Source organism: Pseudonaja textilis, chromosome 1 (genome assembly GCF_049901715.1).
Source record: "Pseudonaja textilis isolate UNSWEBS1 chromosome 1, rPseTex1.2, whole genome shotgun sequence".
NCBI lineage: Eukaryota > Metazoa > Chordata > Lepidosauria > Squamata > Elapidae > Pseudonaja > Pseudonaja textilis.
The window spans coordinates 191,402,241-191,527,772 of NC_141990.1; the positions used below are offsets into that span (position 1 = coordinate 191,402,241).

General features: G+C 38.8%; 1 protein-coding gene across 26 annotated transcripts; it reads left to right on the forward strand.

Moving 5' to 3' along the window:
- Positions 1–990: 990 nt before the first annotated feature.
- COBLL1 (cordon-bleu WH2 repeat protein like 1) lies at positions 991–116,393 on the forward strand. Of its 26 annotated transcripts, none has more exons than XM_026697138.2 (15): positions 991–1,306; positions 75,463–75,648; positions 81,418–81,619; positions 82,728–82,956; positions 87,980–88,018; positions 90,415–90,512; positions 92,217–92,456; positions 98,144–98,294; positions 99,365–99,439; positions 102,042–102,200; positions 103,169–103,361; positions 106,228–106,313; positions 106,825–108,296; positions 108,626–108,808; positions 114,674–116,393. In XM_026697138.2, the coding sequence occupies exons 1-15, from the start codon at positions 1,260–1,262 to the stop codon at positions 114,761–114,763; spliced, it is 3,450 nt and encodes a 1,149-aa protein (XP_026552923.1). In that variant the 5' UTR covers positions 991–1,259; the 3' UTR covers positions 114,764–116,393. The 26 variants fall into 26 exon arrangements, with proteins under 26 accessions (XP_026552923.1, XP_026552926.1, XP_087776171.1 ...); XM_026697141.2 differs by having other exon boundaries at positions 108,629–108,808; XM_087920036.1 differs by lacking the exon at positions 991–1,306 and adding an exon at positions 21,286–21,337.
- The last annotated feature ends 9,139 nt before the right edge of the window (positions 116,394–125,532 follow it).

Below are 125,532 nucleotides of genomic sequence, written 5' to 3' on the forward strand. Positions count from 1 at the left end.
GTCTCTAAACAAAGCAGAGTATATCTGCTTTTCTAGAGACAGTCTGTTCAGATGTATTTACGATTTTTCTAATTCTGAAAAACTAAAAGACAGAAAGGCCAAAGTTTAGAGAGATCCACAATTCGCTTTGGGCGTTGAAGAGAGAAAAACCTTTCTTTGGGGCTTTCCTTTCTCTCAAGCAAAACCACCCAATCAAGCGAAGCGGGGAACTAAGGATTTGCGGGGAGAGGGGAAGGTTGCAGGCCAAAGAGTGGAAAGCGCACCGCTGCCTGCACCTTCACGCAGGTATGTCTTGACCGACGTCAATGCCGCTTCTTCCCAAGCCGGAGCAAAAAAGCCGCGCGGTAAACACGGATTACTGCGCGCTGAGGCGGATTTGGAAAGGCCCGGGCGAAACCTTAACAGGTTTAATCTCTTCCGACGCCCGAAGCGATCCGCGTTCCTCCACCCCACCTGTTGAAGGCTCTTCTCCTCAAGTCCGGTTAGCGCACGCCTCCTTACCCCCGGCGGCGGGAATAGGCAGCTGCAACTCCCAGCCTGTCGCGGAAACAGCTGCTCCAGCGCTTGGTCAGGCCAAGGGCAGCTCGAGGAAGGCGGGAATCCCGCCGAGAGGGAAACGGGGGAAGAAGCCAGGGAGCCTTTAACTCTCCCGTCCCCCCCCCCACACGCACACACCCAAGCCTCGGAAGAAGAGGCGGGCAGAGCGCTCCGAAGGGAGCTCTGCTCTGCCGCTGCAGGAAAGCGCGGCTTCCCTCTGGCGTTTGCAGCCGGGAAAGCTTATTTTTGCTTTTTTTTTTCCCCCTCTGGTTCCCCGCCTCCCTTCCCGGCGAAGTTTTCCAAGGTGTGGTTTTTTTCAAAGCAGCCTCCCATCCCTTGTGCCCGGCTCCCGCTGAGCTCCGGGAAAGGAGGAGAAGAGCCTTTGGGGGTTGGAGGGGGAGGCGTGTGCGCGGCCGTGCCAGCTGGGCAACCGGTGCTAAGAAGCAGCTTTGGGGGAGGAGGAGGAGGAGGAGGGGAGAAGACAGGGAGAATGCGGAGTCGCCTTTCAGGGACGCCGAAGCGGCGGGAAAGCAGCACCGCCGCCGCCGCCACCACCAGAGTCTAAGCTTTCGGCGGCTCCAGACAGGTGAGGCGGGGAGCGGGCAGGCGGCCGCCAGGGTGCTGAGACCCAGGCGGTTTCTTTCGGTCCCTGCAGGGAGTAGGCGTAGTTTTGCATTCCTGCCGGACTTCGACCTGGAGCTTACAGTCGTCTTAAAAGAGAAATGGACGGTCAGACCTGCACGGCCCCGAGCGACGTGGCTCTCTCCAGGTAAGCACCCGCTCTCCTTCCTGGTTCCCCCCCCTCACCCGAAAGGTAGTTTTTGGTCGCCGAGGGGCAAAAGGCGAGCGGGACGCCCCGTTTGGTAAACCCGCGAAGTTCAACAGGAGTAAGTGGCTTCCCTGTTCCTCCACCTCTTAGTGTGTCCCCTTCCTTTTCAAAAGAATTTTTTTTAAAAAAACCTGGTTAAGAGGTCAAGTGCTTCACTCTGGGGAGCTTTGGGGATGATGGGTCTTATGGAAGACGGTGGCCAGCTGCCCTCCTGAGGGCGAGGAGCAGTCTGTTTGCCTTGGCGGTGTTTTGACTGGGAATGGCAAATCTGGCTGAATTTGAAGGGAGAAGAGTCTCCGAATAAAGACGCCGGATAAACATGCTCAGCGTTGTATTGTTGCACCTTACTTGAAAAGTACAAGATACAAAGACCCGAAACTTGGTTGTAAATTGAGCTGGGTTCGGTGCTCCTTGTTCCTTAGTAAAGTTCAGTTTTCTGTGAATTGTGGAAACTGGGAAGATACATTCTGAATGCCCCTGAGTGCTTGAGTGAGGAAGTAATTATTATTTCTTTAAAGGTTGGGGGAAGAGGAAAAGCTCAGCTTGAAAGCAAAGATAAGTTAGCAACCTTTGGCGGAGAGGAATGTGACTATGGTATGCTGTGCTGGTGGAATAGTAATTCACCTTCCAAAGCATTCCTGTTAGCTCGGGGAAAAACAATCCACCTTAGCTCTGGAAAGGGCAAGTCAGCTCAACTTGAGGGGGAAAAAAGGCTTATTGTTGGGCTTCTAAGTGTTGAAAGATAGTGCCTGCTCCTTCCTTGCGCATATTGAAAATAAACTTGAGTAGTTATGTGGATTTAATGTGATATTTTGCAAGGACTGGGAAATCTCTCATGCAGTCTGTGAACAAGAAAGTGTATTTGCATGTTAATGGAGGAAACAGGTGGGCTAATTATAACCTAAAACTATTTTTGGCTTACTATACAGATAATTTAGTGCAAAGCCTTGCCACAAGAGTATTAGATTTCTGTGGTTTCTCTTCCTGGGTTGGTTTTGGGGGAGAGCTATGGAAAGCCTAAACAAATGCTGTGTAACAAGGAAGCGTGAAACATTCCTTTTCATTCATTGGAGAATTAAAACCCAAACATTATTTCAAAGGAGAGAAGTTTCATATCATGCAAATTTCATCAAAACTATTTCACGTGCCCTTAAATCTTGTGGGGGACAACAATAGGAACATCTAGGAAGTAAGGCAGTAGAGTCAACTATCTTAGAATAATATTATGATGCAACTATTATAAATTGCTTAGCAATAATTTAAAAGGAAGTAATATACATTTTGTGCATAGTACATATAAATGGCTACTTAGCCTGAAGTCCACTGTTTTTTTCTTTGCATTTTCCCATTTGGCTGAGTTTTTCAGTACTCTTGACATACTATTTTTATTGGGGATATATGTGGGTCAGTTTTAGTCTCCTATCAGTTAAGAAGACAAGAACTGCAAAGCACATGGTTGTGCAAATACAAGTATTTTTGTAATGTATGTATGGATTTCTTATTAACACCTATCAAGTTTTAATATTAGGAATGTCTAACTTATTTAGAGGGCGAGTGCTTGCTTGTTGCACTAAGGTACAAATGCCATAAGCAAAATACTTGTTTACTCAGAGGTATATTCCTGCTTAAATTGCTTGGTAGCAGTGCAGAAATTTTAAATTGCATAGCTAACAGCAGTACAGAAACCTTACAGGAGCAGTGACCGCTCTGAGGATCCACATTGGATATTTCTGCTTCCAAGTGTTGCATTTCAAATCTACTGGAACATATGTGGGATTTCTTCACTGAGAAGCAGAAGGGTGGAATCCCATCTTCATGGTGGGCGTTTGAGACGCTGGAAAGCAATGGGAACTTTTGCTACTTCTCAGTACTTCCAAATCCAATAAGAAATTGGTGGTCTTTCCTTGAGCCCCTTTATGCAGGGACAGGTGCAGAAAAAGCCTTCAAAGAAATAGTCATTTCTTCACAAACAGTGAGTGTGTTGGGAGGGGGTTTGTTTCTGTTGTGTAGGATTGGAATACAACTTATTGGCCCTGGATTTTGAGGGTGGAGGGATGTTGCGGAAGCCAAATGCTGTTGGGACAGACTGAACAAGTATGTTTTCTCTCTCTTTTACATTCTCAGAGATTATACATCGTATAAAGAGTTAACAGTTGCACCAACTGTACGTTATGGTTGTGTACACAAAATAAAGAACAGGTAGTTCAGCACATGACAGCCTGTCAATCTAAAAATACTCTGAAACAAATAGATATTGTTTCTGATGCACATAATTCCAAGCCCAAGATCTTGAGAGCGTGGTCAGTCCTAGTAGTTTCCCCTCTACATACACAGTATATTATATATTATACTTTACAAAGTGGCTTAAACAACAAGAGGTTACACAGAAAGTACACTGTTTTGCAAATCTTACTAGTACGTTGCTTATGTGTAGTGTTAGTAGTAGCACAAAAGAAATTATACTTATAGACTGCATTTTCCTGTAGATTGTGGTATGAATTTATTTTTTAAAGAACAGGCCAGAACCTGTTCATGTTAATAAGTAGGAAATCTGTTGGACATCAAATTTATTTTAAAATCATGTAGAACTCTTTTTAGTAGTCTGGATTATTGAAGAATTGCAGGAAAACATTAGTAATGCATGAAAGACAGAAAAAAGCTAAAATGGGGGGGGGGGAAATGAATCAACTTGTTTATTGCCCGTGTTTTATTACAAACTAATGGAAAAAGGAAAATTAGATTCTAAATGCTGCCTATTTTTTTTAACAGTAATGATTACATTCAATATGATATCAATATAGAAAGCATGTGATATGGTTCCAGGATCAGAGCCAGTGACTATATTTGAATGACCTGAAGGTGTGTTAACATTGTTCAAGGAAGCTAAAGCTGCAATCTGGGAAAGGCCGTTTTGGCCGTCTAAGTACTTGGAAAATAGACCACCTGTGAACCATATGTAGAACCACCCTGTTCGGCATAGAATAAAGTATGAATTAGGCGTGTATAAATCATTTGGTGGTATTTCAAAGCATTGGAAAGTTGTGGGAGTGCTTTGGAACATCTGCTTCATTGACCAGATCTGGAGGAGTGCTCAGAGCCCTCTAAAATAACTTGCATAGCTTTAATACAAATACTAGTATTGCAGGGTACTTTGGATTCTGTTAGAAACAAAGTACTGAAGAGAATACAAGACTGTACCCACCCACAACTCTTTAAAGTAGATGTTTCATGAATCCAGGAAAAAGGTGCCACTGCTTTAAAAAGGACCAAGTAGATGCTATAGGCTTTACGGTCTTGTATATTAAAAAACAGTGCATAGCCCTAACGAACAGGACATACATATGGTTTATTATTTAATAATAATTTAAGTTGTTAATTTAAGTTGTTGCCCCTGCTTTGAAGTTAAATTCAGATGTATAGATACCTCTGTCTTGACTAGGAATGCTGAAGGAACAAATATTTGATAAGAGATTGGATTATGCAAGAAAAGCCAATTGCAAGACAAGTGACCTTTCTTCATTCTTCATTAGATTATTTGTTTATTTAAAACATTTATATCCTATTTTACCATATCCTAAGTAGCCATAGATGTATTTTGGATGAGACAGAAGTACTGCATATGTGGACCAGTCATTTGAACTATATAAAATAATTTCATATGTATGAAACACATTGAGTAAAGGATAGAAATTCAGAAAGGGATGATTAAGAATAATGACTGTATATGTACCCTGCAAAATTAATACTTGTGCTATGCCAGTGATTTCCACTTCTGTGTATGGGAGTAGGAAAGAGTATGAATAGTTTTGTGTGCATGTAAGCTAATATTTTACTTCCTTGATTCAAATATGCATTTTCCTGCAATCCTGCAGCTGTCCTGGGAACCTAAAAAATGCATACCTCCTTAAGGAATCATGAACTGGTACAATGAGTATACTCACTTTATCAGTTGTAAGTTTGAATTAGTGCACACCTGTCTCCCAAATAAGCTTTTAGAGCTGTTTCTTTAAGAGGCCTGCACTGACAGAAACTAGAAAACCCTCCTTGAATGTACTGAATAGTTTTTAAGAAAAGTGTTGATTCCCTTCCTTCTTTTCAGATGTTGAAAAAGAAATATTCGAATGTAGTATTGCTCCACTTCACTGCTATTTGTTTGTAGCTGTTATAGCTACTACAATAACATTGTGCATATAGAAAAGGTGGACCTGGTGACCTGTTAGATCAATTGAGTCAGCATTATCTTTTAAAATCATAATTCGGCGATATGTGTCTTATCCAAGAATTGTGTCTGTCTATTCATATTAACCCTAAGTTATTCCAAATTGCTGTCTGCTTTGTTTTTCAAAAAAAAAATACTTTGGTTATAATTATTCAACTAGTAAATTTGTTCTCTTGAAATGGTTTAATGTAGCACAAGATTCCCACGCCTCTGTTGCTGAAGAAGGTTATTGGAAAAAAATGTGTAATCACAAAAAGAGACAGTGTTTGGAGTAGCAATTTCCTCTGAATGAATGTCTTAAATACATAGAAAGGTCCCATCTATATTTCAATGCAGAGATCAGTTTTAAACTGATGGCTGTTTTAAATGATAAACAAATCCTTTATTCTCCAAATAACTTTCGTAGTTTTGCAAAGGATACTGTTATGAGGCATTCTAAGCAGAACCTTTGTTCTTAATTGTATCCTTAAAGTATTTTAAAAATAAATTACAATCATATTTAAATGCAGTGGCAGTGATTGTAAGCCTTGAGTGGAGCTATAATTAGCAATTATAGAGACCACAGGACTTCAATAATCTTGAGTTGTTCCTTTGCCAACCTCCCTATTGTCTAGAGTGAATCCTAATGCTTAACAGTGCCATTGACTGATATGAATCTTTAGTTTTGGTTACAGAGAGCTGGTCCGGTGAAAAAAAGTTGGTGTACGGTAGAGTTATGTTACATAACTGTTAAATGTGCATCAGCTATTGGATGGTTTAAAAAGTTTTTAAAATAAATTATTGGATACTGTTGAGAAAAGAGGAAATATAGTCTTTGGTACTCTAATAGCAACAGTGCTATTTCTGTCTAGGTTACTGATAGTCCTTGACTTATGATCACAATTGATCCCAAAATTTCCATTGCTAAGCAAGACAGTTGTTAAGTGAATTTTGCCCCATTTTATGACCTTTCTTGCCTCATTTAAATTAATCACTGCAGTTGTTAAGTTAGTTACACGTTTGTTAAATGAATCTGACTTCCCCATTGACTTTGCTTTGCAGAAGGTCACAAAAGGTCATCACATAACCCAAGCATATTGCAACTGTAAAAAAAACATGCCAGTCATCAAGCATCCAAATTTTGATCATGTGACCATGGGAATGCTGCAGTGGTCATACTGTAAATGTGAAAAACAGTCATAAGTCTCTTTTTTTCAGTGCTGTTGTAAGTTTGAACAGTCACTAAACGAATGGTTGTAAGTTGAGGACTACTGTACAGGTCTGTTGATGAGGATGTGATTTCATCCTCATCAACAGTGGGGATTGCAATAATTCATACATCCCCTCAACATGATGCAATGTTTAATTTATATTCCAAGATTTAATCATTTTAAAAATAAAAACACATGAGTGAAGTCATAAATAGTAGCTTCTAATTATAACCTGTTAATTTAAATCAGGTTAAGATTACAGCAGGGGTGTCAAACTTGCGGGCCAGATGTGTCACGCACTGGCCATGCCCACTCCTGTTTTAGCAAAGGGGAAAAAAGTCACGATACGACATGACGACACGTGTTTGACACTCCTAGATTAGAGGCAAAGCTCTAATGAAAGAAAATTGGTAATGTTTGAATGAACTTTTGTTTTGCCTGAAGCTATCACTGCATCAATGCATTATGAAAAATCATAATTTAGAGCATCTTTCCCCAAGTTGCTGCTTTGAGGAAGTGTTCAGACTATTCCCAGAATGCACAAATTGCATGGAAATAAACCATGGTGGCTAGGAATTATGATTGCATTTGTTCTAATGATGTGAGTGTTTCCCAAACAGAAGGCAGGACTGAAAAAAATTACAAAACATCACATCTGGAAGACATGAGCCTGATCTAAACTGCTTTACAGTATCTTACATACCTTACTATATAAAATGAAATTTCAACATGTACAGTATCTTAAGTTTTTTTTAAAAAAATATTTTACTTAAATAATTGCTATATTTAACTATATTGTACAGGTGAATCCGGCTAAATCGTTACAACAGTTTTCAGATTTCCTTAAGTTGGGGGCCTGTTTAGAGGGTTGTTCCCATACCATATAGATGTATCTTATAAAAATGTTTTTCAAGTACCTTTTCATTCAACATTCAAAAATGGTTCAGAGGCTTCCTCTGCCTGACAAGAGGCATTTTAATTGTGAAAATGTCAGAACTCTTGAATCAAAATCCTTAATAAGTTATAAAGCTTATAGGTTGACTTTATTGTTCCTTACCCCAACCAGCTTAGAAACTTGTCACGTGAGAGAAACGAACAATATTCTTAGAAATGTTGTAAAGAGAAGCATGATGAAGTTGTAGTAGTTGAAGTATTTATAGAAAGGAATGCAGAAACACATAGAATATAGTGGCTTAAGCAGATTTAACTTGGCTGGTAAGTAAATCCCCTTTTCTGTAATTAACCAAGCACGGTAGCAGGAGTTTTGTCTTCAAACAACTATGAAACTATTCAGAAAGAAAAGCTAAAAGGGTCTGAGGAATAAAGGAATGCAAACTCAAAACGTTTGCCGTAACTGAAAACACTGTAAAATCAAGGCATAATTTGAGCTGACAAAAACAGTTTTCAAGGTTTGTATATAAATTTGAAAATTAACTTATGTTTGGTGTCTTAAACAACTATTTCCTGACTCCTTTAAAGCATTTTTATCCGTGGTTGGTTGTTAAAACTGATAACAAAATATACACTATGTATTTCTTAGAACAATATGTTTTTCTGGAGATCTAATTATTCTAAAAGTGCCATTTTAGAATCAAGTACTGCATTTAAGGGACATGGGCTCAGGGGCTGAGCTTGATCGAAAGGTTGGCAGTTCAGCAGTTCAAAACCCTAGCGCCGCGTAACGGGATGAGCTCCCATTACTTGTCCCAGCTTCTGCCAACCTAGCAGTTAGAAAGCACGTAAAAATGCAAGTAGAAAACTAGGGACCACTTTGGGTGGGAAGGTAACGTTCTGTACACCTTTGGCATTTAGTCATGCTGGCCACATGACCACAGAGATGTCTTTGGACAGCGCTGGCTCTTCAGCTTTGTAATGGAGATGAGCATCGGAAAGGACTACCATGTATGTGTGAGGGGAACCTTTACCTTTTAGTACTGCATTTATTGCTCAGTATAGTAAGTTCATGACTGCATAATAACTTTGGAAGAAATGGTTGTGACAGTACCTGCCAAGCTACTCCTAGACTAATCCCAGGTTTTGGGAGCATTGTGTTTCAGTCGTTTTACTGCTTGCTTTGGGTTAGTTTTAGTCATAGAATCATAGGACAGGAAGGGACCTCTGAAGTCTTCTAGTCAATCCCCTGCTGAAGGCAGGAGCCTTATACATCCCAGTCAAATAGTTGAGCGCCCACAATCCCAAGAGACAACATTTTCCATTATGTATTGCTCTCACTGTCAGAATTTATCCTTATTTCTAGGTTATCTCTCTCTTTGACAAGCTTCCATCCATTACTACTTGTCCTGCAATCCCTCTTTTCTCTGACAGCCTCTCAAGTTTTGGACAGCAGCTATGTTCCCCCCACCCCCACCCCCACTCCTGCTCTTTGATAGGCTAGACATATTCAGGTCCCTCAACTGTTCTCATATGATTTAGTCTCCAGACCTCTTACCATCTCTGTTGATCTTTTCTGCACATGTTCCAGGGTCTCAACATGATCAGAACTGGATGCATTATCCCAAGTATGGTCTCACTAGCGCTATGTAAAGAGATACTATCACATCTCATTGTCTTGGCACTATTCCTCTATTGCCTAGGTCTTCATTGGCTTTTTTTGTCAGTGGCAGCCTGCTGCTGACCCACACTTAAGTGGTGGTCCACTAGGACAGGGCTCTCCAGCCTTGGCAACTTTAAAACTTGTGGACTTCAACTTCCAGAATTCTGGGAGTTGATGTCCACAAGTCTTAAAGTTGCCAAGGTTGGAGACCTCTACACAACGACATCTGGATCCCTTTCACAGTTAATATTGTTGAGTCAGGTACATCTGCTCAATGAATTGATTCATTAAGTCAATATTGTTTTGTTAAAATTGAATTTAAGGCCCTTACTTTGGTCTAAAATGCAGTGCCATGAATAGTAACACCATTGCTTCATGAGTATCACTGGCTGCCACTGGCTTCTAAGTACAATTCAGCTGGTTATCATCTAAAATTGTATGTAGCTTATTTTTCTTTTTGGTGCCTTGAAATCATTGTTGACAGCTGGACTAGTTCCTGCAGTTTTCTTGGCAAGTTTTTTGGAAAGTGGTTTGCCTTTCCCTTCTTTCTAGGGTTCCCTTCTTTCTAGGGTTGAGAGGATGAGTGGCCCAGTTACCCATCTGTCTGTGTGCCTAAGGTGGGACTAAAATTTATAGTGTAATCTCCTGGTTTTTAACCTGGTACCTTAACCACTACAACAAATTGGCTCTCCTGAGTGGTTTAAAGTCCATATATTTATTAGGTTGTCTCTTTTTGCAACTCTTTTTTTGCAGGGTTGGCTTACTCTGTGCCCTATTGGTTAAAGCAATGTTATCTTGCAACCTCTTAGAGAAGGGCTTTCTGTGTGGCTGCACCTGGAAATCCATGTCATTCTGATACTGTATTGTTTCTGCAAAGCCTTTGAAGGCCTTGTTATTTCAGTAGGCTTTGGACTCTCATCCTGCTCTCTGATCTATGTCTTCTATGATAGAATTGCTCTCGTTGTTTTCTTACTAGAAGTTATTCTAGTAATTCTCCTTTATTATTATTTCAATATTTTAGATGTTGTAAGGTGTGCTTAGAGTTGTGACTCTAACTGAGGTGGATTATAGATTGGATTAAATAAATAAACTAGCACCAAATAATCCTGCAAAGCAATAGAATATTGTAGGGCTTCTAATCCTGTTTACGAATTGGTCTAATCCTTAGGAATACTTGCCATAAGCCATCACTCCATGCTTGAAATAACATTGAGGCTATTGATCAAGAGAATTTTAGCAGGCTAGCAACATAAACATGTGGGGAATAGTAAAGTTGTCAATATGTACGGAGAAAAATGGGTAATTTAAAATATTGAATACTTTTTTCTTATAACTTTTACTACTGTTTTGTAAACTGCTCAGAATTATAGCATATAAATTGGGTAGCCATCTAAGTCTTTTAAATCAATAAATTGAAAAAAAATATATAGAGTTTGTGATTGAGTTTATCTGAAAGAAGACAGATTTGAAGGTTGTTTTTTTTTTAAAAAATATATCTTGTATCTGAGAAGAAATTTGATGTAGTGCATTGGAATAGAGTCTCTGAGATTTTGAGTCTATTTTAGGCAAAAAAGCCAGGTAGATGACCTTGGGACAATCACTGTCCAGAGTCACTTTAGAGATGGGCAGCAATATAAATGAGACAAATGAATGAAATGAATAAATAAAATTTCCTCAAAATCCTGCCAAGAAAGTTGCAGGAAATTGAGCCTAAAGCACCCAAATCTCTCTCTCTCTCTCTCTCTGTGTGTGTGTGTGTGTGTGTGTGTATGTATGTGTGTGTGTGTGTGTGTGTGTGTATATATATATATATATATATATATATATATATATATATATATATATGGATCTTTGGTTGTTCGGGTTTTCTCCCGCGTAAGATTCGAAGTATCTAGGCAACGTTTGCGGGAGAAAACCTGAACAACCAAAGATCCACATACAAATACCCATGAGAACCTCAGAAAACATATATATATATATATATATATATATATATATATATATATATATATATATATATATATGGCATTGGCTTTGTTCGGGTATTTTCCCACGTCATTGTAGTTGTGCTTTTAAAGTTGTAGCTTTAAAAAGTTTTAAAGTTGTAGCTACAACTTTAAAAGCACAACTACAATGACGTGGGAAAATACCCGAACAAAGCTGAATGCCATACATGTAAGTACCCACGAAAACTTAAGAAAACATATATGTGTGTGTATACACACACACATACACTAATATTATAACGCAGCCAGTTAGGTAGCAGCACAGAGCTGTTGCAAGTGATCCATGTTTAATGACCTATGATGACCAGGGCACGGCACAGAGGTAACAGGCGGCTGGCAGTTGAGATTGCCCCTTATTGCTCCACATTTCCCCAGATGCTCCCACGTTTCTGCAAACACATACACACAAACACATACACACACACCTCCAGCAGCCTTTGGTTGCAAATAGTCCAGCGCAACCCTGGGAGCACAAAGGCTGAAATCCAGCAGGGCAAGTCAAGGAGTCCAGGAAGCAAAGGAGCAAGGCAATTAATCCAGAAAGCCAGAAAGAATGCAAGGAATCCAGGAAAGTTCAAACGTCTGCACTCAACACTCCATGAATTCAGCATTTGTCTCCAACAAATGCCCCTCCCCACAGCGTCTCCTTAAGTCTCAGTCCCCAGATGTGCCTTGTGAAGAGGCGGGGCGCTCTCCTCCTGAGTAATTGGGTCAGTCTGCCCTGTTCTCGCCTTCTCTCCACTCTTTGTGCTCGAGGATCAGGAGGGGGTGGTCCTTGCTCATTGCCTGAGCTCTTTCTGTCATATTCACTGCTTAGTCTCTCTTGGTCATTCTCCCTCCCTGCCAACAAGCTGTCCCAATCCTGAAAGACCCTGGCCGGACTGGGCATGCTCCTCCCCATTTTCCTCTGAAGCCAACAAAGCTGCCCCCTCAGTCTCCGTAGGCTCCAGTTCCAGCTTGTCTTCCTCTGCAGATTCAGGCTCCAATGGGGACATGACATAACCATTGTTTAGCAACTGTTCAAACATACAATGCTGCTGATTAATTACAGCTGATCCTCATACTTATGTCCATCGTGATCATGATCCAGGCGCCTGTCTTGCATTTACGATGTTGCAAATTCCCATAGTCATGTGACCCAATTCATGATCTTCATTGGCTTCCTACAAACAAAGTCAGTTGGGAAGCTGGCAGGAGGTTTCAAATAGTGACCACATGATGTCCTTGCTTAATACCCGTAATGATTTGCTTAATAATGGTAAACGGAAGTGCCAAGAATTCTGTTACAGTGGGGTATTCAGAAGTGTGTTTTATTACCATGTTGCTTAGTGACAAAAATTCTGGTCTCAATTCCTGTGGTTAACCAAGAATTACCTGCACTCGTATTTTTGGGTATTTTCCCACGTCATTATAGTTGTGCTTTTAAAGTTGTAGCAACATTTCGGCAGAATCTCATCTGCCATCATCAGGCTTCTGTATTGTGTTCGTCTGTGAGTCAGACTTTTACAGTTGTTTCAGTTTTAAATTTAAAACTGAAACAACTGTAATAGTCTGACTCACAGACATTGCTACAACTTTAAAAGCACAACTATAATGACGTGGGAAAATACCCGAACAAAGCTGAATACTGAATACCAAAGCTGAACAAAGCTGAATACTATCTATCTATCTATCTATCTATCTATCTATCTATCTATCTATCTATCTATCTATCTATCTATCTATCTATCTATCTTACAATTACTATTATGGGGAAAAAATCTTAATATTTTCCTATTTCTCTCGATGTTACCTTCAGGCCACAAATTCTCTCTTGATATTCATCTGGAATCTAGCAATGGGGAATAATGAGATTCCCCTGGAACAGTGCAAAGCTGCAATGATGAGTCCAGGCTGATAACAATCCAAAAATAGACTTCAACTGTTATTATTTTTTTCTGGTTTTGAGCCAGTGTTGACTACTGGTATCTGCCTGAGCATGTCCCCACAGTTTTCTTGGCAATACTTTGGAAGTAGAATGACATTGCATATTTCCTAGTTCTGATAGGAGGTGACTGCCCCAAGGTCACCTAGTTGGCTTGGAGCTAAGGCAGGTCTAGAGCTTTCAGTCTCCTGGTTTCTAGCTGGTACCTTAACCACTAGACTAAGTTGACTCTCTTATTTTTTACTTCTCCATAGAGATTTATTACTCCTCCGTAGTTATTCCAAAACTATTTCTAATAACATATGAATGTCAGATAACTGGATAATCTAGTCAAGTGTGATTAAAAGATCAATAAGTCTAACCACAGAGAAAGTTACTCCCTAATTACTTCAGCTTTTTCAAAGTGGTTTTTATAGAGTGTTTTCCAACAGGCACTGGGGAAAAAAAACCCCATTGCAATATAATAATCATTAGCACATATGCAATGACTTATACTTGGTAAGATAAGGTGATACTTGGCAAATGATTTGATAGATAAAATAAGAGAGTAAATCATGTTTTCATTATAATGCCAGAATATAATTACATCATGTTAGTATGGGAAATGTGTCTCAGTTGTTGTTTAAAGGTTTCTTTGAACAGCTCCAGAATAGCATGAACAATGCTTGCTCTGTGTTAATGTAAGAGTAATCATGCTTTGACATTTCTTAAAATTCCAGTATTAAAGAACTACTGCTCTAGACAAACGATTTAACATTTCGCTTAATTAAATTAGGATCCCGAGCAGTGTTATTTTTAAGATCCAGTCCTTTGTGCTAATATATTGAACAAGTTCAATAGTTTTTGGGTTTTTTTTGGGGGGGGGGGGGAACACAACCACATCAGCTTAAAGTGCAGAAACTACCTAAATTTTATTCAGGTGTTCATTGTGACTTTTTCCTACTAAATACAAGCGAAATTGCTTCTTAATGCTGCACTAAGTTGAATGAAATATTAGCTCAAGAGAGAGAACATTTTGGGCTGTTGAGTTTGAAAAAGAATACATTTCCAGCTTTCGGGAAATTAAGCAATTGATGGGGCCAACTGAAGCAACCCAATCAGATGAAGGGGGGCAAAATTACTCAATATTTAAAACAGGGCTATTAAGTTTGGCATAACAGTGAACTATAATGTTAACCGGAGTGATATTAAACATTAATATCAATGTTATTGCCCAAGAAGGCTCTGAAAAATGCAACTTGTACTTTATACAAAACAATAGTATGTAGTCAGCTTCTTACAATAGGTGGCAGCATCTGGCTGACATGGATGTTCTGGTCCCACCAAAGATACTTCCAAGATAATTCTGTATTCTTGCCAGGAGAAAAACATAAATCTCATTAAAAAATCATTAAATCTCTAGGAGCCTAACCTGACTAATAGGAGAGCCAGTTTGATCTACTGTTTAAGGTACCAGGCTAAAATGGTAAGTGGTTAAGGCACCAGTCTAAAGAGCATGAGGCTGTGAGTTCAAGTCTGGCCTTAGCCATGAATGGCAGCTGGGTGACTGTGGGCCAGTCACTATTTCTCAGACCAACTCATGTTACAAGGTGGTGGTTTTGGGGAAAATAGGAGGAGGAAGCAGCATTATGTATGCTCATTAGCTTGAGTTATCTGTGAAGTAGTAAAAGGCAATTTTTAAAAAAAAAAACCAAATCAGTCAATAAATATCCCAAGGGATATCATTTTGCTATAAATCTGGCAGACAACTCTGTGTTTTCTACATAAGTCATAATTTATATGAACCACATTATACATAAAGTTCTTAAAACGGACCAGTAGATATGATGTGCTGGCAAATAACACTTGCTGGATAGTTGTACCCATGTTGATTACATAAAGCTGTTATGTGAAACAAGCCTAACTTACCAGGTTTTGTGAAAAATGCAGGGTTTCTTAAATTCATTGTTAGAAACATTTATGAAAAGCAACAATCCTTAATGCTAGCTTATGCATTCTAATAAAATATGTACAGAATAGTAAAATAAAATAAACCTAATGTGACACTGTCTGGTGGTTTATCAAAGCACTGTGCACTTTGGGATGTGGCTTACATTACATAAATCACTAGATATTATTCACTATAAAAGAACTGTGGTGTCTTGCCGTGCTTTAACAGTAAGGCTCCCATCAGTATTTATAATATGTACTGCTGTTTCTTGCATTCTGTTGTCATTGTACCAGTTAACCATGACAACAGCTTTCATTTAGAGCAGCAGCTTTGAAATCCTCTCTTGTTTACTCCTGGTATAACCCAAAATACATAGGGAAGTAGACTCAGGAGAAGACTTTTATACAAATATATTAGAAACTAGACAGATGTATCCTATGGTGTGATTTATAATGAAATAGAATCCAGTTGTCCTTTTCTTCTAGATTTGGCAGTGTGATAGATTGAATTTATACTTTTCCTTTAGAATGCAATTTGGAAAAACATGTTGACTTCATGTAGAACAAAGCACCACAGTTTATTTTTGTCAATACAGATTGTATCTGACATCTATCACGCAAAAGGACTAGATACCAATGTCTTGTCTGCCTTTAGAGCAGAGAGAACAAATGTCAAGTTTCCTGGATCTAGCACATGATACAAACGTCTATAATCCACCAGAATTCACCCAGTTTTGGATTTTGATCCTTACAATCTATAATTCAATAATTCTGAAATCTGTAGTTCAGACTTTGGTATGATTTTGAATTACCAATAGAAGAGAATATATGTATCTCATATATAAAGAGTTTCTTGGCTGTTTGCTTGCAGATATTTCATTACTAGAGTAGGTAGCAAACTCACAGAGCACCTAGGATTCCATAAGTTGTAAATTCTTGCTACTGAAATGCAGTTTAGACATCCTCTTTACAGACACATTTTCTGGTTCTAGAATAGCTTAAAATAGGGATAATCTTATTATGTATGTTAAATAATTTGAAACCAGGAATCTTCTTGAACAACTGCAGACATAGCCAGAACATCAACATTATGTTTGCACTTAACTGCTAAACATTTTAATTATCAGGCACTATCAGTTCCAGATCAAAGATGTGAAGGAAAGAAAGGAAAAGTTGAGGAAAAAAGTACAGTCTTCCTCTACCCCATATCTGTCTAATACTCCCTTAATCAGCAGGTGAAAGAATTTGGGAGAATCCACAGGTCCATTGATCCTTGTACTATTGTGAACTCTTCTCAGTTAATCAATTTCATTTGCATAATAGTGTGTTGATATAGATTTTTGGTAAGCTGCTGTGTTTAGCTATTCTTTGAAAGAAGGTTAATGAAAATAAATCAGATATGCTAACAGGAAATTACATTTTCCTGTAAGCAATCTCATATGTCCAAGACATTCAACTGATGATTTGCTTGAAAATACCACTGCACTTCATCATGCCATATTTGTCATCCAAGTGGCGGGCTTAATTATATCAAACAAGAATTTTAAAAAGTAAAAAATGTGATATATGAAGGATGAATAAAAAGTAATGACTCCGCCTCCATGTCTTTACTTAATAGCCACACTCTAATAAATGATATAAGAAAATAATCCTTGAAAGGAACTCTTCTTTGCCTATAATTATTTCTTCACTATATACCAGGGGTGTCAAACTTGCGTCATCACGTTATCACATGATGTATCACAACTTCCCCCCCTTTGCTAAACTGGGGATAGGCGTGGCCAGCACGCAATGCATCCTGCCTACAAGCTATGAGTTTGATACCTCTGCTATATACCATTAACTATATACTCATACATGGTCAAAATTCTTAAAAGACATAATGAAAGATCTCCACACTTAGTCATTTCAATCAGATTCTGACAGACCATTCTACCTCTTCAACTGGGTCAAGCACAAGCCCACAATGTTATGCCTACATTTTGGAAAAAGGTAACATTGCATGATAGGTCTGGAGTATATGGTGAATGGGGTAAGCCTCTAGAGATGTGAGGTCTAGCTTTGTCATGTTGCAGCAAAATATCTTCTTGTGCTTCTAGACTTAATCATTGTTTCAGTATTTTGAATATTGTAGTATAGGGGTCTGAATTGCTAGTGGTGCCAGATTCAAGGAAATTTATGTAAACACTATCTGCAAAATCTGTAGTCATGAGTTTTCCTGCTGAATCCTGGGCTTAAATTATTTATTTTCTCCCTGCAGGTGAAGGTTTGCGATGATATTCCACTGTTTGCACAGTTATTAGGCAGGTTGTATTTTGGAGGATTAATTTTTATTATTGAACAACTACAATGCTCTCGGTCCATCAACAACGTTAATAAAGCTCAAACCTGAATATTTAAGAAAGTAAAAGTGAGGTTTTGGCATTCTTAGGAGAATATTTATGTGTGCAAAATTATTGAGCAACTATGAGCGTGCAGAATTATTATGCAACTAAATGAGAAACACAGATTTTCCCATCTCATTCATTTATTTGCATCTGTTAAAGTGAGAATAATAAGCAAACAACTCAAAATGCACAAATAAACATTTCTGACATATAAAACAAAATTAAGTGACCAATATAGCCATCCTTCTTTTCAATAACAGTCATAAGCCTTCCATTCATGGAGCCTGTCAGTTTCTTGATCTGTTGACTTTTTGTGCAGTAGCAACCACAGCCTCACAGATGCTGTTCAGAAAAATGTATTTTTTTCCTTCACCATAAAATTCCTGTTTAAGAAGGGCCCATAAGTTCTCAGTAGGGTTTAGGTTAGGTGAGGAAGGGGCCATGTCATTATTCTTTCATCTTTAGGGACTTTACTGGCTAGCCACACAGTGGAGTACTTCAATGCATGCTGTGGAGCATTGTCCTGCATAAAAATCATCTTGAAAGATGCAGACTTTTCCCTGTACCACTGCTTGAAGAAAGTGTCTTCTAAAAAAATGGCAATAGGTTTGGAAGTTCATTTTGAGTCCATCTTCAACCCGAAATGTCCAACTAGTTCATCTTTAATAATACCAGCCCATACCAGTACCCCACCTCTACTTTGCTGACATCTGAATCAAAGTGGAGGTCTGTGCCTATTACTGATCCATTGATGGGCCCATCCATCTGATCTGTCACTCTCATCTCATCAGTCCATAAAACCTTTGAAAAATCTGTCTTCAAATATTTCTTGGCCCAGTCTTGCCATTTCAACCTATGTGTCTTGTTCAGTGGTGATTGGGTTTTAGCCTTCCACACCTGGGCCATGTCTCTGAGTGCTGACTGCCTTTTACTTGTGGGCATTCTAGGTAGGTTGCCGTTCTGGAGTATAACAACACTGGAGGATAATGGGTTCCTCGTAACTTTATGTTTGACTCTTGTCAAATCTTTGGCAGTTAAAGTGTATGTTTTTTTCTCAACATGTTTCTTGCAGCCCTGTTGACTATTTGCAACAAAAAGTTTGATGGTTCTGTGATCACACCCCAATATTTTAGCAATTTCAAGACTTCTGAAATTTCTCTGAAAGACTTTTTACAATTTTTGACTTTTCAGAGTCAGTTACATCTCTTTTTTGGCCCATTTTGCCTGAGGAAAAGAAGCAGTCTAATAATTATGCGTACCTTGATCTCCTTAGGCCACATCCTCCTTCATTATACAAATACACATCACCTGACATGCTTATATCCACTAAGCATTCAAGTTTATACAGGTTGGAGGTGGAAAATATGCATAAAAATGATGATATGGTTAAAATACTAACTTGCCTAATTGTGCATACAGTGTATATAGACGGATGTTTCATTTCTGAGTCAGAATGATGAGTCCATATTTCATTAACTGGAACAATATTGTGAAGAAATTCCATACCTTCATTCTCTTAGCTTGACAGCAATAATTGGCAGATTTCAATGCTTGAGATTCTAATCCTTGCGGTCAGCATATAAAGAATTCATCTTGCACTAACTTTCTGATATTACACAATATCAACAACATGTCCCACAAATTCTTGTGAAGTGCTAAACTTGGCAGTAAATGATCTTTGAGTAATCCACAAGTCACTCATCAGTCTCTTTCTTGTGAAACTTCTCAATTGCTCTCTTAGCTTACCCACTTTGTTCTTGATCACACAAATCAGCTCTTTTCACACACTGTCATTACATTTTTTTTAGCTCAGCAACATTTTTTCAGGAGTCATTTTCAATTGGAATGCCTCTACAGCAATCAGAAATTCTATTATGGCATGTTACTTAAAATGCAGTGACTTGCTGCAGGCATTTCATGAATAATAGCTATTTCCTGCCCACTGAAATGAAGAGATGCTGAAGAACATGTCAGAGTTTTTAGAATGTCAGTACTGCCATCTATTGGTGATTTTTAACACTGGAAGCATAACTTTTCATGAAACTTTTGTAACATAGCCACATGTTTATGTCAGTTACAGTAAGGTCTGAAGGAATTCATAAATAAGGCTCTGCAAAGGCCAATGATTTTGCAAAGCCCAGTTCCCACTTATTATGCAAGTTAATATGAAATAAGGATAGATAGTGAAGCAAGGTTAGTAATAAACTTGCCATTTCTGGTTCAGTATGTACATTTTATTAGAAACATGGGAAACTTGCAACAATATTTTCCTGTATTCTTATGATTTATATTTACTGTTTCCTAGTATGATTTGATTGCTTATTGTACCTTATGACTATTATTAAGTGTCGTACCTTATGATTCTTGACTCTTGACAAATGCATCTTTTCTTTTATGTATACTGAGAGCATTTCTCCAAGACAAATTCCTTGTGTGTCCAATCACAGCTGGCCAATAAAAGAATTCTAATTCTGTAAAGTCAGTAGAACATAAATATTTCCCCCTGGTGATCAGTGCATTGGTTTTATGAATTCTCATTCTATTTATCTATGATGTTTTTCAAAAGCCAGGTTAAATCAGATAAATTAGGAAGAATATTGGATGCTCTTTTCCCTATGCTTAACAATAGTTTTATCTTCAGGTTATTCTCTCTCTCTCTCTCTCTCTCTCTCAATAAAAAAATTATTCACATATGAATAAAAAATTTGATGGCTTAATTTTTCTAATCTTGTGAGCTGCTGAAAGTGTTCAAGGTTAAGAAAATTTTGGGAAAATAACTTTATGAAACACTTCATTTTTCTAAGGTCCCTGATCTCCTGTAAAGAAGAAGCATGCAACAATGGTGCACATACAGCAGTCCTTTAAAGTTCCACTGGTTGGCCCTTGTTCATTTTCTGCAACATGCGTATAGGAAAGCACATAGAACAACATGCGTAGAAATCACACTTAAGTATTTTTAAGTGTATATGAAATATCAGATGCAGTGATGTTTTTATATCAAGCCTACAGGTTATCTGAAAGATTGTCTCTTCCTGATTACATCTACCTGACCCATCAGAATGGGAAATCGGGGAATGCTATGGGTACTCTCTCCTAAAAAGGTTCAGCTAATGGGATCAAGAAGAAGGGCCTTCTCCATGGTGGCTCCCTCCCTGTGTAACATCATCCCCTCAGAGATAAGATTGGTCTCCACTTTGACACACTTTTCGCAAGGCCCTGAAACCTGATTTTGCCAACAGGCCCGGGGACCCAGAGTAGGATGGGCCCATCAAATGGCTTATTTGATTGTTGCCACTGGGGGTGGTTGGTTGGAGGGTTATTCCTTGTTTTTAAATTGAGTTTTTATCTTTGTAAGGCACCCAGAGTCATCGAGAGGGACTTGGGTGGCCATATAAATTTTCTTAAATTTAACAAAATAGAACTATCATTTTGTATTTGCCGAAACTTCTTTTTACTTCTTACCTCGTTAACCTTTATTATGGCTATGATTTTCTTTTTAGGTCTTCTTAATATAACTTTATTGAATCACCAGTCTTAACTTTTGAGCATTTCCTTCCATTCATTATTGTTCTAAAAAAAATTGCTTTGTAGGATCATTTTTCCTAAGTCTATTTTTCTCTTTTTGAATTCTGCTCTTTGCTTATCTGGTTAAACATTATATGAAGCTGTGATGCTTATCAGCATGTTAAGAAACCCTTTTTGTTCCTCCATAATTATGCAAGCATTGCTTTGATCCTGCTCTTCCAGCCTTTTCCAGTTCAGGTATTGTAGCTATGAATACATCTAGTGAATCATAAGAACATTGTAAGCTTGACAAACAAGACTTTTTTTTGCTTGGGATAAAAAGGAACACACCTAAAAATTACTTGGCTTAGAAAAACACCTGTTTTTTCTCTCTCTGCATTTGTAGCAGTGTGGTCCTTGTGTTTTTAATCCATTTCATCCTCTGAACAGATAGTTCTTCTTTCTGTAGTTTCTTACCCTGAAAATCGGCCAACGAAATCAGAGGAGGTGGTGGTGGAAGATTCTCAGCTTGCCAAAACTCAGTCCAGAGCAAATTTATTTATGGCATAATTCTGCATATTTGGAAATCATGTCACCTCAAGCAACAGCTGAAACTTCAGCCTTTGCAATATTTGCAGGTTAGCAATGGGAAGGCTTTGTGTGGTAAATGGGTACAGCTTGAAAAGTTTACTCAACATCTACCCTCTGGGGTTACTGATGAAAGGGTGTTTTTTGTTGGGATAGTTCTTAAGCTTCTTTTTCCCCTCCCCTTTTTCATTATCCAAGTAGATGTTGCTTGCTGCATGCGAAAACTCTTGCTTGTTTTCAGGAGGTAAGTAGCTGGGGTTTTTCCGTCATGATTCTGTCCTTTCAGAGGGATCACTACAATGGTTTTATTCATTCATTTGCATCCGTGCTCTCAAATCTATCCAAGAATGATGCTACTTAGAAATACAGTATCTGTATAATATAATTATACAGTTTGTTACGTGCTTTTTGCAAAATGTGTTTGCAATAATAACTTTGCAAATATCTATTGTAATTATGGGGTTTAAAAAGAGGCTTTGACGACAACATAGGATGTGTTAGCATTGTTGAGCAGGAAATGGGACTGATTTTCTTTTATTATTTTTTTCCCCCAATGGAATGTTCAGTTTTCTTATCCTTAGTTCAGATTTATGAGGGGTCAAAATCAGAAGAAAAATAAAAAAAATATGTTTTCAAATATCATCACGTTTCAAGCTGCTTATGTTCAAGATAAATATACTTAGTAGGGTTATTACCCATTGTAACTTTTAGCTCTACAAATAAGCAAAGGAAATGTTTATTACTTTATGGAGATTGAAAATTGCCTTATCGCTATGCAGAAAGAGTTTTACCTATTTATTCTGTGTAGAATAGAGAAGGGTGGTGATGGAATATCACAGTGGAAAAAAATCAAGTGGCTGAATCTGTAACGCTTTGTCTAACATCTTTAGGCCCTGTAACAGAGTGGCAGCATAAAATGTTCTTTGCTCAGATATGTCTGTCATACAACAGATTGTTCCTGGTTCCACTCTGGTTTTGTGGAACTATTTCCCTTTCTTCCTCTTCCTTTGAGATAGCCCTTTATCCAATAAGTAAATACATAATATATTCATACATAAAACTCTGATATCATAATGTATTTTATTCAAGTGAAATTAAATGAGTAAATGGCATTTTACTCTTCCATTTTAGTTGATGTGATCTTAAGAGATATATTCTGGTATGAAACTGACATTTAAATTATTTCACCTATGACTTAAAATATAACACAAGGTTTAAACACCTTTAGCAGCGCCTAACTCATTTTATTTGGACTTCGAAATTAAGCAGAATTTGACCTTAGTATTTGGTGGGGGAGCTTTAGCCAATGAATAGAATAGGAATTTGAGAGCTTTGGCCAATGAGGAGAATAGGGATTTCCCACCACTGCTGCAATCCCTGTATCATGCATGTTTAAAAATATGTTTACATAGCTAGTGCTTTTTCACCTTTTAAAATGGATGCAACTAAATTTCTGATGTGTAACAGATGGCTTTATTTTGGCATTTTACTGTCACACTGGCTTTATGAAAAGTTTGTGCTCTGTTGTAAAAGAATGAAGATAAGATCCAGATGTTTCCAAGATAATGCCATTGCCTCATCATGAAACTTGAAAACTTTGCTGAAGGTTTAGCACAACCAACCTTTAAAGGTATTTTTGAAAATTGATCAAGTGCCCTCAAGCTGTCTTTGTCTGTTAGCAATCACATAAATAGATTTTCTCTTTGACAATCTATCCCTAACTGGTTCTTTCAGATCTCACAACAGCGCGGTATAGTTTTCACTAGCAAACTAATGCAACTTAGGAGTAGTAGAAAAGCTTTTAACAATTAATTCTTTAAAGTAAATGCATCTGGATAGCTTTTCAGATTATTCATGTGAATGTGAAAATACCTTGTTGAAAGGTCTCCACAAAGCAGGTTCAGAAATGTCCTTATGATGTGGGCTTGAATTTTAAATCATAATATTAAAGATGGTAGCATATTGATTGAGTAGGTGAGAGTGAGGTTGACCTCAAGCATCTTCATGCACATAAACTGTTAGGAACAGTTTGAAAACAATTGGATTATTATATCTGTATTGTGAAATATTGAGCTTTGAATTGATTTTATATGAAGTGACTAGAGAAAAAGCCTTCTGGAATATAATAAGTAGTCCTTGACTTGCAACACTTCATTTAATGACCATTCAAAGATCTAACAGTACTGAAAAAAGTGACTTATGAGTGTTTTTTATGCTTACAAACAAGCATCTCTATGGTCACGTGATCAAAATTCAAATGCTTGGCAACTGAACTCATATATTTATGACAGTTGCATTGTCCCGGGGTCATGTGATCACCTTTTGTGATCTTCTGACAAGCAAAATCAAGGGTGAAACCAAATTCACTTAATAACCATGTTACTAATTTAACAACTGCAGTGATTCACTTAACAAGTGTGGTAAAAAAAAAGATTGTAAAAATGGGGCAAAACTCATGCAACAAATGTCTTGCTTAGCAACATAAATTTTGGGCTCAATGGGGGTCGCAACTCGAGGACTACCTGAACTTGCCATTAATGCTAGTGCTGCATTACGAGTGATACCTTCTGTTCTATGGTGCAATCAAGAACACAATGTTGATAAACCAGTTTAGGAAAAGATCTATCACAGAGACGCTATGATTCCATGCCAACTATAAAGGATCAGTTGAGTTTTGGAGAAGCCTCTCTTGATTGATTTCTAATTCTTACTGAATTGGCTAAACTGATAGAATTTTCAGTAAAATGTTTATTTTTATTACTAAACTGTCCTTTATTTTTTTTTTTAATGGAACAGTGTTGAAAGCCTTAGGTATATTGAAAACATTCTGTAATGCATTTATTAAATACATTTTAGCTGTATTAAATAATTATTTACTAATGCTTGTTGGCAACTTTACAAGACTGTATTATGTGGATTGCCAAGAACTGTTTGGAATTGTGGTGGTGCAAAAAAGCAGCAAATAAACAAATGTCAAGGGAGACGAATTCACTAATATATTAATAGAAATACATTATAGAATTTTCTTTGTCTTTATGGCATGTTCTTACAGCAACAAAGAGAAAATGGCTTGCTCCAAGTTATATAGTCTAGCATTCCCTAATTTGGTGCCTACCAGGAACATTGGCTAAGGACCATGCTATGGAAATTGAAGTTCAAGATTTAGAACATTCCTTGGAAAGGACAAATTCCTTATATGTGGCACTAATTGTAAGAACTTTGACCCATAGACAGCTTAACATTCTCCTCCATGCTGCATCGAGAGCCCAGGATAGGATGGGTTGACTCCTTCCTACGATGTCAATTAGCTGAGTCTGTACTAAGATATAAAAGCCAGCTCCTGGAAGTTACCCCAGTTTTTGACTCAGCTCCTTTCAGTCAGTAGCTGTGTCTCTGAAAGCGTTCTGTTAGATAGCAATCACCAGCGATCTTCAGTACTTTTTTCCTCTCTTCAGCAGCTCCCAGGGATCTGGGCAGTTGCTCTTCCAGGAGAGCAGTGCTCTCTCTCTCTCCTGCAACGTTGGGAGCAGCGTTACAGAGCTCTGCGCAGGCAAGCTGGGCAGCATCTGCAGACCTCCCCCACGCCTGCGGTGGGGGGGGGGGGGTAGAAATGTAAAAATGTAAAAATGATCGGCAAACTGATAAGAGGGCAGGCCAGGTGATCGTGTGGCTGGTTGCTGCATTTTTTCCTTGCTGACTTCGCTCGGGGCTCTGTATAGCCTAAGGAGCGATTCTTCAATCTTGGAGCCTGTTTTCCTTTAGTCAGCGGCCCTAGTTGGATCCAAGCCTTGCACCACAAGGGCTTAATAGAAAAATTTCTAAACAACTTCTTTCCAACTCAAGAGCCTTTATTCTACAAATGGAGCAAGATAAGGCTCAGGTAGAGTTTTTCCCCCCAGTGGAACAGTCTCTTAAACCCAATAAGAGAAAAAGACGTAGGCAACGCACCCAATCAGTCCAGAGGGAGGTGGCTGCTAAAATCAAAGCGAAGGCTCTGGCCCCTAAGAAGGCAACTCAGGCTGAATTGAGGGCAGAGAAGCGCAGGGAGTGCAACTACAGCAGGTTTCAGGTGATACTCGTGGGCCCCAACCAAGCCCTCTCAGGGAGGAGAAGTTATCTATGAGCCTTTCCATCCTCCATCTTGGTCTCCTGAGGCTCTTGCTGTAAAATCAGATCCTCAGGATCTAAGCAGATCTGGGCCTTATTTCCAATAGGCTTCTGTGCCCTATGCTCCTCCCACTCCCTCCAGGCTTCGAACCTCTTCTCAATCTAGGCCTGAAGCCACCTTCACTCCCACAGCAGCGGGCCTTTGGCCTTCTGCCTCTATCTTTGAGCATAGGCCAAGGGATATCCAAGATGTTGTCTCATTGGCCATTAGGCAGGGATTGGCTGAAGGCTTCAGGCAAATTCTCTCTTCAGGCCATTACTCAGCAAGGCCTTGGTCACTGCCAAGCTGTTGCCAGAGGAAGTGGCCAAGTGGATTCACTCTTCTCCAAGCCTGTAGTGCATGCAGAGGTTTTGCCTTCTCCCATTTTGTTCCTGGACATGGTCCAGGAACATGCGCTTCTCCTTCGGCAGGTCCTCGCCCATCTTCTCTGGATAAGCGTTTTTACAATGTCAGTGCAGCTCTGGACAATGCAGTGCCTTCTGTTGACATTCCAGTTCTGGCCTTGTTCTCATCTTCTGGCACTCCCACGGAGCCAGAAGATATCCTGAAACCGGATGATAAATGTTCCGAACAGACCCAACAAGTGCAATCACCAGGCTGCTGCTTGGGCTGTTCCGCCTTCAACAGCAGCATTCTTTTTCACGAGGGCATCCATACGGTGGCTGCGCCAACTCCAGAATAGATTGCCTGCTTCTGACCTTCGGTCTCACCAAGACCTTAATAAGATTATTGCAGCGGCAGAATTCACTGCGGATGCCACTCTCAATTCCGCCAAATTTGCATCCAAGGCCATGGCATCTTCTGTGGCAGCAAGAAGACTTTTATGGCTCCGAAATTGGCAAGCGGAGTCACGCCGAAAATGGAAGCTGGCTTCAGTTCCATTCGCTGGCGATAAGCTTTTTGGCAATGTTCTGGAACCTTATCTCATTGAAACCAGAGATAAACGTAAAATTCTCTCTTCCTCTGGGAAGAAAGCTGACTATCGCCCTGCTCCTTATCGCCCTCCTGCCTTCCGAGCGGAGACTTCATCTTGCTTCCCCCACTCTCACAGGCCATACTGCCAATGCCAAGACCAACGGGCGGAAACATTTGGCAGGCAACAACCTTCTACTGGTAAACGGCTCTTTCGGGGGGGAGGGGGTCGTTCCTTTCGTTGCTCTAAGTAATCCCTGATTCTCCCCACCCATTGGAGGTCACCTAGCCTTCTTTGCCTCCAAATGGGAGGAATCAACTACAGACGCCTGGGTGCTCAGCACTATTAGGTCAGGGTTACAATTGGACTTCCTAACATCACCCCCCCCCATTTTGATCTGTCCTGTCTCTTGGGACATTTCCAGGCAAGCCCTCATAAATCAGGCCATTCAGCACCTTCTTGAAATCAGGGCTATTCAACCTGTTCCCCCCTCTCAATGTGGACATGGACTTTACTCTCGCCTTTTCATCATTCCCAAAGCCTCGGGGGGGGGTGGCAAGCCATCCTTGATCTAAAATTTCTCAACCAATTTGTAAAATACAGGCGATTTAAATTGCAGACACTGCATTCTATTTTAGGGAGCATTTGGGAGGGCGATCTCCTCTCTTCCACTGATCTCATGGAGGCTTACCTCCACATCCCAATTTGGCCTCATCATCACCAGTTTCTCCGTTTCTGTTACCAGAATACCCATTACCAGTATCGAGCACTTCCCTTCAGCCTCTCATCGGCTCCAAGAGTCTTCACAAAGGTTCTGGCAGCATTGATGGCATTTCTGCATTCTATTCCAGGGAGGATCCAATGCTACTTGGATGACATTTTGATTCTTTCCTCTTCCATCCTTGCGGCTCATCGGGATCTGCAAATTACCCTGTCATGTCTCCAGAGCCATGGATATTCCATCACCAAAAAGAGCCAGCTCTCTCCCACCACCAAATTGCAACACTTGGGAGCAGTCATCAATACAATGTCGTGCCAGGTTTTACTGTCCCCAGCTCGTGGAAAGAGCCTTGCAGAGATCATCAGCCAGATCCAGCAACATCAAGTTGTCCCCCTGTCGCTGCTGTCCAAACTTCTGGGGAAGATGGCCTCCTGTATTGGCATTGTCCCGTGGGCTCGGCTCCACTCCCGACCCCTCCAATGGTTCCTGCTTCCCTACCAATGAGCAGGAACCAGCCACTCATCCATCAAGGTCTCACTTCCGCCACAAATCCGGAGATCTCTCAATTGGTGGCATTCCCCATCTATCTGGAGGGGACTCCTGTTCAGGGACCCAGACAGGCTAGTGATAACCACCGATGCCAGCCTCCTGGGTTGGGGTTCCCATATGCAGGGCCAGATAGCTCAGGGCGTTTGAACCAGATCAGACCCTTCTCATAAATTGGCTAGAGCTCAGAGCCATTTTTCTGGGTCTCAGGGATTTCAGGAAATCAGTGACCGGCTCCCATGTTCTAGTCCTTACGGACAACATGGCCACAAAGGCTCATGTCAAGAGGAGCAAGAGGAGACGACGTCCAAAGCCCTCATGAGAGAGGCTCTATGGTTGGGGTTATGGGCAGAAAAACACCTGTTGTCGATCTTGGCGGACCACATCTCCGGGGTCGACAAATCCCAGGCCGACTGGCTCAGCAGGAGCCTAGTCGACCAGGCAGAATGATCCATTCCTCAATCTCTATTCAGGGATCTTTCCCTCAGATTCTGAACACTGGAGGTAGATCTCTTCTCCACTCCTCAAAATGCCCAAGTCACCAGATTCTTCACCAGGTTTCCTTGCCAGGGAGCGGAGGGGACCGATGATCTTCGGTGCAGATGGCCCAAGGGTCTCCTCTACGCCTTTACCCCACTTCCCATCATTCCGGCAGTAATTCAGAAGATGTTGGAGGAATGTGCGGAGCTCTTCCTCCTGGCACCGTATTGGCCAAGGAGGCCCTGGTTTGCAGACCTGGTCAACCTATTGGTGGCTTCTCCGTGGAGGATCCTAGCCCATCTAATCTCCCTTCACCAGGGGGCCCTGCTCCACCCAGAGCTCCAATGGTTCAAGCTGACCATGTGGCACTTGAGCGGCAGCAGCTAGAGGAAGCTGACCTTCCAGAAAGGATCATTCTCACTATCCTGGCATCTCGCAAACCTTCTACAAGGCGCATCTATGATGCCACCTGGAAGGCTTTTTCCTGATGGTGCCTCAGGAAGGGTCTTTCTCCTGCTTCAGCCCAGTTGGCAGAAGTTCTTAGCTTCCTTCAGCATGGGCTGGAGAAAGGTTTGGCCCCCAACACCTTACGCAGGCAGGTTGCGGCCGTCTCCTCAGTCCTTTCATGGGGTTCACTTCTTCCTTATCCCATCACACTTCAGTCAGGAGGTTTTTGAAAAGGGTTTCCAACCTGCACCCTCCGGTGGTTCACAGGTATCCTTCCTGGGACCTTCATATGGTCCTTAATGCCTTTACAAAAAACCCCTTTGAACCCCTTAGAACAGTGTCTCTCAGTTTCCTGACTCTGAAGGTAGTGTTCCTTGTTGCCATCACTTCTGCCAGGAGGGTTTCCGAGCTTGCTGTTCTTTCCATCAGACAGGACCTTTGTTCCTTTCACAATGATAGGGTTGTTCTTCGTCTGGACCCCTCGTTTATTCCGAAGGTTAACACCTGGTTTCACAGGTCCCAGGACATTGTTTTGCCTGACTTTTGTCCTCTCCCTTACCATGACTTAAAGCGGCAGTGGCACACGCTAGACATAAGAAGGGCTCTTAGAATATACATTAAGTGCACTTCCTCCTTCAGGAAGTCAGAAGCCATGTTCGTTTCCTTTTTCCCTTCTCACTTGGGGCACAAGGCCTCTTGTCCTACTATTAGCAGGTGGGTCAGGTCTTGCATTGAGCAGGCCTACAAAGCTGCGGCCCTTCTGGTTCCCCAAGGTCTGATGGCGCACTCTACCAGAAACGCGACCACTTTGACTGCCTGGGCGACCCAAGCACCCTTGGAAGAGATCTGTCGTATGGCCACGTGGACATCTCCATCTCCTTTCATCAGATACTACTGTCTGGATGCTTTTGCCTCGGCGACTGCAGCCTTTGGCAGGCGGGTGCTTCAATGAGTGGTTCCACAGTCAGTGTGAAGAGCTGGACGAGGACCCGCCCGTGGACATGCAAGCTTTGGTATGTCCCATCCTGGGCTCTCGATGCAGCATGGAGCAGTATGGGCAGAATTGGTAGAAATTACTGTGAACGCCCTTTCTATCTATGCTGCGAGAGAGCTCAGCCCCTCCCTTGATTCGTCCGGAGAGAGTAAGATGTATTTCTGTATTTATTTTGTGCTTTCAGAGACACCTTTCAGTCTTTCAAGTATCTTCGCCAAAGCTGGGGTCTCTCCTGGGGGCTGGCTTTTATATCTTAGTACAGACTCAGCTAATTGACGTCATAGGAAGGAGTCAACCCATCCCATCCTGGGCTCTCTTGCAGCATAGATAGAAAAGGGCATTCATGGTAACTTCTACCAACGCCCATTTGACATAAATATTTCTATTTTTTACTTAGTGCCTACATTTGGATTTTTATGTTTTTGTGTATATGTGCATACACACAAATACATGCATTTTCTGTACAACTCTGCTTGTTTCTCTTTTTATTATAGGCATAGCTTATTTTCTACCCTAGTGAAAGTAACTTTCTGGGCCCGAAACACTGTGTAAGGTTATATAATGACCAGGGTAGATCAAATTAGAAATGATACTATCTTATCTTCCCATATAAAATTAGAAGAATAGTTTAATGAAAGTGTAAGGTGATTATAATCACCTCATTTCCCAATAGTTAAAAAAGTGTGTGTGTGTGTGTGCGCGCGCGCGCAAGAAAGAAAATGTGTGAAAAGAGAAACATTGAAAATTATTTGTCTGAATTTTTCAAAGGAATATTTGCATTATTTTAAAGCAGTGATATTCAACCTTGGCGACTTGAAATAGGTGGGCTTCAACTCCCAGAATTCCCCAGCCATCAATTTAAGTCCATACTTCTTCAAGTTCCTACGGTTGAGAAGGAGCTGAACATAGTTGGGCAAATTTAACCGGAAGTGTATTACAGAACGTGGTGTGAAGCACGGCCTTTTCTCTTGGTCTTGTGATAGTTTAATAATGAGAATAAGTACATTTTCTTCTAAGGCAAGGCACAGAGAAAGGAGTTCAGCCCATATCCATAAAACAGGAATTAGCAGTTCAACAACAAATTCCTCCCAAAATAAAATAACTTGCAAAATTGGAGGGTATAAATTGTAAGGAATATGTGGAAGTTGTTACACAAAGCTTGCATACTAATTATATAGCTGCATTTGCTTAGAGAAAACAGGATGCTAGATCTACAAAAACAAAAAAATTACGGTATAAATGAAAGGACATGCTTCTATTTATAGAAGGAAGAGTTCTCTTTAGTTTACTAAATTCAGCTGAGTAATAGTAGCTTCTATGTTTTGCAAGAATAAGGTGTTATTTTTCAAGCAGGTTTTGCTAAAAATGTCTAATATAGAGATTTAATTTAAAAGAAGGTTCTTGTATCCATAATGAATGGAAATTCTTATAAAGTATAAATGACAAGATCTTCCATCAGTATAGGTTTTTACAGAATGCTGACTTTTTTAAACTCTGGGAGCCTTTTTTGGTTATAAAAGTTGTCAATGTGTTTTTATTTCAAAGTCAACCTGAATTATAAGCTGCCCAGTGTCATTGGTTGAGATGGGCAACCAGAGAAATTGAATAAATAAATAAATAAACAAATAAATACATATGTTGTGTACTGTATTCCTAATTGACTAAATGATGTATATATATATAAAGGAAAGAGGAACAATCTCTCTCTCTCCCTCCCTTTCCCCCCATCTCTCTCTCTCTCTCTCTCTCTCTGTGTGTGTGTATTTAGACCATAAGACATGAGTGTTAGGTTTGACTATCATGGTTTTCATAGGCTTAATAATAGCAATAGCACTTAGACATATTTACCACTTCAACAGCCCTCTCTAAGCGATTTACAGAATCAACATATTACCCCAATAATCTGGATCCTCATTTTATCGATCTTGGAAGGATGGAAAGATAAGTCAATCTTGAGCTGGTCAGGATCAAACTCCTGGCTGTGGGCAGAGTCAGCCTGCAATACTGCATTCTAACCGCTGCTCCTAATAAATAATAAAAGGTTAATCCAGATTTCCAACCAAATATCTCCAATTCAGATCTTTCCACTCATTTTGTCTCCTCTCTTCCCCCCGCATTTAGAGATGTTTGTGGACAATCAGTTATTAGTCATATTATTTATTCATACCTTAAATTGAGACTGCCTAGATAGATTTAATACATTTTCCCTGTTAGGAAATATTCCCTCTCTCCGTTCAAAGTGTCTTAGAATTTTGCCAACCACGCAAATGCCAACTGATGTGTCATTACCATCTGAATAATCCATGCAAGACATTGAGTTAAATCCCTGCTTATTATTTCACAACTTGCCTGAGGATGTCTCAGAATATACATCTGTGTTTTTTTTTCTTTTCTTTATAGCCATTCCTCATGAATTGCATTGATTCCGGGTTCAGTTCCTGGAATCGTTAATTCGAAGTAGCAGGAAACAGGTGATGAGAAAGATGGCAACCTGCTGAGCTTCTGCTGCTTAGAATAGTCTTCTCTATTGGCCTTGATCCGCTTCCTTTGTTATTGGTCTTTTTGTCCTGCTAAGAAAACCACTATTGTTTTGGGTTCTAAGTTCTGCTGTTCTGCAGCTGTATAAGAGTATTATTTTCTGTTACTTTAATGTGAGGTCTTCATTTTACTGCCCAGTTAGGTAGAAAGTGTTCGTATGAGCAGTTGTAATTACTTATCAGGTAGAGACAGTCAAATCATTTTGCTACTTGGGTCAAACAAGATCACGCTGTTCCATATTGTATGGTGGGTATTTGACAGTGAATGTTGACTGAATATTTGTTAGACGCAGGAACTATGGAACAGCATTCAGTTAAAATAACCACGTGCAAGTGAACCAAGTTGTTAGACAGGAATTTTGATTAAAGAGTCTTGAAATCAAAAGTACTTATTGAAATTGTAATATTGTTCTTTGTTTCTCCTAGTTTTTGAAATTGAAATGCTACAGTAAGATAAATTTGCTCTAAACATCATGTTGGCATGAGCATGCAGTGCACAGAGTTTTCCATCCGAAGCATCTAAGTTGGTTTTATATGGTAGGCATTAAGAGCCATTCTTACTCATGATCACATTACAGTTAGATAATTGGAAGCAGCTACTTGTCAGATATTTGGGTTTATTTACTGTTCATCATCAAAAAACCATCGGCCATAGAATGGAGACAGAGCAGAACAGTAGCATATTATATATTAAGCTTCTGGATAAATGCAGCTTGAATAATGTTTCATCATGGCATTTTATGTTTAATGAAACCGTATGCCTGTTTAAAATAAAATTCAGAATCAAACCATTGATAATTTTGTTCAGTTACATTATATTAATAAATAAACAAACACACAAATAAATAAATAAACATATGTATATGTATGTATGTGAAATACCACTCACGCATCATCACAAAATCTCCAGAACCATAAAGCCTACAAACTTGAAATTTGGCACGTATGTTCCTCTTGGCTTCTAGGTGCTCACTCAGAAAGGATTTTTTGAAATGACCATCAGAGCATTAGTATTTCGTATATTATTATTAACAGGCTCTGAACCTAAGGAGTTCTACTCCCCCTACCCACCTGAAAAGAAATCTGTTCCAAATGCAAAACACAAGCAGAGGAGCGGAGTTTCAGTTTTAGTTTCACAGCAGCAAGCAGCTTTAGTATAGAACAGATGAGCTAAGCCATCCAGGCTCCTTGTTGTCTCCTTGCTCACACATCAAATACTGTCTCAGTTTCCAAACAGCCCTCAACTCTCACACACTGACAGGACGTTAGCCAGATGAATACTGATGGATGCTGGTAGGCAGAGGCAGATTTTTTTCCTCCCGAAAAACTAAGGCCGATCACATAGTTTCGTAGCGAAGCGCGGGTATTGAGCTAGTTTCCTATAATGGCAAAACTGGTTCCCTATGAAGGAAGCAATTCCTTCTTATTGTCTGCAACATTACGGGAACTCACTAAAATGTCTCAAAAAGTTAGTGGACTTGTAAAAGCAGTCCTTTGAGGAGGGCAACATGATGCCAAGGAAGTGAAGGTATAGTGATATGAATAATTTTGTTGTAACACAATATTGGATTCCTCCTGATTAAGTGTGTCTTTTCCTGAGTCAGATTTAGTTTCTGAAGAGCTTTTGATTGATGGATAGCAACTCACATAGGCAGACCTTCCCCAGACTGATATGTCCCCACCTGATCCTTTAGATCCCCAGCAATGTACCGTCCAACTTGTTGCTGATCATTCTCTTACTTCACTCTCTTATTTGTGTTTTGAGTGAAAACTCAGGATTGATTTATTTTATGATCCATGTGTTTATTTATTTGGCTGTTTATGGTATCCTCAAGAGACTTGAACACTAAATTAAAAAGCCACAAAACCTTCTGAAATGGAAATATTTACATCTGCTATTTAATATCACATGCATAGCACAGGGAAGATAACAGAATGGATTCTGTTTTAATGAACAAGCATTCAAAAAATTTTTTTTACCAATATTTGGTCAATGCTTTATTTAATTTAGATTCTTAACGCATCAAGGAAAACTGTTACACAGATCAGTTTACCAAGGTCTTGCTTTCATAAACTTTTGCTGTGTCCAATGTAGTCAGTTCAGTAAACTATTGAAACAACTATTCTTTTTAGATTTAACTCATGCTAAATTCTTCTTTTCATGGGAATCTTCCAAAATGAATAGGAAAATGTTCATTTTGGGGTGGTGTTTTACCCACATAGAGCAATAATGCCGACTGGAAATTCCACATGATTGCTAAGGGAAATGTTAGACCCCTCTTAACATCTTCCTATGTAATACATAAACTTGGATTTTGTTTTGGAGGGAAATTTGAAAGAAATGTATCATAGATCTTGGAGAAACAAAAAAATGCTTTCTTTACAAATTAAGTATGGAAATAATTGAGCAGTAAAAATGTTGGCCTTTTTGTTATTGCTTGTATTTTTAGTATAATGATGTAAGATGGTCTCTAAATTTGGCAACTTTTAATAGTTACGGACTTTTAAACTCTCAGAATTCTTCAGCCAGTCATGGTGCCTCAGGAATTCTGGGAGTTGAAGTCCACAAATCTTAAAGTTGCCAAGTTTGAAGACCACTGGTCTATCTAGTTCCTTAATTTTGATTAGTGGCAACTTGGAATGGCAAGTCAAATGTGGACTCTCCGTTCGATCTAGGGAGCAGGGGGCTATTGGCAGATTTAGGATAGAATAAAGGAGATCCACTTGTAATGATGTGGAATCCCGCATGAATGTATTTCCGGTTGTTTCCTTCCCATGAGAATTCTGGTTCTGTTTTAGGGTGCAAACACATTGGCTGAAGGCAGAACAGAAGTCAGAGAGCTTTCTTACTAAAAAAAAGTAAAGCATCCTTTATAATTATTTTTCTACTTACAGATGCAAAAAGAGAATTTTCTAGTGCTGTGTATGGTAGTTAAGGATGAAAACTGATCATATAAAATTTTTCAAAGAGATTATTATCTTTCTGCCTTTTAATATCTTTTCTATGCCATTGGGGTTTTTTAAATGATTTTCCCTCACAGTTCAGATTAAAGCTAATTTTATTGTTTACAGGCCCCTTCCTTCTTTAGGAAATCTGCAGATGCATGTGAACAATTGCATTTCAGAGATACCAAGTAATAATAACATTCTAAATATTCTGTGTTTTTAAGTGGTCTTGTACACAGTATTAATTTAAACGAACATTTATCTGTTCAGGAAATAATAAACAGAACAGATGTACAGCTAAGTAACGGTGTAATACCCACAATTTTTTCTTTGTTTGCATGTGATGACTATAAATAAGATAAATAAATGAAAAATGTATATACTAACCAATACTTGAATTCAGCAATTAAACTGTGTGGCTGAATATTTAATTTTAAGATCCCTGGGACATAAGGGAATGATTGTGGCAAATTTTATTGCAATTAGACTATTATATCCTTTTTAATTTTAGAGAAACAAAAAAATAATTATGCAATTATTTTAAAAATTCATTTATTGTACTGAAATGCAATATCTTTCTACTAATTTTTTATTCTAGCATTTATTTATATTTTGCCTCAATGATTGAATTGCAGATTTGAGGGAACATGAAAAGTGGCTTAGTTAAGTGTGACTTGGCAGAGAATATCATAGGGAAAAGCATAAGGGAGGATAAGCACATTCTATTGCCCCAATCTGCCTTTTAGTAGGAATAACATGTATTATAGCAGTTGTGTGTAAGCTCATATAATACAGCTCTGCATATGTTTCCGATTCAGATAATTTTGAATTTGATCTATTTCAAGTCTAAAATGTCCGTCTTGCATTTGAAGGAGGCTGTTTTGATCATTCTGGAAATGATTCGAGTCCAAATTTCCAAAATGACCAAATGAGAAATAGCTATTCCTTATTCAAAATATGTTTTGAATTAAAAAAAATGGCTTGTATATTATCACAGGTGGTCCTCTTTACTGATTGCCTTGATTAGCTACCAAAGTTACGATAGTATAAAAGCTTTGCTAGCAGTCTTCACATTTATGATCATTTCAGTGTCCCATGGTCATGTGATCACCATTTGGATACTTCTCAAGTGGCACACATATGACTGTGCCAGCATTCCTCAATCACTTTATCTCCGTTTGTGTGCTTTGCAATTGGCAACAAGCTGAGTTAGTAGAAAAGACAGAAGTAAAATGGTAAATTGCTGTTATATGATGTTTCACTTGATAACTATGGCATTTTATTTAATGACTGAAAAAGAAGTGATGTCATAAATCCATCACAGTCAGATGATTTTCCACTTGGCAACTGTGGCGCTTTTAGTGACTGAATTGCCGATCCCAATTGTGATAATTAAGGGGGGACTATCTGTGTTGAATATCATTGTAGAAGCTGTAGCAACTGATAGATCATGTGAATGCCACATAATAACCCAAAGTGTCCTAAACTTCAGTTAATATTTCCAGCCACTATGAAAAAAACAAAAACAACAAAGATACTGGGTGTAAACACATATACTGCACCTATTAATTTATCTGTTCAGTACAAGCAAATGAAAATAAATAACAGCAGTTAAAAGGTCAATTCGGATTTTGTTTTTTATTTGTTAAGTAGAATAACCTGTAGGCTGAAGGAGCTTATATTGGAATATGGTGTTTACCACTCGAAGGATCTGAAATATTAAACTTTACTTTTGGTCTGGGATGGTGGAGAGTTGAATTACAGTATGTATTTATTTTACTTTGGCGGGGGGCTTGTGTAGATTTCACAACTGTTTGTGGGCTGTGTGTGTGTGCAGTGTCAAATGGAAAGAGGAAACTTAGCACCGTGTAGGACCATTGTCGCTTTTGAACAAGGAATAGGGCCTTGATTTCTAATGCGTTCTCATATGTGGTACATAAAAGTGATAAAGCAGGCCTAGATAAAACTTTTGTCCCATGCCCTGAAAATTTGGTTAATTAAAGTAAATCATTACCAGAGTTACAGAGATAAGTTTAAGGTCTGATCATGTGGCTCCCAGGTTTGTTTTTTTCTGTTATTTTACTCAGAAATAAAAAGCAGTTTGGATGGAATTCAAGGCTCATCAGAATGTGCAAAATAGTTTCACATTTCACTGATTTCAGTTACTGACTTGCATTCTTTAGTAGGCATTTTCCCACCTTCAGACTGATTCTACAGTGTTCCTATTTACCTCTCTAGATCCAAGGAAATGGCTTATTTAATGCTTGGCTTTGTACTATCTGTTCTTAAGCTGAAGAAATGATAGGCAACTGAACCAGGCAGGCAAACTTTGATCTTGGTTTCTTTTACCTTCTTACCAGTGGTGGGATTCAAATTTCTTTACTACTGTTTCTGTGGGCATGGCTTGGTGGGCATGGCAGGGGAAGGATACTGTAAAATCTCCAGTCAGAGGTGGGATTTGCCGGTTCTCCAAACTACTCAGATTTTCTGCTACTGGCTCTCCAGAAATGGTCAGAACCTGCTGAATACCATTTCTGCTTCTGACATGTTCAACCCTAGTTGAACCTAGCTGCATGGTCACTTCTTCCCTTCAGCATTCTTCTGTCTAGGGTTATACACTTTAACACTTCTCCTCGCCTCACCCAATTCTCATAAATCCTAATTGGAATTAGTTGCTCAGCCCATCTTAGATTTACCAGTCACCTTTACTCTGGATAGAAATGGAAAGAAACCCTTCTATCTTCAATGGCTACTAAAGCTGTCTAATCCGGTTTAGCTATTAGGGGGTCTCTAGCTACCAACCAGATGCTCCACGGCTCAAATTCTTGTCCCTGGAATCCTTTCTGATCTTGACAAGTCATCTTGGAGGTTTGAGGGCTTTCTGTCCTTCACGAGACACAAAACTATTTTCTTTGCCTGACTCCTTATCAGCAAAGCAAAGTACAGAATAAGAAAAGGGAGTTTGTTTGGGTTTTTCTCTAGACTTTTCTCAGCCCTCCCCCAGACCATCTCTACAGCTAATACATGTATCGATGTCTAGACAGCACCAAGCATTGCTGAGCACAAGCTTCAATTCAATTCAGTTCAGTTCAATTCATTACATCTGTAAATAACCATTAGCTTGTCATATAACAACAATAATAAAATATTAATAAATAAAATCTAAATAATAAATATATAATAAAAGTAAATAAATGAGGCAAGGGGATTGAATAGTTGGATTTCATTAATTCTAACTCATGTATACAGAAGTTTAATCATTCCCTTTATTTAAAAAAAGTCAACATGACCCGTATTAAGTAATTTGGAAAGATGGAACTAATTGTCTTCATGAAGCAGTGCAGTAATCCAGAGGGGTAATTTGCTGAAGAAAGCAGCGGGAGAAAAATATTTCTCCTCATAGCAAAAAATACACTGCTCAAAAAAATAAAGGGAACACAAAAATAAGACATCCTAGACCTGAATGAATGAAATATTCTTATTAAATAATTTGTTCATTACGTAGTTGAATGTGCTGACAACAAAATCACGCAAAAATTATCAATGGAAATCAAATTTAGCAACCCATGGAGGTCTGGATTTGGAGTTACACTCAAAATTAAAGTGGAAAAAAAATACTACAGGCTGATCCAACTTTGATGTAATGTCCTTAAAACAAGTCAAAATGAGGCTCAGTAGTGTGTGTGGCCTCCACGTGCCTGTATGACCTCCCTACAATGCCTGGGCATGCTCCTGATGAGGTGACAGATGGTCTCCTGAGGGATCTCTTCCCACATCTGGACTAAAGCATCCCCCAACTCCTGGACAGTCTGTGGTGCAATGTGGCATTGGTGAATGGAGCGAGACATGATGTCCCAGATGTGTTCAATTGGATTCAGGTCTGGGGAACGGGCAGGCCAGTCCATAGCATCAATGCCTTTGTCTAGCAGGAACTGCTGACACACTCCAGCCACATGGGGTCTAGCATTGTCCTGCATTAGGAGGAACCCAGGGCCAACCGCATCAGCATATGGTCTCGCAAGGGGTCTGAGGATCTCATCTCGGTACCTAATGGCACTCAGGCTACCTCTGGCGAGCACATGGAGGGCTGTGCGGCCCCCTAAAGAAATGCCACCCCACACCATGACTGACCCACTGCCAAACCGGTCATGCTGGAGGATGTTGCAGGCAGCAGAATGTTCTCCACGGTGTCTCCAGACCCTGTCATCTCTGTCACATGTGCTCAGTGTGAGCCAGCTTTCATCGCCAATGGCGAATTTGCCAATCTTGGTGTTCTCTGGCAAATGCCAAACATCCTGCATGGTGTTGGGCTGTAAGCACAGCCCCCACCTGTGGACGTCGGGCCCTCATACCACCCTCATGGAGTCTGTTTCTGACTGTTTGAGCAGCCACATGCATATTTGTGGCCTGCTGAAGGTCATTTTGCAGGGCTCTGGCAGTGCTCCTCCTGTCCCTCCTTGCACAAAGGCGGAGGTAGCAGCCCTGATGCTGGGTTGTTGCCCTTCTACAGCCTCCTCCACGTCTCCCGATGTACTGGCCTGTCTCCTGGTAGCGCCTCCATGCTCTGGATACTACGCTGACAGACACAGCAAACCTTCTTGCCACAGCTCGCGTTGATGTGCCATCCTGGATGAGCTGCACTACCTGAGCCACTTGTGTGGGTTGTAGACTCCGTCTCATGCTACCACTAGAGTGAAAGCACCAACAGCATTCAAAAGTGACCAAACCACCAGCCAGAAAGCATAGGAACTGAGAAGTGGTCTGTGGTCACCACCTGCAGAACCACTCCTTTATTGGGGATGTCTTGCTATCTGCCTCTGTTTTCCACCTGTTGTCTATTCCATTTGCACAACAGCATGTGAAATTGATTGTCAATCAGTGTTTCTACCTAAGTGGACAGTTTGATTTCACAGAAGTGTGATTGACTTGGAGTTACATTATGTTGTTTAAGTGTTCCCTTTATTTTTTTGAGCAGTGTAGTATTTAAGCTCAGTATTAGTATAGAATTGACATGCCACATTGATCTGAATTTGATGGAATATTTTTAAACTTCATTTTGAGGGAGCCAATTCAACACTGATTTCTCCAAATGACTTGAAGAATCTTTATATATTTATTTTAAATAAGATTCATTGTCAAGGAGCAGATGGCAGCTGTAGCTGGAGGGACTTTGCATAGATTTACCTTGTGCTCCAGTTGTACCCATTCCTCGATTTTGTCACAACTGCTCACACCCTCATCATTTTCAATTTGTATTACTGAAATCTTTTATTTGGGGTGGGGTGGGGGCTGCCCTTGAAAACCATCCAGAGTGCAGAGGCCCACGTGGTTTTGCTATGGTTTGTCTTATGTTTTTACTGCTGCAATGGGAGCTACACTGTCTTCCACTTTTCTGATGTTCTTCAAGGAGCTGGTTATCATCTTTAAAGCCTCAAATGGTCTGGGACAGTTGTGGGACTGTCTTTCCAAGTATAGACATGCTCCAGGCTCCTTTTTAAAAATGTTGCCTATTGGGACCTAGTCAGTATGCCTTTTCCATAGCATCCCCTCCCTTTGACCCCTTCCCCTCGCAGAGCTCTGACCAGGCCCTTCCCCCACCCCCAGACCTTCTGAGAAGTCCTGAAATCTTAGCTCTTCCCACAAGCTTTGTGGTGTTATGTGGCTAGAGCCCAGGAATTACACTTGTTATTGTTTTATTATTATTATAGCTACCCGGGATTATGATACATAAGATGGATGGCTATGTAAATATTTTAAATAAATAAAATAAAGCAAACATGCATGCACTGTGGAACTTTTGCACTGTGGAACTGAATGTAATATTTTCTTTGGCATTTGTGCATGTTACCTTTGATTTGATAAATATGCTAGAACACAGGGGTGTCAAACTTGTGGCCCACAGGCTGAACGTGTCACGTGCTGGCCACCCCCACCCCCAGTTTAGCGAAGGGGAAAAAAGTCGTGATACATCACATGATGACAGTGTGACACTGCTATTTTGAAAACCCCTGTGCTAAAAGTTAGATGGAATTCCTCTTGACTTCATTGGAGGAATCTGGCTTTTGAACTGCTGGTCAGGAGTTCCTGTTATTAATCTACCAGATGATCCTCATCTTTCTTGAGATTTATTTCAAATAACTCCCAGTTAGTACTTTGCTGAGCATTCCACTTGCACAGCAGTCTACAAAGGGTGTGAGTTTGTCCAGCTTAGGATCTAATTTTTTACAGCTTTTTTGGCAGACTTTTTTTTAAGCTATGAGTTGGCAGTCAGTACCATCAGCACTAAGTTTTGGAATTTTTTTGTTTGAGCAAAATGGCTGCCCCTTGGGATAGGAAGAATTAGAAGAAGTTAGCTGTTTAGCTAATGTTCTGACATATTTTAACTCAATTACCTCATTGCATGAAACTTTGAAAGTTTTGTAATACGTTAAAGCAAGAGCATGTTTTGTGTGTGTATTTTGGAAGCAGATCTGTTTCTCTGTATTTTTTTAAATAATTTGGGGAAGACAAAGTGAAAAAGCATTTTAAAAAATAAATCTTGCAAACACACAACTGTAGCTTATTGTGAAAGAATGTTGTTACATTTTTAGGTATTTCCTTAACGGGGAAAGAGACCAATATTTTGAGATGATTTTAATTTTAGTTCTTTTCTGTTTTACTGAATAAACTCTCCTTTAGGTGATTATACTTATTATGCCTTTTAATGACAGGAGTTAAAAGTATTCAATTCAGACTCATGTTTAAGGCTTAATATATTTGCAACTCATTTGTGAACAGAAAGTTTGATTGGAAAAAAGAAACCGAGATGAGGCCAAGATCAGGTATCTTTATTTTACCAAGATCTGCAGCTTGCAGACCTGTGCTGCTACCAGGGATGGAAAGTAAAAGTGCTTGGCCCAAGATTTACCCTGTATGTCAGAGGTGGGGAATGATGGCCCCTCTATGGCTTGTGGACTTCAACCCCCAGAATAAATAAATCTATTAATATTTTTTTAAAATAAATAAACAACGGTTAGGTTTAAGAATCAAAGCAGCAGAACCAGCGTAAAGGAAATGAAAAAATGGATTGCTCTATCGCAAAATTCAGTTTATTAGATATTAACAGGCTACAAACCTCATAGTAAAAATTCTAAATCAGTTGGCAAGTGATTCTACAAATCTGGCAGAGTTGCAAGGTCTATTTAGGGCAGGAAAATTGTTAGCAGGTGGTACCATTCATCTCTGAATCAGAACACTTTTAGTTGAAATTCTGGCTTTCGGGGAGTAGCAGGTTATAGGCCATGTTTCCAATAAGAAAGTGTTTAAGTGTTATAATTGGCATTCTGAATTCCACGGGATATGCCCCTCTCCAACAATGTTTGTTGCTTTGAATTATCTTCTTAATATTAATTTGCTTTAAGGTTAATGTGTTCAGATTCCCTTTGTTTCCTTTTCTGAGACACCTGGGGTGAACTATTATATAGTACCAATGTTAAGAATTTCTGAGCACGAGGCCTAATTATTATCAAATCAGTTTCTGGCTCTAATTACAGTTAGTATTTGCTGCAACATGTTTAGCTTGGAAAATAGGAGAATAAAGTCCCTTCTGTTCATGAATTGCATCAAATGGGTCATTCTGCTGGCAGAAGGGCAACTGCTAGTTGTACAGGTTCTTTCTCTCTTTTCTATCACTGCAAAGTCCTCAGGTTTCCTTTTGAACTGGTTTGACTTGTACACATGGAGTCTGAGAGAAGATCAAAGGAAGGCCCCACTGCAGAACTGAAAGGTCGCTTGCATAATGCCCATTGTTCCTAGTATCTAGAATTCTATATTGATGCCATGTTACATCACACTGCTACATACTCCTGTGCTCTCAGATGACAACTATGTACCGTGTTTCTCCAACAATACAGCCTCCACCAATAGGAAGACCCAGCATGTTTTCTAGACATAAAATCAAATTAAGCCCCTCCCCCCAAATTTAGGCCTAGTTTAAAACATGCAAAATGGGGGAAGGGGGGGACTTGCTGTTAGGAGCACCCCGCGGGCAGCAATTCCTCACCACCAGCTGCTCCTAACGGGTGATCATGGCGAAGCGCAGAGAGCTCCCTACTCCCACCAAACACCTTTGCTGCAGACCCAAGACCTTTGGCACCTGCCGCTGTTGCTTTCCCTTCTGCCCATTCTGCCGCCACGTTTGGAGCTGCCACTTCCGTGTTGTGCCTCTGCCATTTGGAGTGCCACCGGCATTTGGAGCATCACCGCCACGTTTGGAGCTGTCGCTTTTGTGTTTGGAAGTGCCGCTGTTTGGAGCACCACCCCCATTTGGAGCACGGCCGCCACTCCAAACATGGCGGCAGCTCCAAACACGGAAGCAGCAGCTCCAAATGTGGCGGCGGTGCTCCAAATGGCGGCAGCAGTCAAAATACGGCGGCAGCTCCAAACAGGGAAGTGGCAGCTCCAAATGTGGCGGCGGTGCTCCAAATGGCGGCAGTCCAAACACGGCGGCAGCTCCAAACGTGGCAGCGGTGCTCCAAATGGCGGCGGCACTCCAAATGGCAGCAGCACTCCAAACACAGAAGCGGCAGCTCCAAACGTGGCAGTGGAATAGGCAGAAGGGAAAGCAACAGCGACAGGTGCCAAAGGTCTTGGGTCTGCAGCAAAGGTGTTTGGTGGGAATAGGGAGATCTCTGCGCTTCGCCATGATCACCCGTTAGGAGCAGCTGGTGGCGAGGCTGCCCACGGGGTGCTCTAGATGAAGATGAAAGGGGGGGAATTAAGTCACCCCCGAAAAGACGGCCTAGCTGCTTTTTCGGGGCTCAAAAAAATATAAGACCCGACCTTATTTTATGAGAAACACGGTATGTCTTTGCAAAGTTCTTTAACTATTTTTTGTTTTTCCTCTATTTATTCTTGGGAGTGGAAACAAACTTACCCAAAGCTTTCTGGGTTTAATTTACTAGCATCAGGTTTGGAAGCGGTGCTATTTTGTGTCTTATTAATCTGTTTTATGTGAGAAGTTGATTTTCATAAACATAGACAATTGTGACAATCAGAATGGGAGAGGAAAATTCATTGTCATGCAAACAACCAGTGCCTGACCCTTCTGCTCTTTTGTTCTGACATATTGAAATATTATGTTCAAAGAATGCTTTGCCATTACTGCAATTTAACAAATTGTTAATGAGAAATAAAGGTCAAGTACTCATATTTCAGAACAGCATAATCGGGTTTCCTTGCGTGAATCACCAATTTACCGGTTTTTAAGGTTTTTGATTATTCTGCTTGATTGGATGAGCTTTGACAAGGTGCTTCAAAAAGATCCTTTAGCTCAGGGGTGTCAAATTCACGATGACACATCGTCCCATGACGTATCGCAACTTTCCCCCTTCACTAAAATGGGGGTGGGCATGGCCAGTGCATGATGCATTTAGCCCGCAGGCCGTGAGTTTGATACCCCTCCTTTAGCTAGTCCTCTCCAGGACGATTCCTCCATGCTCTGTTTTATCCAGGATAATACTCCAGTGGAATGTTAAGAATGGTATTTGTAGTTAGGAGTGTAAATGAATGCATGAGATGGGAGTGAAGGATTACTGCTGTTTTAAACTATTAATTTTATATAATAAAAGCTTGAAATGATTATACAGATTTTTTTAAAAATGAAGTTTTCCTGAACTAGAAAATTCCAGAGTTAGATCCTCTTCACAAACTTCACAGAACATGTTTTCTTCTATTATCTGGGGTAACATTCTTTGTGGCTCTGCTAGTGGCAGTGTTTTGGGTAAAGCTGTCACTTTTTATTCCCAAGATTTTTGGTATTTTCAGTTGAACTTGTGTAAATTACTTCAGAGCTTCCTTGGCCATTAAAATAAAGGAGAATTCAATTACCTATATCTCAACCTAAACCTATCAATTTAAAGCTGCGTAGATTCTGCTTTCTTAAAGAGAGCTGGTTTGATTCGTGGTTAAGACAGCTGGCAGAGACTGTAAGTTCTAGCCTCCCTTTAGGCATAAAGCCAGCTGGTGACTCTGGGGCAATAACTCAACCCATGATGTGAGGCTTGACAACATACTGGTTGGTCAATTCCTGGTCATAACCAATGAATCTATCCAGGATTGGTCCAAAAATAAGCAGGCCCATCACTTAAGGGCAAATACTAGCAAGAAAAAAAAGACACGTTGTAAAATGAGCCTAACATGAGATAGTATGAGATGTAGTGGGTTTTTGGTAAGGCCTCCAGTTACTTGTGTGAAATTAGTAGCTGTATAAATCAGATAAAAATGACATTCAGCCATTTATCTAAATATGAAGGTTTGCATAGCTTCCATTTGATTAAAGTGGAAAAGAATTGCTGTTCACTATAATGGTGAGAAGGGCACAGTGACTTGATGGCTAAAGATGCTGAACTTGTCAGCTAAAAAGCTGATAGGGTTCAAGTCCCAAGTGTTGCACGATTGGGGGGGGGGGCTCCCATAACTTGCCCCAGCTCCTGCACACCTAGCAGTTTGAAAGCATGCAAATAAGGGTAGATAAAAGTGGTACCACTTTGGTGGGAAGGTAACAGCATTGTGTGTCCCTCGAAGTAAGGTCTTACTGGCCATATGACCACAGAAAAGTCTTCAGACAACGCTGGCTCCCTTGGTGAAGAAAAGGTGATGAACACCTAGAGTCAAACACAACTGGACAGAAGAAACTTTGCCTTTATATTGGTGAAACTAGATTCATACATACATTCCATAATGTAATTCTGTATGGGAGTTTGTACAATTGGCATGCTTGGAATCCTGAACTAGAAGTTATTTTTAAATATGTCCAATAATTTATATTTTAGTGAATCTTCTAAAGGAGTAGTGGGGGAAGTACACGAACCTCTTGACTGTTCCTGATAACCTTAATTTTTTTTTGTCAACATTTGTACCTTATCCTGAATCCTGTAAAGTTTTCATTATGACCCAGCAATTTGTATGACTAAAGGTTGTTTTTTTTAAACACCCAACTCAAGTTTCACTTTCTATCAACAATTTCCTTTAGTCCAAGTGATAGCCAACTCTGGTCCTTATTTAACATTAAGCCATATTATGGTTAATATAAAGCCATATTAAGCCATGTATTTAACATACTGTACAATGAAATGCAGACCTATCTTGCTATCCACAATGGAATTGATCACCTATGGCACTTCTAAAAGAAGCAGACACACAATGACATTATGCATGCAGCATGCAGCAAACCACATTTTGGCATGAAACAGCAAATTAGAAAATTGTCTTATTTTTTTATGAGTACACACCCTAGAATACTTTTAAAAGCAATTTTGTTGATTGTCATACTTCAGAACGTTGCTTCGGATGTCCATGGGTGTTAAGTACTTGTGGTTATCTTTCTTGAGGTCCATCAATTTGTACTTTTTAAAAGGATTCTTCTAAGTGTCAAACTCAAGGACCGTGGGCTGGATCAGGGTGCTTAGATCTGGCCCGCAGGGCCGTCCTGGAAACAGCGAAGGATCAGCCCATGGTGCCTCTGCCAGGAAAAATGGAGCCCAGGAGGCCGTGCATTTTCGCTGGCAGAGGGCTGCAGAAGGCCATTGCAGCCAAAAACGGAGCCTTGATGAGTGAGGTCGAGCTGGCCACGCCTACCATGTCCACGCCCACTCCAGCCACGCCGACCACCCTGGCTCCCCTGAGGTCAAACACAATCCTGCTGCGGCCCTCAATGAAATTGAGTTTGACACCCCTGTTCTAGATCAAAAATAGAAAGAGGAAATACTTCTGGCATACTTCAAAGCATTCCTGTGCTGGAAGCTTGCTGTTTGCTTTGAAGCATGATTGCTTCCCAATGCTATCATAATTCTTGGAAAATAAAAGTGGTGCTTCATTCTGAAGTGTACCCCTAACATGCCTGGGGATTAGAGTCAGGGGCAAATACCCTTTTCACAGATTTATGTCTGACCAAGTTAATTATGGCAGCTTTTCTGCGAATTGGCTCTCACAATCCGGTGTCACGGTTGGCATGACACTTTATTTAATTCATCCTTTTGTTTTTCTGCCTCTGTGTTCCTTTCAGGCTCTGAGGGTAAAAATGAAATATTTATAAGTTTGTATTAGAGACTTTGCAGAATATTTTCAGACAACAAATAAACTGATTTTATATTATTGAAGAATAAAACAGCGCTGGATTAGACATTTGCGTAGGCTGTTAATTTAGATACTAATTAACTGCTGGTAACAGTAAAGTCCTCTTGGGTTCAACTCAACGTCTCAGGAATTCATGGACATCTCCAAACAGTTTTCTTAGCATCAACAGGTTGCCATTGCCTTTTTTCCAGAATGCTTTTTGGTTTTCTAGCCTAGTCAGTTTCCAAGGAGTTTCCCATAAAAATATCACCAGTCTAACTGCTGATCCAAGGTCTGCTAGGTGCTGATTTATAACTGAACACTGGAAATTAGGAGGTACTTTTAGTATAATTTAACTCAGTCTTTTCCTAGCTTCTGTACAGTTGCAGGGGTGGAATTTGGCCAGTAAAATACTGACCTGAAATGTACTAATAGTATGATTTGATACAAGTAGTCTTTGATTTACAGGTGTAAATTAAGCCAAGAATTATAGTTGTAAGTTGTGCTGGTTGTTAAATGGGTCACTATGTGACCACATCCAATTTTACAACCTTTATTGTGGTGGTCATTAAGCAAATCCATTGTTTACAATGGGTGTTTTTTTTGCTGGAAAATGGAAACTCCAGTTTCTGGCAAAAAAATTAATCATAAATCACATTCCTGTGACCACAAATTTTTGCAAACAGCTGTAAAGTTACCAAGTATCCAAAGTGCACTCATGTAATTGCATGGGGAGGGTGTTCATAGAAACTAGTTTGAATTTATAAGTAGCTCTGTGGAGGCGTGTCATAACTTCAAATGACTGATAAGCACCTGGTCGTAAATCACAGATACCTGTTTAAAACTGTCTTACAAACACAGAAACAGAACAAAGCTCTCAGGGTTTTCAGACCATGTATCATTCTCTCTCTTAATCTTTTATCACTAAAATGAAACCTAGAGAGATAGCAAAAGTAGATCGTTTCCTAATTTATAAAAAGTAGTTTTTTTAAAAAAATAAAGTTCTTGACTTCCTGATATGACTAGGGGGCTGGGGAGGACAAAATGAACCTTGGGGTTTATTCATGCTGGAAGACCCAAGTGGAATTGGTGTTAGAGTGCAATACTTCATTATTATTGTGATTATTACTATTCCTGCTGTCTGAATACCAGTTCATCTCCATTGCAAAAAGTGATAGATTTGCCTTAAAGTGGACGCCTTTTGTGTACAAATGGATGAAATCTGCTATTCTATGCTAGGATTTAAACTAATCTTTGCAAAGTCACTCCAGACATGTTAATCTTTTAGACAGCCCAGGTGTCTTTGCTTCTTGCTGCACCTTTATTCATTCTGCCACTTATTCATTGTATTCTAGTATCTTTTCATTTTAAGAAAAATCAATTGTAGTAGCAATGCATTGCAACTGCACATTTCTCTGATTTGGAAGGAGGTGTTTATACATTAACAGTACGGTTGGAACAATTTAGAAATCATGTATAATAGCAGTTAAAATGTAGAATGTTCAGCCCAGGATATTAGTTAAAAGCAGCTAAAAAGCTTTTCAAAGCCCATTTAAAAGCCAATAAAGTGGAATTAGAATTGTAGAAAGGGGTGGTAGTGGTGGTACCATTGAAACAACAGTATTTCTATTGGACAGTGTTTGCTATTCTTGAGATATCTAACACTGCAATTAAACTGATATGAACACAGACTTCCATTGTGTAGAGCAGATTAGTCTATTACTGAATTAGGTTATTTTAAAAATGGTAAAGCTGCTTAGTGTAGGTTCTTGAATTAGCTGAAGTGGATATGTCAGGATTACCAGCAGTTGATTTATTTATTGAGATGCTTTTTGTCAAGTGGGGCCCTTCAAAGGGATCTTTAATGAAAGAGGAGAAAAACCTACACAGCTACATAATACAATTACAGAATAAAGACCAGAAAGCCCTTATTGGAAACAAGCTAAAACAATGATAAAGATCTGTACACATGCTTCCAAGGTTATTTTGGCCTGACAGTGAAATTATAAATAGAAAGGCTTAAATGATAGTCTTATCTGAAGAGAAAGAGAGCAGCTACAGTATAGAACTTTTCTACACATGTGCTATAGAGCAGGGGTCCCCAATACCAGTCTACAGCATGCCAGAAACCGGGTCACACAATCAAGTGAAGCCCCATTCTCAAGATGCAGGCAACACACGAAACTAGGCCCCCTCCGGTCCCTGGAATAACCTCTCTCCACAGAACCTGTCTCTAGTGCCCAAAAGATTGGGGGCTGCTGCTATAGAGGGAAGAGCCCATAAAGTTTTAAGTTGTTGGAGTACAGAGAAAGCATCCTGCATCTCAACATTTGGGTAAGCAGAAGACATGCTATGATTAGGAATATTAATATTTTAAGCAGAGCATCCATATTGGTAATGAAGGTAGTTTGTATCTAATTAGCTACGGAGGGCTGATACTTTTAACTGCACCATACTTTGTTATGACTGTTGTGTGAGTACATACACCTGAATTTTTGCCTTTCAATGGTTTAATGCTAGTGTTTAGTCTTTGAAGTTTGTTTATATGATAAAGAAAATAAATACTCTGAATTACAGTTTATATATGCATACTTATAATATTTTGAACCTCATTTAAAAATACAAAAGCTTATATATTCATTATTGGGAAACAAACATTAAAGTTCTTAGTACAGCCCATGATTTATCAGTAGATTTAACAGGGAATCACAGGGAATCATTGTGGTACAGCACTGGATTGTTATCAGGGAAATCTAGTTTTCAACTCTATGCTTGGCTATAGAAGCTAACTGTGTATTTTAGGTGAGTCATTCTCTAAGTCTGATCTACCTCGCAGGGTTACGGTAGGGGGAAAATAGGAGGAAGAGGATACACACACACACACACACACACACACACACACACACACACACACCATTGTAGGTTTCTGGAGGAAAGGCAGGCTATACATCCAACCGAGAAATAAATAACTGTAGACAGCACAAACATAATTTTACAATGAACCATTGCAAGGTGGCTTTTTAATTAATAGTTCATTTTTTTTAGTTAGCTTGAAAAATGCTGTTGATTCTATGCTACTGATTTTGTTACTAGTTTTATGATATAGAAACAAAATAAATCTGGTGCCCTTAAATTCATATTTAGTTACAGGAAATTTTTTATTAGGTTATATAAGTTTTCAGTTGCAAACTTATCCCGGGAATGTCAATCTTTCCCAACCTGTAGATAATACAAGTCCAAGATCCCATAATAATGGAGCTAGCTTATGGAAACAATGTGCTTTTTAAAAATATGCAAATAATATGTATGAATGATGGCTGGGCCGCACCATCTAAATATATATACTTAGCATTGTAACATTTCAAATAATGTAATTTTTCAAAGCATTGTAAACAAATGACATATTTTATCAAGAATCTCACCATAATAACAAACAATGACTTTGCCAAAGAAACACCCAGTTTAAACAAAAGCTTGTTTTTAAAATAACATTGGATGCAGAATAGTATACAATCAGATTACTTCAATGTAACGTAAGTGTCTTTTGTTTCAGAGTCAATGTATCTCCCTAGGGATAGTAATATTTGGTGCAGTGGCAGTGTATATTTCAAACCACTCCCTTCTACTGATAAAAAGAGAAAAATGAGTGGGGGAGGCCTAACAATATAAATTGAACCTGTAATTTTGAATAGTATGTGAGACTGCTGCAGTACTTCAGATTAATTCTTTTTTTTTTTCATTTATTTTGAATTTACATAGGTTACTGACACATTAATTGAAAATTAACTTTTTTTTTTTGCCTGTAACTTACATGTTAATAGAATGTCACATTAAATACTAGGCTGAGCAGTTTTCTGTCAGTTTTATTGTATATTTAAACGGACCAAGCTGAAGTCTGGAGGCACGCTAATATAGGGGTGGTTCTACTTTCCCTTAATGATTAGAATGGTAACAAGAATGAAATAGGTTCATATGCACTATTGATTTCAAAAATAAATATGTGTATTATGTGTTATCTTTCCTCCTCGAATCCATTCCAAAGTGAAGAAACCCCATCCTTTATACAAACTTGGGAAAGTCTACATTTATAGAAACATATTTATTTGCATCTTCTTTCAAAGTAACACTAATAATAACATACAAAACTCCTATGAAGATTAGTAACTGCTGTAATATGTAGATAGAGTGGTCAACTGAGTCATAATATGATAGTGAAAGGTGAAAATAGGTGAAATGGAAAAAAGAGTTGTAGTTCACATTCATTCTATTAGGACAGGATATAAATATGCTTGTGATTAAGAAATTCCTCTTCCTCTACAGAGGGAAGGGAAAGGAAGGGAAGGGGAGATGCCACATTTTCTCTCTGAATTTCTTGAAGAAATGAACAGCCACATATGGCATTGACATCAAATCTCAATCTTGGTTTTAACGGCTGTTTCAGCCTCACTTGCTCGTGATGAAGATGGCACCGAAGAAATCAGTTGGTAGAACCGGAACCGAAATATGTAGCACTACTTATTTTCTCCCTTTCTGTGGCTTTTAATTTTTTCCCCCTTTCTTTCCCAACTCAATAGTATGCCTGGAAATTACAAATTGTGACTTTCTGCAGACTTCCACCAAACAAAGGCAATGAGGAGTCCTAGGTGGCCAATCACCTGCATTTTGTTAACAGATAATCAGAGTTGGAAGGGATCTTGTAGGTCATCTAGTCCAATCCCCTGCCCAAGCAGGAGACCCTACGCCATTTCTGACAGATGGGAGTCCAATCTATTCTTGAAAGCCTCCAGTGATGGCCCTCTCACAACTTCCGAAGGCAAGCTATTCCATTGGTTGATTGTTCTCACTGTCAGAAAGTTTCTCCTTATTCTCAGGTTAAATCTCTCCTTGTTCAATTTCCATCCATTATTCCTTGTCTGGCCTATAGGTGCTTTAGAAAATAGATTGACCCCTTCCTCTCTCTGGCAGCCCCTCAAATATTGGAAGACTGCTGTCATGTCTCCCCTGGCCCTTCTCTTGTTCATATGATTGCGAGACTACTGCAACAGCCATAACTTCAAGAGCTGGAGGTATCATTTTTTTCAGAGCCACAATGACTTTGAATGGTCACTGAATGAATGGTTGTTAAGCAAAGACAATCTGTAAGTTAATGAATTTGGTGATTGATATATGCACACTTATATATGTGTGTATATACACACACAATAGTAATTAGAAATGATTAACACTGATGCTTTAGATAAATTAAAAGTTTAAAAATGAGGAAAACATATCAGTATGGAACATGATTTCTAAAACTTTACCACATTAATAAGCAGTTGCAAAAAAGATTGAATTATTTTATGAATCTTACTTTTTGATCAAATGCTTCTTTTCCGAAAATATCTAACATCATTTGGGAAATATGTTTATCCTATTCGTATATTCCATATCTGTTGTTAAACCAACATTGGAGTTTTGGCTGGAAAATTAATCGACTACATATCAAGGCAGATTTCAATTATGGTGCTTATCTGATCCTCAAATTATTATGGTCTGTTATTTCTTTTTTCCCCCCTTCAAATCTTAGCTTGGCAAGTTTTGCAGATTGCTGGGAGGGTGTCTTGCCAGAGCAGGATAGGCTTTTGACGCTTTCATAGTTTCCGAGGGTTGCTAAGGGTGTTGGTTTGTGAGACTGAAGAGCCATGTGGGGGCTTTTTTTTGGCTCACCCCTTTTCAACAGGAATTCAGCAAGGAGTGGGGAGGGGTGTGGAAGTGTCTAATGATCAGAAGCAGGGAATAAATATTTGGGTGCTCCTATGCTTGCATACAGTGGAGAGAGAAAATCTTTCTTCCTCTTGTCAAGGAAGACAGACAATAAATAAAAAAGGACTGTGCCCCCTTCATAAATCTTTTCTAATTATTTTGCAAGGGTTACAGCAAAGAGGAGGAGAACAACTGGCATAAAGGCAAAAACATCAATTCAGAAAACAGGCCAGGGAGTTTTATTTAAATAAGACTTTGAACTGTGCTCTGAATCACGTACGGTAAAGTGACAGTGAAATGCATTTCTAGAGCCCTATGTAAGGATTAGTGCTGGTACAACACCTATTTTTGGAAAATACCTGTAATCAGACTAAATATGCAGATGTTAAAACCATAAAGGTAGGTATGTATGTCTTTCTCTGGCTTTTGTGTGTGTGTCTATGTCTGTGTCTGTGTGTGTGAAGTGCTTTACTCTTTTATTGCCGAAGGTGAAAAGTCATAAATAACATGGTAGGTTTTATAGACATTATAAGGAGTACACAGCTCTTATCAATTTGAGATCAGTAACAAATAAATCTTATTTGAATTTTGTGTTGGCTTGTGGCATTCATGCTCACATGGACATAAGCATATTGAGATAGAGGAAACTAATTTCCAAATACAACACTGGGCTGTACATTGAAGCATTTGTGCTTTCTTTGAGTGTCATAAGTTTAATTTTATCTTTTCCTTGCTTGCATATGACCACTTTATTTCCTTTTAGCCATCTCTTCATCTTCATGTTGTGCTCTTTTTTGCTACTCTGACTCTCCTCTTGTGGGTAGGAAAAAAATATATTTTTGATTTTTAGATATATAGGTATCTAGTTTGGGTATATTAATATGGCGTTGATTTATAAGCACATTTTAGAAGTCCATATTGGCATGCTTAATCAATACCATTTTAAAATATTTATTTTCAAGGATGTTCCTTATTTTAAACAATATTTTATATTCTTTTGGTGTCCTATGAAATTGTGGACCTACCATGGAATACAATTTTTCAACTAACCAATATATAGAGTTAGAATATCTACCAACAAGCAATGAATAATAGTTGGAATGTATTCCATTGCTAATAATTATAGGATTCATAAGAATGAATGCTACAGTTGAACAGTGTAAGCTATTTGACAAGTAATATTAAGTAAGATCAGTTAGGAGGAAGATTTTTTTGTTGTTCACTGTAAGGTTTAACAGTAGCAGTCTAAAAACCATAATAGACATATCTTTGGGATTGTAGTATCACTGACATGCTGCCAGTAACATATTCAGGTATGGGAAATGATAGCCTTGGCAGCTGTTATCTATAGAATCCTTACTTTTGCCATTGAGGTTATAGGGATAATGCCAGTTTTCAGAGGTATTCATTTTAATAATGTATTTCTATCTTTTCTTTCTTTCTTGAGTGCACGTGGGAGTGTACATTGTATTTGTACAATAATAAGCCTATAAAGTACTAGACTGAGGTAAAGCACCCGGTGAGCTCCATGGTTGAATAACGATCTGAACTTTGATCTCTCTGGTCTAACTAAGTACAATAGTTTAACTACTGTCCTGAACTGGCTTCAGGTTTCAGATGTATTTCTTCCTTGTATTCAGAAAGCCCGGGGGGGGGTGGGGGGAACAGACATCCCAAGTGTATAATCTTCGGGGAGAAGTATTTTTCTTTAATTACCTTAATTATAGAACTGCGTGTATTACATTTTAAAAATAACACTGGTCCAATTTCTTTAAGAAGCAAGTTAATTTGAGGCATAAAACAATTCACATAGACATGAATATTGAGAAAGCTTATTTTTCAAATGTTATCCAGATGATACTTCAGTGCAACCCCAGAAGTTTGATATATAAACAAGTAATTCACCAAGTGTTGTAAGAAAGCTCTGTTGAAATATGTTCATTGACAATGCTGAGTGGATTAAGAAACACAGAAAGTAGATGACAAAACAACAAAACTTGCATGATCTATTTTCTATAGCATCTTTCTAAGTGTTAGTGTTCTAAGTGTTAAGAAGAGATTACTATATGTAGCTGCTAAAGAAAGGTTCACACTTTGATCTGGAGAGAAAAGTAAGAAACTGAGGAGCCCAGAGTTGAACCAAATATTAAACCAGAAAATATATTGTACTCCAGATGTTAAATTACAGGAGCCCTAGTCTGTGTGGCCAGTTGTGAAAGATTTTGGGAGGTATAGTTCAGCAGTGTTTGGAATATTACACACTATATACTTTTGTGGTAAACAAACAATTTCAGTGCTTTAGTTGGTTATACCACCAAGGAGAAAGGGCGTTGGTACTTACCTGATACTCCCGTTCTCTGTGAGCTGTGAAGAGCATCCAGAAGTGGGAGGTGCTTCAGTCTCTTCTGGAAAGGCTGGGCTTAAAACTCTGGGATGCTCCGCCCCCTCCACCGGACACCTTCCCAGAGTCCCCCAGTTTTGCGAAGACTGAGTGCCAAAGTCTGGAACTCATCACCTAATCTAGATCCCTGACTGGAACGGAACCCCACCAGATGGAAAGAAATGGGTGGGGCTGGATGCTCTTCACAGCTCACAGAGAACGGGCGTATCAGGTAAGTACCAACGCCCTTTCTCCCATGAGCTGTTCAGAGCATCCAGAAGTGGGACATACCAAAGCTTGGCCTGTCCTTAGGGAGGGACTCGGTCTGGATCAAAATCCACTCCTAAACTCTGTGGACCCTCTGCAGGACTTTTCTGCCAAATGATGCATCCGCTGAGGCATAGACATCAATTTTATAATTTCTGACAAAGGGCGATGGTAAAGCCCAAGTAGCCGCTCTGCAAATTTCGTCTATGGAAGCCCGTGTGGCCCATGCTGCTGATGTTGTCACACTCCTTGTTGAGTGGGCTGTAATGTCCTTAGGAACTGAGATGGACTGGCATTCGTAACTTTAGCTATGGTGGCTCTCAACCATCTACCAATGGTCGTCATCGACACCTTGTGTCCTAAAGTGGATGGGTTGAAGGATAGGAATAGAGCTTCAGATTTTCGAAATGCTGCCGTGCGGTCTAGATAGATGCTTAACGCCCTTCGAATGTCAAGTCGATGCCATTGATGCTCCAGTCTATGAGATGGTTTCCAAAAATTTGGAAGCACCAACTCCTGTGCTCTGTGGAAGACTGAATTTACTTTAGGGGTGAATGATGGATCCAATCTGAGAACCACTCTGTCCACATGAAACACGCACAGGTCCTTTCTCATTGACAATGCTGCCAATTCGGAAATGCTCCTTGCTGATGTGATCGCAATTAAGAAGACCACCTTGTTGAGCTCCCAAGTGGGATAGCAGTGAATTACAGGAGATCGTAAGTTTGCAGCACCCTTAAGAAAGCTGCGGACATGTGGATGGTGCATTATGGAACGAAGGTCACCCCGGGATATCACCGAGGCTAAGGCTGCCACCTGTCTGCGTAAAGTATTTGGAGATAGGCTTTTGGTCAACCCCTCCTGTAAAAAGTCCAATAATTGTCCTATTGATGGGGCTGTTGGGTCAATCTTAGACCCCTGGCACCAGCGACAGAAAGCGGACCACGTGGCCTCATATATACAATTTGTTGAGGACTGTCTGGATGCTTGTATGGTGGCAATGGCATCCTCTGAAAGCTGTTGGGTCCTTAAATGGCTCCGCTCAACCTCCATACGGCTAGGCTGAGACATTGTGGGTCCAGCTGAAGTACCGGCCCTTGTGAGAGGGAAACCCTCGACAGTGGAATTTTCCAAGGTTGTTCTCTCAATAGGTCCTGTAAGTCCGCGAACCACGTTCACCTGAGCCAGTAAGGGGCGACCAATATCAATTCTGCTTGTTCCTTCAATAACTTCTGGATCAACCTGGGTATTACAGGGAGTGGAGGAAACGCATATAGAAGTCCGGGAGGCTACCGATATCGCAGGGCGTTGACGGCCTCCACCCCCTGAGTCAGGTACCATGAAATATACTGGGGCAATTGGGCGTTGAGGGGAGAGGCAAATAGATCAATCACCAGTTGCCCAAACCTCCACACTGCTTCCTGGAAGACAGATGGGTGTAGGCGCCACTCTGTCTGATCTATCGTGGACCTGCTGAGCCAGTCCGCTTGTGTGTTTAAGGCCCCTGCTATGTGCTCTGCCTTGAGCGAAAAAAGATTGGCCTCGGCCCACTTGAACAACCTGGCCATCTCCAGCATCAGAAATTTGGAGTGGGTACCCCCCTGTCTGTTTAGGTGGGCCTTGGTTGTGATATTGTCTGTCAAGAGCAGAACGTGGCGTGATTGGAAAAGGGGTAGAAAACTGCGTAACGCCAGATGAACTGCTCGCAGCTCCAACAGGTTGATGCTTTGTGATTGTTTGGAAATAGTCCAACTTCCCTGTGCAGTGTGGGATTGGAAGTGAGCTCCCCATCCTACCAGGCTGGCATCGGTTGTGATCGTTGTCCTGCAAGATTCCTTGAAAGGACAACCCTTGTTTATTGTGTTTTCCGACCACCAGCAGAGCGATCGGAGAACATTGTGCGGTACCTTTATCCGGATGTTGGAAGTGGCTCTTCCGGATCGCTGGAAAGGTAGCAGGAACCATTGCAGATCTCTAGAATGGAATTGAGCCCAAGGCACAATGGAAATACAAGAAATCAGTTTCCCTAACAGTCGAGACAGAACTGCCAGGGAAACTCTCTTTAAGGCTCTGATCTCTCTGGCCAAAGACTGGATACTATTCAACCTGTCCTGAGAGAGAAAAACCTTGCCCTCCACGGTATCTATCACTGCCCCTAAATGAACCTAGTTGAATGGGTCAAATGGCTTTTATCCCAATTGACGGAAAAGCCGTGACCTTGAAGGGTCTCCAAAGTAATCTCGGTATCCAAATTTGCTTGATGTCTGGAAGATGACAAAATTAAAACATCATCCAGATAACATTGTAAACAAATAGATTTGATCCTGAGGGAGGCAGCCAAAGCCGCTAGGACCTTGGTAAAAGTCCTAGGGGCCGAAGCCAGACTGAATGGTAGGGCGATATATTCGTAGTGCCAATCACAATCTAAAAATCTAAGATATTTGTAGTGAGCAGGTCTAATTGGTATATGGAGATAAGCCTCTGTCAGATCTATAGAGGTCAGGACATCGTTCTCCCTGATGCTGAGCAGAATGGACTGGAGAGTAGTCATCTTGAATTTTCGATAAACCAATGATCTGTTAAGACGTTTGAGGTCCAGAATTGGAATCCTTTCCTGTCAAAAATGTCTCTCTGTTTGAAATGACACTTGTGGTCTCACTCCAATGTAACGATCCAAAAGCAATTGCAAAAAGAAAGAAAAAGAAATTCCTGTTTAAGGACTAGCCTGCCTATCCAATGCCAGCAAGATAAAAGAGAAATAATGCCAGGGAAGCGGAGTGGGAAGGTACCTGCCCCGGTCCCCAAGAAGGGAAACCAGCGGGGAATGGCGCCTGTGATATTTAGGCGCGAACTTGAAGCCATCCATTGAAAATGGCGGGAAGGCAGATGTTAATTGCCTGAGCAGTTTAATGAGCCGCTGTTGCTGACTCTCTAAATTGTCAGATGAATGATCCTGTCAGTCGAAACGGCTAGGAGAAGTGAGCTGCGGCTGCGAGCACTCCGCCAAGATCGCACAGATAAGACAATCGGGGGATTAGATAATCCAATTGCCTGAAGCAGCCATCTCAGGCTGCCTGCGGAGTGACAGGCTCCGCCAGCCACAAAGAATTGCTCTCAAACTGATCAGGGGGGATGACCTAATAGAGCCACAAGCCTTGAAATCGCCAAATTAATTGGGGAAAAATTTACAAGCCGAATTAACCCAAGAGCAAACCTGAATTTTGACTAGGTGAATCAGAAAACCGTTCCAGTCAGGGAGTGCACAACCTCTTACCACGAAGGCTGAGCTAAAACTGGGGGGCGCTGGGGAGATGTCCCGTGGAGGAGGCGGAGCGTCCTGGAGTTTTAAGCCCAGCCTTTCCAGAAGAGACTGAAGCACCTCCCACTTCTGGATGCTCTGAATGGCTCATGGGAGAATAAGCTAATGCAAACAAGAGTGAATACACTTTTTCCTCCCAAGTCCTAGCAAATGCCTAAAGAAGCCTCTGCAGTTTTCTTGGCAAGGTTTTTCAGAAGTGGTTTTTCTTCCTACGGCCTTTTTAAGAAGTGGTTTGTTAGTGCCTCCTTCCTAGGGCAAGACAAAATCACCCAACTGGCTTTGTGCCTAAGGCTGGACTCGAACTCTTAATCTCCCAGTTTCTAGCTTAGTGCCTCAACCACTGCACCAAATGGGCTAAATAATGGAAGTCTCCAAATCTTGCTGATATTTCAAAACATTTAATCAGTTTCTTTTTTCCAAGCTCATCATTTTTGCCAAAGATGAATGGGATTCCAGCTTCTACAATCACATGAACCTTTAGGAGTTTGTCTCCTGTTGGAGAAACATCTTTCTGTGATTAATACTTCTGCAATGATAATTAAGAAAAAAAAAAGACTGTAAACATAGTATATACAGGATCATCCTGTCTTACTATAATTGATACATCCTGGACAATGCAGCAACTGATTGCAAGTTGCCAATTCATTAGTAATGTCTCCTAGAAAGTGCTGATTGAATAAAGCAGAGCTGCTTGTATTCTTTTCCAAATCGTAAAGCAAGAATTTAACAAAAGAAATCACTATTATCTTTTGCAGTGGTGTCTGCAAATCTATATGATCTGCATAAAGTAATACATTTTCTTGTCATGTTGTAGAAATTCCCAATTAATTTCAGCCAAGTGTAGATCGGCTTCCCACTTTCCGGCTAATCATGTACTAGTAAGAAGACACATGGCTTCTGGAGTTTTCAGTTTAAGAGCTGGCAAAGTTCTCTTAGCTGAAATTTTCATGAGCCAAATAGTAACAAGAATCACTAAGGGTCAGTATCTGCACCATCTTTTTTTCTTTGGGTTTTTGAATATAAATGTAATAGTTAAGTTTTAAAAATCTGTACAATTTTCTGCGTTCCATATATGCGTTCCATATATGTGAACACTTCCACAGGTTTATCTGTCTTGGGAAAACAGTATGGTGACTGGGTTATGGTATTGGATACTCGATAAAAATTAGTTTGCAAGAGCTAAAGATAATGCAGTCTTTTTATTAATTTGGGACATAGTTGGTCAGATCTAAACATATGCTTTCAGTAAGGTAAAATGTTTTTAAAATTTCTGATTCATTATCTCCTTGTTTTGAAGTAGTTGCCTCATTCTGCAGACTTTGAATTGTATGTGCCACAGCTTGAACCCTACTGAAATTGTTTGTTTTGGCATGTATCTCTTCAGGTTATATTAATGTGAATGAGTCTGATGTTATTGGGTTTTGTTTTGTTTTTTTCAAACAGTAGGGAGCCAGTCACGACAGGTATTTGTTATTTTTGTATTTCCATACAGTAAATTTCATACCTGTCTAGAGTTTTACAAATGATCATTGTGTGTTTTAGTAATGATCGAACTAAAAACTGTTTTTCTGTTCTCCTGTTCTATATCTTATGATAGTTTTCTGACCAAAATATGTTGGGGACAGCTGACTTGATGTAAAGCTCTGGACTTTCTTGGTTTTTCCTTAAACGCATTTTATTTCTCAAGAAGGGAACTGAAGATGCTTCTTGGATGAGAAGTGAAACATTTGCAAGGAACAAAAAACCCAACAAAGTCCAGAAATGCCTTTTGAAAGCCCCTGTCAGGCCCCTGTTGGAGTCTGAATCTGATGAGGAAGCTGAACAGCTGACAGGGAGTGTGGGTGTGGCTCCATTGGCTGTGGAGGAAACTGGGGAAGGGCAAAGTCCGGCTGGGTAGAGCAGGGGAGAGGTAGAACAAGGGAGAGGGAGTTCAGAGGAAGACCCAGGCCTGTTCTCTCTTCATCCTAGGGCACGCAGGGAGGAACAGAGAAGAGAGCAGCGTGAGTTGCATGGCTTACGGGGGAGGAAAGCCACAGCTGGGAACAGAGTTTAAAAGAGATGAATGATGCATGCGGCAGCTGCTGGGAACAAACATGAGTTTATCTTGTGTTGACTTTGGTTATCTGTGTTCCTGGCGTCCTCCCAACCCTGTTGAGTTATTTCTGTGCCTTCACACCTGGAATTTTTGCTCCTGCCTTGCCGGACTAATTACCTCATTTTGCCTTGATTATAGTTACAGTTTTTGTTGACCACGTTTTGGATTTGAGTCTCTGCAGCCAAAGGCTGGCTGTTCCTGGGAGAGTTTTTCTCCAGCCAGAAGGTAACCTGGACATTGGGGGCAAAGTTGGAACTAATAAAGGGACTCTTATTGATTATCTGACTGTGTTGCCTTTATGCCACGCCCCGGGACATCACAGCACCTTTGGGACAACCATGACCTGGATTGATTGAGAATCTCCATTAGACATTTAGCCATGCACTTTGTGATAAACATGCTTCAGAACTGAAGAAGTTTCTTGGATGAGAAGTGAAAAGTTTTCAAGGAAAAAAAATAAGTTGCCTTTTGAAAAGCATCTTTGGGACTTCTCATAGGTAGTTCTGGTTCTTTTAATGTTATAGGAGCATCATGGAAAAAAGCAGGATTCCTGCGTCATTGTTAGGTTGTGTAAAGCACACCAGGCAACACAGCTGCCCTTGAAAGCTTGTTCTCTGCCTGTGTACACAAGGCTAGCAGATGCATATACTGAATTACTTTATTGCAGCCAAGCTATCAGTATGCAAACAACTGATAATTCTTGAACATTTTCAGCGTCAGTTTGTACCATTTGATAAAAGATAAGCTTCCACTATAAGTTATGCATTTCCCAGCTACTGTGAACTTAAATCATAGAGGGACTTCCTATGCATAGTATGCATAACAATCAGACCAATGATTCTGATTTGAGCAGAGAGACACAACCTGGAATGTACCTTAGCAAACTTTGGAGGCAGCCCAGAACCCTCCATCAGTTGTTGATAACTCATTAAGCTCTAAAGTGACAGAAAGAGGACATGGTTAAGTGTTTGTCTGGAGTGCAATAACATCAACTCCATTAAATGTGTGTAAATTGGATGAAATTTCATTTTTATCTCACCTCTTCCCATCATTATGTTTGTACATGCCTGCCTGCTGCACACCACTCAAGAGTTCAGATGTGGCCTTCAGCCCAGAAATAGCTGTATTATTACTAGAAGATCACACCCATTGCACTCATTTGGAGGGAACTCTGCAATTGGATTGTGAAGAAACATGCTTCACTCAGGCTGTAAACGCCTTTAAATCGTTTTATACTGACAGTACCTGTACTGTTGCATTATTAGTTAACTTGGAAACTATATTTTGGATGCACGTGTTATTCATTACAACATTGTACAACTTTGTGTGCTTCCTTTGTCGTGTTCTGGCCACTTTTCATGTACAAGGAGCATGCGAGAGAGAATGAAACAAAGTGGCTGTCATACCTCTTTTCCCCATTGAAATTTATAGGCAGTGTATTGTAATACGGACTTAGTTATACTCCCTTTACCATCCAGTATCCTTTCCATAGGGTGACATGCAAGAAAACCCTTAATCTTAGCTCTGAATAGACAGAAATGTGCTTCATCTTTTGTAGTGTAGGTGATAAAAATATACTGTGTATATTATGGCGTTCCCCAGCTGTACTGTGTATTTCCTGGGTAGATGTTTAATCAATGATTCATTGTTTGTTTTTTTGCATAGATGGGCCCTGTGTCTATACCAGTTCTGTGTACTAACAGTGAACTCATTGTTTCAGGGTGGATCAACATGGAAAAATCCCTTTGTTCTTTGGGTATCATTCTAGCACTTGTGGGTTTTTTTTGTCTGTAGTGTCTTATGGGGCTGTGCAGAGCTCCAGATTCAGTTCATAGGAGGTGTTCTGGAATGTGCTAGAGTGTGAAAGCACTAGCTATTGCTGCCTTATTAAAGCAGGTGTGTCTCTTTTCAAGATTGTGTGACTGCCTTGGAAAGCTCCCTGAAGCACAGCCCTAGTAATAGGATTATAATGCTGCATCTGCTTCCATTAATATTCCATCTTCCTTTCAGGAGCTCAAAGTTGTGTGCCCATAACAATAACCCTGTAAAGTAGAATGGAGTGAAAAAGATTATTTGACCTGAAATTTTGTCAATTAGCTTCTATGCCTGAGAATAATCATAATTCTGAATCTCCAACTCTCCAGCTAGCTAGATAAATAGATAATTTCTGCACTTCTGCACATGAGGATATCACTTGGAAGGGTGTAGTAAGTTTGTAGGGTGTAGGTGTAGTAATTAGTAAGAAGGGTGTAATAATTAGTAAGTTTGCTGTCTGGGATAAATGAAAGTTTTAAGCTCAAAAGTATTTCCCTTCTTTAATAGTTACTACTCCTCACAAGTTGTTATCACTTCTCAGCCTTTTGGCTAAGTTCACATGGGTGTGTGTGGCATATTTTATGCTTTACCTGTTGGTAAAGCTCAGGAATGCAACTATCAAGCTCAGTTCAATTGTATTGTAAACAAACATATCCTTTAATAGTTTTTAAACAAAAACTATACATACTGCTTTGTGCAGTACTACTTGTCAATATTACAGACTTTATTTACTGCATGGGAGCACAATTTATATAAATGTTACAGTAGCTACAGTAAAATTGCTGTCCTGGCAAAATCAATTTCTTATCAGGACACTAAAGGAATGTGTAAAATGAAGACTTTTCAAATTGTGTAAAATTATATTTGTATAAGCGTCCTTTAAAAAAAATAACCTCTTTGATGTATTGCAAATCCTTTCTGCCCCTACTCTGTGTTCTTCTGGGAGCTATAATTCTTGTTGTGTTTATTAATAATCTGTATATGTAGTACTCACCTTTTCATTTCTGCAAGAGTGAAGAATTAGCTTTTCCTGCACAATCCAACAGTATTCCTGATATTCGCAGCAGCTCAACAGTACAGGCCCTCATCCCACATAGTTCAGTTGGCATACATCTTTCAGATACAGTGGAAGATGCTTTGACAAATGAAATTATCCTTAATCTAGCTCCGGTTTGGAGAAGAATCTGAATAACCTAGGGTGAATATTCTAGAGGAAAAAACACATTTTTAGGTTAGAGAGGTGTTAAGGAAAACTGTTGTCTGCAATCTTGGCTTGTGAACCTGCATGTGTTATGAATATTGAAGAATTGTTCAACTAAACAAGATAGTAGAAGAAGTTCAGCTCTTAGGATGTGGAACGCTTGTTTGTGTGGGCATAAACCTGACTGAAATCTGTAAATTTTACTTCTCATAAATGTGCCCAAGATTGTGCTTTTAGTTTTTCATTTTTATGAATTTTCCAAAGGTAGTTTTTTTTAAAGCTTTTCCAATTGAAGATTTCTCCTCAAAGCCTAAAGATGGTAGACCTTTCAAATCCAATCAGTGGCAATTCTTCAGAATAAGACATCTTGATATTGAACTGATTTCTCACAAAGAATGAATGCTTATTCATTTGCTTTTTTAAAAAGGGGCCTCGGTATCTCTCATAGGATAGTAATTGTGTTGTGTAACAGCAGATGGACACACGAGGCAGACACGGAGCTGAAGGCTAACATTGCTTTATTCGAAGCATAACGGGTTGCCGCGGCTACCGGAGGCTGGGCTGGCAGCCAGCTGGCAGCAACAGCTGATGCCGTTTGACAGCTCCTTTTGCTGTCAAACGGCATCAACCAATGGGAGCGATCGGCGCTCCCGCCAGGAATGTGGACCAGATTGGGGACTGTAGTTAGTCAGGGAACACAACACCCCTTCCCCCTGGCTAGGAGCATGCTCAGTCCTGCAAATTGGCCTTAGTCCCGGAGAATCTCCGGGTGGGGTAGAGTCCTTTGCCCCCGGGATCATCCGGGCAGCTGCAGGGGTGCGAGTCCAATCAGCAGGAGCCTGCGGTGGTCCAGGTAGGTTTCCCTGTTCGGTTAGCTTCAGGTGCATCATCCGGCTGGAACGGTAGACCAGGTCGTCAGGTCGAGAGTCCATAGCGTTTCGTTGGAAGACCGGGTCCGGCAGCGAGCTCTTGGTGCTGGCTGGGGTAGATCAGGTCCGGCAGGGAGCTCTCGGCACTGGCTGAGTAGACCGGGCCCTTTGCACTTGTTGGGTAGGCTGGATCCTCAGTGTTTACTGGGTGGACCGGCCTCTCGGGGTTTGACAGGTAGACTGGGTCGCTTGGCTAGGGATCGTTGTTGGCGGCTGGGTAGACTGGGCCATCTCGGCCTTTGGTGGATAGATCGGCTCTCGGCAGGTAAACCGGCTCGTCTCGGCTTTTGGCGGATAGATCGGCTCTCGGGTAGACCGGCTTGCCTCAGCCTTTGGCGGATAGATCAGTTCTTGGTGGGTAGACCGGCTCTCAGCTCTCGGAAACGCCAGCGGTGGTGCCTGTGGGTGGCATCTGTCTCCTCAGCGAGGGAGGCTTTGAACTTCGCACTCTCGGTAGCGCCAGCGACGGTGCCTTGTGGGCAGCATTTGTCTCCTCAGAGAGGGAGGTTTTTTTAACTTCATGTGCACAGAGATCGTCTGCGGCTCGTGACTTTCAGCTCTCAGCGGCTTCGGCTCTTTTTTTAATAGTGACTTTGCCTGGCTGTTTCAGTCCGGTTGCCTCTCATTTGTGTATCCCACCTTCGTCGCCAGTGTTGTGTAACAGGGGACACACGAGGCAAACACGGAGCTGAAGGCTAACATTGCTTCATTCGAAGCATAACGGGTTGCCGCGGCTACCGAGGCTGGGCTGGCAGCCAGCTGGCGGCAACAGCTGATGCCGTTTGACAGCTCCTTTTATAGCCGGCTGTCAAGCGGCATCAACCAATGGGAGCGATCGGCGCTCCCGCCAGGAATGTGGACCAGATTGGGGACTGTAGTTAGTCAGGGAACACAACAAATTGGTAACTGCCTGATTTTTGAAAAGTGGAGAACTCAACGTTTATTGTTTATTCCCTCTCCTCAGAAAGCTTTAAGAAACTCCCTGATGATACTGATAAACAACCCCCCCTTCCAAACAATACCTGATTATATATAATTTGAAAAATCAATTGAACAGTGTCCAGTTTGTTATGAATGCAAATTATTCTCACGTTTATAAATCTGCCGAACTCAGTGTGTTCATTTTAATGGCAAAGTCATCTACAGCTTTCCAGCTTTTTACGGTTAATTAACGGTTCTGCAACTGTCAATTCTGCTGCAACTTTCATATTACATTTTAATTGTCTATCCATTTTCTGAGAAACAGCTGTAACCATTTGAGCATCAATAAAAAAAGAAAAGTAGTTTTGTCCAGTTGATTTCACTTGGATCTTCAAATATTTATAACTCATCATGGTCTGTTGTCATCCAGTAGACTGGAGGTCACTAAAATTTTATCCCTGGGTATTAATATATGAATGAATGGATGGTTTCATGAGATGTAGCCTCCCCAGCCCTTGGGATTAATTCTTCAGAAGAAATACAGGTGAATCCCTGAAATGGGCCTCTTTATTAGTAATAAATGATTTGATACAGATGAGATTGTGCAGGATATTGCAGGATTCTGGTATGAGCCAAACTTACATTTTCTTATAATACTCCAGCTTGTGGGTTTCCCCCTCTCATTTTCCATGTTGCTCCCGGCTTATTTTGCTGGTTTTTTGGGGGGGGGGGGGTCCCTTCAGATCTGCCACATATCCTGTTTTGTTTGTGAATGATGCTGTTATGACTATATAAGGATTGGCATTTTGCAAAACTGTTCTACTACGATTGCAAAGTGATGATTTTTAAAAAGTGTTTTTAAAACGTGTTTGGAGTTAAATTATCAAGATAGAGCAGTTAGAGCTTTCTTCAGCAATGAGATAACATAAGAAAGGCTCTTACATTAACTGCTGATTGACATGCTTTCCTGAAATGCCCTAACAACCCTGGCTCAAAGCATAAATATCTGTAGCAGATTTGGCTATAACCTACAGCTCAAAGGATCGTTTTTGGCCTTTTAAAGTAAGGAAATGTCATTTGGTCTTGGAGCTGGCTGAAAGGATTTTCGGTTTCCAAGACTGCTGCTGTCCAAAGGTCAGTTTATCAGATCTACAGAAGACTCAGAGACAGTTGTTTCAAGAGAAAGTTTTCAAGCTCCAGGGGAATACAAAAAAAAAAAAAAAAGTTTCCCAGGATTTTGGTAAATTCTGTTGTTTAAATCCAGTAGTAAATAGTTATCGGACTGACTTTTATATTGATGGAATTAACCACTCTTCCTTTCAGATGTATTAAACTCCTTAAAGGGAATACATGATTCAAATCTTTTGGATTAAATAGAAATATTTTTAGTCTAGTGGTTACAATTTAAAGATCAATGATTATTTCTAGTCGATGGAATTCCTCAGACATTTTCAAGAGAGTCCTTTACTTTGTCGCTATGCAAGGCTACTGCATAACTTATGAAACATTTATCTTTGTGCTTGCAAGATCAGGAAATGTCACCCATAAAGTACAGATTGCTATGAATATAAGCAGTTTATTTCCAGTGATTTTGTACTCTCTTGCACTTAGGGCAAGGTAACTTCTTTTCACCAGTTTCCTCCCTCATTCTCTCTTCTCTACCCAGCATTTCATGTCTTTTTTTTAAAAAAGTATGAATTTTACAATTCTAAAAGATAATCCAAACTAAAATCAGAAAAAAAATAAAAGAATAGAAAAGAAATACAACATGAAAAAAGAAAGAAAAAGAAAAGAAGAAAGAAAAAAAGAACATTTAAAGAAGCAATTCCTGAATGTCCTTGCAGACAAATACAGGCATATTAATAGTTTCCTACCCACTATGAGGTTATATACATACCTCACTTCTTCCCATGCTAACCTGTCAATTCACAAATCCAAAAAATCATTGTCATTTTGGCCCAAATATTCTAAAAAAATCATAAAAGGTTTCCAGAATTTTATAAAGATGCTCCATATTTTAGCCCTGACCAAGCAAGTCAACTTTATATATTCTATTATTTTTCTGACAATCTTAATCTTTAGTGCATCAAGTTGTTCTTTTAAGATTGAAGCTCCTTGTTTTTCTCTCACCTCAAAGATTTTTTTCAATGTTTTAGAAACCCTCTTTTGAAAATCCAAAAATAAGTCCTTTTTCATCTCTTTTTTTGTCATTTCTGTTTCCATCCTGTCACCTCTCTTTTTCTTTATTTTCCAATATTTTTCATGAACTAGGATTGTATTCCCACTTTGTATTCCTACTTTGTCCTGTTTATCCATAAATTCTTCTGTATTTTTGTCTGTCACAGCTTTCAGTACTTTATTATTGTAATTCTTCAAATTCATTTACTGGTCTAGAAGTAATTGCTGTCAGAGTGGTTATAAGCTTCTCTCCCAATCTTCTGAAATATCTCAAGTATCATATTTTATTTGTCATTTTACTTGATGTTACTTACACTTTCACTTTCTTTCTTCCTGCCTATAACTTCAGTCCCTCTAGTGGCCCATTTCTATAGTTATGAAGTCTCAGGTTTCACTGATGCTTTGTTTTTTTCTTTCAGACAATAATCTGTTTCCTGGTTGACAAAACAATTTGTCTTCACTCATATTGTTTTTGTTTGCTCAATTTTTTCAGAAAGCTAAAGTCTGAATACTCCAAATTTTTCTAGATCCTTAATCAGTTTAAAACTTTCTTAGATTACTTTCTAATTCAGCTTTTTGTAGTTTGTTTGCTATTGTTTTAGTTATTTTAAATTGCTCTTTAACATTTCTTCTATTTTGGGATTAAATTTTACTCATTAGGTAGTTTTTTTATACCTGTTGTTTGGAAGATCTCATTTAACTGTAAAATAATTGTAAATCTAAAGGTGATTAGAAAATGAGATGGTTGAATCCAGTGTCTTTAAAGGCTCTGCCATGGTTCAGGATGACTTCCCTTGTCTCCTAATGCTCAGACCAGCAGGATGATTGCTGTTTCAGTCTCTCATCCTCTCTTTATTCAGGAATGTTATTCCAGTGCAACTGAAGTGCAAAAATCTACTGTCTTGCCTTGCACAAATGTAAAGTTTCAAGTAGCAATAAAATTATCCTTGTCATTTCCTAATATTATTGACCAAATCCCATATCTTTGCCAAAATTCAAGTTCATTGATTGCTGTCACATCTCTGTGTTATCATAAAAATAAAATTAGATTGCAAAAGTATCCTACAGCCTTGCTGTTGCTTCAGCAAGTTAAAAACAAAAAGCATATGCAAAAATATTTCTTGTGGAACAGATCTCTAGGTTACTTTTTTTAAAGAAGTAATATGTAAATATTTACAAAATTCTCTGTGCATAGTTTTGATCTATAAAGACCAAGATGGCTTGGTTCCAGAAGTGGTATTCAGCAGGTTCTGACCAGTTCTGGAAAACCGGTAGTGGAAATTTTGAGTAGTTTGGAGAACCGGCAAATACCACCTCTGACTGGAGATTTTACAGTATCCTTCCCCTCCCATGCCCACCAAGCCATGCCCACAGAACCAGTAGTAAAAAAAATTTAATCCCACCACTGCTTGGTTCTTAGATACTTACAGGTCTACCTGCTTCAAATAAAACCTGTGGATGCAGTGTGGACATCCCACATGAACATGAAGATCCCACCTGAGTACTTGAGGTTTGGAGAAGTACACTGCTCAAAAAAATAAAGGGAACACTCGAACAACACAATGTAACTCCAAGTCAATCACACTTCTGTGAAATCAAACTGTCCACTTAGATAGCAACACTGATTGACTATCAATTTCACATGCTGTTGTGCAAATGGAATAGACAACAGGTGGAAAGCATAGGCAGTTAGCAAGACATCCCCAATAAAGGAGTGGTTCTGCAGGTGGTGACCACAGACCACTTCTCAGTTCCTATGCTTTCTGGCTGATGGTTTGGTCATTTTTGAATCCTGGCGGTAGTTTCACTCTAGTGGTAGCATGAGACAGGGTCTACAACCCACACAAGAGGCTCAGGTAGTGCAGCTCATCCCAGGATGGCACATCAATGCGAGCTGTGGCAAGAAGGTTTGCTGTGTCTGTCAGCGAAGTGTCCAGAGCATGGAGGCGCTACCAGGAGACAGGCCAGTACATCAGGAGACATGGAGGAGGCCGTAAAAGGGCAACAACCCAGCATCAGGACCGCTACCTCCGCCTTTGTGCAAGGAGGGACAGGAGGAGCACTGCCAGAGCCCTGCAAAATGACCTCCAGCAGGCCACAAATGTGCATGTGGCTGCTCAAACAGTCAGAAACAGACTCCATGAGGGTAGTATGAGGGCCCAACGTCCACAGGTGGGGGCTGTGCTTACAGCCCAACACCATGCAGGATGTTTGGCATTTGCCAGAGAACACCAAGATTGACAAATTCGCCACTGGCGCCCTGTGCTCTTCACAGATGAAAGCAGGTTCACACTGGCCACATGTGACAGACGTGACAAGGTCTGGAGACACCGTGGAGAATGTTCTGCTGCCTGCAACATCCTCCAGCATGACTGGTTTGCCAGTGGGTCAGTTATGGTGTGGGGTGGCATTTCTTTAGGGGGCCGCACAGCCCTCCATATGCTCGCCAGAGATAGCCTAACTGCCATTAGGTACCAAGATGAGATCCTCAGACCCCTTGTGAGACCATATGCTGGTGTGGTTGGCCCTGGGTTCCTCCTAATGCAAGACTATGCTAGACCTCATGTGGCTGGAGTGTGTCAGCAGTTCCTGCAAGATGAAGGCATTGATGCTATGGACTGGTCTGCCCGTTCCCCAGACCTGAATCCAATTGAACACATCTGGGACATCATGTCTCGCTCCATCCACCAACGCTACGTTGCACCACAGACTGTCCAGGAGTTGGAGGATGCTTTAGTCCAGGTGTGGGAGGAGACCATCCGCCACCTCATCAGGAGCATGCCTAGGCATTGTAGGGAGGTCATACAGGCACGTGGAGGCCACACACACTACTGAGCCCCTTTTTGACTTGTTTTAAGGACATTACATCAAAGTTGGATCAGCCTGTAGTGGTTTTTTTCCACTTTAATTTTGAGTGTAACTCCAAATACAGACCTCCATGGGTTGCTAAATTTGATTTCCATTGATAATTTTTGTGTGATTTTGTTGTCAGCACATTCAACTATGTAGTGAACAACATATTTAATAAGAATATTTCATTCATTCAGATCTAGGATATCTTATTTTTGTGTTCCCTTTATTTTTTTTAGCAGTGTAGTTATGACTCCTTAGTTATGACTCCAAATGGTATCCAGCCTCTTGACATTCAGGAAGGAGATGAAAACTGAGCTGTTTTGTAGGGCGTTTACTACATAGATAGTTGCTAGAAGGGAGAAGAACAACATTTCTTTCAAATTGCAGATTTTTTTTACTAGATGTATTACATATTTGCTTATTTTAATATGTGCTGTTAATTACTGAGAATCTTGCCAGAGTGTGATAGTATAAAAATGTAAGTAAGTGAACTATATTACTGTAAATTATTTAATGAAGGTTAGAATTATTTAATGAAGGTCATTCTGGAGAATGTAGATATTCTATTCTAAAGCATCTTAATACCCTTTTAAAAACATTGTAGGTGTATTTTTTAGTAGATTTAATATTATCGGCGGTAAGAATCTATAAGAGCAGAAAGTAAATAAAGTAAGATCCTTTTTTTCAAAAGCTTGCTTTTTAAAAAGAATTTTATAAATCATGGACAAATTTCAAAATTTGCAAAATATATTGAGAAACTTTATATCCTGAAATTCTTGCTTTTCTTCTAATTCTTTTAGAAATGAAGTTTTTCCAACCCCAGTTCCCCTATTTAGTTTTGAGGTCTAAGTAAGCACCAATGCAGAACAGGAATTGTGTATATGAATTATTCTACAAAAGTTCCTGGTTCACTTGCAGAGATTAAATTATTGAGACCAGATAATTGAGTTTATTTAAGTGATTTAACTGGTGATACATTCATATTATTCTTGCTACTAGTAGTTAATTCAACTCAATTGTGGTAGTTTTAATATGTCTGACATATTAACATTTGCAGAGAAATCTATTGAAGGCCCACCCATGACCGGGAGCAATCCATTCTTGTCATGGTTGTCTCAGCAAAAAATACTTTTGCGAAAGCAGTTTTCTCACAATTTGTAATAGGCCATGTCCTGTAATAAAACTCATTAATTCCAGGAACCGCTTAATTTTTTTTTTCAAGAAATTATACTGTTAAGTGCAGTTATATTCCGGACTTAAATCCCCTTGAGGCATTGCAAAGTCTTTGATTGTGCGGTTTTAACTTTATGTGTATATTTCCTTGTAGCACTTCCTCTACTATTGTAGGGTTCAGGGATGTTTGTACAAGTATTTACATATTTAGCATTTTTTTAAAGAAATGTCTAATGAAAGAACAAAGAAACTGCATTTTTCCCCAAATATTCAGCCAAAGCCTTAAAAAAACAATTTTGCAGTTTTTTGTGGCGTAACTGATAATTATAATACACTACTATTAGAAGAGAGAGAGGGAGCATCATAGCAGGCCTTTATTTAAATAGCTGTCACTGCCCTTTCCTTCTGTCTAAAACCCTACCCAAGCATTCTTGAAAAGAGTTGCTACAATATTTAGATTGGTGGATGACCAGACCTTTATGCAAGGGAAACAGAATGTAGAAAGAAAAATACTAAAGTTAGAAGCGTAGCTTATACAAAAATATTATTGAATCTGGAGCTTTTGTTCTATTTAGGGATTAATATGGGAAGACTGAGTTATTTAAATCTACCTACAACAAAGAGCTACAGTGAGGGAATTCAATTGGGTAAGAACCTGAACTGCACAGCTCAGAGTCAGAAGAGAAAGCTGAAATGAACGAGAAAGGAAGAAGTGATAGAGTCCTGATAATAATAAGGGGGTATGTTTCCCAAAGACAACCAAAGAAGCCTTTTAGACAAGGAAGGGAGATAAAAGTGAAGAATCCTGCACTTAACTCTATGTCTTTTGCCCCACATGAGAAGTAGGTTTATGGGTACAGAAAGCCACAGCTTGCAAAAGTAAACTGCAACATAAGCATTGTTACACTACATAGCTCCAATTCTTCATGTCGCTGCTTTGCACAGCTCTTTCTTCAGGCATCCATCTCCTATGGGAAGGAATGCCTCAAAGACTCTGCTCTGCTGACTGTTAATAAAACCTAACTACAGTTCTAGAGAACTTCCTCAGGAGGAGGATGAACACGATTTCAGCAACTGGGTGAACTTCACCTACAAATTATCCACTTAATGCTTTAGGGCAGGGGTGTCAAACTCGTAGCCTGTAGGGCCAGAGGCATCACGCACTAGCCACGCCCATGCTCAATTTAGTGAAGAGGAAAAAAGTTACGATATGTCACATGACGATGCAAGTTTGATACCCCTGCTTTAGGGCTTGTTCCTTATTCCTATGCGAACTAAAGCTGGAGAAACAGCTCTGAAATGAAGGGCCTTCTCTGTAATATTTTGACTAGAGAAATCCACCAGGCCCTTGGTTCATTTGTTTTATTAGATAAATGCTTCCTTTTTCATTGGGATTCATCTGATGATAGGATCTTAATTTGATTGACTTTGCTGTTTATTGTTTTTCCGTTGGCTCCTGATCCAATATCTCCATTTTTGAGATCTCTGAATGAGAATATGTAAGTCTGCAGACAGGGAATTGGAAAAGGCAAACCTTTTGGCAGGATGGCAAATAGAAATGTACAGTCAAATCCCGACACATATATAAAAAAGGGAGGTAGGGCTTCAATACATGACTGTAGCCACTATCTTGATTTTTTTTTGTCACTTTCTCTACTGACTCTTGTTGAGTGTCTTACATAAAGTGTTTAAACAATCATAAGAGCAGTAAAGGCCACAAAATTGTTAGTCATGCATAACCACCCATTGAGAAGGATAGCAACTCAAGGCATTATAACCATCAGAGTAGACTAACAGGGTTAGTCCAACGTGTACTTCTAGTTGTGTGCTCCTTAATGCACAAATGAAGTCGTCTGAAAGTAAGGTGACCAGTTTACTGCCATGTGCTAGCTGCCAGAAGTATACAACACCTGTGTTGCATGTCCTTCATTGGCTGCCAGCAGGCTTCTAGGTATGGTCCAAAATGCTGTTGTTTTTATGTACTATTATTATTTCAGTCTGGATCGTAACATGCGTTGATGGCTCTATTGGAGTTTAAATCAACATTTACATTTATTTATTATCCTATTTTTACCCACATAGCTTAATCAGCAGATTGTAAATGTGAATAAATACTTTGCTTTTGAACATCAGAGCCTCCCTTACTGGTTTCATTTGTGTTGCCATTCATTACTTAAAGTATCATTTGATGAGGGTGATGGAAGATGGGACCCATGTTTTAGAGGCAAAGTATTTTAATTAGGCTTAGTATAAGTTGACTGTGAAGCAATGTCAGAAATGCAAATTCTATTCTTAGCTTTAGTAGGAAAGAATAAAATTACATTCTGGTATCATAATGCTTTAAAATACACGGCGTGAACAGGCTTGGAAATGTCTTTTGAGTTTTGACTGACATACATCAAGAACAGCGTAGTAGAGCTGGAAATTCCACAGAAAAGAGCATTTTGCAGAAATGATTGAGACGTTGCAGTAGCTATCCTTTGAGGAAAAATTATAATATTTGAGAATTTTAGCTTTAAAAAAGAAGACGGAGAAGGGTGGAGCAAACATGATAGATATGTGTAAAATATGCGCGATGTAGTTGGATGCTAGAATCCAGGATCAAGGAGTAACATTCACTGATGGGAGTGGGAGGACAGAATAAAGGCATTTCACTATGGCATAGTTATATCTTAGTGTGGAATTTGCTTCTCTAAAATATAGCAATGGCTGTTTATTTGACTATTTTATATGGGGATTAAACCAATTCATGGAACATAAGACTGTCAATGGCTATTAGTCACCACAGATATTTATTGTTTATCCTACTGATGCTATGTTTCTGATAACCCATTACTACGAAACATTTGTGAGTGTGTGGCATTGTATCAGTGCCTCACTTGTAGGTTTGTAGGTGTCATATCCGCCACTGTAGAAATAAAATGCTGGAGTAGATGGACTTTGGACCAGATCCAATAGTGCTCTTTTTCTGTTCTTTCTTACAGACAGATGACTGTCGTCTTCTTTCTTGTTAGAAAGTAGGTGGCGATTGAATTTATTTTGTCTAATTCTTTTTCCAAATTTTTGTTTTATTATAGGCGGAAAGCCAAGTCAAAAGCTCCCCTTCCTCCACCTGAAACTAAAGCTACTGATTGCTCACCTTTTGATGATCTAGAATTGTCTAACTGCACGATGGACCAAAAAGAAAATGCGATTGATAGAGACATTCAGCTGTCTGTGATTCTTCCTGGAGAGGTGATCAAGACTACTAATATTAACGGCAGGTATGTTGAACAAAATTTTGAAACTGTTTTGTGGATGAAAACTGGATTTTCAAAAGGGCATGTGTTTGTGTATACACACACATAGTTTATTAATTTAAATGATTTACATGGGTGCCCATTTCACACAGGTTCTGAGACTTTCAGTCCTAATGCCAAGGTGGAAATCTTTCACGTTAAGCTTCACTCCTGATAAGCCCGTGTTTTTGTCAGTGATATGGAAGACTTTTATTATCTTCACCTTCACAGATTCTAATTAATCTGTTAATTGGCAACTGGGGGATTTCCTAATATTCTTCCACCCAGATACTATCCAATTCCGACTCTACAGTATTTAGTTTTTTAATATCAACCTATTTGGCTAAAAAGTGCCATCTTCTGTATTCAGGATGGTTATAATAGTTTAAACAGAATTTCGCTACATCAAACACCTTCAATTGAAAATGAGCAAAATAGATTAAGAACAAATTTTATTTCCAGTTGTCTATATATGTCTATATATTTAACTTTAGGCAGCGATGAAGGTGTTGAAATTTCTGAGGAAAGATGTTGAAATTGTTCCATTTTTGTCTCTCATCAAAGTTTAGCTGAGATATGCCAGCTTTGAACATCATTGAGGAATGGGAACAATGTTGGTTTCAACCAGGCTTTCCATAGAAATCATTTTACTGGCATATAATTTTCCAATCTTGTAAAATTCTTATTATCATCCAGGATTCAGGTTTTGGGACTATTGTAAGACTCTTCGGGTTTAGCATCAAAAGATTGCCTTTGCCTCATAAACCCCATTCAAGCAGCTCTACTTTTTATATAATCTCAAGTTCTAGAGAAGCTCTCTTATGTGCATAAAGAATCTCCATTACTGATAAAAGCTCCTTTAGTGGTTTGGGGACCAGCTCCCTTGATCCTTCTGACAAATAATGCTTCAGCCTCTATAGTACAGACTACTCCTTGGATATACCAGCACAGAGCTTAGTTTTACATCAGATTGCTATAGTTACATCACCTTTGGGCTCCTTTTCCCTTCATAATTATATACTTTTATCAGTGGTGGGATTCAGTTTTTTTTTTTTACTACCGGTTTTGTGGGCGTGGCTTGGTGGGTGTGGCAGGGGACTGTAAAGTCTCCAGTCAGTGATGGTATTTGCTGGTTCTATGAACTACTCAAAATTTCCACTACCAGTTCTCCAGAAGTGGTCAGAACCTGCTAATACCATCTCTGACTTTTACATTTCTTACCAATCACATTTCTTACCAATCCTTGATTATTGTAATCCACTCAGATTTCATAGCTATGGATCTTTAAACTTCATGAAGGGACTGGTTCATTTCTTAAGTTCTAGATGACTATATCTGTATTCAGAGTCTGACTCATTTTTTGTCTTCATCTGATTGACTGGTAGTAGATCAGTCTCCCTTTTCTCGTTACGAAGATATCACTGGCAGCCATCAGTATCCTTTATGTGAACAATTATTGCACAGGTTCAATACTTTGAAATAGATATAAATCAACCTCCAGTCTTTTGAAATGATTCCCTCTTAACATCAATACAAAGTGATATTTAGTAGTGATTGACACGTGTCAAAGTTCAAGTTTGCACTGGGATACTGATTGTTTTTAGTGATAAGGAGGATCAGAAACTAGAATGGTTTGGGTAATATATGAGATAAGATGCATAGCATGTACATCACTTTTGAGTGTTGGAGACTACCATACTGTCTTTCCGAGGAGCAGATAATTGTTTTCAAAATATTGATTGCTGTTAAGATACTGGCATTGAATAGTCATGGTTCTGGTCTATCAGTGAATCTTAAAACGGTATTGGAGAGGGAATACATTAGAGAGCCACACTACTCTGTGTCACCAATTAACCAGCATTCCTCCTTTTCTAGGCATTGTTATAGGAACTCCTGATCCAGTTCTAAGCAATGCTTTCAGCCTTACTGTTCATCCTAAACTGTTAGACAGAAACTTGTCTGATCTTTTCATTCCTTCAAGAACTGTTCTTTTCCTCATAGAGTTGTTGAGGTCAAGTCTAAACTCTGTTTTTGAATATTCTTATTGCCGCCTCCCTTTTAATGTTCACAGCCTTGTGTTTGGGGGCACACTGATTCGCTTTAGAAACTTGCAAAACCATTTCAACAGATTGCTGGATATTTGCTGAGGGTAATGCCACGGAGTTTGATGCTCTCCCTCCTAAATATGGCATCCGAAAGGAAGGAAAAATTACAAACATTACTTGTACACACCAACATTTCTTTCCAACCTTTGGTTCTTGCATAAACTGAAACCAGTTCAGCTTCTGTCCCCGCAAAGTATCTCTTTCCACAGGAGAGATAATGGATTCAGTTTCTTGCCGTATATCTTTAACCAAGGATTGAACAGGTATTTTCCACATTCAGTTCATGCTGCAGCTGAAACTGAGCAAATCAGAAGGAATATTTTCTCAGCCTCGAGGCCTCTGATGTTGCTGTAGATGCCTTCTTGATATGTTGAGTTGTGAGACCTTCCTTGGGTTTGTTGATCCTTGCTTTGACTCTGTCAGATATCTTTCATTCCTATTAAATAGTTCTATAGTTGAAGGATCAAAAGAACCAAGATAACCTACCATTCACATTTTTTTTCGTGGATTCTGATTTCTCACACCTTAAAGATGGTGAGTTTACAGAAGAAACCAAGTTATATGACATACGATACACAGAAAACCGTGTACAGTATTAGTTCTTTAAATGATTATTTGTCCTTTTCACCATGCTCATACTGTATCTACTGTCTTCTTACTGGTGGCTCAGTTATTGTTTGGAACTGGGAGAATTCACTGCGGGAGAATTCACTGTGATAACAGCTAGAGCAGGGGTGTCCAACCTTTCACCTTCCCTGGGCCACATTAGAAGATGAAAATTTGGTTTGGGCCACACATAAAATAAAATAACAGTAACGATACCTGATTATCCAAAAAAACCGTAGAAAACATAGTTAACATATTAAATTTATTTGGAAATGAAGTTAGTGAGATGTTTTTATTATTTATTATTTATTAAAAATTATTTATTTTTTATCACGTTTTTTTTATCACGGTTTATTTTCTGGCCAAATTTTGCGGGCGGGGGGGAAAGAAAGCTTGCCCGCCTCGCACCTACCTCTCCTCTTGCAAATGGCCCAGCTGGATGAGGCAGGACTGGAAGGCAGAAGCAGCGGTGGGGGCAGAAGCAGCAGCAGCGGCGGGGGCAGAAGCGGCGGCAGCAACAGCAGGAGGTGGCGCTCTGACAGCGCCCGCCTTTTCTGTTGCTGCTTGGCCTGGCGCTCGCCTTGCCCCGCCTCGCGCCTGCCTCTCCTCCTCCTCCTCACTGGCTCTGGCACGAAGGTTGGGGTGGGCACTGGGCCGCATTACGAGGCAACCTGGGCCGCATGCGGCCCCTGGGCCGCGGGTTGGACAAGCCTGAGCTAGAGCATGTTCTAGAGCAGGGGTGTCAAAACTCGGGGCCCCACAGGCCGCATGTGTCACGCACTGGCCACGGCCACCCCCAGTTTAGTGAAGGAGGAAAAAGTTGCAATAAGTCAAGTGACAACAGTGTGACATTGTGAGATTGACATCCATATTCTAGAGTGTTGTTTTGCTCAGATATCTAAAGAATTATAGGTAGCTAGTTTTTCAGTATTTAAAACTTAGATTTGTAAATTTCAAAAATATTCCTGATCGTTTATTGAATTATCACTTTCCTGACTTCTTGAAGCTATTTTTCTAGGGTAATCCTTTAATTTGCTCACATTCTTTGCTTTTCTGTAGAACCCTATTAAAAAAAAAGGCTTACTAATGAATGCTTATTTTGTAAGTAAAATATTCAGGAATATTCTGTTTACAATTAGTTGGATGCAAAGCCATTTTTTTTAAGTAAGGCTCTTATCATTATGGGTGGAAATTTTATTAGGAGGTTGGGAATTGATTTCACCATCATCTCTTCTATTTTGTTATCAGGACCAAACCAAACACTACTTTAAAACTACAGATTATGGTGAAAAACCTCTGTACGAAATGTCAATATTGTATATGGAAAATTAAACTCAACTTTTAAATTTAAACTCACTCTTTCTTTTTCTTTCTTTCTTTCTTTCTTTCTTTCTTTCTTTCTTTCTTTCTTTCTTTCTTTCTTTCTTTCTTTCTTTCTTTCTTTCTTTCTTTCTTTCTTTCTTTCTTTCTTTCTTTCTTTCTTTCTTTCCTCCTCCCCCCCCAAAATAGTCACTGACATTTCCACAAAAAGTTATTTTCTTCACTTGCCGAGGTGTTCAGATACTTCTGTGCATTTCATGATATCAATGTATGCAGCTGGCTTTTGTCTACAAGTACCCAGCTGTTAGAAATAAATAATCACTTTGACAAAACAAACACCTGAACAGATTAAAAGGAAAAGAATGACTAATCTCTTATAAAGGTTCTGATAGAAGAGCTTAAACCACAGATGACATCATCTCCAATCCAAAATAATGCTAGTTACCTTTCTGAGAAACAAAAAGTAATTCTAAGCATTGTTAATATGGGTGGGGATTGCATTACAGAAATTCCTTTATGAATGATAGAATCAATTTCTTTCAAATGCTTCAAAGGTTTAGGAATGTGAGAAGCTTCGTGCATGAAAAAATAATTCTTTGTAGTCAAGACAGCCATTATTATGCAGTGGCTTCCACAGCAAATGGCAGCGCTGCTAGAATGCTGCACATACTTGTATCTTCACACTACTGCTGTCATAGTGTAGTGAAGTTAATCATTATTATGGTCACAGACCAGGAAATAACAGGATTAAAACAATAATAGTAAAAAAATAAAAATAAAAGATACTGTGATTGGTGGTGGATTAACACTGGGCATTAACATTTGCTTAATTTTACATAGAGCATAGCATAATTTGGCCACATTCAGATAAGCTATTTCATATTGATCTGATAACAGTAGTTGCACATTAAAAAGATGTGTATTTCCTAGATGTTTTTATTAGGTAAGGTGTTATAATTTGAGTTCATGAGTCCTTATAGAAGATGCAATACAGCAGGATGTGAGCTAAGTTTCAATGGCTCCTTGTCCACAGGGGCACAATCTCAGCTCACATGGTATTTTTTTGTATTGGCCTTCCAAAACTGCCATGGGAAGTTCATTGCAGTGCCCTTAAAGGTTAATGCCCTTTGGATTTTTGGAATGGTTATTTGATATAAATATCTTGCTGCTTTAAAGGGGGGAGTTCGACTGTTCAAATAAACATTCTTGGGAAGAGCAGCCCAATCTTGTTGGATTTTTACATTTTTAATACATTGTTTAAGTTTGCTAAGTGTATACTCTGATCCCCTCATTAGAAGTACTTCTCTGGAGAAACCAAGATACTGGAGTTTTTGTGAGATGGTCCTGACCCATATTGATTTGAAATTGTGTTCTATAAGATATAACTCAAACTTGTAGAGAAAAAGAGTAGTTTTAACCAATGGGGAAAAATGTATATCCATGATCCTGTCCCAATTTTTACTAGTCCTGTCTCCCTACTGCATTTGGAACACAGTGCACTACCTGAAATGTGCTCTTATGAATTTGGATGCCCTACCCAGAGGAGTAAAAAGAACTGAGCCCCAAAGAATAATTAAAATAAAAGCCCTGCAGGAATATACTCTGCTCCTGGAAAAATAAAAGATTGAAATGCTATCTATATTCTGATCTATAGACTTGCCTGAGATAAAAGACGTAATGTATTGAATATTTCCATATAATATTCTATCACTTTTTATTTTAGCAAACCAATGATGGACTTATTGGTATACCTTTGTGCACAATACCATTTAAATCCTTCAAGCCACATTATTGATCTGATGTCAGCTGAGAAGAAGCCAATCAAATTCAAACCTAACACACCTATTGGAATGCTTGAAGTTGACCAAGTGATTTTAAAGCCAAAAGAAATGGATAAGAAAAAGCCAATTCCTATCATCCCAGAGGTGAGAGAGTCGGTAAAGTCTTACTATTATCATTCCTCTACTTCACTTATTTTTCATGTATTTAACTTTTAAGTAAAAAAATTTTCTGAAGACTGTGGAGGTAGCATCAAAATTGTTCATGACATTTTCTCTGACTTATAATTATCATGGGTTTTACTTTGAGATACATAAACACACACATACGTATATACATATACACATATAGATATATATATCTCAAATACATATATAAAACTTGGGAAGTAGTAATATCCTGCTTTAAGCCATATGTCAACTAAAGGGTGCTCACAGATACCAAAGTACTTGTGATACTATATAGTCAGCATTTGTGGTCCCACAAAGTTAATTTTTTAAAATTCAGATGAACTGAAATTTCATGACATTTGAAATAAGAGTGGTCTAATCTTGTGTGGTGATGTATCCTTGTGCAAAGTTTTGAGATGCAGTTGTAAAATCTCACTAGAATATAGGAATATTTTAATACGCAATTAAGAAATATTTTGACAAGTAATGACTTATTTGTTTGTAAAGTTTATACTTCTCAAGCAGATCACCAAGACACCTAACAAAATTAAAAGTCATAGAGTATCATTTGACACATAGAAAGACCCAATGCTGATCTATATTTTAGATTCACCTGTTCAGGCTGCAGTAATTTATTTTGGATCCTTCTTACCTAGAGAAGATGGGAGCTTCTTCTGTTTGTTTGCAACTTCTCCATGATATCCTAAAAATTGATCCTGGCAGGACTTCCCTTTTAATAAGAGCAAATTGCTCTTGATGTCATAGTTATGACTGTTTCTCCTTTTCCTGAGGAGAAAGAATATTAACAGCTAAAAATAACCTTGCTCCAATTCATTCCACAATATATCAGTTTTAGGATAGTATGGGTGAATGAGGGAGGCCCAGCTTCATATCTTATAGGGAACTTTGAAGTGTAATGGAATTTTCTTATATTCTTAGAAGAGTTGAAGAAATATGGGACTGAGTTACTATTCTATGATATTTTTCTTACGTTAAGTATTGCAAACATGCTTTGCATTAATGGACTCTGTAGAGCTATAGTGCACGGTGTGTTGAACTCTTTTAAAAAATTATATTGTTTTAGCAAACTGTGAGAGTTGTGGTGAATTATAAGAAGACACAGAAGACAGTTGTCCGAGTTAGTCCTCATACACCGCTTCAAGAAATTGTGCATATTATCAGCAGCAAATGTGATTTTGATCCTTTACACACTATTTTGCTAAAGACCTATCAATCTCAAGAGATTCTTGACCTGACAAAATCCCTTAATGACCTTGGACTCAGAGAGTTATATGCAATGGATGTCAGCAGAGGTAAGAGTTATGGTTTGTCTGTCTTCAGAACTGTTTGCTAAAAGAAATTATGTAAATATATTACACTTTTTTGAGATATAATTCTATTTCTGCATTCTTATTATTATCTAAAATAAAAAAACAATTCATGATTGATTTTTGTAAACAAAATAGTACAAATAATAAGTTCATTTTCCATTTATATTACTAGATTATCTTCATAATATGTTAGATAAAGTAACTTTCTAATATTTCATAGTTCACATTTGCTAATTCTGGAATCTAATTCAGACCATTTTTCTATTACCACTTTTTATTAACTTTCATGTTCAAAGTTCATTCTGTTTCCCCCTTTTCAGCTTTCAGATGCAATCCCTTCCCAAAGACTGCTGACCATAAAAGACAGGGGGAACTAGTGTAAATGGTGTCAGATAAGCTATAAAGTAGGAATATTTCAACATTTTTTTTATTTGTTTGTTTATTTTTGTCAATTGCTTACAAGATAATAGGTATAAGTAAAAACATAGTTATGAATACATGGATACATATAAGAAAAATAAAAAATAAAAGAAACAATAGGACAGGGACTGTAGGCACGTTGGTGCACTTATACATGCCCCCTACAGACCTCTTAGGAAAGGGGTGGGGTCAATAGACAGTCTAAGGTTAAAGTTTTTGGGATTTGGGGAAGAAACCATAGAGTCAGGTAGAGTATTCCAGACATTTACCACTCTGTATTTCCTGCAATCAAGTTTGGTGCGATTAACCTTGAATTTGTATCTATTGTTTGCTCTTGTGTTGTTATGGTTGAAGCTGAAGTATTCATTGACAGGTAGGACATTGCAATGTATGATTTTATATACTATACTTAGATAGGACTGAAGGCGGTGTAGTTCTAGGTTTTCTAGGTCTAGAATTTTGAGTCTGGTGGCATAAGGTATTCTGCAACGAGTAGAGGAGTGGAGAACTCTTCTTGTGAAATATTTCTGGACTTTCTCAACTGTGTTAATATCAGATACGTAATGTGGGTTCCAGACGGATGAGCTGTATTCGAGTATTGGTCCAGCAAATGTTTTGTATGCTCTAGTTATTAGTGAAATATTACCAGAGAAAAAGCTACGTAACATTAGATTAACATAGTGTAATAAGTTATAGTATTTGGCTGAGGAGAAACAGATTCAACTCCTCAGCCAAAGACACTCAGTGGATGTCCCAAAGGTGCTTTTTCAAGAGGCAATTGGATTTTCTGTTTTTTCTTTGAAGATGTTTTGCTTCTCATCCAAGAAACTTCTTCAGCTCAGACTGGATGGTGGGGAATGGAAGCATTTGTGGTGATATATATCTTTTTTTAAATAAAAGTTTTATTGGGTTTTAACAAAACATAACAAATAAAACATCTTTTTTGAGAACAGCATGATTCCAGATTATCACATATACAGACACAATCTCAAATACATATTCATGTTATATATTCAGATTCATATCTTAGCACTATTTTTTCAATTTTTCAATATTTTTTCCCTTACTTCCCTTAATCTTCTGTTATAATTATCTCATTTCTTTCTAATTCAATTACATTTCTCTTTCTAGATTTCTATATCTTTCTATTCATTATACTTATACTTTCGTCTATCCTGTTTACAATTTCATATTCTCTTCCATCATCATTTTTTACCTCCTGAAAGAGGTTAAAAAAAAAAATTCCCTCCCCTTCCAGGCCTTGAAAAGGAAGATTCCCCCTATAATTGCCAATTAGAGTGTGGCACCTTTGAATCTTATAATTATTGTCATATAAAATCTCATTAAAATTTAATTTATACATTATGGAATTATAACATTCAATTTCTAATATCTATTTTATATCATTTAACTCTCATCAACCGAATTCCACTTGGTACTTTCCCTTGGGAATACACAGAAAATTCTTTAAAAAATTGTGTGTGTGTGTGTGCGTCTATCTATCTATCTATCTATCTATCTATCTATCTATCTATCTATCTATCTAAAGCAAAATAATTACTCTATTCAAATTCATCCTAACAACTGGTATTGATTCCATTGTAAATTTTTCACATTTCTTTTCAATTGTATTTTATCAATTTTTAAAAACAATTAAAATATTTCCATTCCTTCTTCTTATTTCAACTTATTAATAAACATACCATTACATAACAATGCAGTTTTATCTTGTAATTTAATTACCTACTTCATTTCTAACTCATTACTATATTCTGCTATAACAACACTATCTTTTGTACTCTTGCAGAATTCTCACTTTTAGTTTGATTTAACCATTATCTCTATGACTTCTAAATAAGCTAATGCCTTTGATCCTTGTACTGTTTCTTTATTTCCAGCTTTTGTCCCTTATAACTTTTTTTCCTCTTTATCTTTCACCCCTTTTACTCACTGCCTTTTTTGTCCCCCTCTCTCTCACTCTTCCTTCTGTAATTCTCTTTTCTGCTGCTCCTTACTGTTGTGCTTCTTTTTCAAACTATTCTTTTTTTAGTTCCCTTTAATCTTAAACTTTTAACTCATTTTTCCCATTTTACCCCACATTGCATTATTTGATCATGAAAAATGGCTTCTTCTTTGTCCCGCCCTTCTTGCTCTTTAAGCACTTCTTGTTGTTTTTCATAGTTCAAAATCTCAATTTCTAAAAATTGAAATATGAAGCCAAAAGATCCTCTTCTCTCTTGTGCATCTTCTTTCTGTTTTTTAACTTCCATTTTTAATTCCTCAAGGATTGATAGCATTTTAAGCACTTTTAAACAGCCACCCAATTGACTTTAATTAAAGATCCAACACCCAAAATTTTAAAAATCGCCAATTCATCTAAAGCTGTTTCTTCTTTTCCTTTCCAGGGTTCCGTTATTTTTTAATAAAGTTTCAGTTACAATGTATCCTTTGGAATTCTTTTCAAAATTTCACTGTTAATCCCTTTTATTTCCAGGTGGCACTCCATTATTCTTTCCAAGTTCCACCCTTTTTCCTCCACTCTTCTCCTTTTAAAGGCTTTAGAGTATTCAGGAAGTCTTTATTTTCCTTTTGACACTTTAATTTCAGCTTAAGATTGCCTATTAGTGTCAAAGTAAATTATCACAAATTTCTTACTTAGATTTCTTCTTTTTAACATCAAAGCCGATTGTAACTGTCAATATGAAAATAGAAAAAAGTATTTTTCCCCTCCTTTTCTCTCTTCTTTGCCACTTTAAAAATCTTCTTTTAGGAATAGCACTCTTAATACTTTTAAATCCAGGATACTTTGCTTAGATGTTGTCTCTGATTAGCCCGGTCTGTCCTGCAATCCCCTTTTGCCTTCCTCCTGCTCATTATTGTCTGGTTGGGTTCTTCTTTGCGGTGGCCATTTCTGACCACCGCTTCAACCGCCTTCGGGAAAGGGAGTTTAGACCAGCTGAGGAGGAGAGATGCAGCTCCCCTCTACTCAGCTAGCAGTCTCCCCCCTCTTCGCCACCTTCTTCAGCCCCCAATCCAACGGATCAGGGTGCTCCGGCAGCAAGCATGGATCAAAATCGTGCAGGATCGCAGATTTCGGTCCGTCGCCGAAGAAGCCCAAACCGGAAGTCCCATGATATATATCTGTTTGTGGATTTTTGGATATATAAATCCTTCCATTCCCCATGATCCAGTCAGAGCTGAAGAAACTTCTTGGATGAGAAGTAGAATGTCTTCAAAGAAAAACCAGAAAGTCCAGTTGTTGCCTCTTGAAAAAGCACTTTTGGGGGCAATCATGACTTGGATGACTGAGAATCTGAATCAATACAAGAGCACACAATAGATACAAACTCAAGGTAAACTGCACCAAACTCAATTGCAGAAAATACAACTTCAGCAACAGAATAGTCAATGCCTGGAATACACTAGGTGACTTTGTGGTTTTTCTTCCTCAGACCCCAAAAACATTAACCTTAGACTAGGCTACTATTGACTTCACCCCATTCCTAAGAAGTCTGTAAGGGGCATGTATAAGCTCACCAATGTGCTTACTGCCCCTGTCCTAATGTTCTTTTTTATTGGTGTCCATTTCATGTATTCATAATCATGTTTGTACTTATACATGTGATCTAATTCATGATTGACAAAATAAATAATAAATAAAATAAATGATTTTTGTTAGGAATGATAGTCACCTAACGGTTGGGTTGGCAATATGTAAACCAGGATAGTTATTTAATACTGTTGTATATTTAAGAGTGCTGTAATTGTGATTGGCTGAGGTTCCTCCAACAGCCATAAGATGGAGCCAGAAACCTTCTTGCATTTTCCCTTTTGCTTTTGCCTGATTGTTGTTCTGCTTGGATTGCTGTGAGTCTTGCAACCTGTTAGCAAACTCCATTTACTGAACTTTGTTTATGATACTGGACTTTGTTTTTTGGATTATCCCTGGATTGATACTAACTGCTTTAACCGTGTATGATTTGGACTGTTTGTTGGACTTTGTTTGCTCGTTTACTGGAAGTAAAACCTACATTTTACTATTCAGTGTATCTGTATGCTGGTTGTGTGTTATTCCTCACCACTCGCAGTACGTTTCCCTGAGTGGACTCATTCTCCTAACAGGGAATACCTCAACAATTTTAGGCCAGTCATACAATATCAGCCCAATCTATTCCTCTTGGTTATTTTTAAGGCATATATTGGAGGAAATTTGGTGTGTGAGACTCTTAAGAAAATACTCTTTTGTTTACAAAGGCTTCCATGAGTGGATTAAGCAATACTTTATTCATTTATTTCTACTTGTTGTTATTTTTACAAATTTCTCTAGGTGGTGAACATTTTCAACAGGCCTTCTTCCTCCTGGTTTTCCCACAACAGCAATACTGTGCGGTGGATTGGGCTGAGAGAGAGAGTGACTGGCCCAAAATCACCCAGTTGGCTTTTATATATATGCTTCTGGAACATTTTATAGTGCACCAGTTGTATTGTCCACTAATTTATAATATGGCCTTTCTTTCTAGATGGGATCGAATAGGTTTTTTAAACATTTTAAATACAAATAAATTTGCATTTTTTGTCTCTCTAGCCACGCCAACTACTGAGTACAGCTTGTCTTCATTACAAGGTTAGTCATCTTGAACTTAGAGATATAAATAATAAAACACTGAAATTCACAACTATTCTTGTTCAATGATATTTAAATCCACAATACTAATTAACATTTATCTAAATGGGATAACACTGATTTGTATTTGATAGCATTGATTATGTATAGTACATCTAGGATTACTCTTCAATGATCAGATAACTGGTGAACAACAATAGAGTAATTGTGTCCAATTCTTTCTTTGGTGTTACCTGAGAAGTTGCATAAGGACTGGAGGTGAAAAAAAAAATACATGACTTTCCACTCTTAAATATTTCTACTATATCATTGGAAGTACATATTTTTTTGGGAGAAACTCAGAGATTAAGTTTTGACTAGTCTCACACAAATTAATAACTGAAAAAGTGTAACAAATAGCATGTATTTGTTTAAAATCAATGGTCATCATAATGATTAAAAGTGAAAATGAGAAAGGGGAAATAGATATCTAGAAAACTTATTTACTGCTCTGAAGGTTATGATTTGTTTTCTCAAAAATCTCCTTTGTGGGAAAAACAAATCCTAATTCAAATGTTGACAGATGGCATATATCAGTACTGTACTCGATTGTTGCAAATGGAACACGATGCTTGATGCTTTGATACCATCCAAATTCTAGGAATATAGCCAAATAAAAATAAACCTCAAATAGTATTGATGAAAGAAATTGGATCTATAAACTGGGAATGAAATTGTTGATTAGTAGATCTGAAATCTATGTATATTTTCTAAACTAGTATAATACGATGTTGTTTAATTTATTTGAGTATAAGAGTCAATATCTTAGTAGACTTTTCTGCCTTTCCTCAATATGATTCCCTGAAAGTTATTTTTATTTCAACTCCCGCCCCCGGCACTTCCCCACTTTTTCCCATTTTATACTTCAGTAGAACCTAAGTAGGACATGGACAGATGTGATGTAATATTTTTGCTTTTTAAAATATTAATAACAGTGGAGTCTTCTTTGTATCATGTAATATTAAAAGGCTAGGGTTCCAGCTAAGGATAATCAAGTGTTTGGAGTTTTAAAGAAATGGGGACTGGAATTGCTTGCTTTTTGTGGAGATTCATATTTTATCCAGAAATGATCTAGCTTTTACAGGAAGATTGTGCAAGTTCATGTAGGTAACAACTCTAAACATGAAGGAAGTATTGCCATTTTAATTAGTAGAGTTGCTAAAATGTTTGTTGAAGAAAATTATGACCGAGTGGTTGATCAATGTTTAGTACTCCTGAATTTATGAGGGCTTGACCACAGATTCTCCAGAACAAATGCATAGCTGTTTTCAAGAATTGTATAATAAGCCTCTAGATCAGTGATTTGAATCAAACTCCAAGACTCAAATTATATTCTTGCATTCATAACATTTTTCACAATTATGTATGGTTTTAATTTAGTAGCTATTTGACATTCTGCTCATATTTCCAAACGATCATGTGCTTTCTTTTATATATAGAAATGAACAGGGGGAGGGAGGGGGAGAGAGAATGTTATACAGTTATAATTAGTATTTATTGCTTTAATTTGGGGGCTTAGACTCTGGTCTTTTTATTTACTTAGTTTTGTGTTGATATATATCTACATAGTATAGAAATATCCTTTATATAGCACATAGAAATTCACATACATTTATTTGGAGCTTTTTACTGTGCTAAATCATTTATTCATTACCAGTTGCCTCTTTGTTGCAAAGAGCCTGAATTGACTTATTCAATTCTTTTTAATTGTTCCTATTGTAAAAAAAAATTCCCACTAATAAAAAAATACCCAGCATTCAGCCTTTAGAAGCTGGTTAGCTTTTAGAAGGAATTATGATATAGGTATAATAATTACTTTTCAGACTAATGAAAATTGATGAGATTGTTACAATAGGTAAACAGGTAGTTGCACATTTTTATGTTTTTCAGTTAAAATGTTCACCACCTCACAGGAAGGCTATTAGAAGAAAAATAAAAAAAAACCTATGCTCTGAAGAATTTATTTTAAATGCAAACTAATTCAGTTGCTTGGATTCTTATTACCCCATTCATTTCTTACTAAGGACAATTCTTTGAGAACTATACATAGAAAGAATCAATTTTGAGTTTTAAGCTGTTTTTATTTTATAGATTAATCAGAAAAAGATATGCAAATCACACCTTGCTTTGATACAGATAAAATAGCTTGAATCTAAAACTGCAGAAAATGTGTCAGATTAAATGTCCTATTCAAGATTTATTATCTATAATACAAAATAGTTTTCCATTGATATTACTGAACATTGTACTGATTTTCAAAGATCTATTATATAATAGAAAGAGAAAAGAAAAAAAGAGAAAATTGAAGAAAATATGAATAGAAGCTAGAAGTTGTGACACGATACTTTTTTTTAAAGACTCTTTTCAGAATGCACAAAATTCAGATAACTTGAAAGAGAAAGAAACTAAAGGATTCTTTGGCATTTTTCAACGGAGCAAAAAGAAACGGCAACAGGTAACAAACATATAAGTGTTTATAGTTATGGTAAGATAGAAGGTAAGCTTGAGCAGGTCATTTTGAGCTGGCCTGGATGGTTTGTCCTGCTAAAGTTAACTGGAGTGGTTATTTTTTTAGCCCCATAATTTCTTTTAGTTTCTCTCACAGACCAAACGGCCCATATTTCCTGATCAAAAGTCATGGAGTATCCCTATTTCTTTGCTTCTTGGAATTTCTTACACATACAACATCCGTGCATGCATCTTCACAATATTAGTCCCAGTTGTTCCTTATTACCCAAAGATTGCAACCTAAGGAAACTATTCCATCCAAGTTCTGAAGACCCTATTTTTGAGCTGTTTTCTGAGATTTTACCCATTGTGCAAATATTAATATAGTCACATCTCCCCCTTGCCTACAGAGTAAGACCATATGTGGTTCTGTCTTACTTTTCCTCCTCAGTGTAAGGGGGTGGAATAGTTTCCTTAGGTTGCAATCTTTGGGTAATAAGGAACAACTGAGACTGGTATTGTGAAGATGCATGCACGGATATTGTGTGTGTAAGAAATTCCTAGGGTGGCCTAATGGGCCAGATCTAAGTAACCTGTGGGCCAGATCCAGCCTGCGGGCCTTGAGTTTGACACCCCTGCCATAGACCAAAGGCAGGGTGAAAAGGTAAAAGGCATCAAGGATGAGCCTGCTTTTATGCTTGAATTGATAAAAAAGAGGTTAAAGAACATACATCTCCTGTGTTCAAGATTTTGTAACCTAATCCTATTTTTCATATCAATAAACTTAACTAATGAGATGTCTGAATCTAGATTTTCAGGATATTAGGGGACTAAATCCTTACATGTTAACATGATGGGAACCAGGGATAATAAAATGTTCTGGGCCCGCATGGAAGGTTTGGTGCTCAAATCAAAACACACATTTTGGTCCAAGGATGGAGTGAATTGAGGCTGTTTTATAATCCATGCATGGTCTGAAGTAGGCCTATTTTGGTTGAAGTGGCATGTGTAAGGAGCCAGGGATAGTGACAGATGAGAGGAGGATAGGAGATAGAAAGGGGTAAGATACTTGGAAGATACTTGGAAGTGGGAGACAGGCTGCTAGGATACATAATACTATATAGCAATTTTGATGGAGGCCTAAGGGAGGAGGGAAAGAAGAAAGGCATTGGGAAGGGAGAGTGGCTAATGGGATATGCAGGTAAGCATCAGCAGTGGCAGCTGGGGGAAGGTGGTAGGAAAATACAGTAGGACTGACAAGTCAACGGGATAGGCTCCATTGCAACATTGGTGGCAGCAAAGAATCTGAGTGGAAGGATAGAATGTACGAGGAAGATCTGGAACAGGTAAGGTAGAAGGATATACCATGCTGGGAACTTGAAAGAAGTAGAATAGGGAGGATAGAGAAGAGGAATAGAGAAAAAGGGGGGGGATTGCAATGCCCCACCTTGCCCCAGTTCAGTTTTGGCCAACCCAGAATAGTGAAGGCATTATTTATGTTGATGATGAAATATAAACAATCAGTGTATCAGTCCATCTCCTCATGGTTTCGGTATTGAGCTGCTTGGGGAAGTTCCTGCAAGAAAACAACTTATGGGCTGTTTATGCTACATTTGAATGTGTCCTTATACTAAATGTGAAAAAGAAGTCAGATGGTTGACAATCTAATCAAATTATTTTTTTTCCCTATCTCCACCCCAACCTCAATAAGACGGCCAGTGCTCCTGCAACACCACTCATGAACAAGCCAAGGCCGGCCTTTGCTGTGAGATCCAGTTCAATTTCAAAACAGTACGAGTCAAACACTCTGCCCTCTGAAATGCCCAAAAAGCGCCGAGCACCTTTGCCTCCTATGCCTGCTTCGCAAAGTGTGCCCCAGGATCTTGCTCAAAGCCAGAACAAACCTAAGATCTGTATGCTGAAATCCAGTAGTGTGGATGAAACTGATAAGGTTGGTCATTAACATTTTGCTCTTTATTTCTTCTCTGGGAATAATTTTAAAATAATGTCTGAATAGTTTAATGAGAATAATCACCACCATGCTTTCTAATTAAATTGTGAGAGTTGACTAGAACCAAATTTTGAGGATGCTTCTGAAATCAACCATGGCCACAAAATTACTTCTTTATGTTCAGATTTCACACTGAGCATAATGGATCAACGCTATCAGCAAGTGTTGCGTGCCTAATTAGCAAAAGAAAACTCAGGACCATATTGGTTGGAAACATGCAGAAGAGGCCTTTATCCTGCAGTGGATAGACAATGGTTAAAATGATGATGATGATGATGAATACATCAGACACGTAGGCAGGGTAGATCGTAAGAAATATATTGTATGAATTTGGAATGTAATCCTGTATTTCAGGTTTTTTTTCATTTATGGTAATAAGACACAGAAGAAAATGCTAAAACTTTTCTCCTATTAGAATCCTTGAAGAAAACTTCCAAATCAAAGTGTATATTCTTATACTTCCAAATGAAATATGTGGACATCTGATAACTGTGCTTAGGGAGGAATTCATTATTCATAGAATCCTTCTTCACTCAAACTAGCATTTATTATCAGACTTCTAAAGCAGTGGCTTTAGATATTAACCTTTAATTTGTAGATGGAAGTTAAATATTAATATTAAATGCTGAAAAACTTAATATGATCAAAACAGTTCAGTAATCATAAGTTTAGCTAGTTTCATTGGTTGTTAAAAATTTATTTTGAAGCAATATCAAATTGCAATTTGAATTCAGCTTTCCCAATCAAACAGATATTTTCTCTATTTTCATTAAATGTGAAAAAGTATAGTTTAAGTATAAAATAAAAAAAGAATTGAAAATTTGTGTTTTCCATATTGTCTTCCCCATCCTTTATGAAAAATATAGCTAAATACATTACCGGGAAAAGGTTTCCCAAGCAATTCAAACCATTGCATTATTAGAAACATATCTAATCCTTAAGAAAATCAAATTTTACTTAGTGTCAGAACATGGAATATTTAAAACTAATGTTTTTATCTTAATAACCTTGCCTGTTTCTATAATAAAGCATTTTAATGAAGTTATAAAGGAGGCTGCCAGGTCAAACCTATCTATATAAATCCCATACATGCTGAATTTATTCCAGCATAGTTTGAGGGGAAAATTAATGCCGTTAGTAATATCTTAGTAAAACATAAATTGTCAGTTGTGAATTCCAATTAAAAATCAAAGCTAAGTGTTAGCGTAAATGGGAATATGTGTACTGAGACAACACTTTGAATCTAGAATAAAAGGCATTTTTCTAATATCCTAGAATATATGAGCATGCTACACAGATGAAGAGAAAGTGAAAGAAGAAAAGGAAAACCAGGCCCAGTAGATGAATGGAACATAAGTGCAATCAATGAATAGTATTTTTGTTTGCCTAAAATACAGTTATTTCTATTTTTTATAAAGCCTTAACCACAAGAGTGCGCTGTTTAACAGAGGTTTGGAAATCTGTAACTAACTAAAAAAAAGTCTTCCTTTGGGAAAAGGCAGTGGTCATATCAGTGCATTCTTCCGATCATATCAGAGTAAACTGGTTGTGTCAGTTAAGAATCTGTAAGCATCTGTGTAAGACATAAATGTATGCCTCTCCAGATGTCTTAGTCTAGTTTGTACTTTGCTAAACTTCTGGTAAAGCTGTGTCTTGGGAAATGCACCAGCTCTAGAACAATAGATGAAGCATTCGTAGATACTGTTTGTACCCATAGCAGCTCCATCTTGCATTCTCAGTTTGTTTTGCTCGACCCAGTCACTCACAGCCTCCAGACATTGGGTCAAATCTTCAACCTTAAGAGATCTTCAATCTCTTAATCCAAAATCCTCTCAACAGGCCATCCTTTTTTCATTCATTGTCTTTATATTTCTGTTTCTGCCATCCCAGGTGGTTAATTTGTCTACATCTCCCCTTTCTTCTGTTTTGTAGTCCTTTGAGTTCCCACTCTTTCATTTTCATGCATATATTTCTGCACTCTGAGTTCCAGTGATCTCCTTTCCATTATTTACAAAATCCTTTATACTTCTCTCAAACTTTGCAGTTGTTTCTCTATACATTTCTCCACAATAAATTGTTCATTCCTCCCCCCCTCACACCAAATCTGCTTTCCATCATAAGTATGCAAACTTCCTAGCCCTCTTCACATCACTGCTAGCTACTGGCAGCTGCAGTCATCCACTGGCCCACACTATTAGCAGCCTGTGAGAGACTTCAAGTCAAGTCTCTCCTACTTAACTGCTTCTTTCAGATATGGGGTGCTGGTACGCCACCTTCAGAATGATGATTTCTCATCATAGTGGGAAATAAAATCATAATAATTTGATTCTGAAAGCCACTTGGGAAATTTTATTCTGTGAAATGCTTAAAATAGTTTTTCTGTTATGGTTTTCACAATGTCTCTTATCCCTTTCTTTAGCTCCTCAGCTGCTCTCTTGTGCTCACTGAGTTCTTTCCATAGATTGAATGAATGTTTGCAGATCAAATCTTGCTACTCTCCCTACTTTAACCTACTTTCCTAAATATATGATGTCAATGATTCATGGTCTCTTCCATAATGTGCATCTGGAATTGGCCTAGCTTATTGGAATACACCTTTTCTGTTTCCTATTTCCTATTATATGTAGTTAATTTAATGCCAATGTAGCTTACCCATTGATGTCCAATATTTGTATTTGTATTTATATTCCTTGCAGCAGAAGTTGCAATAATCAAAAAAATTATCTTCCTAAAACTTTACTAACTTATCTCCTATATTGTTGACCTTATCCTGTCTAAGTAATTCCAGCTTTAGTTTTTTAATTACTGACTGGTACTATTACATTTTTGTTAGATGTTTAATTTAAAACCACTTTATAATTTGCCAAAACATCCTTCTATGCCTATCTCCATTTCATGTTCAGTGCAACATTGTACATTCTATAACACTGATACTAAGTGAATATCCGCTAATGTTGTTAGATTGGATTATTGTTAATTGAGATATAGTGGAACACATATACCTTCTTGAGTATCAGGCCATTCCCTTCCCTCATAGGATTTCATATCTTTTTTAAAAAATACATTTGTTGAAGAGTTTAATAATAATAAAATGATAATACAAGCCACTTTATATTCCTGGATCAAACAAGCCACTTTATATTCCTTTCTTTTACTTCTGATGGTCTTATCTTTAATTCCTCAAGTTGTTGGCATAGGATTGAATCGTCTTTCAAACTTTCTTTCTCACATCTCAAGAGATTTCTTCTAGGCTTTAAAAGCCCTATTTTGTAAATCCAATGGTAAATCTTGTCTAGGACATGATTTCATATAGAAAATTACACAGAAACGTCTGATTTAAAGCTGTCCATTACTATTCATCCAAGTTCTCCTGTCCTAAAACTTGCAATCTGCCGTGCTTCATTTCTTGGTTCCTGCGTCTCACATTACATTTTAAACTTATATTTATTTGTAAAATGTAGAAGTTCTCTTTCAATGCTAGGGACTAATCTGCGATATTGCTCTAGCTAAATCATACCTTCTCTTACTTCTGAAAGTTCAGCATTCTTCCTTGTTAATTAGAGTGGGAGCACTAATAAAATCCAGTGGATTGATTATGTGGTCCCTGTGTCTTTGTCTCCTGTTTTTCAGACGGTTTTGAAGCTGTGCTCTGTCTCGTACAGCTACTGCTGAGATGTAACTTAAAAGGAGAATTGCAGGCAAAAAGGCAAAGTGACTTGTTATATTATCTTAGCACTAGACTAAACTGAAGCACCTTTGTCCCAGCTGAACATTCTGCTCTGTTTTGATAAAGGAAAGCATTTATCTATGCTAAAGTGGCAATATCAGACAAAGGAAAGGAAAGCCAGCTAAAAACAATAAGTTTCACTTAGTATAGTCTGCTTTCTTGGTTTTGAATGGAAAATATAAGAATTTGATTATCTTCTTTGAAATTTTTCATCTTATTTGAGAAGAAAATGAGATGTGCAACCTAAAATTGCTCTGTGTCAGCCTTTTCCAGCCGTAGCCTTTCAGGTGTGATGGACTACACTCACCAGAATTTCCAGGCACTTTGGCAGGCATTTGGGGAGCTATAACCCAGTACATCTGAAAGGCTACTTTTACGATATTGAAAGTTTCAGATGGTTTGAGAACTACACACAGCTTTTTTCCGAGTATCACAAAGGACAAACCAGAGGTAATTTTGGATTGCCTGTACGTCTTGGAAGAGGGGATGCTTGTTGACGTGTTACTTTTCTAAATGCATGAGATTATTTTTGTTGGGTTTTGTTAACTCATGAAGAAGTTTGCTGGAACCCCATCTTCTCGGTCTCATAACAATATGAAATCATTGTGTGACACTGAAGACAAGAAATTGTGTGAGAGTATGTGTGTGTGTGTGTGTTAGTTATATAGTTAACTATTCAGTTGTAAAGTTTAGCATTGCTTCTTAGTTTAGGAAGTCACTAATAAGAAATTTGAAGATGATGTCTCCCTTAAGTCAACATCTGGTGATGATACAGGCATGTCTGTATTGTTTCCTTGGTAACGGTATAGAAGTCATTTGCCCCTGTTGGCTTCTAAAATGCTTTTTGACTTTCTGGGCTAACCTACAGACCCTGGGATTTCCTGGTGCTTTCCCATCTGAGTACTAAACAAGCTTTTTCAAGATCATCCAAGGTCTGCTAAGTGCTGCCACTTCACTGTTAAATAATGAGCGAGGTCTGCACGGGCAGATAGATTTTAAAGCTTTAGCTCACTTGTAACATTTAAAGGTTTACTTTTTTTTTCTGAGCAACATGCAAGTAGATTTTTCCCTCAGCTAAATATAGCTTGGTAGAATAGAATCTAGGATGAATAAAATATAAGTTGCCATTTTTTCCTTTTCTTACAGCAAACACTAGTAACTTTACCATTGTGTCTGGACTGTGAAGGTTTATGATCCCAGACAGATGTTGGTGTCTACAAATCACTTGGATTAAATTACAGTCACTTAAATGTATTATTAGAATTTATTTATTTATATACGTGGGGAAAATATATCCATATTTTCATAACTCCAAATTAATGCTTAGTTTTGGGTTCTCCTAATGATCAATTGTTTCAGGAAGGACCAAATACATACATCTTTTAGGGAGATATTAGTGCTGCTGAATTTATACCTTGATTATGTTGAAGGAGTTTTTGCATTTAGAATAAAATAGAATAACAGAGTTGGAAGGGACCTTGGAGGTCTTCTAGTCCAACCCCCTGCCTAGGCAGGAAACCCTACACCACTTCAGACAAATGGCTGTCCAATATCTTCTTAAATACTTCCAGTGTTAGAGCATTCACAGCTTCTGGAGACAAGTCATTCCACTGATTAATTGTTCTAACTGCTAGGAAATTTCTCCTTAGTTCTGGGTTGCTTCTCTCCTTGATTAGTTTCCATCCATTGCTTCTTGTCCTGCCCTCAGGTGCTTTGGAGAATAGCTTGACTCCCTCTTCTTTGTGGCAGCCCCTGAGATATTGGAACATGGCTATCACGTCACCCCTACTCCTTTTCATTAAACTAGACATACCCAGTTCCAGCAACCGTTCATTTAACAGGGAATGATTAGTGTCTGAATGTTTCTGTTAATTTCATTTCTGCTCATTTTTTCCCCCAGGGACTGTCAGGAGGGGGAATAGAGAGATCGGGTTCTCTTCATCTCAGTGGCACGTCTTCAGTTAATTCTTCTTTAAAGCGGGCAAAGCGCAAAGCACCTTCTCCACCTTCTAGAAAACTGCAAGGCCAAAGTGACCCTAGCATTGACACAGGTAAATATAGTATTTCACAATTCTGTACCCAAAACCTGAAACAGTTTTGCCTCTCATGGAAGGTAATGAACAGTTGTTTTCTTTAACTTATAGACAGAGTTGGCTCATTGAATTATTACTACTTTATACCCCCAAATGTGAAATCACTGTGGTCACATCTTTACCTGGTTTTGTACTTCATCAAGTTCTTCCCAAGAACCTAGACTATTGTAACGGATCAGTGTAGTATATGTGCAGATCTAAGCAGTGTGGCCTGTTGTATTATTCTTACTTTTGAAATTTGATGGGAAGTTATTATTTGTTACTTATTGATTACTTATTACATATTGACTTATGACCACAATTGAGCCCAAAATTTCTGTTACTAAGAGAGACATTTGTTCGGTAAGTTTTGCCCCCTTTCTTGCCACAGTGGTTAAATGAACCACTGCAGTTAAGTTAGCAACAAGGGTTGTTAAGTGAATCTGCCTTCCCCATTGACTTTGCTTGTCCGAAGGTCACAAAAGGTGATCACATGACTCTGGGACACTGCGACTGTCATAAATATGAGCCAGTTGTCAAATATCTAAATTTTGATCATGTGACTATGAGGATGCTGCAATGGTCGTAAGTGTGAAAAACAGTCATAAGTCACTTTTTTCAGTGCTGTTGTAACTTGCAACTATTAATGTTCTACTATTTTTCTGGCAGCAAAGCAGTCAGTCATGGTGGGCTGCTGCTGGTTCAGACTGGTTCGCTCATACTGGTAGTTCTGGCCACTAGCTGGGCCTGCCCACCCTCCCTGGTGCTATCCCATCCTATATATCTCTCTCTCTCACTCTCTGACTCACTTACCTGCCCACACAGCCCAGCTGATTTCAACACCTCACCTGCTCTACTTACCGCGGCTGCCGCACGCATGAAATCACCGTGTTTGCAGCCGCCAAAGCGGCTTTTCACTAGGCGAACCAGTTGTTACATTATGTGCAGCTCATCTCTGGCTCATCTCTAGATATTTGGGTACTGTTGCAGTTTTGCCATAAAGAGGAAGTATTTCCAAAATGCCTATTTTTGCCTGTCTTATTTTTCAGGATCCGAATCTGCAGAATCCATTCATACCGAAAGCACTGACAAAGGAAAATACTCAAAAGCGCAATCTCCAACAGGTATTTTTAATGCAACTTTAAGTAAAATTAAAAACGACAATGTCAGCTACATCTGCTAGTATTGCCATAAAACTCTTCTGGCCCCTTTATCATTCTTCTCTCGGCCCTTGTGATTATATTATTCTAAATGAAACCAAAGTAGTGGTTTTATTTTGATTTACTTGAATTGGTCTTTAAAATGTATAAAATCAAGCATAATTAAATTACGTTCATGTTTTCTCCTTCCTTCAGCCTATATTGGGACCAGATTGATAACAGAAGGGACCTTGGAGGTCTTCTAGCCCAAAGTACTGCTCAAGCAGAAAACCCTATGCCAGCAGCACCCAACCTTTTACCCACCAGGGACTGGTTCCATGGAGAGAGGTTTTTCCATGGACCGGAGGGGACGTGGTTTCGCATGCTGCCTGCATCCATTGATGGGGCTTTGCTTGTTTGCACGGCCCAGTTTCTGGCAGGCTGCAATCCGGTTCTGGTCCATGGACTAAGGGTTGGGGACTTCTGCCCTATATCATTTCAGAAAATGATTATCCTGTCTCTTCTTAAAAACCTCCAGTGTTGGAGCATTCTGGAATCAAGCCATTCCACCAATTAATCGTTCTAACTGTCAAGGAATTTCCCCTTCATTCTAGGTTGCTTCTCTCCTTGATTAGTTTCCATCCATTGCTTCTTTTCCTTTAGTGATTTGGGGAATAGCTTGACTCCCTCTTCTTTGTGGCAGCTCCTGAGATATTGGAACACGGCTATCATGTCTCCCCTAGTCCTTCTTTTCATTAGACTAGCCATGCCCAGGTCCTGCAATCATTCGTCATATGTTTTAGCCTCCAGTCCCCTAATCATCTTCTCTGCACTCTTTCTAGAGTCTCAACATCTTTTTTACCTCATGGCAACCAAAACTGGATGCAATATTTCAAGTATAGTGGTTGAGGCACTAGACTAGAAACCAGGACACTCTGACTTCTAATCTTTGCCTTAAGTACAAAGCCAGCTGGTAAACTTGGGCCAGTCACTCCCTCTCAGACCTAAGAAGGAGGCAATGAAAACCACTTTTAAAAAACCTTGTCAAGAAAATGGCAAGGACTTGTCCAGGCAGTCACCACTGACTTCAAGGCACATACTTGCAAGCCTATCTTCAGGAAACTCCCCCACACACACACACTTTAAGCAGTCACATTGATTTAGAGATAACATAAATATTTAAAGTATCCGTAATCCACTGGTTTGTTCTATAGTAGGTGTTTTTTAAGGCAACCACAGTGAAATATGATGTAAATCAATACTCTGAAAATAGGGAGACTGAAGCCTTATATTCTGCACTAGTTTCCTCTTGGAAAATAATGTTTACGTAATAATTTGATACCTTATTTGAGATGAAGGGGGATGTGATTTGTTACACCATGTTCCTGGTCTTTCAATAGGTTAGGTTAAGAGAGTATGCGATTGAATAATAGTCTACATAACCCCCATCAACTATAGGAGTGACGGCTCTGACAAATACAGGGAAAGGGGTCCAGTCACACATCCTGTTTCCATTATCAAAGCTGGAAAGGGCTTAAATAGTTGACAGTGATGTGGAGGAAGGTGATAACTGCTGAAGCAAAAACAGAATCCAATCTCTTTATTTACAAATAGCAAGAAAAGTAACTTGGAACTGCTTGGCATGCATATCCTCCTACAACTACAGCTAATCTGTGCAACTCGATTTGTTGGCTTCCTCCTTTGAGTTTTCAGCATAGTTGTATTTTCTTTCCCTCTTTCCATTTCTCCCTCCACAATCATATCAGAGGTATCCTTGACTATTTTTCTTTTGCATTTCTGCCTATTAAAATATATTCACAATTCTACTTCCCCGTTTAATAGCCTGGGTTTTCCAAAGGGACCAATGTTCACTTTGTCCCCAATCTCCTCCCGAGAGGGTCAAGATGGTTGTATTTCTTCAAGGTTTGGTACTAGCTCTGAGGTTCTTCCCCACTTAATCTGGGCATAGAAGACAGTTTGCTTCATTCTGATAGCAGTCCTGAGGGAAAGAGGATTTCTGAGGTGGTAGAAGCTGTGACCCTGAGTCTTGGAGCAAAGGGGCCATTGAAATGTGGGTTCAGAAAACTGGTTTTATGCAGAGCCCCACAATTTCATGTACAATTAATTGTTGAAGAAAAAAAGAATTGGTAATTGCTTAGTCACATTGATTTCATTGATTAATGATTACATTTGCACCTGGGTGGTTATAAATAGATTATAATTTCAAAAGAAAAAAAATAAGTGCCCTTGTTTTGTTTTTAAATAAATCACATGCAATTTCAGTAGGTAATATTTTAGAAGAGGTAGTAATTCTGTTTGTACGAGAGGGAAAAAGGTAAGGCTCTTTTGAACTGATACCTTGATGATCAGAGACATTTACAATTCTTTTTAATGCTGAGCAGAGAAATGTGTTAATTGGATTGTCTCTGTTAACTAAATGCTGCAGGCCTATTAATATTACCAAAAATGACTGAAAACATTTTGATTTAACTAACATTGTTCCCTCTGCTTTTTTTCCTTCTCGTGTTTGTTTAATTGTCACATTAATCAAGTTAATTCACACATTGTTTCCTAACCTGCTTCTTAGGCAATGTAGTTGATCTAACCAGGACCCCAATGGCAGCAGGTACTTCAAGCAGCTTTGATCCAACCAATCATGATCAAAACAATATCCAGCAAGTCGCAGATGAAAGTAGAGTTTTGGTTAACACTGATACTCCAGATGAATCTGAAGTGTCGCTCAAATGTAGGTGGCTGTCATGTTTTCTTCTTGGGACTAACTTACTAAATCATACATACTAGTCTCATTTAACACGAGCTCTCTGAAAGTAATGATGCCGTTTAATATATGTTTTGGGGAGGAAAGAAGGACCTTCCATTCTTTTCAGCTTCCCGTGCTTGCTTTGAGTGTTATAGCCCTACTTTAAATTAATTCATTGCTTTTTCTTCTTGAGGATGCCATTATTGTATTTGTCTTGAGAGTGGTGCGGTGGCCTAGACGTGGAGCTCTCACCTCACAATCAGGAGGCTGTTTGATCCTAGGTAGAGGCAGATATTTCTCTCTCTGGGTACAATGAGAATATATCTGCTGACCAAAACTCCACATTGGTGACTGGAAGTGCATCCGGCCATTAAACACTCTGTTAGCTCTATTGCCCAAACTCTACCCTGCAAGGGATTATGGGGTGGTTAAAAGAAGATGATTATGTATTTCTCTTAACATAACTCTATGATACAACACATTTGTGCTGAAATCATATGATATTATTTTATTAATGAAGTTAAGGGGAAGCTGAGATATGCAGAGACTTTTCCTCTGATTATGGTAATGCTATTAGATAATTTTCTATTTTCTTCCACAGAATGTCTAAATATATTAAATTCTATATAAAGCAACTCCCTGTGTTTCGGTTGGTTTATTCTCTTATGTGTTTAATTAAAGAAGGCAACATTACTTTAATGGTATTTTCAAATAAATTTGCCAAACTGTCATCTTCTATTAATATACAAGTGTTTCATATATTACATTGTCCCTACCTTATTTATAGTGATTTTAGATAATAGGACAAAGCTCCTCTGCCAGCATAGCAAATGCATCAGTAAGCAAGTAATTCAAACTTAAAAATAATAATCGTAATATACTTTTGTATACTGAAACTCTCCAAAGTTTACACTTTGTTTGTGTGTGTGTGTGTTGATGTTGTTTTTGCACAGCTGACATGGGTTCTGAATATAGCCTAAAGGAGATAGATGAGAAGGAAGAAATATACAGTGATTCTCTCAGTGCTTCTGAGGTTCCACTAGATGTTCAGAAACATGAAACTGCTTCTGAGTCAAGTTTTAGTATTGGAGACAATGCACAGGAATCTAATGAAGAAAAAACAGAAAACACGACTGCAGGAGATAAGTAAGTAAAGCTAAGTTTAGTATGGTTTGATATATGCATGAGAGTAAGGAACTGAATAATTCATCCAAGATGGGTGCCATCATCTCACATTACTGCAGGTAGTCGTGGTGGTGCAGTGGTTAGAATGCAGTATTGCAGGCTAACTGCTCACACTGCCAAGAGTTCGATTCCTTCGATTCTAACCAGCTCAAGGTTGACTCAGCCTTCCATCTTTCTGAGGTTGGTAAAATGAGGACCCAGTTTGTTGGGGGCAATAGGTTGACTCTGAAAACTGCTTAGAGAGGGCTGTAAAGCACTGTGAAGCGGTATATAAGTCTAAGAATGGGAGTTTAAAAATTGTGCTATCTAGTATAGTACTGTTAATGCCTCATAAGGGGGCCCACAGTGTCTCATGTGGTAAGACGCTGGGCCTGCATACCGCTGAGGTCGGCGGCTTGATTCCCGTGAGCAAATAAACTATGCAGGGGCAAGAAAGGAGCCTCCCCCGAATGCCTATCCCATGGGTAAAGATGACACCTCTGGAAAAAATTTCTTTCACAGAGGCAATTAGCTACCTCAGTGATCCCTGGCTAACTCGTGCCATGCGCTAAAAATAAAAAAATTCCCCATATAGCAAAATAAAGGTTAATCAGTGCTTCTCTTTAAAAAAAAATGTTGTGGCTGGTGAATTTATCAAAGATTTACTTTTTTTCCCAAGAAACACTAGAATATATGCTTAAGCCTCCATTGGATTCCATTCACCTATTTTACCCAGATTTGTGACAGCAATTGTGACCTGATTTTCCATTGCTTAGCACTACGATTGTAAAGTATTACTACACTGCTTAACAATGCCATCTCTACAGTTCCAGTTATTAACTAAATCCCATGGTGGTTAGGTGAGGCATCTTTTTGTTCACTTTCCACAACCAGAATTAAGTTGCAAGTCCCTGACCAACTGCAACCCTGACCAGGTGGGGAGCATGGGCATGCACTGAAGGGTTGGGGAGGGTGCGCAAAGGTGAAAGGTTGTATGTAAGAATTGGCACAGTTGGGGAAGTTGTGAGGAGGATCGGAGGGTGTGGTGCAGAGGGTGTGCAAGGGTGTAAGGGAGCTCTGGCAGGGTTGTAACAGGGAGCTGCTTGCTGAGCATTCAGATTGTGATCATGTGACTGCAGAAGTGTTGAGATGACTGGAGCTCCAAGGACCAGTCACAGCCCTCATTCCTACAGTACAGTGGTACTTAGAATGATCATTGAATGAATGGTCAAAGGCTACATCTGTCTATACAACAAAACACAGCTCTTCTTTCTAAAACATGCCAAAAATTCCAGTGTATCTCCTTTATCATCATCACACCTCCTGTGGCCTGCTGAGACCCAAATCCATAAAAAGTTCAAAAAATAAAACTTATCTGCAACTCCTGGCAGTGAAATGGCTATGGTCCCAGAATATACAATTCTTGCTCTATTTTATTTCTAAAATTTCAACAAAATTTAAAATGATATAAAGGTAAAGGTTCCCTTCACACATACCTGCTAGTTGTTTTCAACTCTGGGGGGCGGTGCTCATCTCGGTTACAAAGCCGAAGAGCCAGCGCTGTCCAAAGATGTCTCCATGGTCATGTGACCAGCATGACTAAACGCTGAAGATGCACGATTATATACTTTTACATTTATATTTATATTACATTTATATATATATATTACATTTATATATATAATTATATAAGATTATCTACTTTTACATTTATATACTGCATTTCTGCCAAGTTGCCCAATACAGTTTAACATTCTTAAGAAGCTAAAAGAAATGTGCTTAAGTAATAACCTGCAGGAGTTGAAAGCACAAGGTTTCAGGGCTGGGCATTTTTACTTTTCTCATAGGACATGGGTAGTCACAATTGCTTCCTAAAGATTTGGTCAAGGGAGATTCAGGTTTAAGCTTTCTAGAAGTTTGATTCTGTCACCTGTGTCCTCAAAATAAAATTTTATCATACTGTAAATAATTGATTAGCCTATCCATACCAGAAGGCTTGGGCTTCAATGAGCACTGCTTATTTATGCTTATTTTACTTAAATTTAAAGATTAATGTAACTATTGCAGGCCATACTTACTTTCTTTTCTTGATATTCTCTAGCTATATTTGTCTTTTCAATATCCTTGTATACCTGCCAGCTAGAATAACTGCAACCCATAAAAACCTACGCTATAAAAATATATTAGTCTTTAAAGTCCTTTCATTTTCATTGTTTTCTTTGGGTTTTTTCTTCAGTTCTTGAGTCATAAGCTGAATTTATGTGTACATTTTAACTTATAGACCATATTATTATTTTATGGACCATATTATCATTATAGGTAGTCCTAGGGTTGATTAATTACTTACCTACCTAACTACCACCGGGTAATTATGGGACTATTGGGACTGGGAGCTGCATTGTTAAATGACATAGTTGGAAAGCATAGCATGTGTTGCTTAGTGACAGTAATTCTAGCAGACCTGCTGCTGTCATTAAATGAGGACCATATGGGGTCACTAAACAAGGACCTCGTGTGACAGTGAGTTTCGATTTCCTGCTGGACTTTACTTGTGGGAAGCCAGCAGAAAACATTGGAAATCACAATCACATGATCATGGCTCATTGCTACATCATAATTGCAAGCTGGGTGCCAAGCACCAGGATCACTTATCACATGACTGCAGGGATGCTGCAGTGGCTAGAACTCCAAGGATCCATTGTAAGTCCACCTCATTCAGTATTGTTGTAACTTGAGGACTACCTACATTCTACTCTTCCTTTGGCTCTTTTCCTGTCAAAACAGATTATGTTTTGTTCCATCTGTTTCTCAATAGTCCTCTCCTTAGTGTTTCTGTCTTGTTTCACAGCGCCCAAGATAGTGAAATACTGAGAGAAAGAGTTAGCATTCCCAATGGTACCACACTTGGAACATTGCAGCCAAACACAAATAATGGTGAGTTACTCTTTATAAGAATTATGATCTTGTCCTTCATGTAACGTCTTGAAAATCAAGAGACAATCCTTGCAGTTTCTTCTGTGAATTGCTCATGCAAGGGAATTTTCTCTCTAACTTTCTGGGAATGCTAATTAAGTTTAGTGACACGGAGGAATTATTCTGATTCTCCTTGTGGTCATTCTCAAGCCATATAAATCAGCAATCATAAAGTCCTGCCTGAAGTTACCAGTATTAGTGCTATACTAATACATTATTAATACAGTTATGCGTATTAGTACTACACTAATATAGTTTTAATACTAGTGTTAGTTATAGTATTAATAAACTATTTTGGGACTGCCAAGCATAGATTGTGAAATCAGCCCAACAAATGGCAGTTCGATATAATCAATGGAATTTGGGAAGGGAATTATTATGCTTAGTACTGTTTTAATGAAGAGTTATGTAAGATTCAAATAATTTTTCTTCTCTGTGCTAATGTCAAAACTATGTTTCCCTTTTTAAAAAGGTCATAAAGAACCAACATGTCCTCTGCCTTCTGACAAACTCAGTAAGGAAGAAATAGGAAAAAGTAACAAGCCTGAGACACTGGATGATACCTCTCTAAATGGGGTGAATGATCAAAAATGTCATCAGATCAATGTAGATCTAATAAAGACTCAGGATGTTGCAATTCAGACCCTATCTGAAGATAATTTTGGTCAGACTGCATTAAGTGAAAACAGCAATCATCAGGGTCGCGCACTGAGCCCTCACAAAAATTCAACTCATGTACACAAGCCAGTACAGAAAAAACATTCCTCAGGAGCCATGAATATGATGAATAAGACCATAGGACAAGCCGACCAAAACTGTGTGAATCCTAATGGCACCCATGATAATGCATTTGTAAATGATAACCAAGTTCTCCCGGAAACAATTGTCAGAAGCCCAGTTAGTTCTCCTACAAGAACGTACCCAGTTTACAGACAAGATTCAAAGCCTAAACCTAAGCCTTCCAATGAAATTACCAGAGACTACATACCCAAAGTTGGAATGACTACTTACAAAATAGTACCTCCCAAGAGTTTGGAAACAGCAAAGAATTGGGAATTGGATCATGTGGAATACCAAAAAGTAGTGGTATCTCCCAAGAATGAAAACTCCCAAGAATTTGGTACACAAACAGTGGCTGCTAATACCTCAAAAACAGAACCTGATTTTAAGAATGAAGTTACATTACCTGAGGTAGGGAGGGATCTCCCGCCTAAAACATACCCGGCTGCTGATCTTAGCCCAGTTTCCTTCTCCAATGCCAAAGGCCAAAAAATGGAGATAGAACATCCCAAGCCTAATCAAGACCACCCGATTCCTCCCTTAATTCTAAATTCAGGAAGAAAAAGTTCCCCACCTGCAGTGCAAGAAAAACCAAAAATTTTGAGTCCTCCGATAAGGCCAAGCAATTTTTATTTGCAGATACAGAGGAGAACCACAGATCATTATGTAACTTCCGCAATTGCAAGAGGTGGCTCTCTAAGCAGCCCTATTCAGAATGAAGCTAAGACTGCAGAGACGGAGAAAAAGGTGGCATCTCCAGATCAACATTGCGCTCCACTACCTAAGTCAATTACTGTTCCTTCTCAGTTACCTGAGGAAACTACTGAAAACGGATGTAATGAAGAAAGGAAAGTCGCTACTTCTCATGTAAAAGTATCTCAACCGTTGAATTCTCCTTCAACCCAGCTTTCTCCATTACATTTGAAAACTTTGCGGACTTTTGTTTTGCCTCAGCCATACTCTTCTCCTAAACCTTCACCTTTTGCTCTTGCTGTATCATCAGCAGTTAAAAGATCACAGTCCTTCAGTAAAACATGCGCCAATACAACCAGGCCATTAAAAGAACAATCTTCTCTTGACCTTAGCACATCAGCATCCAGCACCGAAGTAAAGGATCATTCATCTATACCGAGTCCAACAACTCAGCAAATCCTGACAGACAAGGTAAAACTTATATTTAACATACATTCACAACGGCATTGCCTCTCCCCTATCCCCAGTTCTATCTCTTCATACCGGAATATTTGAGTGAGTTATTTGTCCGACATTAGACAGTCATGTGTATTACCTGAATTTTGTGGCAACCTTAATCCTCCCCCTCCAATAATAATAATAAATGAATGATTGATTGATTATTCTGGATCCATGAAAGCTTCATAAATATGTTAGGTGTTACAATGCTTTGTAGTTAGAAACCTAGAGCTCTTTGAACATGTGCTCAGAATGATGGTAACACACTCCACTAACCTTACTTGGGCCATGTTTTAACCCAGCAGAAGACTAACGATGCAAGCTATGAGCAAAACAGGCAGGCACCCCCTTTATTCAACCATCCAGCCACCGCTATCTGTGAGAGAAGTCTTGCTGCAGCAGTCCAGCGCCCTGACCCAGAACAGATCCACCAGAGCTTGCTGGCTGCAATCCGCTCTGGAGAGGCTGCTGCCAAATTGAGGCGGGTGAGTCGCTGTCCTCCCTTCTCCCGCTCAGCATTAAATCAACAGCAGGGGGTTTAGGGGGCTTCTTTCAAAGTCAGTGTAATGGTCAGAATATGATTATTGATGAGCGAATCTTGTGAACGTGGGATGATTTTTTTTAAAAAAAATAATGCCAATAGGAAATAGATCCGTGTTCAAAACTGTTGTTTCTGACTTTGATCTGGTTAACCTCCTAGACCTACTGCATTTCCCCGAATATACTACCTACCCCGAAAGCTTGATTTTTACATGTGTGCCCAATATAATCCCTATCCCCAAAATAAGCCCTAATCAAGACCCCGCCAACTCCAGAGTGTATGGGTGAAAATTAAGCTATGGTGGGGATGGTGGTGGTGGAGCCGTCCTACTACTTCCCTTCGGACAGTTGCAGCCAGGCCTCGCACCCCCCCCGAGGCCTGCCTTATTGGCCCATGTTTTCTACAGCCAGCAAGGCTTTTCTGAGGCCTCTGCAGCCGATAATAGAGTTCTGAATCAATCCGGATCTCTGTTATTGGCTGCAGAGGCCTTCAGGACAGCCTTGTTGGCTGCAGAAGAAGTTCCTGAAGGCCTCTGACAGCAAAAAGGAGGCCGGGGACGATGCACACAAGTGAGATGAGTCGGTGGACGACATCCCCTCCTGAAAATGCCTTTTTTGGTGGCAAAAATATATATAAGACAGTCTTATTTTCGGGGAAACACAGTAGGTATATAATTAACTAGACGTTATATATCATATCATTACTGACTGATGATAGAGGATATCAGATTGTTCCGTATCCTTAGCTTCCGTCTCTTCCTATTTGCCTGGCCACTTTCCCCTTTCCTCCATCCCCTCTTTCAGTTTCCTGACTCATTTGTATTTTCCAAGTTAAGGTCTTTTATAAACCAGCTTCATACCTGCACTTCCTCCCTCTTCCCTAAATCTCTTCAGCCTTTGAAGCAGATAGTTAACTCAGTATCTTCTTGAAAATCAAGGCAGTAAAGCAGAAAGATGGTGGCATCGGTTTAAAGTTTATAGGCTTCAAGTTTCAAAATCGGTACTTAAAAAATACCATACTGGATATTTTTCATGTATATTCAGCAGAATATTTTGCAGATTTTTTTTACAGAATTTTTGTTTTCCTCTAGTTCTTAATAGGACAAAATCTATACACAGAGAATTATTCTGGACTGGGGTGCCTTAATCACCACCTGTTTGGATTATTGCAGTGCACCCTACATTTGGCTACCTTAAAGTCTACTCAGAAACTGCATTGGTCCAAAACACAGGGATGGAAGTAATTATGGTCTTGTCTCATTTTGCTTGTGTAACATCATTATTTCATACTCCCATTGTGTTGTACCACTATTTTGACCAATTAGCTTCCAGCCGCAATTCAAAGGGCTGGCTGTCACTTCATGGGGCTTGGGGGTGGCCTCTTTTAGTTGTTTCTACCCCTCTGATAAGATCTGGAAAGTTTGCTCGCTCCAAGTTCTCATGGTAAAGCAGTGCCATCTTGCAGGGACTTCTCCATAGCCATACATGCTCTCTGCAACAGCATTCTTTCTGATGCCTGTATGACCCCAAATCTGTTGTGTGTTTGTAAAGCTTTGAAGATCAAGGTTTTCCAGCAGTTCCTTTGGAAGGGTGAAATGTGAACTGGCTCCCTGCATGTTTTTCATTGTTCTTATAATGAGCTACAATGTTCTGCTATTAGTAATTCTATTGTCACTTGTTTTTCTTCAACTGCTGTGAGGCCCTCTATGGGCTTGATTAAATAAGTAAATACATAGTGAAAAATGAAGAGTAACTAAGGCCGTGGATCCATTCATTTTGAAAACTGTGCATTGGAAAGAGAATGGGCCAGGGTTGGGATACAAATCTTTTAATAACCGGTTCTGTGGGTGTGGCTTAGTTGGTGGGCGTGGCCAACTCAACATCACTCACATCGAGGCACGCATCTCCTTGCCTGGCCTCTCATGACTGTAGGGATGCTGCAACAGTTGTAAGTGTGAAAAATGGTTATAAAGCACTTTTTTCAGCGCCATTGTAACTTTGAATGGTCACTCCACACAAGCAAAGTACCAGCAAAGGAGGGGAAAAAAACTCCGGAAGGTTTTTGACAGGAAGTCTAGTCCTGCCAAGAATGTAATAAGGGTTAATGGAGAGGCAGTTTCTGTAAGCAACACCAGAATGTTTCCTTCCTGCCTTCCTTACAGGATTAGGCCAGTGATTTCAACCGGTTCTCCAAACTGCTTAGAATGTTAATAACAAGGTTCTAGCAAATAGGTGTGAACCTGTAGAATCCCACCCCTGGAATGGGCTCTAAGGTGAACTAATACAGCCAGGATGGATCTATTTAGATCCATTCGTTTTTAGAAGTTGTTTCAGATTTTCTTCAATTGTTCTCCATTTGAAGAACTCTCCCCACCACCAAAAAAAAAAAGAGTATCCTGTTGATTAGACTTTTGCACTATCTTAACAATATCAGGAAATGAAACTTTGATGAGAAAACCACGGTATCAAATTTATTTTTATGCCTCTTGTGAAGATGATGTCAGGCTGTGGCTGCAAGTTGTCACTTCAGCTTTTTAAAACAAGACCTGTTGCATGTGAGAGAATTAAACCCTTAATGACAGCAGGCTGGCAGGCTCCTTGATTCCCTTGTGCATAGAGAGCAAGGAGAAAGGATGTTGGGTGAATGCTTTACTCTAGTAAATCAGGTAAAAGGTCTATCAGGTGCTCTCACGAACTGCCAAGTATTTAAGAAATGAGGCAAAAAAAACCCTGTTTCTTCTGTCAGCCAAACATTTTCCTCCATTTAATAACTTGTTTGGGTATAGAGCCAAAAACTCTGTGGCCTTTTGTGCTGCAGCTTTATTTCTGTTGAATTAAGCCCTCATTAATTGCTAATCAAATGGGTCAAAAGAGAGCAAGGCTTGTAGCTATTTATCTCTCCAGAATGTTTCCATCATATGACTAGTCTCTTCCCGTTAAGATAATGTTTAAGATAATTTAAAAATCTTCTTTTTAAAAAGCAAAATGTATATCTCATTCATGTGTCTGTTGACTTCATTCACTGATTGCAGCCTTGCAGGAGCTATTACCTTTTTTTCACCCCTAAGCCCCATGTCTGTTGTTAAGTTGGGGCTGAAATAAGGTTTTGGGGAATGATAGAAGCAAAATAGTTCACAGTGGGCAGAATCCACTAATTTTTACCCTGAACTGAGTCATAGAGTATCATATTGTTCCCTTGCTATAATGGCTAAGGTGCTGGGTGAACGAATCTTAACAGATTTCTAAATAGCAGGAAGACAAGTTCCAAATCAGTTAAATGTACTTGTGTGTCCATAAAGAGCTCTCTTCCAACTCATGATCTTTAAATTAATGTAATATTAATTAACATGGAAACTGTTTCAAACTGAGGCGGTCTGTAGGTGGCTTATTTGCTTGCTTGCTTTTTATCCCATGCTCTTTGAGAAGCAGGGAGATATTACCTCTTTTATATGATTTTTTATTAAGTATTTTGAATAGATGAAAACAAAAATTAATATAAAGAAAATAAAGGAAAAAAAGAAACACCAAGAATAAAAAGAAATAGCAATGTAATAGGATTTTCTTGCAGCAAATATAAACACAATTATAAAACTACCCTTTATTCTACAGTTACAAAAAGAAAAGTTACTTCTATTTATTTATTTTCTAATCAAAGCCAGGAATCATACCACTTTTTCCTGTTTCATTCCAAAAATGTAAGAGGTTTTCAGACAGCCAAATTTTTTTGCCTTTTTTACATATTTACCAAAATGATAACATGTCCCTTTTCTATTTCCAACATAAATACAAATACCTTTGTATATTCTATCATTAAGTGTTGTACCTTATGATGCTTGATTCTTAACGAATGTATCTTCTCTTTTATGTACACTGAGAGCATTTGCACCAAGACAAATTCCTTGTGTGTCCAATCTCACTTGGCCAATAAAGAATTCTATCTATCTATCTATCTATCTATCTATCTATCTATCTATCTATCTATCTATCTATCTATCTATCTATCTATCTAGACAAGTTCTCTGATGATATATACCGGTGATACATCATTTTATAAAAAATTCCCTTTAAGATTAGAACATAAGGTAAATTTCAATCATTTCAAACTATATATTTTCCCGTGGTTTCCTTTGTATATTGTATTTTAGCCTATGTTATAAATACATTCTTTAATTTCTTTAATTTCAAATTTCAGTCAAAGTTTATACATTTTGCAATAACATGTTCATCTTTTATATATAGTATATTTCAAAATGAGACTTACAATATCACAAATTCTTTTTTCTAAATTAAAATGTTCTGATCATTATGCATAAAAAAGCTGTTGACAAGTGTCCCTCATTGCTACTAAATCTTTTCTTGATTTTATTTTACATTTTCTTGAAAAAAATAATATATCATGATAAATTAACCATTTATGTTTGCTTATTTTAAAAATAATTATGTCTATAAAATGCTACAAAATATTGAGACCACAGAAGTAATTATATGCACAATCTGAGTTTGAGTTATTCCATGTTCTCAAAATGGCATACCTGACATAATGGTTTTTAAAATCTATATCAACTTTAGCCTAATCCTAATTGCAAATCTTGATGCCATCCAAATCTGAGCTCATTTTATTTAAGAAAATGTATATGGCTGCTCAACTCACTGTCCATGACTCTGGGCAGCTTACAAGGATAAAACTGCAATACAAAAAACAATAATTCCCCCCCCCCCCCAACTATAATAAGATGAGCCACTCGATGGGTTCTGTGGTCCCCAAACCAGTTGATCACATCCTTCTAACTCAAGTGGCCTTCTATTTCTCAGCAATATCCAGGGGTGGGATGCTACTGGTTTGGCCCGGTTCTACTGATCTGGCAGCTCCGAAGAGCAGTTGAGACCAAACCAGTTCGCTGTGACAATCTTCTGGTTTGCTACTTGGCCCACCCACCCGCCCGGGATCTAGGCTGATCTTTATTCTCTGCCTTTTCCAGCTCAGCTGCTTTGCATGGCACTTAGCTGTGCCGCGCATCAGCAGGAAAAGGTGAAAGCTTGCAGGAGCCAGTGATTTGTCAACAGTGTGCACACGTGCAAAATGCGTACTCACCAAACCGGTTGTAATGCTAGTAGGATCCCACCCCTGGCAATATCCATTCTTTCATCCAAACTGACCAACAAGCAGAGAAGTTTAATTACAGTAGTGGGGTATGTGAGATATAAATCGAATAAATAAAAAAAATGTAATTTCAAGTCAGGTAAACCCAATCCTCCTCTTTCCTTTGTACTCATGTAATACTGTGTTTCTCCAATAATACGCCCCGCCAATAGGAAGACCCAGCATGTTTTTTAGGCATAAAATGAAATTAAGCCCCTCCCCCCAAATTTAGGCCTATTTTAAAACATGCAAAATGGGGGGATCTTAAAACCTATTCCTCAATTCTGTTTGATTTTGTATTTTCATATTTTAACATCTTTGTCTCCTGTTTTTTAACCTTGGAGATATGCTTCTTCCATCTCATCTTGTCCTACCAATTTGCGCTGTTTGTTAAACCAGAAGATCTGTCCAGAGACACCTCCACTGAATGTCAAGATTGATTAATATTTGAACCCAAATCTTCTCAGCCTTCGCTGACCACACCACATTACTCCCTTTATCAAACCTATATACACTTCTTTATTGAATGGGGTCCGAGTAGACATCTCATCCTAATAATTAGATGTTGCTCAGGGGGATAGCTTTTAAAACAGATGCATGTTGAAATGGGAGATGGATGGTATCCAGGCCTAGTTTTTTTCTATGATCCTGACAATATTTTCTTTTCCAGGTTGCACCTCCATCAAACACTATTGCCATCAATGGAAGATCCAGTCTCAGTTCTCCAGTGTCCATCGAAACAAGTTACAGTAGTCATTAAGATTTTGTACCAAATATTTTGCACTTTAATCACTACTGCATAAAACCTACTTCACAGTTACCTGCATAATTATTGAAGACTATGTATAAATGCAGGATTGTGTGGGTATACATTGTCAAGAGTAAAGCACAGAAATTTAATGGATGCCTCAAAAGAATTCTTAAAATATATAATTTATGGCTTTTTTTGCCTTTTCTCTTTAAAACTAAAAATGCTGCTTCAGAACTTATTCCATGGCGCAGAACAGTTGTAGATTTTTGCTGCTGTAATAATCAGATATGTTGATTACCACTTCATCCATAATAAATGATGTGTAGCAACATGCTGTATAATACTAAGATTCATCTTAATGTTTGTAACTGCTTAATAATTATGTTCAGAAACATTTGAATTTAAATGTAGTTCTTCTCACCTGTTGCCTTGAATGTTAAATTTGAAATTAATTACTGCACTTAGCTAAATATTACCTAGAAACTCTGATGGGCAAGTTTTCTAGTAAAAAAAAAAACAATGTAGATGATATACATCTGAAGTTATATACTTCTGAATCAGTTTAAGTGCTTATTGTTCTCCCTTAAATCAGTAGAACCTAAAGGTGCTTTATTTTGGCTGGATCATGCCTATTTAGATTGATTGTTACCATGTTTGTTTCTAGTATCAAAATGAAAAATAATAAAACAGAAATCCCCAGGCACCTACTTTATAACATTATACGTGGATTTCTTAATTTAAAACATGTTTAATCTCAAAGCTAGAGTGCTTTATGTCTGTGATGTGTGGCAACAATACCATCAGTGATGGGTGTGTCCCCAAAGCTAATATGGCCAATGAGGATAAATGGTAACAATTGGACAATATAGGAACATCTGGAAAATAACAGGTATCCCATCTTGTTCTAAGGTGGTACCGAAGAGCAGGTCCATGCATACGTGAACTGCATATCTCAAAATAGGTGTATAATTCAGCATTCCTATCCTCATTCAGAGACCTGCGTGAATTTGACTCGCCAGCACTAAGCTTCAGTAACTTCTGCCCACCTCTTTTTCTAAATTTGGTAGCTAAGCAGATATTGGGAAAGGATCTTTGGCAAAGACAGACTCATAGGACATATAGTTGGAAATATATTTGGAATCTATATAAATTGACAATGAAGCACTCACAATCCAGCTCTGGGCTGGACTGAAGATTCTGGATATTTGTTTGGCAGTGGATATAAACTTTCAAGTCATTGAACTGGATCAGGTATAGCTTGAGGAGATCTCAAGCAAAAGTCACAGTGGCCTAGAGCAGCCATAATGCATTTGAAAATAGATACGCTGTAATTGAACGCAGACTTTTGCGCAGTTTTTCTTCAGTGTTCATAAAAGCAAACTGTTTTATGTCTGTTAATTTTTAAAATATGTTTTTGACATTCAGGAAATTCTGCATATGGTTATGGGGGGAAATGAGGTTCACTTAAGGAAATAGGTATTGGTGACAATTTCTCCAGTTCAAATTTACTTTAGAAACATTGTCAATAAACTAGTTCTATGAGTGTGTATTTCTAACATTGTAGAATTTCTGTGTTGAAAATCTGTTTGTGACCCTAGTTCTGATCAAGCAATAAATTGTAGATATGCATTGCAAATAATGGAATATTTTTAGTTTACTTTTAAATAACTCATGGCGTTTTCGGGAGAAAAACAATGCTATTTATTTTTAATCATGAATCATGTTGAATTATAATTGTGAAAACTATCAACTTTTGATCATTTAAAAGAAGTTTTGATCAGATTAGATTTTCATGAAGACTTCAATATTTTCAAAAATTTTCTATACAGTGAGTTGTGTTGTATTGCTCTGCATGGGGCAATGAATTGCTGTCAAGAAAATTACATAATACAAAATTGGAAAAGTGCCATAATTTACCTCTTCACTGATATAGCAGCTTTTTTGCTAATATGACAATACATCATTCTTTCTGCCTACACATAGCTAGGTTTGTATATAGTAATCATGCCAGAAAATTATATAATTAGAGCTCTTTATATATACATCTAAAATGAGTCTCAGAATTAAGTGGAGAATGCTAGAAAATCTATACTAATATTTTTATAAACTATAACATACAAAACACCTTATCCAGTAATCCAATGGTATATCACATTAGTTTTTTCGTCATCTGTCATGATATCTGAGCAACTACAGAAGGAAAGCAATTTGGGATTACTTTTCTCTAATCTGCTGGGAATACAAATCTAAAAGAATAGGAGAAACAATCCAGTTCTATAGTTAAAGCATGTAAATACATCACCAAATGGATGCAGATACTATTTATCCAACTATTCCACTATATAGTGCACATTAATCTCTGCCTTCATCTAGCTTCAACTACTTGTCGTTCCAAGAACAGAAGAAGTAACAATTAGAGAGCTTTAGAATGTGAACATAGTTTAAATAAATATTTAAATTGGATGGCATGAAAACACAACCAAATAGTTCAGAATAAGAAACATATAAAACAATGAAAACCAATTGCTTCCAGAATTTTAAAATGTCACGGTATTATAAGGCCTTTCATTGTCATGGAAATGCCAAGCAATTTGGTGGTAGGACCACCTCTTTGGAAAACAATTTTTACAATTGGGTGAAAGTTATTAGAAAACGTGGGCTTTAAAATTTCATAATTGTAGAAGTTAGAGATAATGAAAAATAATCAATAGATCCTATTTCTCTTGCTCCCCAGAGAAAACTGGCAAAGAACACTGAACACTGCAAAGCCCCGACTATAAATCTCTGGTAAAACCACTGTGATATTAAACATAACAGATCAGATGATTTTCTTACACAGAAAGCTTGAAAGAAAATGTATCCATTTTTGCAATTACATGGACTGGAATCTGTGAGTTTCTGCTGTTCTAAACAAGATTCAGTGGTTTTATAATTTGATCTGCTTCAGCTTGGGCATCTCTCCACTTTATCTGACTCCTCCTGATTCAGATCATGATTTGTTCAAAGCCAGGGTGTGATGCCAGGATTGCCTCCCAAGGAACAGAGAGAAGGCATCCAGGGAAGGGGTCAAATTATATCTCATCTTACTCAGAAATCTCAAAAATGGTGGGAGAGAAAACACTCAAAGCAGCGTCCAGCAGCAGAACAGATTGTCCCACCTTCTGCCATGACCCTCTCGATCCCTGGTCAAGAGATGGGGGATACTCTGCGTTGGATTTTAGATATGCCTAGAAAGATGGGGTGATGGAGGGAAGTCACAGCATCCAAGAAGATTTACTAGCTTAATGAAGAGCGATGGTCACATTTTTATACTATGTAAATATACTAACTGCAATTATGCAGTGAAAAGATGTGTATGCTGAAGAAAATGCAACTGGATAGACATTTGTTACCAAATGTATTGTTTTCCTAGAATCTAGATCAGAATGAAAATACTGTTTTAAGAAGGAAATAAAATACAGAACATAGCATCCGGAAATGTTTCCAACCCTTTACCGCCAGTGGCTGTACAGGGCGTTTGATCTTTCTTTGTAGAAAGGAATGTAATCTGTACATTTATTTATTAAATTCACATTTGTGACCCTCCAGGGACTTTGTATTTCTGTTTTCACCTCTGATGCATCTGCATATGCTAGAAGCCCAAGGAGTGGCCTGCTGACTTCTCCATTATACGTCCAACTCTGGGTCACCAGGAGAAAGAAGGCCTGTAATGGAGAAGTCAACGCCATACTCAGCTGCCTCTCCCACAGAGGTAGGTACTGGAGAACATTTTTCTGGTTCTTCTTTTTCTTTTCCTCCATAGCTCACAGCTTGATCCAGCCTATTTCCAAATCCTTTCCCCAGCTTCTCTCTCCACACCAGATTTGATCCCACTCCATTCCATTTGGACAGAACCCCAAGTTCCTTTCTATAATTTCTCTCCAACAGCCTATTGGTTTGGAAACTGTACAAGTGAATCAAGATTCTCCCATTTATTATATATTTATTACCTTCTGTAAAAATTCTCTTAAGGTGATGGAAAAAAACCTGTCATGTCAAAGAACCTGAGAAATAATGCTGGTCAGAGTAGACAAAATTGTTGTAATTGTCCAATTGGATGAAAAGAGTGTTCTATTTGAACCACCACTGCTATGGCACTTTGTTGTTTTGGAATGAGCTTTCTCTTATTGAAAATGCTGGGAGGAAGGCAGGGGGTGGGAGGTAACTAGGAGATTTTTACTTGAGTTGTTGTAACTCATGAACTTAAAAGGCCAATCTCTAATTACACTATATAATTTAGAGTCTGACCCCAGCCTCTTCAATCAGAAATTAGTTGCATGAGTTTGGGCAGAATGTACCATAAGTATAAATGGTAGTGCTCACTTTGGCAAACACGGGACTGGCTGCAGAAAGAAAAGATGTTAATTTTCAACCTTCAGTGAAGAAATGCCACTTTGCCAAATGGTTCCGAAGTTCTCACGGCTATAATTTAATTGCCACCGACAGAGATACTGGATTGCTTGACCTTCTTGTGGCATGATTCCTGTCGGGTTTCATTTCATTTCTGAATGGAGAAATGATAGAGAGACGTCTCCAGTTGCCTACCTTGGTGGGAAAAGAAGGGAGGGCTTGAGTTGTTTTGCAGTGAGTTTACCCACACTAATAAAATGAATGGAAAACTGCACTCTAAAGAAGAAAGATAATTGATTTCAAAAAGTGGTTGTGCTGTAATGGAAAACCTGTTGTAACTTGTTTTGAGCTACAGGCTGTTTGGCAAGAACAATTGGCTACCTTAGATCTGACCATGAAATTTGATGTTTTTCCCTTGCAGAGACTGAAGTTTTCTGGAACCATAAATCCGAAAGCAATGAAACCATAACTAATCCGCTAGTCCAAATATGGCTAATTTATATTCGTCTATGAATAATACACTAGTTGTACGAATTTCCTTCAACACAAAGCATAAATTGTTTTGCCCTAAGTTATTAGATGATTAACTTATTCAATGATACCTTTAAAAAAAAATCTCTTCTTTCAAAGCTGCCCTGTTTTTATCTGATAATATTGAACATAAATGCTCAAGGAGACAGAATACTTTTATGTTTCAACGTTTTTAAAAACTAGTGAAATGTTTTGGAAATTAATTGCATGAGATGCTTCAATTGTTGGGAATTGGACAACTTGCCACAGCCAACTCACTATGGCCAACTTGCTGTGAAACACTCACTGCGGGACAGTTTAACAATTCTATTTAATTATTTAAAATAAAATATTTTAATTTTTGCCATTCACACTTCAGTCTGTATCTATCTATCTATCTATCTATCTATCTATCTATCTATCTATCTATCTATCTATTAAAAAAAACATTTAGGAGTCAGTTGAGTCTGAGTCTGGACCAGTGGTGAGATTCAAAAAATTTTACTACCGGTTCTGTGGCCATGGCTTGGTGGCCGTGGCTTGGTGGGTGTAGCAGGGGAAAGATAGTGTAAAATCTCCATTCCCTCCTCACTCCAAGGGAAGGTTATTGCAAAATTCCCATTTCTTCCTCACCCCACTAACCTGCTTTTCAGCTCCGTTCTCCTGTGCAGGGCAACAAAAGAAGACCCAGCCAATCAGCTGGGATTCAGGAGGCAGAGAATAGATGGAGGCGGGGCCACTCAGAGGTGGTATTTGCCGGTTCTTTGAACTACTGAAAATTTCCAGTACCGGTTCTCCAGAACTGGTCAGAACCTGCTGAATATCACCTCTGGTCTGGACCTCAAGCGGGAGAACGCCATCTTGCTCTTGGCACCACAATGCAAGCTCTCTGGTGCTGGCTCTCAAAGCCCGGAGACTGCCATGTAGGGACCTCATTTCAGACAAACTTTACAGTGTTCTTAAGGTGTGTTTGGGAACAAAGAGACTTGAGAAGAGCACAAATTTCTCATGGTTGTCAGCACAAAGAGCACAAAATGGGACTGGGAATTTGCTTTTTTCATTTTTGACCCATTTCTGAAAGAAATGAGAACTGCTCAATTCACTAAACCTAAATTTGGATTGTCTTTTCATCGTTGTATCTCACACTACATTAAATGCTTTTACAGCGAGGCCACATTCAAGGATGTGAATCACACAAGAGCGCGAAGTTCCTCCAAATAGTTTACTGACTATGATCACAGATGTCTTATCAAATTGCTTGTATTTGTTAATGAAATGTTGATCACAAGGAAGTGACAAAAAATAGCATTTGATAAATGTATATTTAGACTATGGCTAATAAATACTAATACCAATAAACATAACTCATACATATAACAGTTCTTTCAGAGTTCTCCATACAGTAATTTTTTAAAGCGATAAGGGGTCCTGAGAGCAAAATCAGTGTTTCACAACCTTAGTAACTTTTAGATATGTGGACTTCAACTCCCAGAATTCCTGTCAGCACAGTTGGCTAGGAATTCTGGGAATACAAGCTCACATGTCTTAAAGTTGGCATAGTTGACACACGCTGAATTGGGGTATCAGACTGGTTCCAGAAAGACCCAAGTTCAAAACCATGGTCAGCCTTTTACATTCGTTTTTTGTGCCAGAGAAGGGGCACATAATTCAGTAAAAATATCCAAGCCATTCACTCTTGCACTTTAAAGTTGTTGCTTCTTTAAGACCCACAGGATGAGTTAATTCTTTGCTGCTGGGTGAGGGATGAAGCAAGGGATTACCAGATTGGCTGGGAAACTGTTAGTGAAATGAAGCTCATTTGAGGACAGCAAGCGTCCCAACAATGTAGCATCACTCAGTAGCACTGAAGAAAATACAACTTTCACAAATTTTATTCCCATGGGAGACATGGGTCTCAGATTTTGAACTATTTGAGGTATCTTGTTGCCCAATAATGGACCGTTTCACCCAGTTAACAGTCAAGATAGCAAAAATCTTACATAGATAACAGATAACATAATCAGAGTTGGAAGGGACCTTGTAGGTCATGTTGTCCAACCCCCTGCCCAAGCAGGAGACCCTACACCATTTCTGACAAATGGCAGTCCCTTCTTGAAAGTCTCAAGTGATGGCGCTCCCACAACTTCTGAGGGCAGGCTGTTCCATTGGTTGATTGTTCTCACTGTCAGAAAGTTTCTCCATATTTCTAGGTTAAATCTCTCCTTGTTCAGTTTCCATCCATTATTCTTTGGCCTACAGGTGCTTTAGAAAATAGCTTGACCCCTTCCTCTCTGTGGGAGCCCCTCAAATATTGGAAGACCGCTATCATGTCTCCCCTGGTCCTTCTCTTTACTAGACTAGCCAAGCCCAGTTCCTGCAACAGTTCTTAGTATGTTTTAGCCTCCAGTCCCCTAATCGTCCTGGTTGCTCTTCTCTGTACTTTTTCTAGTCTCAACATCTTTTTTGTAATGTGGTGAACACCTAGAGTGGTCTTACTAAGGCTTTATAGAGTGGTATTAGTACCTCCCTTGATCTTGATTGTATCCCTCTGTGAATACAATTTAGGATTGCATTAGCAACAATAGATATAGAATTATAAGGAGATCTCCAAAGCAGATGTACATTCTTCAAGAACAACAACAAAAAAAAGCTGCTTGTAAATATTGGTGTTCTTCAGTTCTGTTAGACCAATAGACGTAAAGGAGAAAAAAAACATTTCAAGTTAATCTCGTTAGGCGTGAGTACACATCTGTCTTTGCAAGACACTATTGAGTCAGTTAATCAATCCAAGAAGGTGCATGCTTTTCTTGATCAGGACCTGCTTGTCTCACATCTGCTCCAGGTTGGTGTAGACAGAAACAGGATTGCGCTTGCCCCATGCAAGATGGTTTTATTGTCGATCCATTTCAAAGGTAAAAAAGCGATGTCATTACAAAAATAATCTTTCTTCTAACTCTGCCCTGCTCCTAGGCCCATGGCAGGTGCACTCCCCAATCCTCATGCCTTTCACACGACTGCAATATTTGACTGTGATTTGTACTACTAATCCGTACAAATCATAATAAATGAAGTTCTAATATCTTGATCGCTTATTCAGAGTTTTCAGCCTTGCCTATTGGATCCTTATATTCCGTTCCAACTTTTCACTGGGAAATCCAATCAGCTGCAACTGCCAAATTGGTGGCTTTTTAAAGGCTGCTGAGTTCACTTCAGACTCTCTATTAACTTTTATTCCAGACCTGCCTTCCACCCCCCACAGCCTTTTCTTTTACCAGTGGGTTGCCATCGATCTGCTTCTCTACCTGCAGGTTTCTTTTGTGGCTGCATCTGCTGGATGAGTCACTCTGCCCCACTATGACTTTTTGATTCTTGGCTTTAATGTTGCAACTCCCCCCCCCCCCGCCCGCTTTCATCTGGCTGCTGATGGCTGTCTCTTCTTTTCTTCCTTCTAGTCTTCCTCTCTGTCTTTCTCCAGCTGCTTCAGCTTTTCCCATGGATGCAATCCGTTCCTACATCTGCCCCAAACCCGAAGAGGATTCTTCCAACCCATACATAAGGGCCAACACCACCCCTCTATTTCTCTTCTGAAACATAATTTTTATTATTATTATTTTACAAAGCTAATTTTAAACAAAAAATATAGAACTAGGAAAGAAAGTAAAAGGATTGAAAGTAAAGGGAGGAAAGATATTTAAAGAAGCGACTTCCAATCTTTTTACAGGAGCTATAAACATAACAGATACCATTTCACTTCCCTTCAGAATTATATAACACAGTCACCTTCTCCCCATATACATCCTTTTAATTGGTAAATCCAGATAATTACTAGTTCATTTTTATCCATTTTCAGCAAAAAGTCCATAAAGGGTTCCCAATCTTTTATAATAGTGGTTCTTTCTTTAATTAAAAAAGTCACATTAGTTCTACCCTCTTCACGGTCCACTCCTCGCTTGTAGCACCACCCCTGCTTCCATCAGAGCTCCTTTCATTCTTCAACTGGCTGGATGGCTGAGAAGTAGAGGAACGATAGAGACTCATAGTTCTAGAAGAGTGGTGGCTAACCTTTTTGGGCTCCTGTGCCAAAAATTGTGTGTGTGCTTGTGCTCTCGCACGCCAGCACCGAGAAGGCAATGCAAGCAGCCCCCCCATGCCCCCTGCATATGAGCGTGCAATTCCCCCCACTGTCCCCTTATCTGCACTGAGCCTCCCAGATGATTTTTGGCCCATTTGAGGCCTTTTTCAGCCTCCCAGAGGCTTGAGGGAAGCCACTGCAGCCTTTGCAGGACGAAAAATGGGCCTGTTTCACAGGAAGGCCAAAAAAGGCCCCAAAATCAGCTGGGAGGTCCACGCATGCGCAGTGAGGTAAGTTTGCCTGGGACTTGCGTGCCCACACAAATGCGTGCCACCTGGGGCACATGTGCCATAGGTTCATCATCACAATTCTAGAAAGTCTGGCTGAGAGGGAATGAAGAACTTGAGATGAGGGCTTAGCTTCCAAAACAACACTACCAACTCAGAACCAGAGAGAAAAGGGGTTGTGTACTTCTCCTTGTTCTTTCACAACTACACTCTCTTATAAAAATCTCCCATACTTTTCTATGTCAATATTTTCCATGCAACCCCATTTTTGAAGGGTGGCAGCTGCTACAATGCATGACCTTTGGTGGAATGTAGGTGAAGTCTCAGCAATCAGGAAAAAAACAGGAATTTTGGACAGTCCCCCTTCCAAAGATTTTTATTTCGGAGATTGGGGGAAGGAGTTGTGCTGCTTTTTACAAAGGTATTTAATTTATGCAAGGTTTACACTGCATATGTGATTAAGAATATGCGTCAGAAATATCAATATTGTGGCCACCACCGCACATAAAAAGCAATACTAAATTAATGCTTGTAGCTGCCATCTTGACTCTTTTGACCTGACCATCACAGTTGCACAATTTCATGGGAAAATGGGCTGCCAGTTCTTAGAAACTTTTCTGCTAAAAGATTACTGTGAAGTTGTAGGTAGCTTCCAGATCCATGAAAAAGAATCAGAGGCAAACTACTTTGATGTTGTTCCTCTTTTCAAAATCTCTTCCGAATTTTTCTCATTATTTCTATTCTCTTCTTCGCAGGTGAGATCTTGTACATACGGAGCTACTAAAATTCCTAACCGATTGTAAACTTTTGGCATCTCAGGTCCATACTTGTCCAGATGTATGTTCCTTCACTTTTTAATTATACTCTCTAATGCAAATCTTCTTCCCATAAGAGATTCAGCACCAAGAATACCTAAATTCTGCTATATAAGTGAAAGCACATTGGGAAGTAACAAATAAAACAACTCCCATGCTTCCTTTTTTTGTAGAATTACCTGCCAATCTCATGGATCATATGTCTCGTTTTTATCTTTTTCAAGACCTAAATATGTAACAGGTTTGTCTCCATTTACAAGATATATTTATTTTGATGCTGTTTGTTAGATATCTTCTCAGACGGCCAGTTTGACATGGGAATACACTGCATTTCACACTGTCAGTCACAACTGATATGGAAAATAATAATGCACTATTATGATGATATACAAAAAAGACATCTAACTGATAGGATTAAATCACCTCTCTACATAAAGTCCTATGTGAACATAATCCATCCCAAAGCCTTCCACATGCGGGACCCAAAGTTCCCTTCTCAGAAAATCACTTTCAGACTATAAAGGGTAGAAGATGTTAAATATACTGTGAGTAATTGTGAAGTAGTCTCTATTAAGCTCCATTCCAACCCTGTTATTTAAATGGTAAATTTAAATATTTTTTTTTGTCCTGAATGTGGGAGGATGGCTCCTGACATGTACCTTATTCCCCCAACACACATGCTTCAGTTTGAAATGTTTAGCGGCT

What these genes read in the sequence shown, in the direction of transcription:
- COBLL1 (XM_026697138.2), top strand. Translation starts at nt 1,260, where the DNA reads ATGGACGGTCAGACCTGCACGGCCCCGAGCGACGTGGCTCTCTCCAG. An exon ending in AAAAGCGCAATCTCCAACAG is followed by an intron (nt 99,440 to 102,041) that starts GTATTTTTAATG and finishes CCTGCTTCTTAG; the next exon opens with GCAATGTAGTTGATCTAACC. An exon ending in ATCTGAAGTGTCGCTCAAAT is followed by an intron (nt 102,201 to 103,168) that starts GTAGGTGGCTGT and finishes GTTTTTGCACAG; the next exon opens with CTGACATGGGTTCTGAATAT.